This window comes from Cyanistes caeruleus, chromosome 23 (genome assembly GCF_971803275.1).
Source record: "Cyanistes caeruleus chromosome 23, bCyaCae1.hap1.1, whole genome shotgun sequence".
Classification (NCBI taxonomy): Eukaryota; Metazoa; Chordata; class Aves; order Passeriformes; family Paridae; genus Cyanistes; species Cyanistes caeruleus.
The window spans coordinates 2130958-2240000 of record NC_141723.1 but is presented as its reverse complement, the minus strand read 5'-3'; the positions used below and the strand labels follow the sequence as shown (position 1 = coordinate 2240000).

At 48.0% G+C, this 109043-nt stretch overlaps 3 protein-coding genes across 5 annotated transcripts; 2 read left to right on the top strand and 1 right to left on the bottom strand.

The window, feature by feature from the left end:
- Window positions 1-21652: 21652 nt before the first annotated feature.
- Window positions 21653-33643, bottom strand: ADAMTS15 (ADAM metallopeptidase with thrombospondin type 1 motif 15). The gene is made up of 8 exons (XM_023941364.2): window positions 32464-33643; window positions 28235-28367; window positions 27540-27707; window positions 26856-27139; window positions 26038-26215; window positions 25769-25950; window positions 25048-25223; window positions 21653-24651 (listed from the first exon to the last, which is right to left on the bottom strand). The coding sequence occupies exons 1-8, from the start codon at window positions 33376-33378 to the stop codon at window positions 23871-23873; spliced, it is 2817 nt and encodes a 938-aa protein (XP_023797132.2). The 5' UTR covers window positions 33379-33643; the 3' UTR covers window positions 21653-23870.
- Window positions 33644-42593: 8950 nt separating this feature from the next.
- On the top strand, window positions 42594-60200 carry ADAMTS8 (ADAM metallopeptidase with thrombospondin type 1 motif 8). The gene is made up of 9 exons (XM_086861055.1): window positions 42594-43460; window positions 50675-50914; window positions 51141-51273; window positions 52071-52238; window positions 52645-52943; window positions 54378-54561; window positions 54868-55040; window positions 55152-55327; window positions 56716-60200. The coding sequence occupies exons 1-9, from the start codon at window positions 42624-42626 to the stop codon at window positions 57446-57448; spliced, it is 2943 nt and encodes a 980-aa protein (XP_086717181.1). The 5' UTR covers window positions 42594-42623; the 3' UTR covers window positions 57449-60200.
- A 6252-nt stretch (window positions 60201-66452) lies between these two features.
- On the top strand, window positions 66453-103853 carry ZBTB44 (zinc finger and BTB domain containing 44). 3 transcript variants are annotated; one of them, XM_086861029.1, is made up of 6 exons: window positions 66453-66809; window positions 84329-85398; window positions 89065-89149; window positions 93949-94061; window positions 96270-96570; window positions 98624-103853. In XM_086861029.1, the coding sequence occupies exons 2-6, from the start codon at window positions 84381-84383 to the stop codon at window positions 98904-98906; spliced, it is 1800 nt and encodes a 599-aa protein (XP_086717155.1). In that variant the 5' UTR covers window positions 66453-66809; window positions 84329-84380; the 3' UTR covers window positions 98907-103853. The 3 variants fall into 3 exon arrangements, with proteins under 3 accessions (XP_086717155.1, XP_086717153.1, XP_086717154.1); XM_086861027.1 differs by having other exon boundaries at window positions 93898-94061; XM_086861028.1 differs by having other exon boundaries at window positions 66462-66809; window positions 93952-94061.
- Window positions 103854-109043: the final 5190 nt, after the last annotated feature.

Genomic DNA, 109043 nt, shown 5'->3' with positions numbered 1-109043 from the left:
TGTGGGAAGTTTGCATTTCTTCCTCCTCTCCCTCTCTCCTCCCTCCAGCCACGCCTTTCCTGCTTCCCCAGCCAGGGGAAAGGAAGCAGCCCCGGGGAGGGAAGCACGCTCTGAAGCTCCATCTGAGCAGCCCCAGGAGTGGCCCAGCACTCTCTGATCTCTCAGCTCCAATATCAAAGCAAGACAAGCTCTGTCTCCTTTTTCCCTCTTGCCAAAGGTTAGAAATCTCTCAAGATCCAAAGTGTATCGTTCCAGGGGGAGATTTATCCTGGGTGAAGGGGCAGAAGCAGTTATTTGATGATTGTGTTGGGGTTGTTTTTAAAGTCCTTAATATCTCCCTTCCTTCTTTCACTGCACAGCACAAATCCCCTTCCCAACACATGCACTAGAGCAGAGCTGAGCCCTTCACACAGAAAACAGGTGATAAATCACAGGGCCATTGATTCAAACCATTCCAGGGAATGGGAAACACATGGACGGCCTTTCTAATTAACTGTTTGATATGGCTGCAGTGAGTTTGGGTGTAGTTTCCAATGTTTTGCATTTGGCTTGCCTCAGCCCTCTCCATGGTAACTGCAGCTTACCAAAAAGTGAGAAAATCCTGTGTTCAGGCGGGCTGAAGTGACTTGGTACAGCTCAGCTCAGTCACATGAGAAAAGCAACCAAAAAAAAATTAAATATGGTGTTTGGTCCATGGGAATGTTCCCTTCTCTTTCTCTTTCCAGATGGAGAAACAAAACAAACTGAGCAGTTTCTTTTAGTTCTGTTCTTTTTCTGTAAATCTGCACTTTCTGGTGGGTTGTGCAGCGCTCAGACCATCCCTCTCACACAGGGTGAGGACCCTGATCCACCCTCCACGTCCCTCTGCCAGCTCTCCCACCATCAGAGGCACCCAAACAACCCCTCTGTCACCCCTGCCCTCTCAAAACACCAAAAACCCCTAAAGTGTCAGGCTGTGGATGTGTTGAGACCCCTTTCCACCCACAGAGCTCAGCAGATCTGTCTGTCTGTCTGTCTGTCTGCCTGCCTGCCTCGGGCACATTTCTGGGTTTGTTTCTATGCCCAGGGTGGCACCTGGCTCTGGGTGTCACTGCTTGGGTCTGGGGTGCTGCCCCAGCAGGGTGGAAGTGGCATCCTAAGAGGGGAGAAACCAGGAATGCCAGGATTTAACCCTGATTTATGATGCCAAAGTAACCAAATCTCTTAATTAATGGATAATTAACAGTGAGAAACTCTGCTGAGGACTCCAAATGCTCCAAGGGAGGGGAGCGAGCCCTTTCAAGGTGTGCTTCTCAGGAGCTGAGCATGGGAGCAAGGCCAGGAGCTGCTCCTGTGAGCTCTGAGCTCTGAAATTGGGGTGGAGCTGGCCCAGAGCAGTTAAAGGTGATGCAGAGCACGAGGATGGGTTTGGAAACAACACCAGGATGGGGGAGACTGGGCTGGAGGGGCAGAGATTGACTCAGGTCACAAAGGATTGGGTTTAGCAAGGTTCCCTGGGGACACTCACCCCAAACCTGCTCAGGCCCAGCCAGTCCCACCAACACCTCCAGAGTAGCCAGTGCATTAAAATGTAATTTAAAAGGGAATAAAAGTTTAATCCATCTGCATTTAAAAAAAGTCTTTTCCCATATCCTGCTTTAGGCACGTCCTCCCAGCTGGGCTCTGTGACACGGGCAGCAAACGAGCTGGGGATGTTAATATTTTATTTTTTATTAGCTTTTTTCTTTTTTTTCCTTTTTCTCCCCATTTTCCCCTTTCCTCACCACAGCTCCCTTGGGGCCCCAGTGGAACACCTGGCCAAGCCACTTCTTGTTCCATTTATTGGCAGGTGATTTATTTGTGGATCAGCAGGGAGATGTGGCCCAACATCTTGCTGGATGTCTATCCTGAGCCCTTGGTGATGTTTGAACCTGGATTCATTTGGTGTTTGGGGCTCAATCCACACTTCCAAGGAAGTCACATCTCCCCTTTAGGATCCAGGGCTGTTAGATCTCAGCTCAAAAACACTGGGGGAAATTAGTCAAATAAATACTCTGGGAATATTATTACATATTATTCACTCTCTGGGAATATTTGGAAGCATTATTCACTCCTTGTGGATATTTTTAAAGCAGCTCCCACTCAAAGAAGGATATTAAATCTGGGTTTCTTGAACCTTTTATCTTTTTTGCTCTTTCTTCCTGCCATTGCTTTCTTCCAACCTTTATTTTTTGATAAAGATAAGGGAGAAGCACCCCAGATCCCAGAACAAATTTGCCTGCCATCCTCCCCAGTGTGTTTTGGTGTTGTAGAAGGAAGCTCAGCTCATTGCATCTGAAAGGTGTCAACAGGTTAATGGTCCCTTGTCAGCAGACTCTTCCAAACTCTCTAAAGCCCTTCCAGTGGCCATGGACCCAGTTCAAATTCTCTTCCCCATGTTTGGCTAAAATGATCCAGATTTCAAAGATATAAATGATTTTTTTTTTATTTGTTTATTTTTAACTTGCACAGCCAAAAGCATGGGTTTGTTTTCCCTTTGAATAAAATCACAGAGGTGTTTTCCAAGGAGACATTTTGGGAGAGGAAAAAAAAAATGAAATAATGAAAATTTTGCAAATTTTGCAGCCAAAAGCAGCTGACCCTTCTCCCCAGGGAGAGGTTTCATTTACTCCTGGCATTGCCACTCATACCAGTGGTGAACCCCATCACACACAGGGCTGATCAATGTAAAATGAAAAAGGAAAAGTAAAATGAAACAGGATTCTGTGTGTGGGCTTTTGGGAGCAGCCAGAGCCTGGGCAGTGCAGGGAACACGTCAGGGAGCACCTGTGGGCACAGCAGAGCAGAAACCTCTTCTTAGGGCCTCCAGCAACAAATCCTGCTGGTTTCCTCCTGCCCCCAGCCCAGCAGGATGCAGGAGCTGGCAGATGATCCCAACTTGTTGGCTGAGAAATTTCCAAAACACCCTGAAAAAGCAGTTTTCCCTGTTCCTGGGTAGCACCTGGGACTGATCTGTGTTTTTACAGACTCAGCCTGTGTGCCAGCCCCCCTGCACATATTTAACAGCTTTATTGAACTGTTCACACCCTTCTCTGCTCTCAGGAATGTGTTACCTGCAGAGCCAGAGCAGCATCCTTTGCTGAATCCATGGGGGAAATGCTCTTTCCAAACAGATCCCATGCAGGTGGAACTGTGGTGGGGAGACACCTCTGCTCCCAGGGAGACAAATCTCCTCCCAGGAGCAGCTTCATGGCCTACAGAAACACACTGATGGATTTTAATGCACCTGGCATAGGTGGGAAGGACTTTGGCTTGTGCCAGGTGATGCTGGAGGTCAGCAGGAACTGCCCAGCATTTGGGGCTCCTGCTGGAGGTTTCTGTTCCACCTGCCTGACATCAGATCTCACAGCAGATTTTCAGCTGTATAAGAGCAGCTTTTCCTGCTTATGACCAAATCCAAACAATTAAAAAAAAAAAAAAAAGAGAGAGAGAGGAAAAGAAGAAATCCAAGCCAGGAATGAAATCACCACATGCTCTCATACCTTGGTATGGCTGCAGGATGGGTTTCAACCCTGCTGTCCTTTACTTTTATTTCCAACTGGGGAGGATCCAGTGGGGCTGTGGGGTGAAGAGGCTGTTTATAGAAACAAACCCATCAGACATCTCCTCCTCCTGATGGATATTTGTTTGGAAAGAGACTGAGCTCTCAATGATGGTGGATGTTCACTTCTGCAATTCCTGCGAACTCTCTGGCTTACTGACCCCATTAAGGGCTTATCCATTGGTGGTGAAATAGTTGGGAGCTGCAAAAGAACCTCCTCTAATCCCAAGGGATTAGATTGCTCTCCTCTCCAGCATGGACCCTGTGTGTGACCCTGGTGATGTCTCATCTCCTCTGCAGGAGATGCTGCTGGTGGATGTGCTGCCATTCCCAGCCTGTGCAAAGCCAAGGACTGGTGTTTGTGAGACAGGAGCTGCAGGGATGTTTCTGTCACAGGCTCTCTCTGCCTTCCTGCGTTTCTAAATCCTGAGCCCTTTCAATTTCTTGGGAAAGCATCTGGTTTCCAGCACTGGGTCTCTCCAATCTGTCATTTTACATAAATATACAAACATCCCTTTTTTGGATGATGGATTAGGGCTGCACTCTGGCTCGGATCACACAGCCCAGGCTGGAAGAGGGGCTTTGGAGCATGAAAATTTCACATTCCCGTACTGCCAGCAGAACAGTGCACAGGAGAGACATCCACGCTGGGAATCACAAACCCTGGCTCATCTACACTGCCCCAGCATCACCCCCAGTAACATCACACCAATAATTCACCTCAGGGCATCGCTGCCCTCTGTTTTCTCTACAATAACAGGGAGCAAGCTGGATCTCACATGGATTTATGCAGGAGAAGGAGCTCCTGGCTTTGATGGAGCCCTTGAGCCCACCACTACCACAGATCCTGTGGTTAAATCCCACAGCAGAGTGGTGCAATGCCAGCACAAAGTGCCTTCCCAGCAGCTGTATCCCTTTCCCAGCATCTCCATCCTTCCACAGCACAGGGATTTGGTTCCTTTGCAGTGGGGATGGACTCAGGACACTGCTGAGAAAAGCCTGGAGTTTGTGTCCCAGAATAAGCCCGAGGGCTGTTGTGCTGGGTCCCAGGACCTTTCACCTTCCCTGTGAGAGGGCTCCACTTGGAAAAACATCAGCCCCCACTGTGATGATTTTCCTGCTGATTTCCTCACTGAAGCTGTAAATCAGCACTTGCCAGAGGCTGGAGCTACCTGCCTGTTCCAGGGGCTGATGGAGCCAGCTGCCAGGAGGAATTAACAAGAAGCAAGCCTGAGTCTGAAATCATTGGTTTAGGGCTCAGAGCAAGCTCAAATATTCAGGTGTTTTATACAGGAGGACAAACTTCATGTCCTTTGCACTGGGGTCCTGAACACTGCCAATAGACCTGCAAAACCTCCTCCTTTCAGTCTCATGCTCACTGAGGACAGCACCAATGTAATGAATTTAAATTCTGAATTCACCTTTTCATCAGGTTTATGCATGAACTCCTGCCCTCAGTGGCAGATTTTGCCTCAGTCTTCTGCAGAGCAACACTTTACCCACCACGTGCTGCCCATCCCTTTTTTTAATCCCAACTTTAACATTTATTTTAGATATTGTCCTTGTGTAACATCCACAGAATTCCTCCTCAGAGCATGGATGAGGAGCATGAGCAGATGGAGAAGGGCTGTTTGGCTGTTCAGCAAAGCAGAACTGGCTTCATTAGGAAAAGGACATTGCGTGTCGCACACAAATAAACAGAGTTAATAAATCAGGTGCCAGCAGATGGTGCTCAATAATTTGCAGCATCCTGGCTGGAATGAGCTGGTCCATTCCCAGCAAAAGGAGGATTAAAAAGCATTTGTTGCACCAAAAGAACCACGGCAAGTTGAGGCACAGTTTATTGCTTTGTGCTGACTTTATTTCAAACACATTGTGGTATTAACCAGAAAAGCTCCTTTTTATTGACCCCGCTTCTTGTTTGCATCCCCAAGGTTTTGTTTGGTCAGAAAACATTTAGAGGAGGAAAAATAACATGAAAAAAGGACATTGCAGTTCGGTTGCAAAAGATTCTCTCAGTGGCCTGGGAAGATAAAACTCCCAGTTGTGTCATTGGCTTTATCTGCCCTGGATGTTCCACTTCCCTCTGCTGCAGAGGATGCTTTGGCTTTTCTCACGTGCAAATGGAAAAGGATGGAGCACAATGGTTCAGAGGAGCAAGTGGCCTTGGAGGAGGGAGGGGGAGGTTTTCCTTTCTCCTCTTCCCATGGCGTACAAGCTGGTGCTTTCCTTCCCAAGGATGTGCTTGGAGCAGCCTGGTCTAGTGGAAGGTGTGGGGGTTGGAATGAGGTGAGTTGTAAGACCCCTCCCAACCCAAACCATTCTGGGATTCTGGGTTTCCTGGTTATCCTGTTGCCTGGGACACCTGCCTGCCTGTCCCTGTCCCTGTCCCTGTCCCTGTCCCTGTCCCTGTCCCTGTCCCTGTCCCTGTCCCTGTCCCTGCTCCTGTGACCTCCTCTTGGAATGCCCAAGATCACACAGGAGGTGCCTGTTTTGTTCTTCTCTGTTCCAGCCTCGGATGAGCATTTTACAACCCTCAGATACTGCAGGAAGAGAAAACCACTAACAAATCCTCCTCCTAAATACCCCGAACTCCCCCTGGGCTCCTGATCTGCCAGGTGGGCACCCATCCCTCCGAAGGATGCTCCAGCCTGAGGAGCGCCACAGGACAAAAAAGCTGCAGCTTTGAGCAGAAATGCACTTTTTGGACACAGCTGCTGCCCAACCTGCCAGGAAAAACAGTGTTATCCCAGGGGAACGGTGCCATTAGCTCATTTCCCATCAGCACAAGGAGCAGCCAGTCTCAGTGCAGTGAGATCAGGCAGCCTGGGGCACCCCCTGGACATCCCCTGGATGGCCCAGCATCCTGGCTGGAGGCACAGCAGGGACAGCAGGTGCAGGGATGGAGGCAGGAAATGTTTATAAGGCTTAGGAAAAGCTGAGGTTTCTGGCAGGTTCCCGAGACAGTCAGTTTGGCCCAGAGCTCCCTGCTGTATAAATTGTGGAATTAGAGTCAAATATGAAACTGGAGCAATAGGCCAGAGCTGGCAGCTGGGAGGTCGGGTTTAACTTCATGCCAGAGAGTTCCAGCCAGGCTTTCCAAGGAGAGGAAGGTGGGAAAGGGGCAAATGAAAGAGGGGGAATTGCAGGGAACTGGGGATGGAAATAACCCCCAAAGGAAGAGAGATGGGGCAGCGAGGGAGCAGAGTTTGGTTCAGAGACTGGGAACTGGGAAGCAGCTGCAAAGCAAAGCAGTCCAGGAGATGGGGAAGCCAAGACCTTCCTGAGAGCTGTGCCCCAGGGGGGTGCCACCAGAGCCAGCACTGCTCCTTGGTGACACTGGGTGACACTGGGTGATACTGGGTGACCTTGGAGGACACTGGGTGATTCTGGGTGACCCTGAGTGACCCTGAGTGACCCTGGGTGACACTGGGGGACACTGGGGAACACTGGGTGACACTGGGTGATACTGGGTGATACTGGGTGATACTGGCTGACCTTGGGTGACCCTGGGTGACACTGGGTGCCAATGGGTGGCTCAGAGTGACCCTGGGTGACACTGGGTGACCCTGGGTGACCCTGGGTGAGACTGGGTGACACTGGGTGACCTTGAGTGACCCTGGGTGACCCTGAGTGACCCTGGGTGACCCTGAGTGACACTGAGTGGCACTGGGGCCATGGCTCTGCTGCTCTGCCAAGGGGAGGGGTGTTGGTTTTGCTCAAGATGCAGTTCTGCTTTTCAGGATCAGGACCAAGCACTGGGATGACCTCCAGCATTTTCCTGCCGTGTGGTTTGGATCAGCTGACTCATTGTTTATGGACAGGCTTCAGGGCTGCTTGGTGGGGCCAAGGCACACAAAAAAAAAAATCATCTGTGTTGGGCACAGAGGGTGATTTTGTCCACAGAACATCAATGTGAGATAGGCAGAAAAGCAGATTTTTCCTGGGAGTCTTTCATTCGTTCAGTTTCTTACATGCTGCAGGTAACCCCTGGGACTGGGGAGATAAACACCAGCACCACAAACCTCACCTCCATCCCCCCAACTCTTGTTTTCTCTTTCCAGTCATCCAGACGTGCTGGGGATAGAAGTCAGATGTGGTCTGAATAGACATGAGGAGTGCAAGTGGGGAAAACAGCACCACGTGGATGAATTTGGGAACAGAGACACTGATGCTGTCTTCTTCTCAGGATTAACCACTGAGGAGCCCATCCCTTAATCAGACACCTCCTGAGCTCAGCTGTGAGGGACCAGGGGGGTCTTGTCAACCTCAGCAAGGCAGGATTTCTCCTTTTGGAGGCCACACAGAACATCAGGTCATACTTCTTGGTGCCATTGTCCCTGTTGGTGGGACGTGCCAGCCTGCAGCTGCGCTCTCCTGGTGCCATCGCTCCCAGAGGCCAGCTGGAATTCCAGGTAAGGATTTGCTGAACAAACTCACTCCTGTCTGCAACATCAAAGGATGTTTGGGGCTGGTTCCTTGTGGAATGTGTGACCTCAGCAGCGGCTCAGGACCGTGGAAGGAGTCAGGTCCATGTCCAGATGTCCAAGGGGTCTGTGGGTGTTTAGGTTCCTTCCGGCCCCAGCCCTGTTCCCATTGGAACAGGAGGTTTCTGTTGACTTCACCACGCTCCAAACACCAAAAATTCAACAAATGCAGCTGCTGTCACCGATTATCCCAAAAAAACCTGCTGGCACACGGCTCCTAAATAACCAGGGAGGTTTTTACCCCTAAAACTGCCACAGCCTGTGCAGGGACCCGGCCCTCACTCCTCTCCTTGGTGTGCAAACCTGCACCACCAGCCCCAGGCACGGCTGGTGAGCAAGTACTGATGGCCTCGGGCCCAGTCTGGGTTTAGCTCATGACTGAAACAAAGGCAAAGCTACAAAATCTGGATCAGCCCATATCTGGGCTCTGAACTCCGAGGCAGAGCTGTTCCCAGTAATTTGCCTTCCTGCAGACCATCCATGAGCCCAGGTCTGGAGCAAAGGGCTTGGCAGTGCTCCCAGAGCCCTTGAGCACCGTGTTGTGTGTCTCATCATGCCTTTCCTTCTGTTGGAGTCTGAGATACAGACTGTGTGCCCTTGTTTCTAATACTTAGTTCTAAGATTCAAAGAAACACCGAATTTCATGTAATATGAAATTCATGAGCATGTTTTCATGGTGATACATGAAAACAAATGTTAAAGTTAGATAGGAAAAATGTAAGTGTGTGAATTAGAAAGTTTCTTAAATCACTGGGTGAATGAGTTGAGGTTTAGAGTTTAAGGTAGTTTAGAGAGCAGAAGACGAGATGGAGGATTTAGGGTGTTCTTCTTTCTTCTTCATGTTCTTCTCCTAGGGGTTTTTGAGTAATAGTAAGTGATTAGATAGAAAATGCCACAGTGCATCACATAGGTGATGGGTCATTAAGTCATTAAAAAAAATAATATACGTGTCTATTGTTAATTGGGTAAAAATAGGTATAAAGATAAAAGAACTGCGTGTTTCGGGGCCATTTTGTGCATCAGACACAAAGTGTGCCACAAGGCCTTGTTGTACCATCAGAAGAAGGAAATGTACCAAATTGCAGAGATTAACCTCCTGTAACCAGCCTGGAGAGACCTATTAAGTTTTGTGATCACCTGTTAATAAACACGAGAAACAAGATTCTAACGAGCCGGGGAGTTTTCTTCAAATCAAAAGAGCTGAGATAAGCAGGGCTCCCCACGAGGGAGGATCCCAAAAAAATTCAGTCCAAAGGAAAGCTGAGAAATCCAAGAATAAAAAGAAAAATACAGAAGAGATGCAGCAGAAACAAAGAAACAGAAAAAGGACTTTTTAGAGAAAAGTTACACCTTCCCCAATGGAGCAGCACTGGGAGTTCCCTGCTGTCATTTGCCAGCCCAGAGAGATCCATTCCTGCTCTGGAGGACTCCTCCTGTACCCTGAGCTTCTCCTTTGGTCTTTAACATTGAATATTGGTGCTTGGTGCTCACACCCACAAGGTGTGCTGGGATGGGAGCAAGATTGTGAGCATTAAAAAGCACAAGTGAAAGACTTGGGTGTCGATTTTATGTCCTTGACCCCCGTGCCCCCACTCCACGCCGTCCCATGCCACCCAGAGCCCTTAGAGACAATGTCCCATTGACTGGAGGCAGCGTGGAGGGCTGTGCTGACATTCTGCAGTGCCACAAGGCCCTGATGCACCCTTGGAAATGCCTGGCACAATGTACAGACTGTGCACCGCCGCAACGCGGGGCCCTCGGCAGCACAAAAAGGGGTTTATGGTGCTGGGGGACAGGAGCTCCTTTCTCAGGGTGATGGACGTCATCAGCTCCTCACTGGAAACAAAATGCCCTTTAAAAATACAGCAGAAGAGCTGAACTGGCCGTGCCTTGGGCCTGGATCCTGCCTGTCCCCCCCTTGGTGGCCTTTGTGGGGGATGCCCTGGCCCAGCCGATAACCCTGGCCCAGCCCCGGGGGAGAAGGGAATTTGCACTTCATATTTCTAACATGCAAGGCAGGAGCAGAGGCCCGGCCAGACATCATCCAGGCTGCCAAAATTCCTCCTGCTCCTCACCAGCAGCCTCAGTTGGGTTTTGTCTGAGCCCTTTTAGGGGATCTCCCCCAAATCTCTCACCTCCTGGGACAGCTGGTAGCAGGATGTGAGAGGCTGGGGCCAGGTAAAATGCTGAGGAAAGCTCAGGTCACAACATAAACCCTCCTGGCCATGAAATCTGGGCAAAGTTTCCAAAGGACTGGGGTCTCCACCCTCCAGCATCATCCTTGGGGTCATGCAGGGGCCTTTTCCTGGGTTGTTTGGTTGTGTTTGTTTTTTTGTTCTTTAATACCACATTATTTTTATAGAAGCCTCTTTCCCAAACATGCCCTATAAAATCTTCAAGCAGTGTCCCCTCTCCCTGCCCCTTCTTCCCCAAGTAAATATTTTTAGCGGTCATAAACACAAGCCATTAAGCACTCAAGAGAGAAAAGCAGATTTCTGGGGAGGCACCACTGTAGGGGCAACCCACGGTCCTCTTGTTAAAGCACAACCAATAAATGAGCCCTTGTGAGGGGGGTCCCTGCACTTCCAGAGGTTCCACATCTCCAGAGGTTCAGCACTTCTGTCTGGGTCCCCTGGGATGTGTTTGGGACCCACCAAATGCTTGACCCAATTCCTGCTCCCCTTTTTTTGGGAGATGGAGACAAAGATCTGCAAAGCAGGTGTTAAACTGTGACTTTTTTGAAAGGAAAACCCAAAGGATGAGCAGCCAGAGCTCAGGGGGTTGCAGCGATCCCCAAAATGTCAGAGAGCTTGGAAAATTCTCATCCCTAACCTTAATTCCACCAGGACTTTTCTGGACACCGTGCAGGAGATGCTGTGTACAAGGATGCTTTGCTGTCTCATGATCTGAGATTGTGTGATTTGATCACAGACTACCTGTGAAATAAATTCCAATTTATTTCTTAAAATTAATGGAAAATTCACCCTTCTTTTCCACCCACCTAAAGTCAGAATGTTGAAATTTGGGAAAATCTGAGCAGCCTCGTAATTTCTGTGTGTTCTGCTGGAGGCCAGCACCCTGACTTTATACAAATTGCACAAGGGACCACAAAGGAGATAAATAAATTGCCTGCAAGGATCACTCACAGCAATGCAGGGAGAAATTCTGTCCAGGTCTTGGCGTCTGATCCGGATTGTGCAATGAGGGCTGGGATTGCACTGATGAGTGCAAGATGTCCCCAGGGAAGGGACATCCAGAAAAGGCTGGAGCAGGACAATAGTGCCAGGAAAGGCCAGTGGGAAAGCTTTTGATGACAGCAGAGATGGCTCTGCCTGGGTACAAGAGTCCTTAGAAGAAGGAAAGGGGTGAGGATGTGGGTTTGGGACAGAATTGGCTCTCGCTGGATGTTTGGGGTCTGGAGTGTGGGGCTCAAGGGGGTCTTGAAAAAAAGCTGGACCCACCAAGGCAAGGTTTAGGGACAAGGGCTGGGAAGGGGTTTAGTGGCACGGCTTAAATGGAGCAGGATCAGAGCTGGGCTCCCATCCAAGGTTCAGAACTCTGAAGTTTCCCAAGCTGCCCAAGCCTCCTGGGTCTGCAGCTTTGCAGCCTCCCAAGATCAGATTCCCATGATGGGTTCTTAGCGGCAGGAACACAAAGCTTCCCCAAAGGGCCCAAATCCCATTTGCTGTGCAGCCTCCTCAGGCTATTTGTGATATTTAGATTTCTGTAGAAATCAGTGAACAAGGAGGAATTTCTCCCTGCTTTGATGCTCCTGTTTCCCTCCTCCCTGGGGAACCTCCCTTCCCCCTGCTCCAATTTAAGTCCAAGGTCAATTCTTCTAAGTTCCCACAAGCCCAAAAATTCCTCCTGTTGGGAAACCATCCTGTTGCCATCAGGTGCAATCAGACCTGCTTTCCTTCTCCATTTATAGGATTTGTTAAGATGAGATTTGCACAATTTAGGAAAATAAGGGGATTTTGAGCTCTCCTAATATCTGAGCGGAAGCATCCCAATTTTTGCAAGTCTAGAGGGTTTTCAAAATTGTTCCTTTCCCTTCTGTTTCTTTCCACACCTTCACTTCCACCTTTCCAGGGGAATACTGTCATGGCTGAGGCTTCGTGGGCTTTGCTTTCCAAAGGGATGCTGAGCACCTTATCCAACCCAACAGCCACGTCCCCAAGCATCGCTTTCCTCTTCATGCAGCCCTGAAACAGGAGAGGTCTCATCACCAACTGGTGTGAACAGCAGTGACAGAGACTGGGAATGGTATTCCTTTCCCTCTTTCATAAGCAAATCCATCCATCCTGCTGCTCTGTTCATTTTCCTCTCTCTGTTTTCTGACCCACGGACTCAAAGCCCTGGACTGTGGAGTGGGTTTGCTCTGCCTGCACCAAGGCGATGTCGGGCTCGGGAGGGGGAGAATGTCAGCTTGTCCTGAGTCACAAAAAAACCACACACATCCATTTTCCTGTCAAGCAGGCTTTAAACAAGCCCGATGTGAGTAAACATGGGAGCACAGATTGCCGAGGCTGTACAAACAGTGCTGCACACCGCGTTATCCCCGGCAGATGGGAGCGCTCAGCATGCAGGGACGCTGCTGCAGCCCCTGGAGCTGGTCTTTTCCCAAGGTGGGGGCAGGAGGCAGCAGCTCAGGGTGATGCCTTTCAGGGCTACCAGATAAAATTCAGAGAATAAAAACCTTCTATTTATTGAAAGGCCTTCAGGTGCATTTAGACAAAGCCCCCCAGGGGCTGCACCCAAAATGGACCATGGCTCACAGGTTTCACACTTTTATAAGTTTGGTCCATTTGCACATTGGGGTTCATCTCCCAATTCCAGCTGCAGGGAATGAAGGAATTTCCCCCAAGTTTGCTGCCCCCAACTCCCTTTTGTTCCCATCTCTGGGGGCCTGAGGCAGTGAGGTGTCCTTGATTGCCAGGCCTGGAGAGGAATTGTTGTGTGTGCCCGAAGTGGGGAAGCAGCAGCTCCCAGTGTGTGTGGAGTTTGGAGTCACACACTGAGGAATGGCAGGAGTACAAATACATGAAAAATATAAAAGCTAAAATCCTAAGGCAACCAGAGCATCCCCAAACCAACTCCCAAATGCCTCGTTTGGCTCTGACTCAGCCCAAAACACAGCTCAAATCCCCCACGGGCTGTGCTGAGGTGGAGATCACCTTGGCAGGGCACACTTCAGGCAGGCAGTGGAGGTTTATTATCCACAGGGGCTGAGCTGAGGCACGTGCAGGAAAGCAGCCACGATCCTGGAATAATGTTATCTTAGCAAATGGGTTTGTTATGCTTGTCGGCTTCCTCGAGGAGCCTTTCATAATCTGGAAAAGCAGTGGGCCCAACACGGAGGGAAGTTTTTCATTATCAGCTCCGAGGAGTTGGGAGATGGGAGATTAGGGGGAAAGGCACAAATCCACTGTTCCAGGAAAGAAAAATAGGGGATCTCTCTCTGGTAAGATGTGAAAATGCCTTGGAAATACTGGCTGCAACCAGAGCAAGAGACTGGCTCTAATTGTATTGTTATATGTTATAGCATATCGTATATGTTATGCATATATATATAATATATATTATTATACAATCATAACATTGATTATGCTTATGCTTATGCTTATGCTTATGCTTATGCTTATGCTTATGCTTATTATTATTATTATTATTATTATTATTATTATTATTATTATTATTATTATTATTATTATTATTACAAAGAGGAGTTGAACTCGATAACCTTTGTGGGTCATCACTTCCAACTCAGAAAATTCTTTATTCGTATGATCATTGTGTTTCATTATTAGATATGATGATGGTAATGATGATGATAATGATGACGATGATGATGATGATGATGAAGATGATGATGATAATGATAATGATGATGATGATGATGATGATGCAACCAGCACCTGCAGCCTGGCTCGGAATCAGGAATTTCTCAGCATCACAGTGTTGCACCCACCACCTTGATAATTTTTTCCCATTTGGGAAAAGCAACAGTGGAATTTTATCTCTTTTTTGTGCTTCAGGATCTCTGTTTTTAAGAGGCACCTGCAGAAATTGAAGGTGATGGGTCAAGAGAGGAGTTTTGTTCATCCCCTGCAGCTGGACGGTCTCAGATCCAGCAGTGCAATGTGATTTCTCGTAAATACAATTTTTTCTAGTGAAAAACTCCTTACATATCTTTTGCTCCTTATCCAAACTTGAGCCCCAACACAGCTCCAGTGGGTTTGGAATCTGTCCAGCAGGAGCAGCCATCGAGTAGGGATTGAGCAGTCTGGATTTCAGCAAGAGCTCTGGTTTAAACGTGGCTTCAGAGGTTGTTTGGCACAACACCCTACAGTCAGGGGAAAAGAGATATAAATCTATATATACAGATAGATATAAATATATAGATAGATATGGGTATATAGATAATATATAGATGATACAGATATAGATAATATAGATATAGATGATATAGATGATATAGATGATATAGATATAGATATAGATATAGATATAGATATAGATATAGATTATATGGATGTCGATAGAGATAGAGAAATAGAGAAATATATATAGATATATAGATACAGATATAGATATATAGAGATATAGATATAGATATAGATATAGATATAGATATTTAGATATATAGATATATAGATATAGATATAGATAGAGATACAGATACAGATACAGAGATATAGAGATATAGATAAAGATATAGATAAATATAGATATAGATATAGATATAGATATAGATATAGATATAGATATAGATATAGATATAGATTGATATAGATAGATATAGATTGATATAGATTGATATAGATGTGAACCAATGTGGGGGACAAACATTACCATGAGGAGCACTAAAAGGAGAGTAAAAGGGATGGGAACAGCAGCACACAGGATGCAGAACCATCCTGAGTGGGTTTCATCTTAATCCAAACAAGTGTAAGAACTGAAACATCTCCCTGCTGCTCCATGAAGGATTTATCCCCAAACACTTGCTCTCACTACCCAGAATAAGGAGGATTCAGGGCCTTTTCCCAGACATCTGTGCTCGTATCTCTCCCAGCACACTGCTGGCATCCATCAGGGAGCTCCACATCCCCTACCCGTCTGCCCCACATTTTCAGCCTCTCCACACCACAAGGGAAATGTTGTCGGGTTGATTTTTTTTTTTTAATCTCCTTCCCCCTCCAGTTTTATCACTTGGTTATTTATTTGGGTTTATTGCCTTCCTTGTTCGTTTTGTCGTTTCGTTTACTCAGTCCCCCAGGCTGCTGAAATGAGGCACTGAAAAAGAAAATATAGGACAAATAATTATTATTTGCATGTTCTCTGGAACAAGCCAAGAAAGAGTCTCTGGGGAGAGGGTGGGATTCGCCTCTGTTTGTTTCCTCAGAGGCAATATTAAATGGAAAAACGTGGAAAGGCGGCTGGAAGAGTTAACCCTTCCCAGAGCCACGTCCCTGCACCATGGAGAGAGGGCTGAGATCCTCCAGCAGCAGGATGGAGACAGAGGATGAATCAGAAAAGGTTCCCTGGTGCTTCCCTGGTGCTTCCCTGGTGCTTCCCTGGTGCTTTTGGCTTCCCACCAAGCAGAAACAATGGAAAAAACAAAAGGCAAGAGGAATCCCTGGAAGGGAGCAGAACAAAGCTCTGGGCAAAGCCAAAGGCAGGATTATTCTAGGAAAGGAAAGGAGAAAGAAAGGGGAAAGGGGAAAGGGGAAAGGGGAAAGGGGGAAAGGGGAAAGGGGAAAGGGGAAAGGGGAAAGGGGAAAGGGGAAAGGGGAAAGGGGAAAGGGGAAAGGGGAAAGGGGAAAGGGGATAGGGGAAAGGGGAAAGGGGAAAGGGGAAAGGGGAAAGGGGAAAGGGGGAAAGGGGAAAGGGGAAAGGGGAAAGGGGAAAGGGGAAAGGGGAAGGGGAGGAAAGGGGAGGAAAGGGGAGGAAAGGGGAGGAAAGGGGAGAAAGGAAAAGGAAAGGAAAGGAAAGGAAAGGAAAGGAAAGGAAAGGAAAGGAAAGGAAAGGAAAGGAAAGGAAAGGAAAGGAAAGGAAAGGAAAGGAAAGGAAAGGAAAGGAAAGGAAAGGAAAGGAAAGGAAAGGAAAGGAAAGGAAAGGAAAGGAAAGGAAAGGAAAGGAAAGGAAAGGAAAGGAAAGGAAAGGAAAGGAAAGGAAAGGAAAGGAAAGGAAAGGAAAGGAAAGGAAAGGAAAGGAAAGGAAAGGAAAGGAAAGGAAAGGAAAGGAAAGGAAAGGAAAGGAAAGGAAAGGAAAGGAAAGGAAAGGAAAGGAAAGGAAAGGAAGGAAAGGAAAGGAAAGGAAAGGAAAGGAAAGGAAAGGAAAGGAAAGGAAAGGAAAGGAAAGGAAAGGAAAGGAAAGGAAAGGAAAGGAAAGGAAAGGAAAGGAAGGAAAGGAAAGGAAAGGAAAGGAAAGGAATTTCTCTAATAAAGAGCAGATTAATTGCTCTAAAATTCTGTGCTTTCCATTTTCTTCAAGATGCCAAGCCCTTGCTCTCAAGAACATGGGCTAAGGACTGAAAGGAGATGTGCCATCAGATGTGTCATCACTCTTCATTTCCATCCTGTTCCTCAAAGGCAGAAAAATCTTAAACGGTTCTGAGCAACAGGCTTCCTTTTTCAGAAAAATACACACTTCAAATTGTTTGATACACCCCAAAAAAGCACCCTGTGAACAGCAGAAAAGGGATTTTTCTTTCCTCTCCCATCTCCTTCTGCCAGCCCCTCCAGGGATGGAGGCTCCAACTCCCAGAGGGGCTCTGGCTGCTCTGTGGTGCTCCAGGGATGTGGAGCAGGCAAAAGCAGCAGGATTCAGGTGGGATAACATCTGCTTTGCATTAGCATCTCCCTCTTGAGGTTTCTCTTATTTTCATTCTTTCTCCTCATTTCCTTTTCTCTCTGCTCGCTCTTTTTCTCTTTCCTTTGGGAGAAAACAGCTCAGCCCAGGTTCTCCCTGTCTTTCAGTGACCGTTTTGCCCCGTGTTTGTTTTTCCACCTAATACATCCTCACCTCCAAAGTAAGTCCAGGGGTTAATGGGCAGCTTGGGAAAATTGTAATCAAGGCCATTCCTTGCCATGATGATCCTGCATGACCCCAAACCCCAGATCTCACCTCCTGAATCCTGGGGGTATCTGAAGATGAATGAAGAAGTGGCTTTTAGTCTCCCTAATTTCACAAAACATCTAGCACTGGGATATTGGGGTTTTATCCCCAAATTCCCTGACATTTCTTTAAGATGCCCAGATAGGCCATGCTTTGATAGACTCAGTCTACTCCTCATCATCATCATCCTGCTGCCTCTTTCCCTCCATCCCTGGTCCAGATGTCCTTCCCCACCTCTCCTGCCTGGGTTTCTACTGCTGGGGCTGCTCCTGGAGAGCACAGAGATCCTTAATTAGCTCTGCCATGATGATTCTCTGCAGCAAGCACCATTTGGAGATGTGTTTATACTGCCCAGAGCCTGCATGCTGCCCTTTGGAAACATTCTGAGTTGTACAGAGTTGCAGAAAAGACCAACAGCACATCCCAGAAAAAACCCTTCCCTGTTCTGTGAGGTGGGGAGGGATATAGGATATATTTAGGATGTTTTCTCCTCTCTGAACACCCCAAAAGCTTTGATTCAGCCTCAGTGGAAGCTTCCAGCTTTGCTTACAGGCTGTATTGAGCAGGGAGGTGCTGAGGTCCCTGCTCAACATTATCATCAGCCACGCTCAAGGGCTGAAAAAACGTGCAGTTTTTAAAGTGAAAATTGCAATGAAATAGTGAAACGTGGCCCTGAGTGCCACAGCAGCTCGGGGACAGTGTGTTTAGCCAGCTCTGACCATGCCCAATGCTTCAGCCACCTGAAAATGTCTCAGATGATCTGATAAATCCCCATGGTCTCTATTTTTTAATTTAGAGCAAAAAGCAGCTGTTATTGCAAATAATTACCCTCACATCTGGATTACACAGTGTTGGTTCCCTTCACATCTCCAAAACATTGTTCCTTGAGGACTTATATTTCCAGGGCTGTCAATCCAACACCTTTCACCAGCACTAAATTCATTTACAAGTGGGGGGAAAATAAAAAAAAACCTTTAAAAAATAATCAAGGCACATTAAAAAACCATTTGGGAGCCCATCCACCTCCCAGGCTTGCTTGGCTGAACTTGATATTAATTAGGCTAAATCCAAAGGCAGCACCTTCCCCAGGAGTTGGCAGGAAAGCTCTCAGCACTCACCCCATGGCTTCCAAGGGTTTTTACCTAGTTAAGGATTATAATCTTTAGCAGCTGCCTGATTTACTCAGCTCATTCCCTCGGAGATGCTGACGCCATCTCGCTCCTCCTGCCATTGCTTCTCCGAGGATTATGCATTTTTAGGAGTGAAAGGATGGGATGGAGACCTCCAAAAAGATAAAATCCTCCTCCTGCCGCTGGTCAAGAAGAGGTGGGAGTTTGCTCACCATAAATCCACGAGCTCTGCCTGCCAGATTAGTGTCGGCCAGACAAATTTGGCACTGGCTGTGTTGTGTAAATAGAAAAAAAATAAAAATATTAAAAAAAAAAAAAAGAAAAAAAGAAAGAAATAAACCCAAAGCAGCAGAAATGCTTGTGGGAACGTGTCAGTTTGCTGGCTGGGAGGACAACAGGGGAAGTTTAGTCTGCTGCAGGGGCCAGCATGGCTGGGGGGTCGGCATTGCTGGGGGCTTGGCATCCCTTCCCAGCTGGTCCCACAGCCGTGCTGGAGCTCATCCCCATCCCAATCAGAAAAGCTGCCTGAAACAGGATTCAGATCATTCTCAGAGGTGTCAGAGTGGGGAAAAGGCCTTTTCTGCTTGAGGAGTGGGATGTTTTTGCCAGATTCAGGAAGAATCAGCCATAGCTGCATTATCAAGATGTCAGAGCCAGGAGAGCTGATGAAGAAAATGGGCAGAGGGGCTGAGGTTTCACATCCTGGCTCCACATCAGCATTTTGTTTTACATCCCCAAGCTCAAGTGAACATTCCCGTTTTCCCAGGCACAGCAGAGCCCATCCCAGTTTCTTTCTTCTCCCAGGAGAGGTTTCCTGCAGGACATGTGTTATCAATTAGGTCCATTAGTTCAATGCACGTCTGGTTTTGCTTTCGTCTCCTGGCAAAGCCCAGTAATTATAACTATTATTAATAGTAATGGCAGTAATATATATTTATATGTGTATGTAGAGATATAAAAATAGCAAGGCAGTATCCCAACCCCAGGGAGCTGATCCACAGCCACGTGGAAACCCTGGACCAAAACACCAGAGGAGGCAGCAGCATTTCCCTCACCCTCCATAGTTTCCCTCCCTTACACTCCAGGTAATCCCTTTTTTAAATAAAAAAAAAATAAAAATTAAGCTTCTTGGGTTTCAGCATAGGACAAATGTAAACAAGCAGATTTGCAGGCGGTCCCAAAGGTAGGATTGAGTTTTAGCTCCCTGAAGACATTTGGTGTGTTCTGCCCAAGCCATCCTCAGCTCTCCAGCTCAGCCAGGGATGGATCTGGACCAAAATGGGCATCCCTGGACATGATTCCTTGGCCTGAAGGGATAAGTCTCATGCCTATTGGTCCATCAGATCATCCTGGCCTTCACTTCCCTGCAGGTGAAGGCACATCAGTGTCACCCAAGGGAAAAGCAGCCAGTTCAGGTTTTTATTAGGTGCTGGAGAATCCAAACACGACAAATTCACAGCGAAGAGAAGAAACAATAAAACCTTTCAGCGCTGGAAAATGATGGATCCAGAGAAACATCGAATGCAGCAACTCCTGACATGGGGAAAAGCCACCCCTTCTCCTCAGACAGAGAATGTGATGTTCCACATCATTCTTCCCTCACCAGAACCCCCTTCCTGTGGCTGGAGGCTCGATACAAGTGCAGGACATCACCTGTGTCACCCACCTGCTGCCCCACTAAGCCATCACCAGCTTTCCCTGCCTCAGCACCCCCCTTCCCTTCCTCTGGGAATTTCTGGCCTTGATGCTGGGTTTATTTCTTCTCACCAGGTAAATACTTGGGGATTGTGTGGGGCTTTTGTCTCTCTGGGTGATCTTTAAGGGCATCTGGTTAAAACTGTGGGGCTGTCACGTGGAGGAGCAGGGTGGTAGTTTTAACTTGATTTTCTGCTCCTGAACAGATATCTGAGGCAAAAGTTACAGCTACAACAGGTGGAAATCTCCCTCCCTGCTCCAAATAAAGCCATTTTCAGCTGGTGACTTTGAAATTGGGATATATTGGGGTGAAAATGAACTTTATTATGAGGGGAGGCTCCCTATAGGAGCTGCTGAGGGAAAAGGTTCTCAGCTGTGTCTGTTTCTTTATGATTAAACATTAGGGAGAAATTCTTCCCTGTGAGGGTGCTGAGGCCCTGGCACAGAGAAGCTGTGACTGCCCCATCCCTGGAAGTGTCCAAGGCCAAGTTGTCCCTGTTTGTGGCAGAAGGGGATGGATATTCACAGTCCCTTCCAACCCAAACCATTCTGGGATTCTGTGATGACGAAAAGCAAACAGAGCTTTCATCTCCAATAAAAAACATGAAATTTTCCAAATCATTACAACATAATGGGGGAATAAATTGCATTTTCTGGGGGAAAATAAAACCCCAGGCAATCCTGCCCTGGAGGGGGTGACATCAGGCACCCCTGAGCTGGCACATCCCAGGAAAAGGAAAGGCTTTATCTCACCTTTGGCCCCAGTGCAACAGGGAAGAAAGACAGTTCTGACTCAGGGAGGGTGTGCTGAGAATTTGGGGAGGAACACTCAGGGTTGTTCCATGGTGTGAGAGTGCTGTTCCAGTTTTCATAAATCCTTTTAACTCTATATTCCTGTCACCCTGACAGAAGAACATCCTGATTCAAGCCAGCCTCCTTCAGTGAACATCCCTACTTCCCTTGGGGCTCACAGGGACAGATTCACCATTGGGCTCTTTCAGGTTGGGTTTCTTTTTTACCAAAAACCAGTTCTGTAGCAAAACCAAATCGGAATAAACCTGTTGGGCTTTTAAAGGTGATGGTTTTGATGCCTTAGGATTTTAACTTTTATATTTTTTGTATATTTGTACTCCTGCCATTCCTCAGTGTGTGACTCCAAACTCCACACACACTGGGAGCTGCTGCTTCCCCACTTTGGGCACACACAACAATTCCTCTCCAGGCCTGGCAATCAAGGACACCTCACTGCCCCCAGAGATGGAAACAAAAGGGAGTTGGGGGCAGCAAACTTGGGGGAAATTCCTTCATTCCCTGCAGCTGGAATTGGGAGATGAACCCCCAATGTGCAAATGGACCAAGCTTAGAAAAGTGTGAAACCTGTGACCTGTGGTCCATTTTGGGTGCAGCCCCTGAGGGGCTTTGTCTAAATGTACCTGAAGACCCTTCAATAAATAGAAATAAACTGCTTTTATTCCCTTAATTTTGCCTGGTCTCTGTTTTTAGGTAATCCAAAAAGGCATCAGTTTTGCTCTTTAGTTAATGAGCTGACACTATCAAGGGGTCAGGATCACAATAAGACAAGGAATGCCCTGCAGCCACCAACAAAACAACTCTTGCAGTGTCCCCCTGGGAAGCAGGTGTAACTTTAAATACAGATTTATTTCAGGTTTGCTACTGACGCACAAACAGCAGAGATCGATGTTCAGTATACATGGTATACACAAAGCAGCCAGTACCATCGGCATCTCCGTCCTTCTGCTGCACCCTCAGCAAAAGAACCACACACGAGGAATCCCTCCCCTCCTTAGGAACGAGGCTGACAATTTCTCGGTGGCTTAGAAACCAGCTGTGGGATGGCAAGAGATTAAAGGGCAGCTCCTCAGAGCTCTGTCCCCGGAGGAAAGCGCAGCGGGCTCAGATATGCAGGAAAACCCTCGGAAAATGGGTGGTATGTTCATGGGAATGGAGACCTGGAAGGGATTTCCTAAGAACATTAACTCCCGTTCCCTGCTGTGCAGAGCAACCACAACATCTGCTCCTGGCTCTGTGGAGCAGCGTGGAGACCTAAAATATGGTTGTGTTGAAAGAGGTGTTAGATGGATCCTCCAGGAGGATCCCCAGGGAGGATGAGCCCACAAACATCGTCACAAGGAGTTTGTGAGCTGCTGGAAAGAGATAAGAAGGGAATTCTCACACCACCTGTTCCATTTCTTTCATTCTCACCTTGGCCACAGCTGGAGACCTTCTGGAGCCACCCAAGGGACAGCAGAGTGTCCGTGTTGTACCTCCAAGGGACTGAACAAGCAGGCTCCAAGCCTCTACCTGCTGAGATGGCATCTTCTGCCTACCCAAAATCTGTGTCTCATCCCTCAAACACCTTTCTGCCCATCCCAGTAACTGCACAGCTTGACCCAGAAGCTTTGGCTTGCTCAGTCACAGCTCATCCATTAAGAGGCAACTTCATCAGTGACAAAGCAAAAAATTCAATGGTGCCTGATGATTTGATCTGAGCAAAAGACCCAAATGATAAATTGGGGTTGGGAGAGGTAAAACAGCCTCTGACTACATTGGGCACGATGCTACAAAACTGTCAGAGGTACAGAATAACCCAGAGGTACAGAACAACCCCAGAATACCTGCAGGGGGAAACTGGTTGTAGATGCTTTGCAGCAGCAAGAGGTTTGACAGTCCCTTTTTCCCTGCATCCCTGAACCTCACTGAGCCCCTTCTTCCTCAGGAAAGCCAAGGACCCAAATTAACCTCCCTCTCCCTTAGGATTCCAGGGAAGTCACCCCAGCTCTGATAGAGCTCAGGATAGCTCAGGGAGGCTTTACACAGAGGAAAAATACCCCAACCTGGCTAAAGGCTGGAGGCTATGGCACGTCTGGGCATGACCTACTGGTCCCTTGAGCACCATTTCCAGAGCAAGGTGAAGTCTCTGACTGGGGGGGGCTGCATCTGACCCTGTGGAACCACAGCACAGCTGCTTGTTGCTTTTTTGGAATGACAGCTCAGACCTCAGCTCCATTGTGATCCCTTTTAGCCCTGAAAAGGTTCAGGTGGACCAGGGTGTAAAGGAGCATCCAGATGTTCACACAGCCCCATCCCAAAGCACCATAGGAAACCTCAGGCTGGTGAGATCCCCTGGGAATAACACCAGCCCTGCTATGCAAGGTTTACATCCATCAGGAGGGGAGGAAGGAGGTTAAAAAAATACAGAGTTAAGCACCATAAAATTTACACTGGTCAGGTCATAAACACGAGGAGAGAATGAAAATAAAGCCACCACCTTCCAGTCTGGCCTGGGGATGCTGCTGGGACAACAAAGTCTCCACCAGCAAGCCCTGGAGGCATCAGTCCCAGTGCATCATCGCACCGGTGGTCGTTGCATTGGTAAATCCTTTTGGTCCCGTTTAGCATGAGTGTTGGGGGAGTCCAGGGAGAAGGGAGGTAGGGTTGGTCCTGGGAAGGTGGGGGGAGGCTTCATCTGTGCAATTTAGGGGCATCTCCCTGCCTGTACCACCACAGATCCATCACGGGCAGGGATGATCCTCCTCGTTTCCATCTGTCCCCCCAGTTCCCAGCCTCCACCGGTGGTTTCCGTGTCGTTCAGTGGCTTCGAGGTAGATGTTCATTCCCGCTCTGTCTCCAAGCGACCTGGTTGGTAAAAGCCCTCTCTCCCAGCTGCGTGGGGTTGTCCCCACACCCAGGTCCCTTTTTGTTCCCATTTTTCTCTTATTTTTCCCCCTTTTGCTATGTGCTATGGACATCTCCCCCACTCCCAACCTCTGGCTGCTGCTTGGCTGTGCCCAGCCATAGGAACACCATGCCCTTCCTTGCAGGCCCCCCTTGACCAGCTCAGCACGGCCTCAAGGTGCAGAAATCCAGCTCCTGCGGCTTCCTCCGAAAATTGCAACTCTCCCGGGGCAGCAGGCGCCCGGTCGGGACCAGGCACTTCAACGCCCGTCTCTTGAACCCCCGACCGCAGCTCTTGGAGCAGGGAGACCACGGTCCAGCTTCCCAGGCCGGGCAGGGCTCCCCGCACAGCCGGACGTCGGCGGGGCGCTGCGCCGCGTCGCACTCGGCGGCCGGCTGGCCGTAGGAGTCGCGACAAGCCACCGAGCGCTTCTGCAAGCCATCGCCGCAGCTGACGGAGCACGCCTCCCAACCACCCACCGCCCACTTGTAGGAAGGGCGCTTGTAGCTCGGTCTCCCGCCATCCAAGCGGTTGGACAGGCTGAGGACGCTGTTGTTGAGGTCCGGTGGGGTCCTGCCCTCCTTCTTGTAGGAGGATTTGTCCTCCTTGCTCTCCTTGGGGAGGTAGAAGGAGTAGCGTACCCGAGGAGGGGTCATCTTTCCCACGGAGAGCACCTCCAGAGTCAGGGGTTCCTGGATGGGCTTGAAGGCCTGGAGGCTCTCGACGGCGGTGCCGGTGCCGCTGTAGCGCAGGACGCTGCCCTTCACCATCAGGTCCCTCTCGACGGCCGAGACGATGAAGTGGCCGTTCAGCAGGTACTTGCCCTGCGCGTTCTTCAGCGCCAGGTAGTTGTCGTCGCTGATGAGTCCTTTGTAGCCCCGCTGCCGGATGTCAATGTTGGAGGCGCCCGCGGGGATGACCACCACAAAGTTGTAGCCGTGCCTGAAAGAGAAGAGCGGGCAGGGCAGGATATCAGGCACAGGGACACTGCATTTCTTCAGCCCTGAGATCCTCCCACCCCTACGTTCATCTTCTTCCCGTGAAGATCATTTTGAATCATCTCACTGCGTTGGTTTTGTCAAGGCTGATGTCACCCAGTTACAGGAAGATGCTTCGGCCCCTCTGGCTGAAGCACTCCATCAGCAGAAGTCAACAGAACATTAAATGTGTCCTGCTTCTCCTTCAGAGCCAGCCCAGGTGTCTGTGCAGTGATGTACACAAGCAGATTTTGCTCAGGATGGATTTATCCCATCACCATCTCCACAACCTTCCTGAACCCCCCACACCAGAACGCAGAGCTGGGAGTAGGGGAAGCATACGTGGTCACCGAGCACTCACATGGGTTTGGTGAACAAGCCTGAGACCTTCTTGCAGCTCTTGTTGTCTCCTCCACACACACTGCATTTGTCAAACTTCTTCTTGGAGCCCAACTTCCCATCACAGCCCGCCTTGATGCATTTTCCCTGGACACAGACAGAAGTGGAGTCCGGGGAGCAAGGGGTGCCATCCACAACCTAAACCAGGAGAGAAAAACAAGCTGTTGCATTTCCCTCACACCCCCTGAGGCCTCCCAGCTGTGTCCATCCCATCATGCTGCTCTTCGCTGATGTTCTGCTTTGCAGACAGGATTTTGGGCTCTCTGAGAAGAGATGGATAGGATTACACACCTTTTCTGCTCCCATCCACAGAATTTCCTGCCCTTTCCATTGCAGGGAACAAGCTGCACAGGGGACACTGCTAACACCATCCCATGCATTCTGCTCAGTCCCAAGTCTGGATGTCCACCCTGTCCTGCCCACTGCTTCCCCAGCACCCAAACTATCCTCCTCTATCCCAGGACCACAGGAATATGCCAGAGGCACCTTCACAAGAGGTAAAAATGATGCCTTCCAGAGGAAGAGCTTCCATGAATAACTCCAGCCCCAAACTGATTCATACCAGACTGGTGGACTTCCCTCCTCTACCACCTCATCTAACACCATCCACCCACCAGACAAGGAAAATCTGTTCATTTCCAGGTGCACTGGAGCCATCCCACAGTCCAGGCACTCTCACCAACCTTGGGTGCCAGCACATAGAAGTAGCCGGTGCCGTTTGCCCGGCAGATGAGCTTGCACTTATCCCGGGGCGAGACACCGGAGTATTTGGGAACCCAGGAGACGGAGGCAGTGAGGCGGTTCGTGCTGTGACTGTAGCCATTGAAAGCCTCACACTGTTCCTCACGGAAGCTCTTCCCTGGCACTGAAAATAATAGGGATGTGGTGTTGGACACCGACCTGGACCTCCAGCTTTAGTTTTCTGGGGTCCAAGCCGAGCCCCAGCCCTCACCTGCAGCAGCACAGGGCTCCAGGTTGCAGGAGCGGTACTTGACGCGGATGCCCTCGCAGTAGGAGCCCCCGTTGGCCGGCACGGGGTCGGTGCATTCCCGCCGGGCCAGCTGCACCCCGCCGCCGCATGTCCGCGAGCACGGCCCGTACGGAGCCCACTTGGCCCAGCCACCGTCCACCTGCAGGGATGGACAGGATGAGGCGCTGCATAGCCGTCATCTCCACGCCTGGAGCCACCCCTTCAGCAGTAAAACCTCCCACGAACCTTCCTTGTGAGGGGAATCCAAGAGGGGGATGCTGATCTGCCCAAGGGAGTGGTCTGAAGCCGTGTCAGGGGAAGGTTAGGTTGGATATCAGGAAAAGGTTCTTCCCCTGAGGGTGCTTGGGCACTGGAACAGGCTCCCAGGGAAGTGGTGACAGCCCCAAGCCTGACAGAGCTCAAAAAGCATTTGCACAATATTCTCAGGCACGTGGTGTGACTCTTGGGAATGGTCCTGAGCAGGGCCTGTAGTTGGACTCAATCCATCCTTGTGGGTCCCTTCCAGCACAGCAAATTCTGTGAAACTTGCCCAGGGCCGGCTGGAGCAGAGCAGCAGCCTCACTTATTGAGAAATGCATGATACCCAAGGGATCTCCAGTTCTTTCCACATCAGTGTCCCCATGCTGGATCTCCACCAGCAGGAGACTGGGGATATCTCTGCCAGCACCTGCTCAGAGTGACCCTGCAGGGTGTTTTGGGGCTCCTGGCACAGGTACTCACCCTGTACTCACTGAGTGGCCCTGTGGGGTGTTTTTGGGGCTCCTGGCACAGGTACTCACCCTGTACTTGCTGACGTTGTGCCTCTCCACGCAGGAGCCCTTGAGGCAGAAGCGCCCCTCTCCGCAGGCGGTGCCGTCGGCCCAGGGGAAGTGGCGGGTCTGGCAGACGATCTGCCCACGCGCCTTCCCCGTGCACCACAGCTTGGCACAGTACTGCATGTAGGGGCAGGGCTTGGAGCCCACCCCGAAGGCGAGCTCGCACTGCTGGTTCAGGCTGTAGCTCGTCCCCGGCAGGTCTTCAGGCAGAGGGATGGGTTTGGCAGGCTGGTCCAGCAAGCAGTCCCCTGCAGGAGTGGGGAGAGGGGGTCTACCAGGTCCTGGGGGGTTGTGTGGACCAGAGTGGGGAGGGAAAGCACTGCCATGGGGAGATGAGGGAGAGATCAGGCCAAAACAACCCCAGGAATGCCCTCAATCTCAGCTGTATCCCAGACATAGATGATTCCATCTCCTGGTGATCCCTTGGAGCTGTGCCAGCAGCCTGAGTGCAGATGTCACTGCTGGGGACACCCAGGAGGTCTGGATGCTACAGAAATGCTGCCAACCTCCCATTTCCTTCTAAATTTGTTTCCAGAGGCAGGAGAGGAAGAGCTCTACTGCCAGCCATCTTTTCCCAGTAAACACCTGCAGGGACAGACCCTGCACCTAGGGGACAGGGACACAGGTGGGGGGCACAGGAGGGCTCACCGTGGCCACTGTCCAGGAAGTCGGTGATGATGGCAGCGCTGCAGGCTGACCAGGGGTTGGCACGGTCGATCTGGATGAGGGTGGGGGACATCATGTGGTTGGTCTTCAGCCGGCCAAAGACCTCCTCACAGGCTTTCACGTTGTCATGGGGCATGTTGAACACGTGGCCTGGGGATGGGATAAGGGAGGCAGCATGAATAACCCAGCACAGCAGGATGAGCAGCAACCTCCCCCAGCTTCTTTCAGGGGAGACTGAGACATGGAGTGGGGCAGAGCCCTGCAAGGATGGCAGCTGCAGACAGCCCAGAAGAGTCAGCAAACATTCCAGCTCTCTCCCGATGCCTCATGCACATGGAAAGCACAAGGAAAAAGGAAGGGCAAGGGAAATTGTGAAGGTGAAGTGACTTCAGCACTTGCCCCACTCCCTCCCAGAGGTAGGTGTGCCCTCTGCTTGTTATTTCAGGACTCCTGAATCCTGGAAACCCAGCTGTGGTACAGCCATGAGAGCAAAGCCTTTTGCTTCCTCAGCAGCCCTTTCCCACCTGCCTCAGGGGGACTCTTGTACCTGAGGCAGGGTTTTCTATCACCGGATACCGCCTATTGTCTCATCTCCCAGAGGCTGAAACCAGGGTTTTTCTGAACCTTGCCAGCTCCTGGAATCCTCCTGAGAGGAAGAGGAGGGCTGGAAGCCTTACCCAGCTCGTGGGCGGTGGTGAAAGCCGAGGGCAGCCCATCGTCCTCGATGACGGAGCAGCTGCGCTTGGGGTCACACATGGTGCCCACGTCTGCCATTCCCAGCGTGTCACAGGTGGTGGCACCACACAGGTCCTGCCAGTCACAGAGGGAAGGGGTTAGTCCTGGGCTCAGCACAGGCACCGCGGTTCCCCTTTCCCACCTCATCCCTGATGGGAAGAAAGCCCAAAGGGATGGGAACCACACCGGGATGCAGAGGCAGGAAATGTCAATCCTGGCCCAGCTCAGGCTGCAATGGTGTGTTTGCAGTTACCCCTGGCACCAGGGATGTGTGTAGCATCCTGCCCTGCCTTCAGCAACAGCTTTTCCTACCCAAACAGCTCCTCTGGCCAGGGTGGAGCTGGTTTTGTCTCGCAGGAGCCAGTCTGGTTCCCTTCATCTTAAGTGTGAGCTCAAGGACTAGACCCAGGTGGGTGGATGGGAGCACATCTGACCTTGAACTCAGGGCTGAGCCACTTCTCAGTCTCATTTCTCAGCTTCTTTCAAGGAACAAGAAAGCCCTGGACCAGGTCCAGAGATTTCCAAGGCTAAAGAAAGTTGCCAAGCTGCCTCTCTAAGACACCCTACAGCCATCCTTCAAGGAGCAACCAAGCCCAGCTGATCAAAGGAGGAACCAGCCCAGGCTTCCACCCCCAAACTGAGGACAGCCATCTCCTACATAGATGTTGCCAGGAGAGAGGCTGGGAAGGGTCTCATTGCAGGCAAATCTGGCCTTCCACAGGTGCTTGTGCTAAAAAAAGTCCATTTAAGACACACTGATGCTGCAGCCCGGCAGTAACCTTGTCCCAGGTGCTCCCTTCCCCTGCTGGGGTGTGGTTTTGGTTTGGGAGGGCTCGAGCATCCTCCCCTCCCTTGGTGCTGCCCCAGAGCTGCCATGCAGTGGGCAGGGAGCTGTTTTCCACATGAAAAGAAAAGTAGGGGACTCGCTGGGCGCTCCCATGCTATAAATAAGTGTGATTCATGCTCAGCACTCGCCCAGCCAAAGCGCCTGGGTTGCTCAAAATCCTGCAGGAGCTGCTCTGCCAATATTTCCAGCAAGGTTTCCAAGCTGAAGGCATTCCCGCGCAGGCAGGTTCAGCCGTGGGTAAATAACAGCCCTGATGACTTCAGAGAGCCCCAGCCAGGGCTGAGATGGCTTTAACAGGAGACCTGGGGCTACGGAGTGTGGAGGCACAGGCAAGACCGGCATCTCCAGAGAGGTGACGTGAAGAAATGTCTGGGTCTGCACTGGTGGTGGAAAACCCCCATCACAGCTGGGCTCAGCGCTTTGCTCTGCAATTTTCCTGACCAGCTGGGACCCTGCTGCATCCCTGATGCCATCAAACATCGGTGTCAGCAGGGAGAAGAGGTGGCAGCCCCTCGTTGCATTGGCAGTGCCACCACTGGTGGGCACAGGCTGATTAATGGTGCTGGCAAGCCCAGGTGCAGAGTCCCCATCCCAAAACAGCACCAGGACCCAGTGCCACCACCACACTGAGCCAGCCAGGGCTGCAGCTTGCCCAGGAGCCCCTGCCTGTGCTCTGAGCAGCACTGGGGGTTTGGGGGTGAGGATGGGACATGGAGAGGAACGTCACAGCTCACAGCTCCCCGCTCACTGCTCTTTGAAGAGCTCTTTCCTCGCCAGCACAGCGAGCTTTGGCTCCCAGCCCAGCACCTGCACTGACACACTGACCCACTTCCCGCTCTGAACCTCGCTGTTCACACAACCAGCGGCTCCTCAGGGGCTTTTCCCTCACTCCTTACTGCAGGACAGCCTGGGGATGCCAGGCAGCATCTCTGGGCTTTAATGAGAGGTCCTGATCCCCCACCTGAACACCTCCTTCAGCCTTGTCAGGTGTCCCCTTGCTCAGGAGGGGAGCAGAGGGAAATGGAAGAGGTTCAGGGTGGGAAAGCAGCGTGCAAGGCTCTGCCTTTGCTCACTGTCACCAGTACCCCCACTACTGGCACAGATACAGGGAGGCTGCTTGGTCCCCCAAGGGGCTGCAGACAACCTGCTCAGTGCATCAGCTGCCAGCCTGACCTTCCTACCTGGGACCTTCCCAGGCTTTTTGTCATCTCTTGTGAACTTCTCAAGACATTCCACAGGTCAGTTAGGGGGATCCTTGTGGTTCGTGCATTAATTCACCTGCTCAAAGTCATAAGCACTCTCCCTGCCACAGAGGCTTCCTGTGAGCATCCAAGGCAACTCCGAAAAGCTGAGGCTTGAGCTGCAGTTTCCAAATCCCCCAGCATCAGCCACGTGCTAAGCTGCACCCAGATGTTCCTTCATGCAACATCCCTTCGGTTTTACAGCAAAGCAAAGACGTGCAGCCAACGTTTGCCGGTGTGACAGCAAAGTCCAGGAGGGGTGGGGAGGATGGACAAGCCCTTTGCCATGGTGTGCAGGGACATTTCCAGGAGGCAGGACGGCAGCTGAAGGCTGGATGCTCTGCAGGACCCTGGGTAGGAAGGGAATCTGCACCCACCAGCTGATCAAGACTGAGCTTCCCAAAGCAAATCCATCATTCAGCATCGCCGATGTTGGAAGGGAGCAAATCCAAGCAGAAGAGAGCCCCATTCGTCAGCAACTCATCAACACAACTGAAAACTGCCTATCAACCAGCCTGGAGGTGAAACTTAAGTCGAGGGCTTATGTAACAGCTTTTTGGCAGGAAGATAAGCTTCGGGATGTCAGGGGACCACAGATGGATGCACTCAAGGAAGGCAGATGTCTCCCTGACCGTGTGCCTTTGCACTGAGCTTGTTTGGGGATTTCAGGAATGGATGGTTTAGCAATGTGTAAAAAATGCAGCCCAGACGTGATCCACATCTTTTGAATCACTGGGACCGACTCTGTCCCACGTGCAGCTCCAGTGACCTCACTGGGTTTCCACCAGAGGTGGAGCTGGCTCGTCCCTGCAGAGGTGTCAGCAGTGTCCTCCTCTTTGAGCTGCTCCAGCAGCCTGGGCTTCCATCCTGTCTGTGCTCCCAGAGGATTCACAGCTGGCCCAGGGTGGGGGGGACAAGAAGACACACAGGACAAGATCTCACACGTCCTGCACGGCATCATTCCTGCTCCAGGCCATTGTCAGCCCTTGATGAGCCCAGCCTAGGGACAGCTGAACTGAGCTGGATGTTATATCCTTCCCACCCACAAATGCTGGACCTGGAAAAGTGTTTTGGAAATGGTCTCACTGCCGCTGAGGGGAGTTCCTCACCTGTCCCTAATCCAAAAACATCTGGGCAGGGATAGTGGAAGGAGAAAATGCAAGGAGCCTTTTGTGCCAAAGCCTGCTGCAGCCAGGATAAAACGTGACTGTTCCCTCCAAGCTGGGCTCATCCTCCTCCCATCCCATCAGTGATTTTGGAATGCGGGCACTGGACTGATGTCCACACTGACACAGGGCTACAGGGAGGGAGGGACAACGGGGAGAGGCTGTGGGAGCTCCAGTGTCACCCAGTTTGTGGGGGCAGGAGGATGCAGAGCTCATCCCACACCCCACATCACCGTGGAGCCACACCAAAGGCAGCTCCAAGCCTCTCTCCCACCACAGGGACACAGCCAGCCCATGGCAGTGGTGGCAGCGGCTCTCCCCTCTCCCCCACCGAGGGCTGTAGCTCTGGCTGAATCTCTGGTGCTTCACTTCCAGCCCTGAACCGGCTCCGGGCAGCGCAGCCAGCGCCGAGGAGAGCTCCAGCTTCTCAGGAGGACCTCGCGCATGAGTCAGAGGAAGCAGGGAGAGGTTTTTTCTTGGCAGGTGGCACTGTGAGCTCTTCCCAGCTGGGGAGGGGGAAGCGGGACCATGCCCCTCCTCTTCTGGGCTCGGACCTCTCATGTCAGGGTGCACGGCAGAGCCGCAGGGCGCTCGCTGCCAGCTCCGGCACGGAGGCAGGAGACAGAGCAGCAGGTTTCTGCTCGTGGGGAAATCTTTGGACACCTCCCGGCCTCATTCACCCCATGGCAGGGATTTTTCCAGGCTGCCAGCCAAAAGCTGCCCAGGGGACAGCAAGGGCTTGCTCCATGCCTCTGCACCCCCTGGCCCAGCATGTGAGAGCGGAGGTTCCCTGGGAAAGGGGGATCAGCCCCGGGCACAGCCTCCCCCATCACGCACACAGGTGGCAGAACGCCTTAGCCCAGCAGGGCTCTGTCACAGGGGGCTCATCTCCTCCGGGTCACCCTCCCTGCACCCACCTGCTTGGTGAAGAGGATGGCGGTGTCCCAGTACTCGGGGTGCTTGTCGCTGACCTTGTTCCACTTCTTCTGCCAGGCGCAGAAGTTGCGGAGGGTGAGGGCGGCGTTGCTGGTGACTTTGGGCCCTTTGTCATCCTGCCCGATGAGGAGGAACTTAACCACGGAGATCTGGATGGGGTTACGGATGCTGGGGTGCTTGTAGAGGCGGGCGGCCGTGGCCATCAGGGTGAGCAGGTAGTGCTGGAGATCATCCCCGTGGAATTTCACCATCGACTCGTCGGCCACCACCAAGGTCTCCACGTAACGCGGGACCGAGGCAAAGCGCTTGGCCCGACCTCCTTTCCCCCCCGCACGCCCCCGGTACTTGTCGAGCGCCTGCAGCACGCCGGGGGTGAGCCCGGAGCCCACGGCGCAGCGGGATGCTCCGGCCCCGACGGGGCGGCCGGGGCTGCGGCGCTGCAGGCGATGGAGACCCCCGGCCGCGCCCCCCGCCAGCGGGCTGATCAGGTACTCGGCTCCCCGGTATCCGAAAGCCCCCCGGAGCCCCCCGCAAAGGCTGAGGGCGGCGAAGGACTCGCGGTCGGCGTTGACATCCCCCGAGTAGAAGCAGTGGCGGAGAGCGGGGAGCGGCCGGGCGGCCGCCCCCAGGTACTGCGCGGCGAAGGCGGGCGCGATGAAGCGGGCGTCGGGGGAGAGGTGGAGGTAGAAATCCTCCCCGAAAGCCGAGAGCTGGATCACCACCGCCTGTCCCCCCCGGGGCGGCTCGGCAGGGCCCCCCCTGAAATAAGCCGGCCCGTTGATGTCGGGGTCCAGGCGCAGGGGAGTGACCAGCGCGGAGTCGGGGTCCGGGGGTGCCCCCGAGCTCAGGCTCAGCCCCGGGGTGCCCAGCAGCAGCAGCGGCAGCAGCGGCAGCATCGTCTCGGCGGGCTCAGGCCGGCGGCATCGGGGATCGGGGGAGGCGAGGGGGGGGAGACAGCAGGACCCGGCCCCCCCCTTCCTCCCTCCCTCTCCTCCTCCTCCTCCCGGACCCGCGGAGGCTGCAGGAGCGGAGCGGCCCCGCCGGTACCTGCTCTGCGGAGAGCACCGCGCTTTTATAGTGCGGGAGCGGGGCGGGGGCCGGAGCCGAGCGGGGCCGAGCGGGGCCGGGACAGAACCGCGCTCCGCCCGGGGCTGCCACCGCCTCCCCGAGGCGGAGCGGGGTGGGGGGCGGCACCGCCGCCAGGACGGGAGGGGATGGAGGGATGGGGAGGGATGGAGGGATGGGGTGGGATGGGATGGAGGGATGGGGAGGGATGGGATGGGATGGGATGGAGGGATGGGGCGGGATGGAGGGATGGGGAGGGATGGGATGGAGGGATGGGGTGGGGTGGGATGGAGGGATGGGGTGGGGTGGGATGGAGGGATGGAGCGGGATGGAGAGATGGGGAGGGATGGGATGGAGGGATGGGGTGGGATGGAGGGATGGGGTGGGATGGAGGGATGGGGGGGGATGGAGGGATGGGGTGGGGTGGGATGGAGGGATGGAGCGGGATGGAGAGATGGGGAGGGATGGGATGGAGGGATGGGGTGGGGTGGGATGGAGGGATGGGGAGGGATGGAGGGATGGAGCGGGATGGAGGGATGGGGCGGGATGGAGGGATGGGGAGGGATGGGATGGAGGGATGGGGCGGGATGGAGGGATGGGGTGGGGTGGGATGGAGGGATGGGGAGGGATGGAGGGATGGGGCGGGATGAGATGTGGGTTTGAGGTGGGCTGGTACAGAGGGTGGGATGAGATGGATGGGACTGAGGAGTGCGATAGGATTGTGTGGGATGGAATGGGATGCCGGGGTTGGAACAGGATGGAATAAGGGGTGGGGTGGGACAGGATGGGATGGGAGCTGGGATGGAATGGAATGAGGTGGGATGTGGGGGGTGGGACAGGATAGGATTGGGGTGTTGGATGGGATGGAGTGGGAGGAGACCCTCTTCACTTCTATTCCTGCAGCCCCCCAGGGATGCTCCCACCTGCCAGGCTCCCTCCTGCCACTCTCCAGTTTTTCTGGATCCTGATCCAAGTGAAGGGATGGAGCTCTGTCATCCCACGGGGAGGGGGCCTCTGGTTACAACAGGGGTGTGCAGGGAAGATAAAAGGTCATAGAATCATTGAGTCATGGAATAGCTTGGGTTGGAAGGGACCTTTAAAGGTCAGCTATCCCAGCCCTCCATCCTCTGCTCCCTGCTGGTATTTGGGACAGTTCAGTGGAGTGGGGAACCCGCTATTTGGCAGCTGAGGGCTTAGTTCCCAGATTTATTCAGGAAGATAAATGTTTTCCACAGCCCAGGGATGTCTAGCACCGAGATCTGGGCTGTGCCCCTCCATGCACCTCCAGACCTGGCACCCCAGTGTAACACTGCCCCAACAATTCCACCATCCCCATTCTCCCCAGCAAAGCAGCTTCCAGCACACCCCTCTCCACCCCACCCTCACCCAGGGCTCCAGCTGGGGGGCAAAGGCGATTTCCACTTCTGAGCTCAGCCTCCCTTCATCCCTGACCACCAAAGTGCACTCTGTAAGTGTTAACATCTGCAACATCCTCTGCTCTGAGGCCGCAGGGCAACCTGTATGGTGAATTCCTCACACCCACCAAACACAGGGATCACCAGAACGGTGTGTGGAGGACCCTGGGGCAGTTGTAGAATGTAGAAAGATCTCACCATGGATGGGGTTTTTGGAGAGCAGTGAAGACTCCTCAGTGACAACCTGTAGCAGAGGGACAGATTCATCAGCACCAGTAAGCACCACAGTTGGGTTTAGTGATAAAATTAAGGCCTCTCATGGACAAGCTGGCTTTGATGTGATTTCAGCAAAGGCTGAAACCCTTTGAAATCCAAGCACAGCTGAAGAATGTGTGCATGTATGAAACAGAATCTGAGGCACAGAGGCACAGAGCCCACAGCCCACAGCCCAGCTCGTTTCGCTGTCCCCGTGCTGCGGTTTGCTCAGTCGTGTGCCTTGCAGCTGAACTTGTGACCCAAAAAAACCATCTGACTGCCCTGGGCTGAGGGAACCAGGGATTTTGTCTGTTGGCCAAAGTGCAGCATGCCCAGGGATTTTGGGAATGGGCAGCCCAGGGAGTGGAGGAGCAAGGGAAGAGGGACACGGTCTTGAGGTGCCAGGAGGGAATTTCTCCTTCCCACAGCCTTGCTCTGCTCAGCAGGATGAGTTTCTCCAAAGACCACAGTGGCATCCAGAATGCCACAGGCTCCCAGAGCTGCCACCAGGACCTCAGCTTAGAGGTCATCAAGCCAGAGCTAGTCACTGCTGCCCCTGAGCTCCAGCCCCTCCATCTGGGAACTCTCAGCAAGAGATGAGTCAAAGCAAGCTGGCAGGAACTTTATCTCCAGCCTGGAGAACATTTGATTGCCTCGTGATGGGGAAAGGCAGGCAGAAAATGTGAGTGGCTTGGCTCTGCCTGGGCTGAGACCCGCTGGATCCACCAGGCCCAGGACTCTCATGTCCCGTGATGCTGATGGTGTGCCAGCATCCATGGGCTGGGAGCACAGGGATGGATCAGCTGGATGCTCCATCCCAGCCTCCCCAAACCTCCCTCTGCACAGCTGGGAATCACCTACCCCAAGGCAGGTTGCTTTGTTTGCAAACCAAACCATGTTTGCTCCCATCCCCTGCCCAGGGTGAGCAGAAAAGCTGTGGAGCTGAAGGAGCAGGTACAGGTCACCCTTCCCAGGCAGCTCCAGCGGTACAGGAATGATTCACAGCACTCCATAAAAGAAGGAGGCACATTTTTTATCTTACTTTTCCTCTTGCTTGAGGATGTGATGTGATTTTTCTCTCTGGGGACGAACCAGCAGCTGCTTGCACCCCACACCTGAAGGAAGGGGCTGGTCCAGGCAGCACCTTGGGGTCACTCCAGGTGCTTGGGGCTGAGCCTGGCTGCTCCTCACCCCCTGCAGTTTGTCTGGATTGGATGGAAATGGGATGAGAATCTGTGACTTGAAGGAGAGAACACAGAAAGCACGGAATGGAGATGGAAGATGCCTTTGGAACATTCTGAGCAGCTACAGATAATGAAATACATCAAAGTATGTAACGTGGATTCTGCTTCTGGTTTGATTTTTGTCTAGAAACCACTTTAAGGTAAAGCCTCACTCAGGCTTAATGCATTGGCCACTCTGATCTTGAAATATCAGTGTGAGCTGGTCTGAAGTGTGGATTCTCCTTTTTCCACCTTCCTCTTGCTCCATCACAAGCATCTCCAGGAAGCACCAAGTTATTTTATTTCTTTTATTCATCACTGTGCCTCAAATGTATTCATTTTAAAATACAAAACGAGCAAAAAATAAGCACCTCAAACCTCACATATCTCTTGGATGTTCCAGTTCACCAAAGAAATGGTTTTAAATGGACCATCTGAGAATTTTAAAACAAAGATGGAGCAGGAAGGTGGTTAAGACAAGGAAAAGTGCCACTCAAGCAGTTGATTTTGGCTAAAAGGTTGGCATATCCTCACCCAAAAGTTCAAGCTGTGCTCTCCCAACTCCCCATCACCTGGGCAGGAAGGAAGATCATCTCCAGGGCTTGAGGGAGAGTCAAAGTGCATTATTAGTCAGCTTTCCAGGAAATAAAGGCTTGGAGAAAAAAATCCAGCTGGGTCTAGGTAAAGTCATTGAGGGTGAGATACACAAGAAACCTGAGCACGTGGAGGACTCAGTAACCCAAAACCTGCCCCATCCTTGGACTGGGAAGATGCTGAATTTAATTAGCTTTATCTTGACTGGATGATAGGACAGGAGGTGGGCAGGGTGCTCCTCCTGGCGTTCCCCACACTGTCCTACACAGCAGGGATGGAGCAGAGGAGGATCTGTGCTTTGGAGGTCTTCAAGCACACATCTCTGTGTCCCACAACAAAAATCGAAGCAGCCTGCTTCCCCTGTGCACAGGAGACACAGCAGAAGCATCCCTGGGCCTCTCTCATGGTCCTGACACATAATGGCACCTCTGGAATCTGGGAATATCATGGTACATTGAAAAAAAGCTACCTAACTCCTGGTTTTGCACAATTTCCAGCTGGTGTTGCAGGTCCTGGGGTTGCTGATAGCTCATTCCTTCTGAAAGCATCTAAAATCCCCCCTCTCCTCGGTGTTTAAGGCTTTCTCCTGTTTGAGGAAGAGAGCCACGGGTTTTTCCATGGTGTTTTAAAACAGTACATGGAAGCTGAGAAGAGCCAGGTGTCCCACACATCCCAAAACCCAGTATCACACGTTTCTGTTCACCTTCAGCCTGGAGATTGATGAGCCAGGACTCACAGAAGTGCATTGTTCCCACCTGGGGCAGGGTCCAGCCTTGATTAATTCCCTTTCTGGGGCAACACAGACACCAAAGGTGCACAAAGCCACTGAGCTTTCAAAGGGTGAGGCTGCAGCTGTGGGTAAGCCTGAGGGGTCATTAAAATGATGCACATCTGGAATAAACCTGGGGTGATGGAGATTCCACAAGCCAGCTCTGGAGGGGGCTCATCACTCAGGAAAATCATTACAGAGTTCATTCATTTTCATCAACCCATAAACCATGTGAGAGTGGAATAGAGAGGAGGGGAGATTTTTTTAAAAAAAAAATATTATTATTGTAATTATTATTATTATTTGTAGAAAAGAGTCTTTTCATTCTATCATGTTATATTTATTTAGAGTATTTATGGGCTGCTCCATAGGAAAAGCAGCCCTACAGCAAGTTTGGGGAGTTTCAGAGGGTTTTAACCCCAGACCAGACACAGCTTTGGAGTCTCAGGAAGGACCAGCCAGTCCTTGGAGCATCCTCTCACTGATGTGCTGGTCTCAGGACACCTTGGAAGCCCCAAGACCCAGGCAGGAAGCAGAGCAGCAGCTCCCCAGGGAGGAGGCTGCAATGCTGGGAACAGGATTTAGCCCCTGATTTTGGAAAGCCACAAAGCTGCTTCCCTTCCACCTGGACACAAGTGGGGCTCCAAACCCACCCTGAGGCAAGGCTGACCTCTGGTGCCCCATCCTTGCTCTGGAAATCCAGGTGTGAAATGCAATGAAGGCAATGGATGATGGCGTTACAAATCAAAATGCAAATAAAAATAGATAATAAATAGGGAAAATAGAGAAAATTATGTGGGGAAAAAATTTCTAAAGATGGTCTAGAAATTAGAAATGGAATTCTTCCAAATCGTATCAAATCAAATGAAACCATCAAATCACAGCCATGGCTCTCGATGTGCTCAGCATCAAGGGCACCAAATATCAGAGGCAGCACCATCAGCTGATGAACCAAGACCCAGCCTGGATTTCCCTGCCCTTTCCTGACTCTTAAAAATCTTCTTTTCCCTCGTTTAGGGGATCCAGGAGAATTAGCATTTGCCCAGCATCACTCTCACAGCCAACCCTCGATAAATCACCTCCAGGGATGAGCTGCTGCACCGTGGGGGCGTTCAAATACAGCATCAAGGGAAGCAAAACCCCTTTTTTTTTACGGGATATTCACGGTTTGGAGGCACCAAACCCTAAATAAACCACTTCTAAGGCAGGAGGGCCCTCTTGTGGATGTGGCCATGGGGGAAGGGGAGGGAAGGCAGCGACCACAGATCCATAGTGGCACATTTCACCACTTAATTCACTCACTGGTTCCAAATCGAGCCCAACTCTCCCCTTCCCTCACAGGAATAACCATTCCCTGACTTCCCCCTTCCCAATCCTCACAGCCAGGATGGTTTCACTTGGCAGAACACAGGCCAGGACCCTGATTTAAAGCCCAGCTGCTTTTCTCGTAGGCATTTCCACCCATCTGATTACTTTAAATGAAAACTATAGGACATGTTTATTTTGCTGTGGGGTGGGGTTTGAGCTGGCTGCAGGAGCCCTTCGCTCCCACTTTCCCAGCAAATTCCCAGGGATGGATTTGGGCTTTCCCACCGCAGCGTAGGGCAGCACTGACATCTAGCGGTCTCAATTTTGGGGATTGGAGCTCAAATAGTTTGACAAATAATTGTCCCAAGTGTTTTCTCTGCGCTGAGGGCAAAAGGGAATAACTAAAACTCAGCCTGGAGCTGCAAATTTGGGTGTGAACCCTCTGGCAAAGCAAGGAGGGGACAGCAAAGCATCGCAGCCTGCCCAGAGACGGGGCGGTGTTGCTGCTGCAGAACAGGAATAGCAGGAGCGATGTGGTGAAGATGAATAGATCACACGGACACAGGTCGAGGTGTGGTGAAAAGAAGAGCAGAGTTTATTTTTCCTCCCAGGATTTATAGGTTTCTGACCACAGCCAGGGATTGGATGGTCAGGATAACACTTTCTCACTGCACTGGCCATGAGAGATGCCCATCACAAGATGTGGAACAGAAAGAATGTACACATATCTATGTTTACAGTTACTCTCATGGGAAAGGCTTTAGAAAACCATGTCAGCAAGCTCAGAAGCTGAGTTTTCAGGGTGACAATGTGGGTCTCATCCTGGCAGCCAAAGTCCCCTGGGGAGCTGCGTGCCCGGCAGGAGCAGCCCTTGGGGAAGGGCAGGAGGGACCTGCCCGGCCCCGCAGAGCTGGGGACACACGGGACACACGGTCCCAAGCTGTTTGATCAAAAGGGTCTTTAAATCACAGTGACTGGGGAGTTAATGGATTTCACATGCTCAGGCAGCCCCTGGAAATGGGAGCGGAGGGCGAGGTTTGGGGACGGCGCATCCTGTGAGCGGTTAAGGGGCAAGAACCCCAAAAAGTCTCGAGGCTCCTCAGCCTTTGCTGGGGGGAGATGCAGAGGGGCAGCCAGGTGAGGTTTTGTTCTTTCCCAGAGCGTTTTTGGGCCGGTTTGTAACGAGCCCGGCGAGGCTTCAAGAAATTCCAGCTACTGTTTGCAGAGCGAGCCGCTAATGAAAACCAGCGGTGCCTCCAAGCTGAGATGCGAGCGTGTCCTCCCAGATCAAAGATGCAGCTCCGGGAGCGGAAAGCCGGGAATAAATTACATCCTGTTGCCTGCAGCCTTACCTGTCCTAGTTCAGAGCAGGGGCAGCACCTCCTGCCTCCCCTCCTGCAGGAAGGCAAAGCCCGGGGAGGTGCTGGCACCTTCACTGGGGTTTGGGGATGCAGGGGCAGAGTCAGGGCTCGCTTTTGGCTTCTTGTCCTGGCTCTGCACTTTCCTGCTGGTGTTAAAATACAAACTGTCCCCAGCCCGAGGAAGCTGGAGAGGGAGAAAAACCCACCTGAGTCAGTGGGAAGAAGCAGCTCCAGCTGTCCTCCAGGAGAGGTGGGGGCTGCTGAGGAGACCAGCCAAGCCTCTGGGTTTTGAAGGACCCCCTTAGATACAGAGACATGTCCCAGACCAAACTCCACCACACCTGGCCTTGCTTTTCTCCCTTCCTGCAGTTTTCTGGCTGCTCAACATCTGGATTGGAAGTGTTCCTTTCCACACCTGTGTCACTGTCCACTGCAGTCATCCAAAATTATTTTAAATTATTATTTCCTCCTCTGCTATGGTCACAAACCCTACACTTTATAAAGGAGTAACCAGAGCCATGGCCTCTGGGAAGCTGCTGCTTGGAGCCAGGGCTGTGTGTTTACTATATAGGTAGGGATGTGGCTTTCAAGTGGAGATAATAACACAGTGAGAGATGTAAATACATCCTGGAGTAAAGGGAGAGCAGCCTAAACCCCACTCATTACTCAGCACTGGCCAGACTCTGCTTTCCCAGGAATCCTGAGGTGCCAAATGCTGCTTTGCTCTTTCAATTCTTTTTAAGATTAGGCTGAGGGGGAAAGAAACCAAGTGTGGAGGAGCTGGGCCTTGGGCTGGCACTCCCAGCAAGTTTAAAGGAGCACAAGTCCTGGGCTCCCTGTGAAGGGTGTAGAAAATCAGGGCACGGAGCAGGATAGGATCCACCACCCCCAAACTGCAGCAAGGACATCCCAGGATGTTCCAGTGCCGCACAAAGGGCGCTCCAGAGGCCAGGAATTTCATGAACTAATGGAGAAGGAGGGCTTAGGAGGAAAGAAGGAGTAATATATACGTAGTGATTTCCCTTTCTCCGTGACAGCCGGTTGTTCCCTGTTCCTGAGTGGGTTCCCAGCCAGGGACAGAATGTTTCTGCCCATCTCCCAGTGTTTGCCACGCTGAGCACACAGCAGCTACCTGGATTTACAGCCTGAGACTTTTATATTGCTGTAGGGTTTTTCCTCACTGCAAGGGAATTCAGTTGGGGATTCCAGCTCAGTCTGAAACGGGGTGAATGAAAGGTTTGTAAATGAAGTCACACAACACACACAGAGAAACAAACAAAAAAAGAGCAAGGGGAGGAGCTGGCTGCATTGTATTATTCTCATAGGTATTTTCCACAAGTCTGATTTAGCCCGTTGTCTTATTCCAGCTGGAGGAAACCCCATGTGGATCCAGCTGTTGGTTCAGAGCATGGAAACTCCTTGTACGTGTGTCCTGTTGGAGTTTTCCCTGGGGCCCAAAGCCCTCTCTATCCCTGGCTAAGGGAAGGACATGGGAACCTCCCGAAGCACCTTCTGAAACGAGATGCTCTCCAGCTGGCATGGGCCGGGTGCTTTCCAGCTGGGAAGATGCTGAGAATCAGCCCTGTGGAGTAAATCCTCCCATGGTGGAGGAAGGGGACGTGTGCCAGCTCCTCTCCCGGGGAAGGGACCCCCAGAGCCTGGGAAGGATCAGCCCCGTGCGGGCAGCACTGGGGCTGAAGAAGGGGTTAATACTGGGAGAGCAACAGGCTGGAGTTGACACTTGGAGGCAGGCGGGGCTGCCGGCGCCTGATTGGCCTCAAATCGTATCCAAAAGTGGGTTGGGGTATTTTTTTTTACTATTTTCCCCTCTTTTTTTTTTTTTCTCTTTCTCCGCTTCTTTTTTTATTTTTTTTTCCCCTGGTTTTGGGGGAGATTTTTTTTCTTTTTTGTGATTCTTTTTTTTTTTTTTTTTTCGGTTGCGTTTTTTTTTTTTTCTCTCTCTCTCTCTCTTTCACTTCTCCTCCTCCCCCAGGCTCCGGCTGGCAGGGGAGGGGAGTGGGGAGAACAGCGAGAGATCAAAAATAAACCTCTTATGTCAAAGCCGGGGGGAGAAAGTATAAATACAGCGGGCTCGGCGGCCGGCGCGGAGGCTGCGGGGGAAGAGCCCGGGGGGTGCGGGGCCGTGCCGGGATGGGGCGGCGGGCGCTGCTGGCCGGCCGGGCCCCCCTCCACCTGCTGCTGCTGTGCCACGCCTGGGCGCTGCCGCCGCCCCGGGACGCGCAGCCCGTGCTGCCCGTCCGCCTGCCCGCGCCCCCGGGGCAGCTGGCCCTGCGCCTGGCCGCCTTCGGCCGCGCCGTGGTCCTGCGCCTCCGCCCCGACACCGCGTTCCTGGCCCCCCGCCTCCGCCTCCAGCGCCTGGGGAGCCGCCGCCCGCCGCCGCCGCCGCCGCGCCGGGGCTGCTTCTACTCGGGCGCCGTCGAGGGGAGCCCCGACGCCCCCGCCGTGCTCAGCAGCTGCGGCGGCGGCGGCCTCAGAGCCGCTTTCCTGCTGGACGGGGCGGCCTACGAGCTGCAGCCGCTGGGGCCGGCAGCGCCCGGGCCGCGCTGGAGGCGGCCGCACCGGCTGAGGAGGCGCGCGGCCCCGCCGGGAGCGCGCCCCGCGGGCAGCGCCCAGCGGCGCCTCAGGGCCCGGCCCCGCCTCGGGGCCCGGCAGCTCCCCGGGGCCCGGCAGCTCCTCGGGGCCCGGCAGCTCCCCGGGGCCCGGCAGCTCCTCGGGGCCCGGCAGCTCCCCGGGGCCCGGCAGCTCCTCGGGGCCCGGCACCTCCCCATCGCGCAGCGGCTCCCCGGGGCCCGGCAGCTCCTCGGGGTCCGGCAGCTCCCCATCGCCCAGCGGCTCCCCGGGGCCCCGCGGCTCCCCAGTGCCCAGCCGCTCCGCAGGGCCCGGCGTTTCGTGTCGCAGGCCCGCTATGTGGAGACGCTGCTGGTGGCCGACGCGTCCATGGTGCGGTTCTACGGGGAGGATGTGGAGGTAAGGGCTGGCGGTGTCTGCCGTCCCCCCTGCCCGAAGCTTTCTGTCCGTGCCTGTCCCTAGCTCATCTCTTTGGTCCCCGCAGCCTCTCCATCCTTCCGTCCCTCGCTGTCCCCATCCCGGCCGCCTCTCCGCCTCCTCCCATCTCCTGCGCTCCCACTGCCTCTCCATCGCCTCCATCCCTCTGTCCTCCCTACACATCCATTCCTTCATCCCGCTCTGTCCTGTCCCCATCCCCGCTGTCTCCTCCTCCCGAATGCGCTCCTCCAGCCCTGCTGCCTCTCCTCCCCTCTGTCCCGGCCGCTGCCGGATCCCCCCAGCCCCGGGACACCGGGGACAGCTTTGAGTGAGCGAGGAGCGGGGCGGGGGGACCTTGGTCCCCACCTTCCCTTGCTGTGTCTGGGCTGTAAAACTCCGGGTCAAAGCTGCGGTGCTGATCTGCGCGGTTCACTCAGTGAAACCCTTTCCCAGAGCCAGCATCCCTCGCACACACGGGGCACTGTGTCAGCCCGGTGTCCCCAGAGCTGGGGGACAGGACGGGTTAATGCCGTCCCTGCTGCAGGGAAAGAGCCGCGCTGCACAGCGATGGCTTTAACTCGCTCCCGGGCGGGAGCCGGGGCCAGATAGTAAATAAAACAGAGCTGAGTAATGCGCAGTCCCGCTCCTGAGCCACCTGTTAGCAGCTGAGCAGATGGATAGATGGATGAACAGCCCTTTCCCTCAGCCGCCAGCTCCAGGAATTCTCACCCTCCTTAAACACTCTCCTCGGAGACCCTGCCCTGACCAGGCTTTTGGGGAGACTCCAGGAGCAGAGACCGAGGTGCCTCAGCCCCCCAAGTCCATCTCCGGGGCTGTCCATGTGCCTCATTCATCAGCACCAGGTCATTTTTCACGCCTCTGACAAAGCCAGCTCCCCACCTCTACCCTGCAGGGATGGGTGGTTCAGCCCCAAATTCAGGTTTGCACCATCGGAAATGCTCTGAGGTCTTTGGAGGGGGTAATTGTGCATTGGAGTTGCTCATTCTCGGGTTGTTTGGGAGAAGAGTCCTGGAAGCTGAAGCTCAGCAGGGAGCAGCCGGGAAGCTGAAACGGCAGCCTGGCTTTGCCACTTCTATCGACTTTATCCTTCCCCTAGGGGCTTCTCTGCTCCTAACAAAGCAGTGTTTTAATTCCAGCCCTGCTCAGGCAAGGCTGGACCTTGGGAAATGCTAAACCTTGGGGCTCCAGCTGATTTCAGCTGCTCAGCATCTCTCTGGTTTTGCCCATTGCTTGGTTTTGCCACCAAGCCAGGCTGGCAGGAGCAGGTAGCAGAGGGTCAGTGAGAGAGGAGTGATGCACTTGGAGGTACCCCGAGTGCTCACAGTGCTCAGAAAAGAGTATGAAGTGGATTAAGCAGAATTTTTAAGCAACAGACCTATAAATGGTGGTGGGAATTACTCTCCCCATAGTGTGATGTTGGTTTTTGATTCCCCAAGGAAAAATAGTACAGTGAACCTTCTGCAGCCAGATGTGCACCTGATGGTTTTAAAGCAATACCCAGGGGTGTCTAAATGCTAGAAATAAGCTTATATTATCCTGATAATGCCCAGCTTGAGCTGGGGAAAAAGCAACAGCCCTCTGGGTGAACCTGTGAGTGCAGGAGGGGAGGAAATGGCACCTGCACATAGCCAAGGGGCTGGAACACGGGCACCCTGCCCTGGTTTGGCTGCTGCAGCCCAGGGCTGGGTGATGCTGCCTGGCTGGCTCCCATTTCACCATCATTTCCTTGGCCCCTAGAGCAATATCTTTGCATCAGCTCTCAAGGATGGGAAGGAAACGTTCAAAGATCTTGTTTTGGATGAGTAGAGTAAGAGCATATTAAAATATTTGGGAGAAAACTTCCACCAGCTCTGGTGTAGCAGCTAAAAAAACAACAAGCAAAAAACCACCTGCTGTGTTTCTGTGTCTTTTGTTCTCTGGAACAAGAATGCAGGGAGCAGCACAGCAATCTTGCTTCTCCCTAAATACCTTTCTTGTGGGGTGAAAAAAGCAGTGGCAAGTGCTGGTGGGATCTTAGAGAGCTGACTAGGAGAGATGTCCAGGGAGTCGAAATGTTGAGTCAGAATAAACCATATTTATATAATGACTTTTCTTCCCGTAACCACACTTTAATTACCAAATATTTATTAAAGGTCACCAGCATTGTTTGTATTCCCAGTCATTTTCTTGCATAAGTTGTAACAGCTCGAGCAGAAGAGTCACCCTAAGATGCACTCAGGCATTGGGAGTTATAATCAATGCCATGCTTGTGGTGGGAAAATGCTGTTAGTGATTTATTTCCAATCAATTTGAGCCTTACAGCTCAGCTGTTAACCTAATTTAGACAATAAGAGCTTATTCTACCTTCAATACTTTTATGTAAACCAGGAGGGAATGGTGAAGTGGGAGCAGAACTAGACCAAAAATTTGGGGGTTTAATCATTGTCTGGGTTTGATGATTGCAGGGGGTGGGGTATTTGAGGGGGCAGCAGCAGCAGGACAGGGCTGGGCAGTAAATCCTGGGGGATGTGGCAGGATTCAACCTGCAGGGGCTGGGAAGAGCCCTCTGATGTAGGATGGGAGTGAGGCTCCAGCTGGACACAGGAGTTTTTGCATTTTTCTTGCAGAGGATCCCAAGTGCTTGAAAACAAAGGGACTGTGAGCACCACCCACAGAATGAAGTGGGGTTTTGAGCAGGGAGAACTGAGGCAGGAGATGGGGCTAATCCTGCCCATGTGCAGGAGGACTGAGCACCTGCAGCTGGGCTGCACTTGTGAGGATGCTCTGCATGGCTCGGGAACGTTTGCCAGGACACCTAAAGCACCAGGCGGCTCCAAAACCCAGCTGCAGCATCCCCAGCCAGTTGGCAGCCAAATGGGATTCCTGTGGTGGGATTTCTCCAGTCTCTTGGGTGCAGATGAGACGCATTTCCAAGCTTTCCTCCGCAAGCACGATGGCTGTGATCCCCTTTCCCTCCTCCTCTTGCAAGAGGAATCTGCTGTTCCTGACTCCTGGGGCTGGTAATGACTGAGGACCACAGCAGAATCAGATCAGTCTGGAAAAGCTGGGATTCCTTGCTGACTTCTGTGTTTTTTCCAGGCAGATTGATGAGGTTTTGGGAGTGCTGTTGCAAACCCTTCTCTTTAAGACCAGACAGGAGAGCAGGGTGTGGGGCATTGCCGGGGTCCTGCTGCCAGCTCTCCCACACCCAGATGGACAGGAGGTAAATCCAAAGGCACAGTTCTCCCACACCCACATCGACTGGAGGTAAATCCAAAGCCACCCTGGAGCCCTGGGTCCCCTCATGTCCAGGTCTTAGCCTTGCTCTAGGATATTTTGCAGTGTGAGTGGGTAAATTCGCTTAATCCCTTGACAAAAGAAGCCAGCCCCTCCTAAACCACCCCAAAGGCAACTGGAGTGGGATTAAAGAAGATCTTTGCAAAGGGGGACCTGTGTGAAGCTGCCATGCACCAGCTTTTCTTCTGGGATTTGTCCTCTGAGTGTGACCCTGAGCCTGCATCCGCTTTGGGGCAGGGGGCTGGAGGAGCAGGCAGCCTCCCTAAATATTCCTCTGGCTGGGGCACTCGCCTCACGCCGGGATATTTAACAGCTGCTGCATTTCAGGGCTTTGGAATGAAATGTGCTGGCTCCCACTGAAGCAGCTCCATGCTGGCTCCCAAACTGTAGCGCTCCTGCTCTGGGATGCTCTCAGGATGGAGTTTTACTCCATCTCTACCTCTGGGGAGGTGGGGACAGTCTGGATGTGCCTCAGTTTCCCCTGCCTTGAACAGGGGTAATTGCTGCTTTTGTGCCCCATCTATCCAGCAAAGAGGGAAAGAGGAGGGGGGTGGAAATCATGTGGGAAACAGAACAGGGATGGATAGGGAGCTGGGCAGGCAGGAGGGCAGGCTGGCACCCTCTCCCCTGGCTTGCCCCATCATTTCCCTTGGCTGCCTCCCACATTTTTGCAAGGGAATTCTTGGCCCGGGCTTGAAACCACAGGAGGAGGCTGGCAGGGCAAGCAGCAGCCCCCGGGCACCCAAGCCAGGGGGGAAGCTCACAGATGGTGCTTTGGGGGAAAGAGACAACCTGAGATGTTTTTGCCAGTTGAAAGCTGGGCAGCCCTCACATCTGACCCTGGGTTTGCTTCCTTCCATCTGCCTGTGCTCCAGAATCTCAGCATTTCTTTCTTTTTTCCCCCCTCTGCAGAAATACTGGCTTCTAGGGGGGAAAGCAGGGGGAAAACCCAACCAAATCCGAGCAACAAGCAATCCCACGGCCCCAGGCTGGGCTGGACATTGCTCCCCACACGCTGGGCAGCATGTTGGAGGGAGGCAGGTTGTGCTGGGGTGTTCTGTGAGTGCTCCCTGCTGTCCTTCTGTTCTGGGTGGGTCCAGCAATATTAAATCATTCTGTGCATACCACAAGAATAGTGTCTGTGTAAGAGCACTTTCACCCATCAAAATAATAATAATAAAAATAAACACCAGTGTTCTGGGATCTTTGCAGGCTTCTGTGTGGTTCCCATGAAAGGGAATTTGTGAGAGCCTGTATCAGAAAACTCAGAAACCTTCAATGAGGGTAAAGACAACCACTTCAGTTCCCCTTGCTCTGATTTGTATTTCTTTTTCCTGTCCTTCTGTTTGCTGCTGGAGGGCTCCTGTCAGGCAGTGCCTGGCTCAGGGCAGGGCTCTCCCAGACACAGGGATGCTGTGGCAGGAGGGGTCTCAGGGAGCTGCTGTAATACAGATGTGGCAGACAAAAGTCATCCCTCCTCATTTTTAGGGGGGAATTGGGTGGAATTTGATACTGAGAGCAGAGGGAGCCCAGGATTGCTGCTGGGGGAAGAGGGGTAGGAGGTTTGTGGTGCATCACCCTCCATAGTGCCTTGACATAAATGCAATGCATGAATGAAAAGGGGTGCTCCAGGACCTTCTCTGGTTCACACTGGTGTCCTCTCCTCCCAGAGCAGGTAAGAAGCTGATTTTTCGCTTAGCAGACATCCTGCCAGATCTCCCAGGATGCTGGTTGGAAGTGGCAGGGAAGCCCCTTGTGCCTGCAGGGCTGCAGTGCCTGGCAAGAAGGCAGAAAAAACAGTGTGTTTGCAGCCCTGGGCTGCTCAAACCCATCCCAAAACACTGCCCTGCACATGATCCCAATCCCCACATCCTCAGTGCTGGAAGGAAGCCCTGGAGAAGGCAGTTTTCCCTCCTGGGCTGGTCCAGCCAGAACTGGTTTGCAAAGACAAGAGAGGATGGGACCAGCAGGATTCAGCTCATCCCCAGGCAGTTGTTGGCCAGAAGTGCTCAGCTGGCCTCTTCTGAGCCCTGAGGATCCATAATTTCCTTTTGGCCATGGTTTCAAGCCCTTGGCTAAGCCAAGGCAGTGCAGGTGGATTGCTGCTCTCCCCAGAGCAGTCAGGGTCCATCTGAAACCCAACCCACTCCTGCACAGGCCAGGGATGGGTATAAATAGACACCAGATGGTGGAACAAGTGAATTTGACCTTTTAATCCTCACTAAATAGCTGTTTGTTCGGTTTTCTTTCCATCTTTCCCTTCCAGACACAGGGAAGGTGGACAGATGTTTTCCAAGTCCCTCTGTTCCTACTGCTGAAAGAGGTTTTTGGCTGGATGTACCCCTGAGGATGTGAGGGTTGGTGTCCTGGGGGATTTGTGGTATGGACTGAGATCTCCCAGGTCAAATCTACTGTTATGGCCAGAAACCTCTAATGGCTTAGAAAAGGATGAAGATTTATTCCCTTGGAAATGAGCAAGGATCCCATGATGAGCAGCTCCAGCACAGAGCATCCTTCTAGATCTTCAGGGGTGTAATTTTAGGAAGGCTTTATGATATTTTTAACAAGGTTCCCAATGGACTTTCCGCACAGGATGAACAGAATTCCCCCAAGTTACATGGAGCAACGGCTTGTGGGGATCTCTCCTCAATTTGTTGCCTCTGCAGTGACTTCTCCATGACATTATTGCATGCTCTGGGCTGGATGTGAGTCATGGCATGGAGATCTGGCCAGTCTAAATAAACCAGTCTATTCCCTGCTCCCATCAGCCTTGCTGGGGCCTGCCCTTGGATAATGAGCTGGGGAGGACTTGGGATATGTCTTGTTGAAACAAAACATCTGTTTACGTGGAGCTGCCAGTGACGGGATAAAATGTGGCAGAATAATTTAAAATAGCCACAAGTGCGCTGGGCAAGCAGCTCTTGGTGCAGTAAATATGCTGTATCTCTCTCAGCATCTCCCTCATTTGCTAAGAAAACAGCATTTTGTGTCTCAGAAAATGGCACTGTCCTGGCAGGACCGTGATGGATGAGCACACAGAGTCAGCTTTGCTCAGGAAATGGATTTTGGGTGAAACTTGGCTATCAGAGAGGGCTCCCATCGAGTCCTTCCAGTTTAATTAGGCTCTGAATTGAGACCGCAGGGTGTAATTTGTCTGGGGAGGAGAGAAGCCACTTTCTCTTTCCCAATACTATATTGTGTAATAGCTGCATTTTTTTCTCCTGACTCTGGGCTGTGAGCGATGCCAACAGAGGAGGAATTTTGATGCTCTGATAAGATGTTTACATCAGCCTAAACATCGCTGGCGCTGTTGACATATTAAGTAATCCTGGTCATCACCAAGCAGGGGATGCTGCTGGGCACAGTCTTGGCTGTCAAAGTGTTTTAGTCCCCGTTTGTTGCCAAGGAGGCCGGGTTCAAACCCTGTGTCCCGCACAGACAGAACTTTTACTGGGATGTGCGTGAGTTGGTTCCTGCCCTGGGGCAGCGAGGGCAGGGTTAATGCTTTGGGAATATGCAGAGAACTCTCCAGAAGCTGCTGAGGTTTTTCCCAAGGAATTTCTTCCAGAGGGATTTCTAGGTTCAAAGGGTTCGTGAGAGAGGAGACACGGCGTTTGGAGAATGCCATTTATTTGGTGCATTGGCCGGGAAATGAAAATGGCAAATCTAAACTACTACATAATAGTGTTTTCTACCTGGTTTTTGAACTGAAGCTGTGAGATGGAGAAGGGGATGCAGGTGTAAAATCACATACAGGGAAGGCAGCACTGAGTCCTTCAGCCCATGGTCTGGACGTGATGTCCTTCATAAATGAAGCTGATTCTTTCTCTTCAAACAAAACAATTGCCCCGTAGCAGAGGTTTGACCCAGGCTCTGCCTGCCCATCTCTTCCCCCACAGAACCACGTCCTGACCCTGATGTCCATGGCAGCTCGCATCTACAAGCATCCCAGCCTGAGGAACTCCATCAACCTGGTGGTGGTGAAGGTGCTGGTGGTGGAGGAGGCAGCGGCAGGGCCAGAGGTGTCCGATAACGGCGGGCTCACCCTGCGCAACTTCTGCAGCTGGCAGCAAAGGTTCAACCCCCCGAGTGACCGGCACCCCGAGCACTACGACACTGCCATCCTCCTCACCAGACAGGTCAGCACCCCTCGGGAATGCTCTGCTGCAGAGAGGAAAGGGGTCAAGGACGGGAGAAGGGGGTTGATCACAGAGGTCGATGCCCCACCGTGCAAAGAATGGAGCTTGCAGTTGTGGGGGGATTTGTCTGGGGTGCAGGCCACCAGTGGGTTGCTCACAGAGATGTTGGGGCTGAATGTGGGGCCCTCTCCCCCTGCTGACCGCCCCCCCTGCCTGGCACAAACAGGATTTCTGCGGACACCAAAGCTGCGACACGCTGGGAGTGGCAGATATCGGCACCATGTGCGACCGCAACAAGAGCTGCTCCGTGATCGAGGACGAGGGCCTGCAGGCAGCCTACACCCTGGCTCATGAACTGGGTAACACATCCCTTCCCAAGGGGAAACCTGCTTCTTCCAGTCCTGCTGCTGGGAGGGGTTGTGGCACAGCCCAGCACCAGCATCCCCTGCCTGGGGACCACTCACTGAGCCTTGGGGAGCTTCTGGCACTGACAAAAGCTGGTTTGCACCAGCAGAAACACCAAGAAGTGCCCAAATCAGTGTAAAATGGTGTATTTGCACCAATTCAGGAAGCCTTTCTTCACTGCAAGGGTTGTTGAGCATTGGAAGGGGCTGCCCAGGGAGGTGGTGGAATCCCATTCCTGGCATTGTTCAAGAAACACCTGGACATGGCACTCAGTGCTCTGGGCTGGGTGAAAAGGTGGGGATCAGTCACAGGTTGAACTTGAGGATCTTGGAGGTCTTTTCCAACCTTAGTGATTCTGTGATGAGCTCAGGTGTGGGATCAAGCACATCTCTGCCTTGGTTTGCCATTCCTGACTAATTTTTGCCCAGAGAAGCTGTGGCTGTCACATCCCTGGGAACATTCAAGGCCAGGCTGAACAGGGCATGGAGCAACCTGGTCTAGTGGAATGCCTGTCCATGGCAGAGGGTGGAGGGAGATGAGCTTTAAATCCCTTCCATCCCAAGCCATTCAAATTTGCACTGCTTTGCCCTGCACACAGCAGGCTGTACCACTGAGGCAGAGAAAGCAGTTTTCTATGCCTCCTGATTTATGGCAGCAAACAGCTTTGGCAGAAATAGGAGCTGCTTGGTGCCTTACAGATGGTCCCACACAGCATGAGGAGCTCAGCTGTGCTGTGTTCTCTGCTCCCCAGGCCATGTGCTCAGCATGCCCCATGATGACTCCAAGAACTGCGAGCGGCTCTTTGGGCCCCTTGGCGAGCACCACGTGATGGCCCCTCTCTTCATCCATTTGAACAAGACCCAGCCCTGGTCTCCTTGCAGTGCCATGTACCTCACCGAGTTCCTGGATGGAGGGCACGGTAAGGCTGGAGTCAGCTGCATCATCACTCAAAACCATGAATTTTATCCCTGCAGATAAGTGGCTTTTTTAGGGTTCAAGTGGCTTTGCTGCTCTAGGTCTGAGCAGGAAGGATTAGACTGGATTTTAAAGATTTCTCCTGAAAAATTGGGCTGGTCTGGGAGAGTGGTAGAGGGGTTGCATTTTTCTAGGTGGAAATTTTCCAGGGTCTAGGAGGAGGTGATGGCTCTTTGAAATGTCCATTTGCCATGTTCGCTCGGGCTCTTTGCCATGCCTGGAGGGGCAGGCGGGGTGAAGGGGGAGTCAAAGCAGACCATGGACAAGGTGTGGGGTGCCCTGCTTGGTGCAATCAGTGCCACCAAGCCCTGAAAACTCCATCTCCAGCCTAACTCTTGAACCTTGCCCAGGTGATTGCCTGCTGGATGCCCCGGCCGAGCCCGTGTCCCTGCCCGCCGAGCTGCCCGGCCGGACAGCCCTGTACAGCCTGGACCAGCAGTGCCAGCAGATCTTTGGCAAGGACTTCCAGCACTGCCCCAACACCACAGAGGAGGACATCTGTGCACAGCTGTGGTGCAGGACGGGCAGTGGGGAGCCCCTCTGCCACACCAAGAATGGCAGCCTGCCATGGGCCGATGGAACCCCCTGCAAAGGCGAGGGGCTGTGCTGGGATGGGCGCTGTGTGCAGCAGGATGCCCTGAAACCCCAGGTAAGGGGACACCGGGGAATGCTGGTGTGGTGGCACCCACCAAAGCCTCCCTCTCACTCCCCTCCACAGCTGCACAGGGAAGGGAAAAATAGAAGGTTCATTATTTGATATAAGGACTTTGAGAAATTACTCACCAGTCGCCATTGTGGGCAAAACAGGCTCAAGTTAAAGATGTTAATTGAATTTATAACAAAATCAGGATAATGAGAAGTAAAATAAAACCTTAAAAACACATTCCCCCCACACCTCCCTCCTTCCCAGTTCTCCCTTCTCTCTCCAGCGGGACAGGGAGGCAAGGAATAGGGTTATGCTCATTTCACAGGCTGTTCTTGCTGCTGCTCAGGGAGAGGAGTCAGAGTCCTTCCCATGGACATAATCTCCACAATATGGGTCACTCTTCCACTGGGCCAGTCCTTCAAGGACAGGCTGCTGCAAGGTGGGTCTTCCACAGGGTCCCAAGTCCTTCCAGCAGACCTGCTCCAGCTTGGATTCCTCTCTCCACAGGTCCTGCCGGGATCCAGCACCAGCTCAGGTTTCCCATGGGGTCACAGCCTCTCTCAGGCATCCACCAGCTCTGTCCTGGGTTCCTCCAGGGGCTGCAGGTGCATCTTTGCACCCCCACGGGCTGCAGGAGCAAAGCTGCCTCACCATGACCTTCCCCACAGAATTTTGGGGGAGTCTCAGCTCCAGTACCTGGAGGAATCCTTGCCCTTCCTCCTGCACTGCCCTGGGTGTCTGCAGAGCTGTTCCTCTTACATTCTCACTTCTTTCTTCTCTGCACCAAATTACATCTGCCTAATAACTTTATTTCTTCTTCTTACAAACCTTATCCCCAAGATCAACACCATCCCTGCTGGGCTCAGCCTTAGCCAGCGGTGGGTCCATCCTGGAGCTGGTGTTGGCTCTGCTGGACACATGGGGAGCTTCTGGAAGCTCCCTGTACCACCCCTACCCCCACAAACCCAATAAAGCTGGGCTGGGCTTGACCCTTTGGGATTCCCAAATCTCAGACCCCACCCCTGCCTCCTACTTGACTGGCTTTAGATTAGGCTGGTTTATTTCTGGATATCTCTCCTTTGTTACTGGCAAGTCCAGCTCACAGACAAAAGTCGGCTATGAGCCGTGGGTTGGTCCGAACCAAAACAAGCAGTGAGGATCTGCAATTAAATCATGACTTTTTGCCCTGCTGGGGAAATTAGCAGTGATTTCAGAGTCAGTCAGCAAAGTTCTCAAAGCCCAGCTTAACTTTAAGCATGTGAACAGACTGGTGGAAGTCAGAATTAACTTTGTGTGAAGTGTGTGCCAAAGCGCTTTTCTGGATCAGGGCTGGGGGAGGTTTTAGCATTGCTCCAGCCCTGAGCTCGCCCTGGGAGGGAGCAGCTGGGGCTGGATGGGCTCAGAGATGGATTCAGCAGCTTCTCCTGCCTCTTGCAGCCGGCGGTGGACGGCGGTTGGGGCCCGTGGAGCGCGTGGGGCTCCTGCTCCCGGAGCTGCGGCGGAGGCATCCAGTTCTCACACCGCCACTGCGACAGCCCCAAGCCCCGGCACGGCGGCAGCTACTGCGAGGGCCAGAGAACCAAGTACCAGTCCTGCCACACCCAGGAGTGCCCGCCGGATGGTGAGGATGGCAATTCCCAAATGCCCGCTCAGCTCCCGCCCCTGCTTCTCCAGAACAGGGATTGCTCTGCTCTCCCTTGGATATTCATATCTGGGGGGAGCAGCAGCTTCCTGCTGGGGGCTGTGACCTTCTGTGGCCGATGGAAGGAGACTGGGATCCCTCCTTCATGATGTTCCTCCTCTGTTTGCACGCTCACCACGTGCTCTCACTATCCTTAGCTCACTCCCACGTTTCTGTGATGGCCAAGGACAGCAGCTCCTGCCAGCTTTCCATGGATTTTGGGCCATGTTTCACCTTTCCTTACAGGGAAAAGCTTTCGGGAACAGCAATGTGAGAAGTACAACAGCTACAACTTCACTGACGTGGAAGGGAATCACTTGGAGTGGGTTCCTAAGTATGCAGGAGTGTCCCCCCGGGACAGATGCAAACTCTTCTGCCGAGCCCGAGGGAGGAGTGAATTCAAAGTCTTTGAGGCCAAAGTAAGATTCCTGGTGATGGGAATCACCAAAGATTCCTGGTGATGGGAATCCCTCCTGTTTACCCCATGTCAGAATTCCTCCCCAGTTACTCCTCTGCATCCCCCTTTCCAGGTGATTGATGGGACGCTGTGTGGCCCAGAGACCCTCTCCATCTGTGTCCACGGGCAGTGCATCAAGGCTGGCTGTGATCACATCATTGGGTCCTCCAAGAAGCTGGACAAGTGTGGGGTGTGCGGGGGCAATGGCTCCACTTGCAGGAAAATATCCGGCTCGCTCAACAGATCCAAGTGAGGCTCCAGGGAGGAGGCTCTGCAGGGATGGGCTGTGGGAGAACCACCAGCATCCTCTCTCATTCCCCTTTTTCTATCACTAAAGTTGTAGGCTAGGAATATATTAGGATCCAGCCAGCATCCTCAGCTGGCTGGCATTGCAAGGGCCTGGGCTCCTCCCCAGACTCCAGAGCTTAGGCTCAGTTTATTTCAGAGCAGAATTATACAAGCCAAGTAGAGCTTATTTCCTAAAATAATAACTGATGTTACAGGCTTGGTACACCACTGCAAATAAATCTGCTGGCCCAATGAGTTTACCAAACACATTTCACACCAGTGCAGTGAGTTGGACACATATTCAAGGGCTGATGTGTGATTTAAATGTTCAATAATTTTTCCCTGGGCTTGGGGGTGAATTTGAATACTGGGACGAGGGCACTGAGGCAGCCACTTCCCTCACCCAACATCTTTGTGGCTTTGCCAAAGAGCAGAATTTAAGGCTTTTATTGGAAAACCATAACAAAAGCCCAACCATCCAGTTCCATGCAGCGAGGTGACTCACACAGTCAAATTAGATTTCCTAAATGATTTCCTTCCAAGGAACAGCTGAAACGGGGCTTCCACTCTCCTATGAGTTGTTTGTGGTTGACTAAAGGGAGATTAGCACAGGAGCTACAGCCAAGAAGAGATCCCATTAAGATCAGGGTGAGGGAGGCCAGGGAGAGCAGAGTTTGACTCAAAGGCTTTTTTCCAAAATACTCTGAACCTAATTACTGACCGCAGCATCCACCATGGGGATCCATGGAAAACGATCCTGTGCTGGTCCCACAGTGTGAGTCACAGTGCTGAGGGCTCAGTGAAACCTTCTGCATGCTGTCCCAGGAGCCGTGGTGCTCCAGGGATGGGCCTTGGCTGGCTCTGCAGGAAAATGTTTCCCTGGCATGGGAATGTCCTCTGTATCCGCCAGTGGGATTAATTCTGCATTGTGGCGGCTGCAAAACCCTTCAAAAAGTGAGTTTTTCTACATCTATATCTGTATCAGTACCTACATCTATATGATCTCTATATTATCTCTGTCAATAGGTGATGTCACCCTTCAGCATGACTGGTGACAGGCTTTCAATCCCAAACACTTCACCATTTCCAAGCATAGGAAGTGAGGGGAATTTCCCACCTAGGCTGGTAATCACAGGGCTGTTCATTTGATTGCATCGCTCATTTTCATGTGTAATTCACAGAGAAATCTTCCAGCTGGGCTCACATCTAGAACATCTGCAATATCTCTAGCTCTTGAGTGCTCGGGGTTAGAGGGATGGCTTCAGAGCCAGGATCCTCAGTGCTGTTCCTTACATGTCTCTGCTCTCAGTAAGCCTTGAAGAATAACCGTGTCCCTTTGTCCCATGCAGATACGGCTACAACGACATCGTCACCATCCCCGCCGGGGCCACCAACATCGACATCAAACAGCGCAGCCACCGAGGGGTCCGGCATGACGGGAATTACCTGGCCCTGAAGACCCTTGAGGGCAAGTACCTGCTGAATGGAGACTTTGCCATCTCAGCCATGGAGCAGGACATCCTCATTAAGGGCACCATCCTGAAATACAGTGGCTCCATGACGACTCTGGAGAGGCTGCAGAGCTTCCGACAGCTCCCAGAGCCCCTGACCGTGCAGCTGCTGACGATTGCCAGCGAGGTCTTCCCACCGAAAGTCAAGTACACCTTCTTCATCCCCAAGGACGTCCCTTTCAGCAAGCAGAAGGGCAAAGAGAAGAAGTCGGTGAACGTCATCCGACCGATGCTGACCTCCCAGTGGGTCCTGGGTGACTGGTCCGAGTGCTCCAAGACGTGCGGCTCCGGCTGGCAGCGGCGGACGGTGGATTGCCGGGATGTGGAGGGTCAAACCTCCTCTGCCTGCAACAGATCCCTCAAGCCTGAGGACATCAAGCCCTGTGGAGACATGCCCTGCCCTCTCTGGCGCCTGGGTCCCTGGTCACCCTGCTCCCAAACGTGCGGCGAGGGCGTGCGGACGCGCAACGCTTCCTGCATCGATTACGCCGGGAAAATCACCGCCCCGGAGAAATGCAGCTCGCCAGAGCCACCGCCGGCCACCACGGCCTGCGTGCTGCGCCAGTGCTGAGCCACACTGCGCTGCTGCAGCCAAGGGTGTCACTGGGGCAGGACACAAGGGTGCCGTGGGCTCGCTCGCCTGACAAATGACCACTCTCCAGTGGTTCATCCCCACCGCATTGATGTCTACCTCAGAGGGGAGAATAACAGCGGCAAAACAGGGAGGAATCACTTCTTTTCCTTTCTTTCTTCCTTCCTTTTCTTTCTGGCTGGCTGCTCGCAGGCAAGTTGTAACTTAAAGGGAAAAATAAGCATATCTGTAGGGTGTTTCCCAAGAGCTGTGGTTGAACGTGGTTGCAGATTGCTTTTGAAAGGTTTGCTGGGGTTTGGCACTGAGGAAAATGCGGAGCCTGGTTTGGCCATCACCTCGTCCCAGCTGCAGGTCAAGGAGGTCCAGGGTGGGTGTCTTTGCTGATAAAACTGGGATGTCTTCACAAAAGGCATGGAATGGTTTGCCATTCCCTCCCTGCAGCAGCGTGGGTGTCCTTGAGCATGAGGAGTGTTTTATCAGCTGTGGGTCTCGCTTGGGAGATAAATTTCTCATGTGAATGGGAGAAGGAATAAGCTGAGAGCCAGATCCTAGCATGAATCAGGCAGGAAGACAGGTGAGAGATGCTTTCTGCTGGATTTATAATCTACAAGGTGACAAACCTGTCTCCAAACACCCCCAGCATCTGTGGTTATTCCTAGAGCTGCTACTCCACACCTCTGTTTCCCCAGCTATAAAACCAAGGCTTAGTTACACCTGTTTTACAGGTGCAACTCACATCCACTGTGAGGATTAATTAATTCCTAATTCTGCAGTGCTCTGACTGTGAAATGCCTATTGCAATGCCCTCTGGAGCAGGTGCTCTGGTGTGCCAGTGTTTCCTTTCCCATCCTTGGCTTTCAGTCCTGTGGGCTCATTTTTTCAGCTCTGCTGTAGTTTTGGAGATAATTCACTAACCTGCTTTGCAGCAGGGATGAGCCCAGGATCTGTAGATCATGCCAGAGGTGACCAGTGATGCTCTTCACCTCTGCTTTCCTGGGATATGTGAAAACTCTCAGATCTGGTGCCAGCTGCAGCCTTACTTGAGCAGTTCTGTCCAAAACCAAGGCTGGCAAGGCTGGAGCTGCTCTTTCCCAGTGGGAAGCAGCCACATCCCTCTCCCCAGCTGCTGCCTGGCCCCAGCACAGATGGCTGTTCAGACCCTGAACTTTGCCCTTTCCGAAGCAATCGCTGGCCGTGTGCTGGCAGCAGCCAGTGCCTGGGGAGCAGGGATGGAATTTGGAAAGATTTTGCTATTGCTGGATGAGCAATTCAGTATCTCCAGGCTCCTCTCATACCCTGCTTTGGCTTCCTTTTTGGCAGCAAAACATTGAATTTCCAGTGGGATCTGCCTTTTTCTCATAGGAAGGGGAGGAGTGCTGGAATTTTTGATGGTTCAGATTCCCCATTCACATTTATGGAGCGAATCCTTTTCCTTGTCCCTTTTGCCCAAGCTCATGTGAGACCCTTTCCTGGCTGCCCACACAGGTTTGGAATGGGATTGGTGGGATGAGCTGCTCCACTGAAGACAAAAACCTCACTATTTACCTGAAAACATGAAGTATTCCTGTTTTATCTCCCACACATGATTTTTATCAAAACCACAGGAGCTACAGCCCAGGACTGAGGGTATTGAGGGCTTGGCTCCTTTATTTTTTTTAGGAAAGGGAAAAAAACTGAAGGCCAGCTGCAGAGTTTGGATGCAAAACTGTTTGGGCTGTGGTACAGACCTACCTTTGGGCAATGTTCTACATCTGCTAATTAATCTCCAGGAATTTAAGTTCTAACAAATAGCTGGATGCTAAAGTCATGTAGCCTTGCAGGGTTATTTTCTTTTTCCCCTCTGAGTCTGCAAGGGTTTTAACTCAAAGCCAGCATGTGTTTCCTCTCCAGTGTCACCACCAGCATTTAGGATGGGTCAGGAATATCAGTCTGAGACAGTGCCAAGGAAAACGTCTGTATTTATCACACAGGAGTCGTGCACGCCAAGGGGCTTTTCCAGTTTTTTTATAATCACTGTGCAGCTGCTTCGCTGGAGATTCCCAGATGTAAAAACTCCTTGTTGAGGGCAAATCCTGCTGCTTTTCCAGCGAGGAGGGAGGTGGGAATCCCCCTGGGAGGGGGGGACTGGAGGCAGTGATGTTCTCTTGAGGTGTGGGTGATGCTAAGTGGGATTCCTGCCCCAGGCTTCTGTAAAAACAAGTAGCCTTTACGCTGATTTAAGTCAAAGAGGTTTTATATATTAGGCTATATATATGTGTATATATATATAAATATATATATATTTCCCTTCAGTGAAGGATTGTAGCAATGTACTGAGCCTCTTGTGTTAGGTATTTATTACAAATTTCTGTTTGGTTTTGTACAGTAGCTGTCAGGAAAGGAGAGAAAAAATAAAAAGAAGGAAAAAAGAGATTAAAAAAACTGTGTTTTAACATGCTGCTCCTACATCCCCTCTCTGAAAGCTGCAGGGAGCTCAGAGAAGGGATGTCTTTGCTCATTGTTCATCCACTCTGGTATCTGACTGGTGTTTCCCTCCTCCCTGGAGTTCCAAACAAGCTGTGGAAGCAAAACAAACCCAACCAAAATTAAGCTTTGGAATTCATCTTAGGAGAGGGGTAGGAAATACAATTTTCTGATTTTTAGCCTCTTGTTTGTATTTGTTTTTAATTTTGAAAACAGTCTGTTTGTGGCTCTGCCTTTACCCCTTCAATAAAGGATTTCCTGCCTTTTATCTCTTTGCATTTGTCTTTATTTGCACTTTTCTCAGGACTATTCTTATCTCCACCCCAGAGGGATTTTAAATTTCCGTATCTTATTGATAATAAATGGTTCATTCAGTTTTAAGATGCTGAACCAAAATATTTCATGAGAGAACAGACAAAACCCATGGAGCCAGAATTATTCTGAAGAAGTTTTGAAGCAACTCTGTTTTGCAGATGCCTTATGAGCACCTACCTCTTTTCTATACCTATACAGTATATATCTATATTATATATTTATATTATTATAGAATTATATGGTTCTATGATAATATAGAACCATTTCATATCAACCATGCATCATTTATATTATATATGAACCATAATATGAACCATATATCATATATTATATATGAACCATTATAGAACCATATATTGTGTATATAATGTATGTCATATATATGTTTATATTATATATAAATTATAATATACAAATTATAATTTATATATAATATTTCTTATATTTGCATAATATACATATACATATATCACAGAACTCTAATTGTATTATATATACTATATATAGATATAAATATCTATATATACTTAATCTATTAGATATATACATGTTCTATTATCATAGAATCCTATTACATTATATTATATTATATTATATTATATTATATTATAGTATATTATAGTATATTATAGTATATTATAGTATATTATAGTATATTATAGTATATTATAGTATATTATATTATAGTATATTTATAATATATATTTATATATTTATATAAATTATATATAATATATTTATATACATAATAGATACATAGAACTTTATAACTCTATTACAATATGTAATAGATGAATGTAATAGTTATATTCTAGATAATGTATCTTTATATAAGTAATGGGTATTATATATATAATATATATTGTATGCACACAGTGTAGACATAACAGACACAGTGTCTGTATATATGCACACTGCATAAATCAAACAGCAGTTCTGGTTTATTTTCTATAGATTATTATATATAATACAGGAAACATAAATAATATACTATATAATTGAATAAATATAAAGAATATAATTAATATAATATCAGTAATAGCAATAATATAATAAAAATATAATTAATATCATGCATAATATACTATAATGTAAGATACTATAATATACTATAATATAATGTCATAAATATGATTATATAATATGGTATAGTATAATATAATATATATCATATATAATATCAATATGATTATATATGATTATATAATATGATTATACTATAATATACTATAATATACTAATAATATAATATAATATAATATAATATAATATAATATAATATTATATAATATAATATTATATAATATAATATTATATTATATTATATAATATTATATTATATAATATAATATATAATATAATATAATATAATATAATATAATATAATATAATATAATATAATATAATATAATATAATATAATATAATATAATATAATATAATATTCACTGCTACTATTATTCATATTATAACCATTATACCACATTATTACAACATATAATCCACATACAAAATGTTATTATTATAACATTCTACACCATATTATTATTATTGTCAACACTTTGGGGATTTCCATCCACTGATGCAGGCAGAAAATGACTCTGCAGAGGCTGCCTGTGCTCACCCTGCCACCACAGAGGTGTCCCCACGTTAATGGGCACAGCCACTGCTGCCACCCTATTTATAACCAGGTGTGACATTCATTGCAGGTCACTTCCCTTGGCACAGGGACAGTCCCAGACAGGCACAGCCTGCTCTGCCTTTTCCCCCACATTTTTATTTCCTTGTTTTGTTGCCATTGCTGGGTTTGAGTTGAATCATTTCAAACAATGCCAAAGGCTTTGGGATATTACCAGGTAGGGGAAAAGTCCTTAATTAAGGATATTAGTGTAACCATCATAATTTAACTGAAGTAAATAGTAGGATAAGAAAATAAACCATGGGGTAAGAAATAAACTTTATGGGAACATTTCTTACACTGTATCCACGATGGTACCTTAGAGACAGCGGGGACCAGCAGGCAGAGATGGATCTCTGCAGTCCCACCAGGGGAAATCACTGGGGTCAAGCCATGGCTGAACCTCCCCAGCCTGTGCTGCACGTGATGCAGCTCCCCAGTCAGGGTAATTATATTTTATGGGCATATTTCCTCTGGAGAGGCACTTCCAAAGGATGTAGGGTGTCACAGGCTTCTCCTGCAGGCAGGAACATTAGCAGGTGTGTGTTGCAATGGTGGTTTGCTCCTTGATCCCAAGAGCTTCTCCTTCCAAGAACTGGGTTCTCCTGACCTCCAACCCCAGCCATTGCTGGATCGTTTCTCTCCCTTATCCTTGAGCTAAAACTGGCCTTTATTTCAATGGTTTTCCTCTCTCCTGGGTCCATCCCTCCCTCCCCATGTGTTTGTGGACAGAAGTCAGATCTCTTCCTGCCTTACTTCTCTAGACTTTGCAAGGCTCACCTCATAAAACACCCTCCTCAGCTCTGGGCTGAATTCATTACCCCTGGACAGGAGGGACCACAGTGTCCCAGCAAGGTCACAGGTGCTTCAGCCACAAACCCATCCTTATTCCTGATGGAATCATCCTTCCTGCTGTGTCCTAGAACCATAACATCCCTTTTCTGCCCTCTGCTCAGCTCATCCATCTTAGTCTTACAACCCCTCTGCTCTGTTAGCTCCTCTTTCTCCATACAGATAAATCCATCCTCAGGTGTCCAAGGAACTCTCTGGCTCCTTGGCAATGGCATTTCTGGGGGCCTTTTGCAATTCAGAGCATTTTAGAAGGGTTTCTCTCCTAAATTCCTGCTTCAACCTCCTGCCAACTAGGATGCTTTAACCCTCAGCACAACACCCACTGAGGAAAAGGCAGAGCACTTCCAGGTCTGGGGAGGCCATAAACCCCATATCCTCCCCATGTCAAGAAAAAATCAGGAGTTTCCAAAGAGAGGAGTCAGCAGGATTGAGTTAAAGCAGGTTAACGGAGCCCTGGACACCACAACAGACACGAGCATGGAGGGGAAACAGCTCCTGCACTCCTGTGGTAAATTCAGGAGTAGGCAACAAGTCTTTGAGTGTGGGAGCAAAGATGTTTTCCCTCAGGAGCTGCAGGGTCAGGGAGGTGAGAGCAAGGCTGCGCAGAGAAGGTGTCACTTGCTTTGGTTGTTAATGATGAATTAACAGGCTCCTGGGAGAGCAGTGTGTGCTGCAAGAGCTGCTGAAGCACAGGAAAACACATCCCACAGGCTGCAGGGAGAGGGTGAAGCAGCTTCCAGCCAGAAATGGCACCTTCTGGCTGCTTGGATGGGGTAAGCAAGGGAGAGATTCAAGGATTATAAAAAGAGGCAGATCCCAGGGATGGATGGGAGATAGACCTGGGCAAATGTATGTATTTCTGAATGTATGGGGAAACAGAATTTGTGTTTAGACAGACAAAGGAGGCTTTAAATGCATGGCACAACCTCCAGTCACTTCCCTCATGCTGCAGACAGGAATCCCATTGAGAGCTGTCTCCTGTTTTATCAGATTCCAGGAGGTTCAGCCCAGGAACTCCTGAGATCCCTTTGTGTCCCTGTGAAGGAGCAGTACATGCACAGAGCAGTTTTATCACTGAATCACTCAGGGTTTTTTGTTGGTGTTGCTCCATCTATGCCCACAAATCAATCCCAGAATATTGTAAAATGCATGTAAGAGCAAATCCCATCACTGGGCAAATACCAAGAATGAGGATTTGGCATTTCTCAGCCTCTCACTGGGAAACTGCAACTTCGTGGAAAAAGCCGAGTAATAAAGGACAAGCCAGTCGCTTAGGAAACCTGAGCAGGTGTGAATCAACACAGCTCCTCCTCTGGTTTTTCTTCTCCCTGGCTCTGGGAATCACTGGAGAACCTCTCCAGGTATCCAGGGCTGATAAAATGTTGTTAATGAAACAGCCCCTTCCGATGCAGGGAGAAGAAACCGAGGTCTGAGCCAGGCTGATGTGCCCCTGCCCAGTGATGATGTGTGGAGTGCTCTGTATCCCAAACCTGCCAGCTTCCTGCACACAGGAGTGACTCAGCTAATTACTGACTTAATTCTTTAAAAAGAAACTCAAAGTCATTATTTATTTTTTAATTATTTTTATTATTTTATTTATTTATTTATATTTTTTATTTTTCATTTCTTTATCTATTTCCAGGTCACACAGAGCAGGTTTAAAGACAGTTGGTTTATTTCTGAAGCACAGTGAGGACACACACACCATGCTTAATTTTACCATCTTCCTGCCATGAATTTGTGTAGTTTAGACCCATTTTCCCTCCTGTGCAAAGCCCATGACCTGCTCAGAGCAAGTTTCAAGCTGATTACAAGCATGTGTGACAACCCACAGCACTGAATGTCTCTGCTGTGCTCACCTGATGCTTTATTCATGAAATTGTTACAAATCAGCATTTTAAAGCAATTTTAAAGTTGTAACAACACATCTAGGAAGTCAGCAAGAAAAGGCACATCAGGTTCTGCTCAGTAAAATCACTCATTCTACAATTTCACCATCAAACTGCCCCTGATTGAGACTTTTCAGAGCTTTTTGAAAGTAAGGGATGGCAGCCTGAGGTTTTTTTCCATAATCCTCTGTGATTCAGGAGTTGCCATGGGTAGCCAGGAGCAGATTTCCTTGAAAATTATGTCTCATTAAAGTGGAAACAACACCTGCAGACGTGTAATGTGCTGAAATTAGTGCTGTTTTACTCCTGCTTTCCACAGGAGTACATTGCAATGGGAGGCTGCACGTGTCAGGATTCCAAGAGAGATCCCTGGGAATACAAAACCAATGTAAGAGGAAGTGAAATGAGAATTCAGCAGAGTCCAGCTCTCTGCTCTGTTTTTTCTCCCAGTTCTGCAAGGAAGCATCTAAAAGGATCCCTGAATTTTCACAGCAGCACGAGGGGAGTTTGGCCCCTTTTCTTTTTGCTGATGGAGCAGCGTGGCTTTTCCAGGGATGGGTTTTAAATTTTTTACTGCTGATTAACACTTTTGGACTGTGGCCCCTCAATCTGTTTCCTGCTTCAATTTACCAAGAGCTCATCACCAAAGACAACAAACCCAAACCAACAGAAAACCACACCATAAAACAATCCACTGAGGAAAGGGTTGCGTTAATCCTGTTGGATTAAAACTGTGTTTACCCAAGTAAGTGCAGATTTGGACCAAATTATTGGGGTGGATTAATTAGAGACTCATTAGAGTTGATTGGAATTTGTTGCAAACTGGTGGGTGGTTTGTGAGGTTTTGGGAGTGCATGGGGTACCCCGCGTTTGGGGAGGGCAGAATGCCTGTCAGAGGGTCTGACATCCTGCTGGATGGACATCCTGCTGCTCTGACATGCAGCTGGGGGATGCAGGAGCAGAGCATCCCGCTGCAGCGGGACACCACGGGCTGGGAGTGCAGGAGAACGCGAGCACTGCAGCATCCCGGTGCCCAGGAGATGTGCTGGGGCATCCCGGTGCCCGGGGGATGTGCTGGGGCATCCCGGTGCCCGGGGGATGTGCTGGGGCATCCCGGTGCCCGGGGGCAGCCCATGCTCGGGGAGACGAGAAGCGCAGCCGCGGGGGATACACTCCCCAGACTCCGCCAGCTGCCTGTCCCGGTGCCCCTCGTTCCCCGGTGCCCCCCGTTCCCCGGTGCCCCCCGTTCCCCGGTGCCCCGCTCCGGATGCGGGAAGGGGGCACCGGGGCCCCTGGGACACCACGACTCGGTCCCCTCTGCTGGGCCGCACCAGGACCCGTTCAGCCTCCGGCGGGCGGCTCTCACACCCCGTTACCCCATTGGGGGGCACCAGGGCCCCGTTTTCCCCCTGTTGGGGGACATCAGAGCCCCGTTACCCTCCGCTGGGTGCAGCAGGAACCTCTTGGGTGCGGTAAGACCCCGCTGGGGTTCACTAGAACCCCGATTCCCCCCGCTGGGGTTCACTAGAACCCCGATTCCCCCCGCTGGGGTTCACCAGGGCCCGGTTTCCCCTCGCTGGGGTTCACCAGGGCCCGGTTTCCCCTCGCTGGGGTTCACCAGGGCCCGGTTTCCCCTCGCTGGGGTTCACCAGGGCCCGGTTTCCCCCCATTGGGGTTCACCAGGGCCCGGTTTCCCCCCGCCGGTGCCGGGCCCGCTCTCCCCGCAGGGTGCCCGGCTCCGCCGGCTGCCCCGAGCGCTCGGTGCGCATGCGCGGGGCCCCGCCCCCGCCGCCGCTCGCGGTGCACTGTGGGACACAAACAAAGTGCCCGGGCGGCGCGCGCGGGAGCTCGGACGGAGGCGCGCGCGCTCCCCCCCCCCCGCGCCCCCCCCTTTCCCCCGCGTGCACGCGCGGCTCGCGCGCCCCTCACGGCCCTTCGCGCGGGGGGGTCGCGCGCCCCCCTCTCTTTTCCCCCCCCCCCCCCCCGCCCCCCCTCCCCCGGGTTTCCCGCGCGCCGCCTGAGGGGGAGGCGGCGGCCTCCGCCTCCCCCCCGCCAATATCCCGCTCATCCCGCTCGTCCCGCCGCCTCCCGGCCCCGCCGTCATGGCCCCCAGATAGCGGCCCGGCCTCACCGACCGCCCGCAGGTAACCGGGGAGCGCGGCCGGGCCTGGCGCGGGAGGGGGCCGGTCGGTGGCGCGGCGGCCGCTGGTGCCCCACAGGGGCGGGAGGCGGGGGGGGATCTGGCTCCGGCCCCTCTCCCCCCCTTTCAGACCCGTCCCGTCCCTTCCCCCGTGTTTCCCGTTCGTGCCCCGCGGCCCCGGGGCTGCGCTCACCCCCCCGGGGGATCCCATTGCGCGGTGCACAGCCGGTGTGTCCCCCTCCCGCGGGGCCGTGTCATCCCCGCGCCTCACCGAGGGTTCCCGGGGCGGGGGGGTGTCTCCTCTGCCGATGTTTCACGGTGTCACCTTTCTCTGGGAGTGTCCCCTGTCCCTTTTGCCGGTGCTTGGGGGTGTCACCTCCCTTTGGGATGTCCCGTGTTCCGTTGTTTAGGGGTGTCCCCGTGCTTGGGGGTGTCCCCTGTGCCGGTGTTCACCCCTCCGGGGGTGTCCCCTGCCCCGAGGGAGCCGCAGTGGCTGCCGAAGCCTGTGGGTACACACGCAAACCTGGAGTTCCAAGGGGCGTGTGGGGGAAGTTGTGTTGTTTCCTGCATCCCAACGGGATACCTGCTGCCTCCAGTGCCGGCTTATGGGAGAAAATACAGGGATTCCCACTAGCTGTGAAGCAAAGCTTGCTGTCCCTTTGTTGTTGTTTGTTTTTTTTCTTACAACAGCCCCTTCTGCATATTCCTTAGTGTCCATCTGCCAGGGTCTGCTGCGCTGCCTCTGTGTCCATGCGCCGTGAGGGTGTCACAGTGCTCATCTGCCAGGAACTGCTTCACGTTTTTCTGCTTCCCCTTCCATCTCTCTAGAGTCATTCTCCTATACAAACATAATCAGCAGGTTCTGGGAGGGTATAATCTGTTTCTTGCTTGCCAAAAACCTGTTGTCTTCTTTAACACACACAGGGTATCGTACTAAAATCTGCTGTACCTGTTTCCATGCACATGTGGAATGAGCTCTGTGCTTGAACAGCACAGCCTGTTAAATCCCACACCTCAGGGGGCTCCTGCCTGTCTGCAAAAAGCTGCTGAGGTTTTCCCCACCCACAAAGACCCATCCTCCTCCAGATGCTAAGGATGACTCCTCCAGCCCATCTCCTGTTCTGTGGAGCCTGCTCTGCCCACTGATGAGGGATGTGTGTCTACTCCTCCACACTCACCAGGGTTATCCCACTGCTTTCCTGCCAAAAGCCACTGCATCCTGCCCTGTGTGTGTTTGCACCCCTCAGGGAAGGTGCAGTCCAGCAGCCTTGCTGCAGGCAGGCATTTTTCATGCATGTGGAGGTTTCCACTCTGAGTCCTTTCATGTCTTGGATGTTCCCACAGATGCCCAGTGCCAGCTGTTCCCATGCTTGCTGCCATCACCTCCCTGCTGCACGTGCCAGAGAGGTCACCCCTGTACCCATCTCTGATCTCTTCTTGGCTGCCTGTTATCTCTTCCATGGCTGAAATTTTCCCCCTTTTCCTTCCTGGGCCCTGCTGATCCTGCAGTGGGAGACTGTCAGGTTGAGCCTACCTTGGTTTTTGCTTTGGCTTTGAGGTTTCCTTTGCTGAGCTGTCCAGCAGAGTAAACTTAAGGAGTCTGTGTACTCCTAGGTATCTGCACATCCCATGGGTCTAAAATACCATCACTTTCTCTTTTTCTGGTCATACATGTAATTTGTCCACTCCAGGATTTTTTTCTGAGACCTTAGAGTCCCTTCCAGTGCCTGAAGAGTTTCCAGGAAAGCAGGAGAGAGACTTTTGACAAGGCCATGGAGTACCAGGACAAGGGGGAATGGCTTCAAATGACAGAGGGAAGGGTTAGATGGGATATTGAGAAGAAATTCTTCCCTGTGAGAGTGGTAAGGCCCTGGCACAGGGTTCCCAGAGAAGTTGTGGCTGCCCTATCCCTGGGAGCATTCCAGTACAGGCTAGACAGGGCTTGGAGCAGCCTGGTCTAGTGGAAGGTGTCCCTGCCCATGGCAGGAGAGTTGGACATGATCTTTAAGGTCCCTTCCAACCCAAACCATTCTGTGATTTTTCTAGAACTCTCCTGCTTTTATAGCTGTCTTTATCTGATACTCTGGGTTTGCATTACCCCTATGGGGAGTTTCTCAGTTTTCCTAGTTACACGTTTGCCCTTGTTTTCTTTCTGTGCCTCTGCCTGATATGAGGCTTTTCTTCACCCTTTTTAAAATTTTTATTTTATTTATTCTTGGGGTGTATCCCCAGGTTATGCCACATGGCAGCTCTTCCTTGGGTAGAGGTCACCCATTTCACTCCTGAGCTGATCCCTGGCTCTGAGCTGGATGTTTCCATAGATGAGTTGATGGTTATTTGTCACATGCAGGGCACACCTGTGGCAGTGCTCTGTGGATTCTGCAAGGTGATGCTGAGTGGGAGCAGGTCCTGTGCAGACATGTCACAGACCAGCACTCGGGAGTCTTTCAGGGAATTAGGAGAGCAATGTGCTTTTCTTCTGCCCTCGAGGTCTCCTGCAGCTTGATGTCTACACAGATCCAAGGTGTGATGAGCCTGGAGAGCTTGCCTGGGTTTAAGTGCAGCTGCTTAAGGAGGTGGTGCTGAACCTGGGAGCTCAGACACAGCTGTCCCGGTGTAAATGCCTCCATTGATGTCCAACTGTTTATTCCAGGAACTAGTTACAATGCTCTAAGTGCCTCTCCCTTGGGACTACTTCTATTTAAACAGCTGGTTTTAATCCAAAGCTTTAATTGGTGCTAACACTCCAAGCAGTCTCTTTCCATGGGAAGGGAATTTCCAGCCCCACTTTAGTCTCCCCAGGTGGATGATGCATGGATGCTGAGGGAGGATCATGCCTGGGAGCTTTTGCCCTAGTTTTGTTTCCAGGGTGAGAGAATTCCTGCCTCTGTGACTCTGAGGTTTGGAGGGGAGAGACTGTCCTTAGGTATTCTTTCTGCAGTCTGTAAGAGGAGTAGTCAGAGAGTGAAACTGAATCCTTGCCATGTTTGTTGCAACAGGAGGTTAATCATAAACTCTGTCGCTTTCCAGAGGGGTGGGTTCATTCTGCATTGGTGGAGAACTGTGCTGCTTGAAGGGTCTGCTCAGCTGTTTGCCAAGAGGATCAAAAGCAAAACAGCTTCCCCCTGTCTGAGGCTGAACAACCACCCAGACACTGGTTTTGGTTGTATCCTGTGACTTGCTAGAAGGAGATTTTCTATCTTCGTGGCTTTTCTGTGAATGGATGTGATGCTTGTGCCTGGTGAGGTGTTTGTGTGACCAGCATCAAGTCTTGGGTCCTTCACACGTGTGTGGGGTATTTCACATCAGTATTTCACTGGCCTCATCCATTATATCTGGTAAACTTGTTTTTCAGTGAGCTTTGAGAACATCTGAGTGTATTCCTAGGGGAACATCTGGTGATATATGTAGCTTCACTCCTTTTAGGAATTGTAATCCACTAGCTTAAAGAAAAGGAAAATCAGCCTGTGAGAAAGCAGTGGTGCTTTTGCTGGCATGTGACGAGGAAGGAGATGTCCCCTGACGTAGAAGGGATTGTCTGTTGACATTCTTCTCCCTCTCCCAGTTATAAGTAGGTTATCCCTGCTCAAATTATGCAACTGTGCAGACAGCCAGACTTCAGGAATTCCAAATACTTCAATGTGTCAAGTGCTGACTTCTAAATTAAATGCCACGGTTGCAGAGCGTGTTCACAGTCTGTCGCTTGAAATACGACATCAATCTTGGAATCGCGTGTGGCTGAGAAGGGGCAGCAACTTAATTGCTTGTTTCTTCCAAGAAGTGTTGTGTGAGGGTGCAGGAGCCAAGCTGGGTGGGAGATGTGCCTCTACCTGTGACAGGGTTTCCATATGGAAGTCGGCAGTTACAAGCAGAAAAAAACCTACTGAAAACATTGATTTATGTAACAAATTGAAACGCTTCATTCTCTGTGGCCGTGGCTGTTCCTCAAAGATGCAGTTTCCAGCATCTAGATCTAATTAAATAGTTGTGTGCTTATTGCTAAGTAAACGTAGGAGTCCATCACTCTCCTTGCCTTGGAGAGCAAAATTGATCCTTCTAATGGTTTCACTGGATGAAAGCAGGTGTCTGGGACTGCTTTGTGCAAGGTGCTGACATGAAATGGTGGTGGGAGGAAACGAGCTGCAAACCTGATAAAATGGGATGACAGGAAAGGTAAACACTCAGCATTTTGTTCAATTCTTACATTCCATTTAATCAAGTTAAGGAAGTGACTTAAACTGTGCATTATTTGTAAATAGTGTTTTCTTAATGCGTTCCACTTTAGAGCCGGGGAAATAATTATTTCACATGAGCAGATTCATCAGAGTACGTGAACGATGGGATAATAAGGGCTGCAAAAAGTGTGTTGGGCTCAGCTTGTGGTCTGTGTCAGTGGGCAGAAGTAAATCATTAGGGGAGAGTGGAGCAGTAACCCCAGGCAGCTCAGTCACCATCCCCAGCTCCTGGCAGTGAAGGGTTTCCAGGTGGCCTGAGCAAGAGGGTCTGAGCTGGCAGTGCCTGTTGGACCTGTCCTTGAGGGAATTGCCTAAACATTTCCAAGAGTTTATACCTGGAGCTTCCACAGAATACCCTGTGATTAATCCCTCAATTTATACAAAAATAATACCTGGCTTCTGGGGGGGGGTTTGTTTCTTTTTAAACTGGAATCTCATCGAGTCCTTCCTGCTTTTTGTAGAACAAGAAAGAATAAAGAATCATTTTTGCGTCGGCACCTCATTTGTGATTTTATAGGTTTCAGTGTCCTCAGTTTACTCTCTTTGGGTTCTTCTCCTTTTCCAGGCTGCATTGTCCCAGTCTGTTTAGTGCTTCTGTCTGGGGAGGCAGCTCTACATCATTTTGTTTTGTTTTTTTTTCCTTTGAGTTCTGCTATTGTTTTGAGGTGATTCGGCCACAACACTTGTTTGCTTGCTTTCCCCAAGAAGACTGAATAAAGGGAGATTTGCTTTTCTAATAAAGGGATACTTTGTAGCTCCTCTGTGATAACATTAGAAACGTTTACTATGTGTAATGTTTTACATTCAAAGTACAAATGAACTGGGTAATCGTAGTGAGAGATATTGTGGTGGAAATACAGATACTGAAGAGGATCTTAGTTTATAAATACAGCTACAGATGGCTGTTGATAAGGCATTCTGTATTTGGATATTACCAAGAGAGCATTATGGAAAAAACTACAGTTGTGGTGGATACTTGCCAGAGCTAAGTCTGTTGGAAGGCGTTGGAAGCACGAAGGTGCCGTGTCCTGTGGAGACCTAAGAGTCCCAGAAATTACTGGTGGATTTGGGAATAACTGGTGGGTTGACAGACACGTGCTCCCGTGTTAGGGGCAGATATTGACAAGGTTGAAGCTCTGTGGTCTCACAGTTCCTGCAGTTTTCTTTCAACATCTTGTTTTGGTTTTTTTTAAGTGGATAAATATCCCTGTTACCTTCTGTGAGAAGTTTATGTAAAATGTTAGTAAAGATGTTGGAGGTTTAAAAACAAACCACAGAACTCTCCTTATACCCAGCACATACCATGGATATGGTTCTGCCAGGCCAGCTTTGGCCATACAAGGGCAGACAGCTCCAGCCTGTGGAGTTGCTGCTCACCTGATAACGTGATTTGTGGATAAATACAAGGACTTTTAGGTTTTGGAGCCAAGAAGAACTCCTTTTAGGCATTTATCTGCATAAATGAGTCATTAGGAAAATAAAGGTACGAGTAGTGCTGAAAGGGTGATGACACAACCACATTCCTGCCTTGCTTGAACTTGTTGAGGATTCTTTCTAGCTGCTTCCATTGGGAAGGTGGCTGTTGTTGATGTGTCTGTGACACCTCGGCTGGCTGGCAGCAGTCCATGCTGTCTGGATTAGCAATGCCTGTTCTCCTCCTCGGATCACACGGGATGTGAGACTTTGCCTTGATCTCTCCCTTCTGCTCTTTACTGAGGTTTTTCTTCAGTGTTGCTTCCAGCACTGGGGGTGTTAATGGGGCTGCTGTGCTTCAGGGAGAGTTCACATTTGCATTGCCCTTAAGAAAAAATCATTTATTATAGTTAATGTGGATTTCATTAGGGTGTAATGCTTCCTGGAATAAAAGTGATAGAGAAAAGCTGTCATTTTGTGTAATAAACCTGAATATTTCAAACAACCAGTCAGTTGACAGGTAAGCTTTGTGCTGAACTAGTAAAAACTAGCATTTAGCCAAATTTGGTTGTGACAAAGCTACTGGTTGTGGTGTGCCTTCCAGTCACTTATTTCTGTCAAATGAGACAAGGGAGTCGTTTCCAGGGACAGGAGGGAACACAGGGAGGGTGGGAGGCATGGTTTGGGGGATAATGGAGAGGAGGGAGTCTGCACTTGGGTTGCTTTTGGTGTAATGCATCCCTGATTTGGCCTAGGAGGAAAGGAAAAAATGATGTGTGAGGACCCACAGACAGGGGAGTTCTGTTATTTTTGTCTTTTTCACTGTTTCATGGATCCAGAGTAGTGCTAGCAAGAACATCCTGAGCCTTACTGCTTTGCTGTGCCATTTTTCCTGATATTTCTTCCACATGCCACCACCAGAAAGGGCTTGGAGATTTTTGCTTTTGTGACTAATTTGAGAGGCTGGCTTGAGTAGTCTTCTTCATGAATATTTTCCCCGACTTTTTGTTGATATACTCATAGAGCTTCTGGAAGTGAAAGCTCAAATGCTGTGGGTAGCCATGGTAAAATAAGAAAAAAATAGCTTTCTGGAATTAGTTTAAATTAGCAGGTTGCTGCAATTGCTGCCACGTGCAAATGGAAGTAATATATGGACGTTTTTTGGCAATTTGCAGTACTTAGAAGTATTTAATATTCAATTGGGGGTTTTTGTACTTTGTCTTTTTGTTAAAGACCAAGGACTATAAAACTGCAGCCTCGCTTTTTATTACAGAGTGGGAAATGGTCATCTAACAGCTTTTCTACACTAAGGAAGTTGTGAAAAACTTAACCTGAATTTGCATAGAGCAAGAGTATAAAAAAGTTACTGCGATACATAAAAATTATGCATGAACACTGCCATGGTTAAATTTGAATGTGTGCCTTAGGGCTGTAACACATCAGTCTGTTCACTATAGGCTGATTACATTCTGGGGTGCTTCCCTGCAAAAGGATATGAATTCACTTTTTATTGCTTTTATTCTACCAAAACCAGAAACAACCAAAACTCAAAAATGTGCAATTTGTTTTGTATGTTGATGGCACTTTTAGTAGTTCGATCGTGTGGTTTTTGGGGGAATTGGTGAAAACCAAGAGGACAGGGTAGTGAATCTGCTGTTAAATATCCCCAAACACTCTGTCTAGTGAAGTTGACACATTAATTTTTATTATGAGAATGAAGGTAATTCAGTGTGGAGCAAGGCCTTTCACAGTTACTGCTCAAATTGTTAAACGAGCCTCAGTTTTAAGTGCTGTCAGAAAATTTGCTTTCATGTGTTATATGGAATGCTAACATGAGATTCTTACAATGCAAAGTTTAAAGCACCAGAGGCTGGGGAAAACAGCATTTATCTGGTTTTCTTATTCAGCCATGTGAAAGCTATATTAGGCACATAAACTTTCTGCACTACACTGCGGCTTCAAAAAAGCAACAAGTTAAATCTGGGTCCTTTGAAGTAGTGAATGGTAACATTCTGTTCTCCAGAAGTGATGACTTCAAATGATCACAGCAAAACTCAAAAAACTGTCGTGGCTGAGGAAAACAAGACAATTCTCCCCAGATAAATCTTATTTCAGAGTATCACTGTTGCATGAAACATGGGTTTTGTTGGAGCCAGCAAGCTTCAGTGATGTGGAAAGGTAGAGAGTCTTTAAAAAGGACACAGATCTTCTTTAATCTGTAAATGATCTCAGGAAACATCTTCCTGTTGCAGAAAAGCAGGCTGTGGCGTCAGATCAGTTTACATACAGCAGGCACTACCGTCCTGCCCTGATTATTGTAATCTCTGTTGTTAATTAGATGCTGAGATTAAGAGCTGTTGTGCTGCTCAGTGCCCTCGATGTGTTCCCTGTCAGTTCTGGCCGCTCCCGTGTCCCTGCTGAAACATCACCTGGTAAAGGAAGATGCTCTGGAAAGATCTAAGCACAGTTTACTTTACAGACACATTAAGGCACAGCTGCACAGAGAGGAAAAATACACCAAAACCCCTTCCTCGAGACTCTTTCAGGAGGTTAAAATAGATATTGACAAATACCTGGCAAGAAATTAGGCTTTGCAGTAGCCTGGTGTTCTGTGTGCTTTTTACTTAGCTGTTGATTTAATTTAACAATATGGAGATCTTACCCCAAAGTCACTTTTAACTCATTAGCTCCCAGTTCACAGCTGGGGTCCATTTTAGCTCCTTAATGTATCACATCAAATGTTAAATTCATACTGTTGGATTTCCCATGGATTTTGTTCTGTTCCTGGGACTCCAGTTCTCAGTCATTTGTTTTTGTGTGTTGTGCTGACGATACACCTTAACCTTTTGATCAGCATTTTCTGAGCCAGTGTCTTGGAGATCTTTGCTGAAATAAGTTCTTGCATCACTTCAGAGGTGAATTCTTTAATGTTATTCCAAGTACATGAACAAGTTCTTTCAGCTGTTTCTTTACCTTCAGTTTGTCTGTTCATCTCTGTGTTTTCACTAACAGCTCTATTTGTCATGTTAGTCAAACATTTAATGAAGTTCTCATCATAGCTGGCATTTCCTCTTTTTCTGAAAAATACATTATTGATTCCGTTTGAGACACTTTAACTTCAGTAAACACAGGTGGTATCCCAGTTTCTGTTTGTTTTCTCATTATTCATTCTTTTTTCTTCAGTTTGTTTTCTTTTGGCTGGATTTCTGCACTTGTATACAAACACCTGCAATCATGTATCTTTGAGAGATGAAAACATCTCTATATTTTTTATTAATCAGACCTTGTACACTAAATATTTGAGAGACAAAATTATCATATTGCTAATGTTGCCAAGTTTATTTGCAGGTGTGCACCACAAAATGAGACAATCTTTGAACAGTCCTGCCTCTTGTCCTGGTACACTGACACCTTTTCCCTGAGAATTAAAGTATCACTGTGTAATCACAGCAGTGTCTGATGGAAACACTTTTAGACTGGCTTCTAATGAAAGGAGTGGTAACATGTTTTACACACCTACAACATGACATTTAATCTGCAAGTTTTATCTGGGCCAGGAGTTGTAGCTATGCTTTAATCTTGCTGCATTAATCCAGCACACTCAGTGCCTACGTTCAGAGCTCCAGGTCAGCTCTCAGTGATTCCCAAGCGTTTGGATTACAAACTGCTGCCAGCTCGCAGCTTTTGCCATCAGTCAGGAGGGTCTGTGCTCAGCCACAGCCATTTACAGAGCTGTGCAGATGAGTTTCCATTGCCCTGAAGCCAATGGGAGCATTTAGCAATTGAAACTTCACTGTGGATAACTTCAATTCCAGCCTTGTGACATTTCTGCAGTTAATAATGTCCCGATTTATCTGTGTATTGGTTTCCCACTCTAAACCTGCTTCATGGCAGCTGGGAGTCCATCAGCTGCAGAGACCACGGCTCTCATTTGCCTGAGACATAATGAGACATTACTGATGTGCAATTCTTGCCACAAGAATTAAAAAGGGAGGATTGAAGTAGAATTAAACTCTCCTGCCAGTTGAGATCAGACAGGAGAAAGTCTTGCAGGCCCCTTCCTGTAGGCCATATATAAGGGTTGATAAGGAACGTGAATAAATCTAGAAGTGTCACTTTCATGAGGAAATGACAAGCCAGAGCTGCATGAGAGTCTGCTGCAAGTATGTGGCTGCTGGTGAAGTTAATGGATGTACCCTTGGAATCTGTAATTACTACAGTCAGGCAGATGAGTGCTTAATTCTACCAGATGGGAGGGCTCTATCCTGAGTTCCAGGACATGCCTGGGGGTTTCACTCTGCAAAATCACTCTGGAAGATGCATCAGCCCAAATAGGTAAGTTCTGTGCCTTGTTCTGTTCCATCACTGGGAAGTTTTTGAAGGTTTGTGGAGTCACTGTGAGACAGGTTTGGCTTGGTTTGGATGCACACATTTCCATCCTGTGCCATGTCCTGGGCTCTCCTCTGCAGGCTGTAATTCTTCTCCTATCAGCCCACACAGGCTCTCTTTAATATCTCCTTTTACACTGTCAGAGCACAACTGCTAAAATTTTACATTCAATTTCTTAATTCCCATGCAAATGACTAGTCAGGAAAACAAACAAAAATCCCTAAGACACATTCAAGTGCTTCACCTTAAATGTAGAAAGAACAACTCTGGAAAAATAGTGATGGTTTAACTAATGGTTTTCAGCTTTTTCTTTGCTGTGACCTCACAGTACAGGAGCAACAGCTCTGTGATATGTTTTGTGTTGGTTTTAATATGCTAAAATATAAATAGTAGACACATATATACCTTTTTTTCAGTAGATATTCGGGTTTTTTTTTTTACTTTTATATGCTCAAGCAGCCTTGGAACATGAGGAAGACTTTGGTCATCTCAGTTTGGAAACTGTAAACCTTTTATTGGAGATTTATAGTTTTGAATGAGGACAACTGAGATATTTGGAATTAAGCAAATATTTCTGATTTGTTCTTGGTCTATATCGCTTTAACAGCAGCTATTGTGCTTAACATCCATGGTGTAAAAATACAAAAATTCTGCTAAACCACAGAGGAACAGGAAGTACATGCTAAGGTGTTGGTTTTCCATCTTTTGGCAAGGGAAGTAAAATCAAGTACCAGGAAGGTGTAGAAGTGGATTGCAAGGATGGTGCAGTGTCTGACCATATCTCACACCTTGCTGCTGGTAAGAATTAAAACAGAATGCCAAAATAGGAGGATTTTTTGCTCTATTTTGTATAGGAATATGCATTGAGAAGTTAATTAGATAAACTTTTTTCAAAAAGCTTCCAGTGATTAAGGCATTGTTACCAAAAGCAGAGGCTGGTTTTGAGTGATAAATTGTAGGGGTGATAAGTGGCTGGGAGCCTTGGCACCTCCAAGAGGAGAGATGTCAACTCCTGGATTCCACACTCAGCTGAAGTTCCACTCGTGCAAAACAGTCTAAGATAATCTGTGCTTGGTCTGTTGGTACTGTTCTCTTAAAATGTGTATGTAAATGTTTCCTAATTTTATCCTTTCAGAAGTGTTCTGTTGCAGCTGACATCCCATCTCCACTTACAATAAAACCATTTTGTAGAGCAAATTGATGGGTTTGGCACCCCGCTACTTCTTTCAATGCCTTCACCAGCCCTGAGAATTAAAATGCACCTCCTAGATTTGCATCATGCAAATGCATTTTTCCATGATCTGAGTCAGTTTTTTCCTATCCCCATGAAAGATTAATGTTTTCGATAGCAGTGACAGCGTGAGTCAGAGCTGTAACTGTGAGCTGGGGCTTTGCCATGGCCGCACACATCTGCGTTCTTCTTGTGGCATGGTACAGTCAAAACTTTGGTTTTCTATTATTACAGGGGTTAATTTGGGGGGAAACTGAGGTGATCTCTTAGGAACACAAAACATTTATTTCATGGACACTCTGGGCCTGCCTTTTTGCTGAGTAATTATTTTGGAAGAGGAGATGTTGGATGCTTTTCACCTTGTCCTTTGCAGATAAACATTGTTCCTGGTCTGTTGGAGGACTTAGAGTAAAGAAGTATATAAGGGCTTTTGTCCTTATCTCTTTCCTGCCCTGAAGAGGTTTACCTTGGTTGCTACCAAAAATGGTGGTGGGCCCTGTCACAGCTCAGGATTTCCAGATGTGCAAATCTTTTCAGCAATTTTTTGTGAAGAGTTGCAGCCTTGGTGCGTTGACTTTGTAAACCTCAGCTCTTACAGCACTCACAAGAAACTCACCTCAATGTTTACAAATTCATTTAAAATTGGGGGATGAGAGTACTTTATTGTTACAATGCACTTTCTGGGAGTCCTAAACATTCAGAACCTCTGATAATTATGTGGGTTATTGGATCAGTTTGAACCCTATCTATGTGTTTCAGTCTCCCTCCATGGAGCTGAAGTCTGGCTCTGGAGTACTGCCTGCCACTTTTGAACAGCACCTTCTGCTAGGCTATACCTAAAATTTACAAAGATCTAAATTCTAGAATTTGGAAAGTCTCTTTGCCAGGAGTTTTTTAGAGGAAGAGATGGCTGCTTGTGAAGCAATTTACCCTTGTAGGATCTTTTGAAAGTGCTTTTGTAGAAATAAAATAAAAAATTAAGTGTGGAACAAAGGAACAGGCTGGAGGGTGAGTACAGAGCACCCAACAAATGCTCTCTGTGAGTAACACTAATGGTCATGAAGTCAGTGGCCTCAAAGGCTCTGGCACATGAACTTGTCAACAGCGGTGTGCCAAAACCCCCATCTTTACAAAATATATGGTCTGGTCAAGGGCAGTATTTTTGGAGTACACTGGGGAAGGACAACACACTCTTTATGTGCCTTCTGCTGTGGAGTATTAACTGTTAACAGTAAATAGGTGGGTTGTAGTATTTCAGTTTGTGAGGTGGAATTGTTCTTCCATTCGAGCTCCCAAGGGGAGTTCTCTGGAGTTACTTACATCAGCCCCTCTTGGCTGGGCAGAGATCCTCCCAGGGGGCTGATCCATGTGCAGCATGAGCCCTGCTCAAGAACGAAACACCTCCAAACTCCTTAAAACAGAGAGTGCCTGAAAATAGTCCTCTTCTGAGAAGCTGGGAGGAAAGGGACATGGGGGCAGTATCAGTATCCTGGGATATTTCAGTGAAATGGTTTGGAGTCAGAGTCTGGTTCCTGAGGTGAGAGACCAGCACTGGGTGCTCCCAGCTGTTTGCAGGCTGTGGCATCTCCTCACTCCCAGTACAGGCTGGAGTTTGGCATCTCAGGTTTAACACTACGGTGTTTATGCACTAGCTGCTTAACACTGGCTCCTTTGTGCACTCACAGTTTGGAATCTGCTGTCCTGGAGGAAATTGAAGTTCTCAAGCCCAGGGTCATTTTCCTGGTCCACTCACCCACTGCAGCCAAAGGTTACAGGTTTGCATTCCAGAGATTCCAGAGCTCCAAAGTGGATGCTCCACACTGACATCATTTTGAGCACAGAAACCTCGTGTTTGCCTCTTTTACATGAATACTGCCAGGCTTGGCAGAGCTGGGTTGAGGTCAAACTAGGTTTACTAAGCTGAGTTAAAATATGATTTAAAATAAAGTTTAGAAAGTGCTGCTGATTGGGTTAAAACTGGAATGGTGTGGTAGCTCTGGCCAGCAGTTTTGTGAAGTGAACCAGGGCAAGATTCATAGTGGAGATAGTTCCTTTTATTAGGCCAGCTGCTGTTGGGGAAACAGATGTGTGTTTAGATAGAAATAGAAATAGCAGACTTGAAGTTTGTTCTGATTTAAGCAGTTGTTCTGATTCGATTATGAACTTAATTATACTTAATTATACTTACCAGTTAATTTGAGGGAGTGAGGAGTGCTGGTTCCTGTGTACTGCGGCGAGATGACAGAGATAAAATGCTCCAGGTCACATGTTTATCCCTGTGGAAGATTTACCTGTGTCTGGACTACTGCTGTGGGTGGAATGCTGCTCTAACCAGTCTGCATTAAAAAAAAAATAATAATATAAAAAAAAAACCAACCAATGATCTGATTTATACCATGGGCTCACAGTAGGATGAATGTATCTGAGGGGTTCTCACCAGGGTGGGAATTTCCTAATCGTTTTGAGGACTTATGTGGCAACAAAGTGGTATAAAGTCTGTTGGTTTCAGTGTTGAGAAAAAGTTGGTGTTTTCATGCTGTAAATTGCCACAGGATACAGAGGTTAAAGGTAGGGCAGTGGTTTTGTGGTGCTAAAAACGTTTGTTTTGAAATGATGTGCCTAAGTGAGAAACTGAATGCAAACAGCTGCCTGATTTGATTCACTGACTCCTCTAAAATGTGATTATAGATACCATGTTTCAAACCCAGTGATTTGAGCCATAACATTAAGCAGCAGGTGAATAAGGAGCTAAATTTTGTGTACATGGAAGTAGATATTGCATAAGCAATATTTTTCAACTCCAATATAGTTTCTTTTCCATTCACAGTTTCATTACATTATAACATTACACTTACAGTGTAGAGTTTCATCTTTGCTGTTTCTAAGCTCAGAAACTCGACACCTGTTTAATCCCAAAACAGTGTATGTGCCATGGTAGCTGTTGCTAAAACCTGCATTTCAGTAGCCTTGAAACAGTGAGAATGAGCTGAGTTACTCCAAACTGCTCAAAGGTCAGGTCTTCATTAGTGCTTCTAGGAGTAAAAAAAAACCCAACTGATTTTCAAATTAATTGTACAAAGCCTTTGGTACAGTAGCACTTCTCTTCAGACTGCTTTTGGCTAATAGTGGACAAAATAGTTCTTATTCTCAAAACCCTGAAGTGCTCACATTTGAAATCTCATCTTGTTCAGGGATGTGTGCTGTGAAGGTGATTCCTCACATATTTCCAAGGCAGGAATGCATACTGGAAAAACCATTCTCTCCAGCTGTAAGTGTCTGTGGCAGAGTTAAATACAGCCTATTAAATATGGACTGAAGTGTCCCACTGTGAATATTTTTAAAACTTGTGAAAGTGTCTTTGAATTTTGCTGTATTTCCGTAGAGGTTTGAAATGTGTTGTGGGCCAGGGTGTAAGTGTGTCCCCGGGGATTGGAAGGAGGAGCCCTCCTCTGTGATACCATCCCTGGTCCCTGCCTAGGGAATGCCCGATGGTTTGTGGCTCCAAGCTTAACAGCTTTTCCAGCTCCAGCCCACTTAGCACTTAGTTTAGGTGTGCACCTTGATGTTCCCACCCCAGCATTCCCAAGGGCGTGGGTATATTTAGTTCTTGGATGTGGATCCTGCACCTTATGGTCCAAGAGCTGCTGTCAGGGACTGCCTCAGAGTGGGAAATAAGACCTGACAAAGTGTTACTTTGAAATGGTGATGATCCAGGGATGATGGACTTGTGCTGAAGCTGTAATGTAGCAGCCCTTTACCCTCTCAGGTCGCTGTGAATTGAGTGCAGCTATAAAAATGCCTTCTGCCACTGAAAGATTAGAAAGAGGGTTGAACCATTGTATAACCTGGCTGTTCTTTAGAACACTCATCTTTTCATGTTGAAAGTATTTTCATACTGCTTAAATTGCCATCTAAATACATTTGGTGTTTTTACTACATCATTAACTGTAAGGAGCTGATACTGTTCCCCCTCCTCAGCCTGACCCTTTGGATTTTCCTGAAAATACCACATGTGTGGATGTTCCTTGTTCACACTGAGGCCTGGGTGGGAGCCACTTGTTAGAATGGAAGTGTCAGTGCAATGAGGCCGAAAGTCACTTTACAAAAGTGATTTAACAGAGCAATATCCCACATTTGTGGCAGGAACACTGCTCCTCTAATAAATTTAAATCAATTTATTGCACATCACTGACTTCTGCTATTTTATTTTCAATTCTGTAACCAGATCAAGGTCAAGGAAGCAAAAGATGAAAGGAGAAGGGGAAAGGAAGCCAGAAGAGGGGAGAGGTGGCAGGAGGGAGGAGCAGGACTAGGAATGGTTTAGAGCAGGGCAGCAGAATTGAGCTCTCACTTTGGGACCAGAGAGCTGAGCATTCCTTGTTCAGAACCGAGAGGAAAATGGGCTTGTCTTTTGGGCCTGTAGGAACTGGGAGGATTGCTTTGAGATTTTTCTCCTTGTTTATAACCATGTATTGGTACTATTTCTAAATACCAAATTATTCTGTGGCTTGTCCTTGTGAGCGTATTGTTCTTGTACGAGCTGCAGAACAGAAGTACTTGAGGACTTCTGATGTGCCAAGGAACAGCTGCAGCGACCAGGATTTCAGCAGGAAGGGTATCCAAAGGCCATTTTTGAATATGCTGCTACAAGATTTTGCTGTATTGTGTTGGTGTGAGATCAATGAAATATGCTTTTCATTTGATTCATGCTAAAGAACAAACAGTCTGGATATTCAGATGCCTCTTGAGGTCGATCCATTTTCTTTCAGTGAAGGGAATGTTTTGCTTGTGCTTAACTTCTTCCTCTACACCAGTGTGAAATTTCATTTTAAACCCAAATGGTTTAAAATAATTTCCACCAGACTTTATATTTATTATCAGGTGTTAGCTAATCTGTTCTCTTGAACAGTTAGTGTTCCTCTGTCTGTAAGGGTTTGAGTATCAAAAGTGAAAACCCAGGAACAAGGAGCAGCCAAGTGTGAGTGTCTGTAGAACCAGGTGGGCTGTGACAGCTGCTCTTTCAATGTGTCACATTTGGGGTAAGTGGTTCCACACTTGCAGTTTCTCTGTGAAGCTCCACGTGAGCCATTTGCAAGCATGGAATGTTTTTTTACATGGAAGGGAAAGAAGGATGGTGTGCAGAACTGGCTGACTCCAGGAACAAATCAAACATAATAATGTTGTTGATGTTTAACCAGTGAGATAGTTCTATATCTTGTAAATTGTATGAGGCACGTACAACACAGAAAACTTCCGTGGAGGCTTGGAAGGAGCTTAAGCAGGTGAAACTCTGTGATTTATATTTCCTTTGCAGTGAAATGGTTCTGAAATCCAGGGGTCAAACACCCCATTCTCATCAGGACCTTGCATAAAAAACATGTATTTGCTCCCACATGGAGAGAACTGGTCCCCAAGAGGGCAGGTTTGTGTTTTTCAGAAGAATGAAGTTTCCCTTCTTGTTTTATTTATCACATAAATAAAATCAGTTTATGTGTATTTGATTTAAACTTAAACTTTCCTTTGAGGTTTATATTGCATTGTGTTTGTGGAGGAATTTTCAATAACTTCTCATCCTAGTTGAAAACTATTAAAAGCAGCTTTAAGTAATCAATACCTGCACTACAGCAGGGAATCAGACCTATTGGCAACTGTTGTTTTATGTTTACTGGTTTGAACTCTGGCCTCTGAAAATTCATGCTGTAGTTTCTCTAAGGCTTTTCTGGTATTAAATACTTTCCCTTGGAGATTTGCTTACTCCTGCACCCTTCTTGTTGATTCAAGCTGACTTTTCTGCTTAAAAAAACCCTTCAATAGTCTGTTAGGTTTAAGAGCTGTGAACAATAGTTTTCTGGACCCACAAAATAAAAATACAGATTTCCACACAGATAACAGTTTTAAAAATGCTTTATTTTTAGTATTACAAACATTTTTCTGAACTGTGTTGGGAATTTGGTTTTGAGTGGGCATAGCAGGAATGTGGAGAGAGAGAGAGAGGGAGCGATAACCCTGTAGGTTTAAGGAGATACAGATACATGGAAGATGGTAGGGATACATTGCAAATAATTTAAGCTGTGATTATGAAAATTACACGTAATTGCATTTCTGTAGAGTTAGTCCCTTGCACAGTCTGGATTCTAGAGGAACGTGGCCTTAGAGGATTCAGATGAATTCTCTTCATACAGAGTCTTACAATCACGAATCCACTTGACTTTTTGCTTTCAGAGATGAAAATGACAGTTTTCCTCTTTATTTCAGGATACCTTTGATCTGTCTTATGTGGGAAGAACGTTAAGAGAACCGTCTAAAAATGGGTGTTAAAACATTCACTCATAACTCCCCTGCTCACAGTCAGGAGATGCTGGGGAAGCTGAACATGCTCCGGAATGACGGCCACTTCTGCGACATCACCATCCGCGTCCAGGACAAGATCTTCAGGGCACACAAGGTGGTTCTGGCAGCCTGCAGCGACTTCTTCCGCTCCAAACTCGTTGGCCAAGCAGAGGATGAGAGCAAGAGCGTGTTGGACCTGCACCACGTGACGGTGACGGGGTTCATCCCTCTGCTGGAGTACGCGTACACAGCGACGCTGTCCATTAACACCGAGAACATCATCGACGTGCTCGCCGCCGCCAGCTACATGCAGATGTTCAGCGTGGCCAGCACGTGCTCGGAATTCATGAAGTCCAGCATTTTATGGAATACACCCAACAGCCAGCAGGAGAAGGTGCTGGATGCAGGACAGGAGAACAGTGCAAACTGCAATTTCACCTCCCGGGACGGCAGCCTGTCTCCCGTCTCCTCCGAGTGCAGCGTGGTGGAGAGAACCATTCCCGTTTGCCGGGAGTCTCGGAGAAAGCGCAAGAGCTACATCGTCATGTCTCCTGAGAGCCCCCTCAAGTGTAACACACAAACCAGCTCCCCACAAGTGCTCAATCCTTCAACTTCCTACCCAGAGTCCAGAAATCAGCCTGTGGACTCATCCTTAGCTTTTCCCTGGACTTTTCCTTTTGGAATTGATCGAAGACTTCAGTCAGAAAAGGTGAAGCAGGCGGAGAACTCTAGGACTTTGGAAATGCCTGGGCCCTCCGAGTCCACCAGGAGGATGGGGGATTATGTGACTTGTGAGAGCACCAAAGCCAGTTCTCCCCTGGTGATCGAGGAGGACGTGCGTGTCAAGGTGGAACGGCTGAGTGACGAGGAGGTTCACGAGGAGGTGTCGCAGCCTGTGAGCGCATCCCAGAGCTCCCTGAGTGACCAGCAGACGGTCCCAGGGAGCGAGCAAGTGCAGGAGGATCTCCTGATCAGCCCTCAGTCTTCATCTATAGGTATGACCATTTCTGCAGTTACATATCCCAGCTGGCACATGAGCACTGGGGATTTTATTGGCAGAAATCTGCCTCATGCATTTTCATGCTTTACTTTTGTGAAACTCCCTTTCTTCCCCCTGATTTTTGAAATGTTACACATAAACTCAGAGTTCTCTAAATAACTTTGCAGAAGGCAGCTGAGAATGGTGAGCCTGTGGTAGCCCTCTTTATTCAGCAGAGGTTGATAACTCCTTTTTACCTCTTGCTGCCTGACTGGGGGAACTTAATTCTGCTTTCATTAGTGCCAAAAGACACGATCTCAGCTGAGCTGCAGCATCAGATTTGAAAAGCTTGTGCCTGTAACCACAAAGGGTTAGAATAGTGCTTTGCCTCAGACATCAAATCTCGTCTAATCGTGACAGAGAGCCTTTGTAAGAGGATTTGCAAAGTAAGTGGTGAAACACTGTCATCTTAATGCCCCAGACAAAAATAAAACCACACAGTCATAATATTGAGAATCTTTCCATTTCTGTGGGATTTGATTCTCAAGTTGCTTCATCAAATGCTGCTGGTTGCTGAGAGAAATCTTTTTTCCATGACAGACAATTTGAAACCAGTTTTGGGTTCTTATAGCAGGCTGTTCTTTATTAAGAGCTAATACTTAAAGGTTACTGGAACAATCCCTTTTTTCCTCTGAGCAGAATGCGTTGAATGGCTTTTAGTAAATCAGAAGATAGAGCTTTTTCAATATTTCTAGTTTAATTATCAAAATTTTGCCCAAGTCAGCTATTTTACTCTCAAGTGGCTTGACCTGTGCTCAGCAGAGTTTTACTGAAAGATTTTTAATAATGCCTGTTCTGTTTGAAGACCATAAGAGTGGCAAATGGACTGCTCTGCTTCATTCAAATAACCTGAGTGTGAAAGGCTGCCCCCAGTAATGAAACGAATAAACTACAACAAAGTAAAGAGTTGTAGCCTTGTAGTCTGCATTATTTGTTTGGTTTGGTCAGTGCAACACTGTGACTTCTCTGAAGAAAGTGAGATCAGGCTGACCCTCCAGAGCAGCAGTGTAGGTTCAATGCAAAACTATTCAGGCAATACCCACTAAAAAGAAATAAAAATATTTCCCATTTATGCCGTCCCTTGCTGTTGGATTGTTCTCCAGTTTATATAACTCACGTGTTGATATTTTAGATTATTTTAGATTATAATGCTTTTTTCAAATGGTAATGTTTTCTTTATTGGAGACAAGGATGTTTACCTTTGCTGAGAAGCAGACTTAATGTCTTATGTTTAAATCTTTAAATGTAATTTTCCAAAGTAGTACGTAAATTAAAAACTAAAAGAAACTATTTGTTTGCTGGGGAGCCACCAGGAAAAGTGGTCCTCGTTCAAAAACAAGTTTTGTTTGATTCAGTTTTTAACTCATTGCAGTCAGAACTGGAAGACTTTGCTGGGGCCATGTGATAAGAGATGCAAATTGTTTCATCAAAGCAATTATATCATCACAGTCAAAATAGAACAAGAAGCAATAATGATTAGGGAAAGTTAAAAATAGCATATTGAGTGATATATATCATAAATATATAAATAAATATCACACCAAGGCAGCTTAAAGAACAAACTGGGTGTAAACTCCAGGCCACAGATGAGTTTTGTGTGCATGGGGTGGAGAATCTCAGGCTTTAGTGATTATAATTTTTAAACTTAAATATCTGTCATTGCTGTTAGTACAGCATGTTCTGCCTTAAAACAGCTGCAGAGAGAAGGAAAATGTGCCAGGGCCAAATCTTTAAAGTACAAATCTGCTCTTTGTCTTTGAATGTGTTTGAATTAATATTTAGTGGTCTTGGCATAATAACCATCCTCAGAATGGCTTTTATTCATGTTTTGCTATAAAGGGAAATGGTGTTCTTGCTTTTTAGCACAGTTATGATACAGCACACTTTGTAGCTAGAAAGCACTTTTTACCTCCCAAAAATGCATTACTTTATGCAGTAATGGGAGAATAGTAAATGGAGGCAGCAAGATATGTTAAAGTACAGCTTTTTCTTCCCTGAACATATTTTCCTCATATAATTACACATATTTATCTTAGTGTTTTATAGTGCATTTACAAAAGCATTCTTGCCTCTCTCTCTGATATTGCAAAAAGCTCTTACTCACTCTTTGGAAAATTTAAGAATTGTTCATTTGCAATTTATTGGAATATTTGGAAGCAGTTTATAATATGGAAGGAGACATGGAGCAGGGACTTGATAAATAAGTCATTATGGTTACAAAACAGCTGTGTCTGAGAAGATACTCTCATAACTTATTAGCACTTTTGGCATTTGAGAGGTGAAGGCACGAAATTAAACCTAAGAGCAGTTGGGCTTATTTTTTATTAGACTGTCATTTAAGTATTTCATAAGAAAGAAGGATAAATCAAAATGGGATTAACTTCTGTAACTTCTATTTTATTTTATTATATTTATTTTTATTTTATTTATTGTGACTTTTTTTTATAGATTGCTTAGTTGGTGAATTCCCCAAGTATAGTTTGTCACCTCTTAACAAAATTAAAAATTTTGATTTTACTAATTGTGAAACTGCCAGAGATGCAATTTTCCTCTTGTCACTGGCCCCATAACATGGCATCACACTCACTTCAGGAAAGATCTCTCATTCTTTTTGACAGAATTTGCACATTTTCTGCTTCACCTTTCACGTCCCTGCTCCTTCTCTTTGGTTTTCCATTTCCTCTGACACTTCTCAGTGTACACCTAATTCTACTTGATTTTCCTGGTGAGCTTTAGGGTCCCCAAATTCAGATTGCTCATGTACCCCTCTCTTAGAAAGCAGAATTATTTTCCCCCAGCAGCAAGAGCAGCTCGTAGCACTGTCCTGCACTTTGGCTGTCCTTGAGGTGGAGGGAGAGAACTCTCCTTCCCCATCTGTCCTCCCATGGATTCAGTGGGGAGATCCAGAGGCTGCTTGACCAAACACCCAGCAGTGATGAGCAACAGCCCCACCAGTGAATGGAGGTGTGGGTTTATTTTAGTGCTGAATTTCCATTGGATTCTGTTCCCCAAGGCCCTGGAACTACATTTACCCCGATGCTGGTGACCTGAGCAGAGCCCTGGAGTGGTTTTGTTTATACATTTCTCTTACAAACAAGTGTGTAGTCTATTTTGTGTTGCATTTCTGATTTCCTAGAGGGCTCTTCCTGTCTCAGCTGCTTATCAATAAATGAAGACATTATCAATTAATATATTTATGGAAGATTTAGAACACAAAAGCCATTTCGTGTAGCAGGTTTGAACTCCTTATTGCTCAGGAAGTCTTGAAAAATTGACAAAATAATCCCTTTGGGTGAACGTAACATTTCTGCTTTACAGGGCTACTACTGGATGTATTTTGAAAACTGGCTGTATTTAACATTTCCATTTCCTAGGTGCACCAAATATGTGTCCTTTATTGAGCTGTCAATTTACTGGGTAATCTGTGCAGAGAGAAGCTGACTCTGAACAAGTTGCTTCTGGGTGTTCTAAATTACTTTCCCAAGGCACTTTTATTATCTTATCACCCAGGAAGCAGCATCTATCAGAGATTTGGGAAAGCAAGCTTGATATGTATTTACCTGCCACCCAACCCCTTTTTGAACAGTTATTTGCATTAAATTGCCCTTTTTTCTTTGCCTAGGCTCAATAGATGAGGGGGTTACAGAGGGATTGCCCACACTCCAAAGCACCTCTGGCACTAACGCTCATGCAGACGATGATGATCGGTATGTACCAACCCGGTGTGCAAAGTGCTCTGCACCAAGTGCTGTGCTGTAATTAACCTCCCCAGTCTTAATCCCACAATGTTTAGTTGTTTCTACATCAAGTTCTCCGTGTTGATCAAAGTACAATCAGTGCCTGGAGGAGCAGATGCTTTAGAAGAATGTAGGTGATGAAAGTCAGAATCTGCTTACTCGTTGCTTTTTGTTTCCTATCTATTTCCAGGCAGCACTGGTGAAGAAAGATAGTGTTGTTCCTGCTGTTTCTTCATCATTGCTCTTTATTAATAAATTTTAATTAAACCTCCATATGAAACATGCATGCTAAAGCAACAAAAACAAGGACCTAGCCCTGACTTCACCAGGCCGCGCTGCTGCAAGCCACAGGAGAGGCAGTGCAGCCTTAAATCTCTTCTCCCAAACTTTCTGCCTGTTGCTTCTTACCAAGATGCTGTGTGGCACTTGCTGTAAATATTTAGCAGGCTTTTGCTGTGCTGAGCTGAGTGATTTATTAAAGGAATCCTTTATAAGGGAAAGCTGGCAGAGAAAACCAAACTAAACCAGGTCTGTTTGGTCAGAGACATCGGAGTTCTGTTAGTGAGGTACCCACACATGGCACACAGGGCTGCTCTCAGCTGCTCTGACTTCCAGTTCTTAGCTAGTCCCTCTCTAAAGCACATTTATCCAAACTGGTGTTTGCAGAGGTTTGTAAGACAAATGGGTCTGAGGAAGAAGTGTGAACCTTTGGAAGTTGTTCCAGAAACTCTGTCAAGAGAAGCTTTCTATAGAGATAATAACCAAGAGCTGCATTTTCATAGCTCATAAAATCGTACCTGTCATTTCCATCTCAAATGTGTCCCACCTCCCTTAAAAAGGGAAAATAACTGCTTAGATAAGACTTTTTGGATGACATGGAAGATTTTATCTATCTGCTAACAAACCTGAGTATAAAAATAACACCCAGCACTTGAGGGTTGAATTAATAGTAGGAGCACATGTTGCACTTGAACTAATCCAGGCTTTTAAACCTGTAATTCTGAAGTCAAGTGGCACACGTATTTTCAGCAGTGGATTGTTTCAGAAGTTTCCTATAAAACTGCAAAGCTTCAGCACAAACTGCATAGAAAATTCAGGAGATAAAGAAGTCTTTAAACACACTGAAAATTCCCACTAAAAGATCTCTTCCATGCAGAGAAGGACAGAGTATTTACCTTAGTTTATGCACCAGTTTGAAAATAGTCTCAGAGTGACAGAAGTATCAGCAAAATTAACTACAATTTGCACCTTTTTTCAATAGCTACAAGTGAACTAAGAGCCATGGGGGGTTTTAGGCTCCAGAACTAAAACTTTCCACCAAGTGGTTTATTTTATAAATACAAATGAAAGTGTCAAGAATGTTCTTATTCCGAGAACCAGTTAAATGTGTAAAATGGTGCTTCCAAGACCTAAGCAGTTTCCTTTCAGGGGTGTATGTGTGTTTGTCGTGTCAGTGCGTTCAAGTACACTGGGACAGCCCTTGAAACATGACTTAAATTCCCATTTCAAGCATGGGATGAGCACAGCATAAATAACATAAATATGGCCTGTCATTCACTGAGCAGCAGTTTGGGCACACAGTTTTGGGGGCATAAGAATTCTGAATAAAATGAAACATGTTTCTCTAGCTGGATCAAGAAAAAACAATCAATGCATTGTACAGATGGAGAAAATTTCCCTCCCAAACTTTTTGAGTGTTTCATGCACCTTTAAGTCCATGTTGTATATTACATTTCTATTTCTAAAACAAAGGAAAAGACCAGTCCTTCTAAAGGTCAATATTACATCTGTGTCACTGCGGAAAGAATCATAAAAATTTCAAAAACTAAGATGTCTTATCTGTTGAGTTTCTGTAAAATAATTAACATCATTAATTTGGCCTCCTGCATAATCAGTGTTTCATAAACACTACATCACATGTAATTGTTGTCAGCTTAATAGGCACACAGGAATCTTTAAGTATTAAAATTACTGCTCCACAGTGAAGTCTCTATTCTTCCTTTGATATTTCACATTTGGATTATTATACACTTTTCTAATCTTGCCAGCTTTAACAGTTGGTCTGTATTAGTTTGTGGCTGCACTTAAAAAGGAGTTGCTCAGTTATAAAAGTTATAAAAGGTCTCTCTGATCCATGAATGAGAACCTCCACTTCTCTAAAATAATTATTTGCAAAAAATGAACATTTCTAGGTTCACTGGCATTTTGGCATTCATGTTTGTCAGAGTTTAGTTCTACATAGTTAAATATGTAAATAGTCTCAGGGTGAAAAGAAGAAAAAGTGCAAGTAGGATATTTCAGTGCAAATATTTTAAACCTCTCTATGTAGCTGGTACTAGACAGACAAATCTCAACTGTTAAATGCCACCTTGATCACAAATTGAAAGCCATGAAAAATTAAGTAAATGCAGGGAAAAAGAAGCAGGGGAGAGACAATCTAATAGTGTTTCAAATATAATCTCTTCATGGTGCTAAGTTATGTCACCAAATAGGTATTTCACCCTGCTGGCAGTGTGAGCATGGGAAAAGACAAGCCAGGCACTGATAGCTGGAGAGCCTCATGATTCCCATTAGATCTCTTTTATCAGCCCTCCTCATCATGAAAGATGTATGAATTAAAAAGCCAAACTTTATTTTCAATTTCTTCTGTGGAGTTGTACCCATAGCACTTCTCCTCCAGGGGCAGAGGAGGTGGCACAGGCAGGGAGAGTGAGCGAGCCTGAGAAAGCTGGAAACAAAAGGAGAGCTCTGGCTCCTGATTCCTGCCCTACTTTGAGAGAAAGCTCCTGAGAAAACTCCTGAGAAAGCTCCAGGAGCACAACGAGCTCCTGTGCCTCCTCACAGTCCCCTAAAGCAGGAGTGAGGGGGGCAGGACCTAAGGAACACGTCAGGAGAAGATGAAATTCTTTGTTGTCACAAAACCCAAATGTTATTCTTATTTGAGCACACTCTGTGTATAAAAAAGGAAGTGGAGTGCCAGAGTTGGTCAGGAATTTGGTTAGAATATCAGAACCTGTGTTTAAAATACCTTCACTTATTTCAAAAAGCCTCAGTTGCCTTTTTTTAGAGCCCAAAATGGCAAAGAGCTTCATTCTGCCAGGCCCAGGACAGGAGCTAGTGACTGTGCTCTTGCAAATATTCCCTTTATCACAGATCAACAAGTCTATCAGAATCTCTGTTTTCCACAGCTTTGGGACCCTACTGTGTATAAAAACTCAAGGACAATAAAATTTCTTCTTCGGTGCAATTTTTCCTCCAGTGTCATGTGAGATCAGAAATCCTGATGGGTTTTACAGACTGACTGATAATAAACTCCTACAGGAAACTCTTTAATCTTGGGTGTATCAAGAGATACCTGGTGCTCCCTCTCCAGATAAATTTTACAACTGGAACTTCTGCAGCTGGGAATTCTGCACTCAGAGTTCAGATACCCTCTGTCCTCAGAGTTGTAGTGACATCCTTTTCCAGAGTAAAGACAGATTAAATGTTGATTTTAAAGAGATGGTCCTAGTTCTTGCCCTCCTGTGCTGAACTGTTCTGTGGATTTTTTTATAATACCAAGGAAACTGTATTTGTGCAAAGTGCATGTTTCATTTGTGTGAGTGCTAGAAATCCCCAAATCCAGCATAACCCTGAAGGTTATCAACCCCTCTGGTATTGAGGGGGAAGCAGAGCAGCAGAAGGATTTCCTCAGTTAGGAAAACTTTCTGACTGTGAGGAGACCTCATTGCATCTTTTCTCAGGCCATTTCAGACCTTACAGCTGAATAGAGCTAAAGTTGCAATGTGCTGGCCACGGAATGAACAGTCAGGGTCAGAGCAGTTCCCTGCTGCCAGTGATGGCTGATCTTTCAGCAGGCTGGGAGCAGCTGAAGTGGCTGTTTCACCAAAAATCCAGATCTCCTCAGGGAGGGGAAACCCCAGGTAAGTACAAACCCTGTTGTTCCCATGTTTGTACCAGCAGATTTGTTCCTATTTCACTGTGCCCTTTAGCAAGTTCCTTGCCAGAGGACTTGGATTAGAGCACTACAGTTCCCTTAAACAGTCTGCAGCTGGAGGCTATGGAGGAGTAATTAGTCAGTTTTAAATAAATTACTTTGAAAGTTAAATTGTTCCTTATTGCAGTCCGTGTGCTGTTTTTTAAACACAGCACTGGAGCTCTGCTCATGGAGCTCTTTGAATCAGACAAGGAGCAAGTATTGCTTCATTAGATTAATATTTTAAACTTAGAAATATTCAATTGTAGATACTATTTGTTGATGAAACTTGGATTGAGATGAAAAATTAATTTGCTTTAATTTCATTTGCAAATATCACTGAAGCTGCAAAATACTCCTTTGCTTTTCATTTGCTCAGCTCTATAAACTCTTCCTCAGGGACTTTTTAGTGATTGCAAGTCATCAATGTGCTGGAGAAAATGCCCACGCCTGGAAAATAACGTTCAGTTTGCAGTTGTGCTCGGGTCTGTTGCCCAAAGAAACAGAATTCTGAGCTTATTCCCTGGCTGTGTTCAGATGTGCAGAGTCAGTGGCTGTAAGACTTCAGGTACAGATCAGACACATTGTTACGGACCCAGAGATTTCCAGAATAAATGGGGATTTCAGCAGAAAAGTCTCTTCCTTCTCACATAAAAATGCTCACGGTTCAGATTTTCACAGACGAGGCTTCATGGGTCATTTCTCTGGGTTGTTTGTAAATCAGTGCCTTTTTATTTTGTAGTCTGGAGAACGTTCAGTATCCCTACCAACTCTACATTGCTCCTTCCACCAGCAGCACAGAGAGGCCCAGCCCAAACGGTCCCGACAGACCCTTTCAGTGTCCCACGTGCGGGGTGCGCTTCACTCGCATTCAGAACCTAAAACAACACATGCTTATCCACTCAGGTAAGAAACACCCCTGTTCCCCAGAATTCCTGACTCACAGCCTCGCTCTGCAGCAATTGTAATAATGCAGCTCTTTCACTTCACCTGCCAAGTGCTTGAGAGTTGATTTCAGAAAGGCTGGGTAGAGGTTTGTCTCGCTTGTCTTGATCCCTGGAGTCTGACTGATAGTTGTGCTCATGGATGATTAGCATTTGTGTGGACTGAAGAAAAAACCTGATTGCCTGGAACTCATCAGGATAAGTAATTTTCATGAAAAATATCTGAGATGAAATAAAGTATACTTGGCCCTTTTAAAGAAGTAGATTGAAATTCTTCCTCTGCCATGTTGTAATTCTCTGCTGTGTTTCAGAGGAAGCTTGAAGCCATAAGCAAATATCTATGTCCTTGCATTAAGGAAGGTTGTGTGCCTTGGGATCTCAGACTTTTTGGAGGGGTTGCAGGACAACTGAATTGGTTTGATAATCAATTTAGCTCCTGCAGGTAGCACAGGCAACCAAAGGTTTATGTGAATTCTTCCTCTGGGCCTTGCTCCCCAAATACATTTTGATTTCTAACCAAGCATGAACTCCCCATGTATTTGCTATTGGTGTTTTCAAGACCTGTCAGCATTACATGGCAATAACATTGACATTTGAGGGAATAAAGGGAATATTGAAGGGTTGTTGCACTTGGGCACAAAGCCTCATGGTTTAGTATCTCCTGGTTTGAGTCTGACTCTTATCTGCACACAGAGGCTGAACCATTCTGGGGCAGAGCAGCCACAACTGACAAGGTCCAATTTTTTTCCCCATCAACAATTATTTGTTGAATCCTTTCAGGCAAAACAACCAGATATGTGTTTAATACTTGAAAAAGCAAATTCTGTGAGCATATCAGGTGTAAAATGATCCCAAGCCTGTTGTTAAAATCTGACAGCAAAGCATCTCTGGCCAACCTGTCAACTGACAACCCCTGGGTAAAGTTGAGAGATTTGAATAGCTGGTTTAGAATAATTGACATGCAAAAGAACTCTCAAAGCTTGTAAATGTTGAAAGTGTTTTCACATGAGCAAAATGGCTAAAGAGATTTCCCTCAAACTACCAGAGGAAATAGGTGTCCTTGCACAGTAGGAAAGCATGAAAAGTTTGAGCTCCACCAGACCATATTCCAGTTTATTAACTTGTTTTCACATGCTTAACAGGGCGTTTCAGTGTAACCTTAACTACAGCTTTCTCTGCCTAAAAACCCTCAATTAAAAGTTCACCTCCTGCTTTGAAAGTAAGGAAAGTAGAGTGAAAGACTGGGGGAATTAACAGCCAGGCCTGATGCACATTCAGCCTTCTGAAAAAATCTTTTCTATTCCTTGACAGGCCTATTATGAATAGAGCTCCATATTCCAGATTCTTAGCCTCATGTTTGGATTTTCCCACTTTCTGGAGTTCAGATTTTTATTAAATCTGAAGGTTTTGGTGACTCAGACTTCTACATTGTAATAGTTCTGTTTGTGTGACTACACACTCAGCCACTGCAACATGTTGCAGAGCTCACATGTTTTAGGGAAAGAAATCAAAAATTAGATAGGAACTGAATTTCTAAATTAATACAAGAAAATAAAATGAGAGGCATGAAGCTTAGCTGTCTTAGAGAGCTGTCTGTCATGCAAAGTTGCCAAAAAGTCTTGTACAGCAAGGTTCCCACGCAATATAAAGGCTCCTAGTGCCCCTTTTATCACCATTCCTGCTGCCTTACAGGGGTGTCCGTGTGCTCACAGTCCCCTTGCCAGAGCACTTCTCCGAGGCCAAAGGCAGCCAGAAAAAAACACGGCAATTAAGGGTAGGCTGATAATTGCATTGTTGGGAACCAGTCTGGCACAAGAATCTGCCGAGATCAAAGGAGTTCAAAGGCACTGGAGACAGCTGCAGCATCAGGTCCTTGTTGGCTGTGCCTGGGGATCTTTAATCCACGGGGGCTTGTGTTCCATTTAAAGCGTGGGGAAGGAGCCTCGGGACAGGTCACAGCGATGAGATTTCTCGGAGGTTGTTACTGAGGGAGCACAGCTCTGCTCTAATTGTTTCTGCCTTTTTAAAGTTAACAGAGAATCTCTTCCTCAAACAGGGCTTTGCTGTGACCACCAACAGCTGCTGTCCCTGTGCTGTAGCCCTCTGGGAGGATTTTGCCCCTGAGCTGTGGCTGCACAAGGTGAACGTGTTTGCGCTCTCTCTTCCACAGGCATTAAACCCTTTCAGTGTGACCGCTGTGGGAAAAAGTTCACCCGAGCTTACTCGCTCAAGATGCATCGCCTGAAGCACGAAGGTAAACGCTGTTTCCGGTGCCAGATATGTAGTGCCACTTTCACTTCCTTCGGGGAATATAAACACCACATGCGGGTTTCCCGGCACATTATCCGCAAGCCTCGGATTTACGAGTGCAAAACATGCGGCGCCATGTTCACCAACTCTGGAAATTTAATCGTTCACCTGAGGAGCTTGAACCATGAAGCATCAGAGCTAGCAAACTACTTCCAGAGCAGGTGAGGTGCACAGCAAAAACCTAACAGGGAAACTTGCTTTTTTCTTTTTTTGCTTTTTTTTTTTTTCTTTTTTTCTGCTTTTTTTTTTTTTTTTTTTTTTCCTTAGATGATCATTTCCTGCTTTCAGGGCAGCCTGCTGTGCCTCTCATCAGGTTGCCAGCTAATTCCAGTCAGATTGATTCCTGCTCCACTCTCTGTTGTATCTGATCTGTCTTACAGCATGGGAGCTATATAAGAGGCTACTGAAGAATCCAGTGATATGCAGAGCCTGGTTCTGGGTTATTTAATTTCTCTTTTCAGTAGTATCTGTGGCCAGGCCAGTGGTGTGAAGCCATAGTGTTCTGTCCTGCAGGATCTGTGATTTGATATTGATTTGCTTTTCAAAATCTTGTACGTAGCCTGTTCACTTTCATAGGGCACAGACTTCCTACTTCTTTTTAAGTGCTTGCTTAACACTGTGGAAAGTTTGCATTACTCCAGACCTTCTCCTTTCTCATTTTCCCAGATAACATTACTAAATGATTAGGATAATAGGTTTGGAAATAGTAAGGGCCACTTGGACATTTTTTATCAGGGCACAAAAGACTTGGCATATCTCACAAATGCACTGCTAAAGACTATTAAAAGAGTTCTGAGGTATCAGACAAGCGCTGTATTCTCTCATTGATACAAATGTAATTATTGGAATTTGAGATAGAAAATACAAAAGTTGGATGAGAGAAATTGAAGACAGGAAGGTCTTCCAGCTCTTAAATCTATAGAGAGAGTGCAGCTTGGTGTGTGTAAGTCATCTGCCCTCAGCAATGCAAAAGAGGCGTGTTCTGAATGTTACAGCATCCCAATCCCACCTCTCCTGATTTCCAGACATTATTCTTTTTCCCATAATAAACATTTGAGTATTTTGTTCTGTCTGATTAACTCAGAAGTGATGTAGGACAAAAAAAATCGAAAAACAAAGCAGGAAAGACTGTCACTGTTCTTTCAGCAGAATATTGTTTAAAAGTACAAGTGCTTCATATCTGTGGGCTTATGCTGTTCTTGTTCTTGGCTCTTGTGCCAAAACTGGAGCATAAACCCTGCAGGGTGGTGCCCTGGTTGTGGTAAGCACTGCATTGTTGTCAGAAAATTTAAGTCATGTTAAAGAGTGTGATTTTAGTTGCTTATAGCCCTTCCTTCAGTCTGATTTGACAAACACAAGGTTTAGCAGAGCTGGCTGTGAGTTTGGGTTGGAGCAGTGAATGCTGCTGTCATTTAAGGATTTCTTTGAACTGAGGCATTGCCAGGTGAACCAAGGCATACAAACGTGCTGATATGTGATATATGTATATACTTGTCTCAACTACAAACTTCATGTCTGGTGCTGAAAACTTGCAAAGAAATTTATTTTTGTTACGTCCTCATGCTCTGAAAATACAACTGGAGCGTTTGATAGGTTTTCTTTGGATCAGCCCTCAGCTGTTAAGGGTGCATAGTTGTCCAGAAAGGATTAAAAGGGGAAGGAAGTGCAATTCCATTCTTTTCTCAGGAGTGTGATACGTGTCAGGATCACAGCCCCCACTGCAGCTGGCAGCTTCCTCTGCCTTCAGCTGCCTCACCTTGTGCCTCTGGTTCCAGCCTGCCCACTTGGAGGGCAGTCCTGCTGCTGCTCTGGGGGATGTTGTACCTCAGACATGGAAAAGGCCACGCTTTGCCAGTGCTGAACTCATTTTTGTTTCTATTTTTAAAGCCTGAGTGCTCCCTTTTTTTCAATGAGGTTTTCAGTGCCAAATGTGTTCCAGACATTAACTTGCATTCTCATCAAGGTGATACAATCTAATAAAAAGAAGTTGCTGTGTAGGAAATACAGATGCGAAATAGATGCCATTGAATAAATTCTGTGTGTGGGAATGAGAACCAGGTTATGGTGCTTAGTGGAGTATGTCAGTGCCATGATCTTGGCCAGTGTGAAATGAGTACCTTTGTTCTCTGTCAATGCAGTGTGTAGCTTGTGTGATGGAGCTGATTCCATGGTGTGAGAAATGACATTTCTCTTCTGTCCTTTACCCTCTTCCAGTGACTTCCTAGTACCGGACTACTTAAACCAGGAACAAGAGGAGACCCTCGGGCAGTATGAGCTAGGGGAGCATGGCTTTGAAAGCAACTCTTCTGTCCAAATGCCTGTCATTTCACAGGTGTCGTCAACTCAGAATTGTGAAAGCACTTTCCCCTTGGGGTCTCTGGGTGGGTTGGCAGAGAAGGAAGAAGATGTGCCAGAGCAGCCAAAGACTAACGCCACTGCTGAGGCAGCCGCGGGTGACCCTCCGAAACCGGAGCTGTCATCTATTACTATCGAATAATTCATGGTTTGGTTTCATTTTTGTTCTTTGGAAAGTGCCTGTGTTTGGTCCTGTACATTTTAATTTAATTTTTTTAAATGAAAAGTGGGGAGATTTTCCCCTTTTTACTTTGTAAGCTACGCTTTAAACTGAGAACTGCGACAGATGTTACATTATTTTTCATGACTGAATGATCACTTCTGTGAAAATATTTAAGACTGATTGCACAAAAAAAGATCTTGTCAGAACATCATGGAAGCTGTGATATACTTCTAAAGAAGAACAACTGATTCAGATCACTTTAACTATTCCTTCTTCCACAGTTAGAACAGCTCATTAAGTTTCTCTTGCTTCTGCAGGCCCTCTGGTTAAGGGAAAGAAATCAGAGGAAACCTTTTTTAAATGATAAACAAAGGGATGCATTGGAAACCATGATTGAACAGTTTTGACTAGTTTTGAGTGGATGCTTTAATCTTCTGCATAAAGAAGTGACACTTCCTATATGTGCCTGCTGTTTTTCAAAGCCCTTACTGTGCCCTGTGCTTGGAAATGGTGAGCGGTTTTGAAAGGAACAGTCACACACTTCTTCAAAACACACGATCCCTGTCCAGCCCAGATGAATGCCAGGTATTCCTACTTCTTCTATTCCAGTCCTTTTAGAAACTGCTTGATCAAATAGCCTAAACAGATCTGCCCAGCTGAGGTTAGGCCTGGAAAGTCTAAAGGTGTACCAGGAATTGGGAACGATGGAAAAGCGTTTGGCCATGCAAGCCTGACAAATATCTCCTGACTCTATCTGTCTGTAGATGGGGAACCACAAAGGAAAATGAAGATTTTCCCAAACTGAAATTCTTAAACCACAGCCAGATTATTTGCAGTTCTGATCATTGCCCCCTCACGTACACACTGTATTTTTACTAATCTGAGAGCTAGCTAGAGGGAGTTTACAGACCGGAAAAAAATAAGCTCTTTTGTGCATTATTGCACATTTTTTTTGTTTATACATATGTATGTATAGTTTTAGAGATTTTTATTAGCCTGTTTTGGACAAAACAAGCAATTTATTCTCTCTGAGGACAACTTTCTAACCAACAGGGGGGTTGTTTACAAAAAGCCTATAGAGCAATGATGAATTGTTCCTGTTTCAAAACACTTTAAATCCTTGCCAGCTCAGTTTATTAAAGGCCATTACTCCAGCTACACACACAGCTCAAGCAAGCAATAAACTGAAAATATTTGCAATTTTGTTTTTCCATATTTAGAAAAAGCTACAAATGGAGAGTGTGGGATTTTCAGAGCAGTGAGTCTTGTTTGGTCGGGGCTGTTTGGGCTCAAGTACTGCTTTGAAACCTAAATTAGGAAGTACATTAGGAGATTTGTGATTTTTCTTACAGCTTCTGAAGTTAACTCAGTGTTTGATGCCAAATACCCAAGGCCTACAGATGATGTGCTGAGTGAGTAGGTATTGCTTGATCTCAGTATTCCAAGGGCATGATATACTCCCTTACTTTTGGGTCTTGTTTTTTGTAAATTGTTGTTTTCTGGCCGGATTTGTTTTATGCAAACATGAGGAGGAAATGGAACCAATAGAGAAAGTTGCTCCTGAAGAAACAGAAGACACAAAAGTCGTATTATATTGCACATCAATTTGTATTCAGTCAGCCTAGGCAGCTCCAGTACTCTCTGGGTCTGAGTTCTTTCTATTAATAGCCAGCTTTTGTAAGGAAAAAAGTTTCTTGACCTTTGGAGAGAGTTTAAAGGGTTTCAGTGACTTAAGCAATTTCTCTCCTTTTAGGTAAAACCCACATATTTTAGTTAAATAGAGGGAAAACAGTTGGGATTGAAGTACTTCCCAAGTTGCTGGAATGAGGTTTCTCCACCAGATCCAAAGGGTATTTTAGAAACCTGCTGCAAAGAAGTTCTGTGCTGCAATTCAGTCTTGATTATATCTACCTTTGTGAGGATTCTTAAAAGGGCTTGAAGGAGAAATGCTTTTTCTGGGCTGCTGTACTGTGAAATAGCCCAATGCCTGTTGATGAGCTGAATTTAGAGACCATTTCTCTTCCACTTCTGATTTCTCTGAGAAGCCAGTGAGACAAGACAATGCCTTTTGCTGAGCTTTATTCTGAACTAGAGGGCTACGACACTGAACTCAAATACAGCATTTTCTCTTTTTCCTGATGTCTTATGCAGGTAAATGAGAGTCCTTTGTGATTCATGTTCTGAAAAGTGCTTCACCCAAAGCACATTTCCTGGCTGCAGAGATGTAATAATCAAAGGTGGTCAGGTATGAGGTGGAGGACATAATCTGATCATTAGAATCTGATCATTTTCATCCCTGTAGTATTTTGCTAAAGAGTTCATTGGTGAGAAGGTACAAATACACCATAGACATATCTGGATATTGGATTTTTAAGACTTAAAATTTTGAGTCAGAAGGCGAATTGCTTTCAGAATACCAAAGAGAAGGGGGAAAGTTACAAAGCCTTTATAGCTCTGATCTGTTCTTCCTTGAAAAGAAATAAGGAACATTAACACTGAGGTACAAGGCAAGGCCTGGGGTTCATTATTCATTGCATTGTATGTTACACATTATCTTTTCAACCTCCTTATCTCTGGGTAACATCTTAATTTAGCTCTCACTTTCCAATCTGGTTCAACTGGAGGAACAATAGAGTTCTTGGAGGATTTTGTTTGGTTGGTTTAGGGTTGGGTTTACTTGTTAATTTTCCTGTCTGTAATTGTTTCTTGTTAATATCTCTTTTCTCCATAGAAATGAATACAGTTTAAATGCAAACACTGTTTTGTTTCTCCTCTCTAACTTGTTGGAAGTGTCCAGTTCTTTGAAATGCTGGTGTTCTTCACAAGAGAGATGTAAAAACACAGGACATCTTAAAACAATTTATGTTGCTAATGTGCTTGGATTCCAAACAGAGCAAGAGAGATAACTAAAACAGAAAAAAACTTGCCTTAAACTACACTTGGGATTAAACCTAAAACATCAATTTCCTTCAGTACATTATCAGAGCGTTTTGAATTCTAGGATGCATTTTCTTATTTCTTCTTTGTTTTTTTTCCTCCTCCCCAAAAAATCCATTCTTTAGTATGCATTTCTGTGTCTGCTTTGACAAGGGTCAGGGTTGATGTGGTTCAGCCCTTGTGCTCCAAGCAGAGTCAGCCACGAGTGGTGTTTCCCACAGCTGGAGTTCAGTTGTCAGGCTCGCAGAGACCACGGTCAAGTCTCTCATACTGAGAGATCAGTAGACTCGGTTATTGAAAATGGTTCTGGGTTCACATGGTTTCTGAGTCTAAAAGGTGTGAATTTAAACTTTTTTAAAAAGTAATAGCTGCCAATGCAGTCAAATATATTTTATAGGACTATGATCCCTATATGTCCCCTGCGGGATGAAATTTTATTGTTTTTAAGCTATGGTTTAAGGTTTTTATACGAGGGCTTCAGGCGCTTCTTGGTCGCTGGTTCCACCCTGCAGCCCAGGGTGTGGGAGCGCTGAGATGAGTGCTGGTCTCTCCCAGAGACAAACCAGGAAGCATTTTATATGCAAATCCAGCAGGAGCTTTGTGCACCCTGCAGGGATGAGAGAATTCAGATGGAGGAGCACCTGCTGCTCCTACATCCATTGCAACTTCCACACCATCAGAATATGGAAAATAGCTGATTTTCATTCAGGCCGGTTATGTTCGAGTTTTGCTCACAAGGTGAAATCCTGTTTTGGAGGGTTCTCATCTCCAACTCTAGACATAATAAATCCCATAGCATCGTGATGGCAGGTAAGAGGGTTCAAGGCCAGACAGTGCCTCAGCCACATCAGAGGTACCTGGTAAATAGAGTGGGTTCCAAGTATTTGAGGAAATGTACCATAAAAGAAACAAATGTGAATTTTTTTAGTGCAACAGTACTTTCTGCTCTGGGTTTTCGTTCACTCTGTGTGTGCTAGCGCAGTAACTCCGTGTCCCACAGGTCTCACCTACAAATCTGGTTGCACTAAAAAAACAAAGTGGAATCTGGTGCTGCCAGCCTGTGGCAACTGTACCTACAGTCTTCCTGAGGGTTGCTGAAGTCCCCAGAAGAGTGATTTTGTTTCACCATTCATTTAGCTGATGCATGCTTTTGATATTCTGACCTGTAACCCTGGCTACACCAAGTCCTTGGACAGCTTCCTTGCTCTGTTCCTGCAGTGCCTTCACTCAAGGTGCTGCCCCATGGTGAAACCCCAAAGAGGGAAAAGCGGAAGCTGGAGGGAAAAAAAAATGTGAATTAAATTATTGTTGGGCTTCTTTGTGCATTTTAGTACCAGTGAAACCCCCTTAACTGTGCCAGTCTCCAGTCACCAGCCGTATATCCAGTCATCATCTCATCCACAGTACAGCTTCTCTTGTTGATGCTGGCCACAGCTAGATTACTTGGCATGTTTATTGACCTAACAGAATTGGTTTTGGGTTTTGGTTTTGTTTTTTAATGTATACGATGTTTAAATACACTTCACATTTTATATAATACTATCTGGCTATTAGTATTTTTCAGGAACCATAGTTCTTGGTGGCTATATATATTTTTGTGACTTTTTTTGTAAACTAAGTGCCGTTTCAACGTTACAATCATTTTTAGAGTTATTGTAATCAATGTGAATATCATGTTTTTTCAAATCTGTTCTGAGCCTGTAGTGTTTGCTTTGTGATCATATGTGTAATGTATATATTCTGTATAGTTACATTGTATTGAAATACTAGCTTGTTTGATATAAGAAAAGTATGTATTGGGTAACTTTTTGCTAGCCTGGTTGTTTAATCTTTAAAAAAAAAAGTTCCAAAATGCAAAAAAAAAAAAAATCTCCAAACTGGTCCCATTATAGGTCAAAATTAAGGGGGGAGAAAAACTAGTTTTGAGTGTCTTTGGATAGAAACATGAAGCTAAGATTTTTCATTAAAATATTAATGTTTTATGGAGTATATCTTTGCTTTGTGTCGTTATTTAACTCTGCCAGAGTTTGCCTTGCAGTACAACAGACTAACCTGGACCTTGAGTGAGAAGGTGCAGCTCTGTCCCTTGAGCTGCATTCTCTTACAGCTTTGCTCATAACGAGTGCCAAAATAGCTGATATGAGGAGAACTCGCTGGTGCTGAAGCTGCCACTGGGAGAAAGGTAGTTTAAAACAAAATTAACATTAATAAGTGGTTGGAGAAGTTACATGAGTAAAGAGTATTAATAAAGTACACATTTCTGTTTCATTTTCCATTGTATATTACATTGCCTTCTGTTCATGTTCTCTTTAGACCTCCTTCTGCAAAGGTGCTGGGGCCAGCTTTGCACAGGGTGATGTTGGAAAGCCAAGGGGAAGCCTAATCAAATTAGCCAAAGCAGAATTGTCTGAAAAGGACAGTAGGCACTCATTGTAGTGGCAGCTGTGAGCTTCAAAGTAGTGATGAAACAGCCCAGAATGATGGGACTTAAAATCCATCTCTGCCATTCCTACAACCCTTGTGATTAAAATCACTTTCCTCCTACAGACCCACCTGTCTGAGCTGCAATCCCAGCTGCATCAACAGATAACTTGGGAAAAGGGGAGGGTGGTAAGTGCTTGGCTGAAGAGGTAACTCTGCCCTAGAGCAGCTCAATAACAACAGGCTGGAGTGATTTATACAGCAGCTGCCAATCTGTGTTCGGTGTCTGACACAGTGAGACACAAAATGGAAAAGCACTCCCTGGTGCTGGAGCCACAATGAACCTTGGGTAGGGCTGGAGAGGTTCTAAATCCCAAATTCTCCTTTTACTGAGGACCATGTGTATGAAAGAGCATTACTGGAAGAGGAAATTGTCTGGTTAGGGCTCTGGAGAGGGTGCAGTGTGAGAGGCAGAGGCTTGGGTCTCCCATGAAAGCAAAAGTTCCGGTTCTTTGAAGCCAGGCGCCGTTTGGAGTCTGCAGTGATGTTTAGCCAAGTGTCCCCAGTTAAATTCTGGCTGACTGAATTCTCACAGCACCCCAGAGCTGGGCAGGGCACACCCCTGAAGCTGGAAATTCTCACAGCACCCAGAGCTGGGCAGAGCACCCCTGAAGCTGGAAATTCTCACAGCACCCAGAGCTGGGCAGGGCACCCCTGAAGCTGGAAATTCTCACAGCACCCCAGAGCTGGGCAGGACACCCCTGAAGCTGGAAATTCTCACAGCACCCAGAGCTGGGCAGGGCACCCCTGGGTGGATGGTGAGGCCTGGGCTGGTGACTAGAGCAGGTTTTTCCAAAGCACAACCCCATGTTCTGTGTGAAACATCTTTTAGCCATCCTTAACAAAGCAAGTGCACACTATTGAAGCTTTTTGTGTGGATTCCTTGGAGCGTTAAGCATTTTATTCCTGACAGTAACGAAGGATAATTTATTTTGCTTAGAGGAGAGCATCTGAGCTAAGACCAAACTCAGCTACCGAGAATGGGGCAGAGCAGGGACAAGAGTTCTCCCAGAGCTGATTCCACCATTCCTACCCAGGTGATATCCTGGGGAAAATGAAGCTGCTGAGAAACCTGGCTTGGGTTATGCATAAAGTGCTTTCCACAAACTGCATCCCCAGAGTAGTAAGGTAACATCATCACTGTGAGACCCTGAGCATGCAGAGCAGGGGAGGTATGTCCATAAAGCCCAGAGATTGGGGTGCAGTCCTTGTGGAGTTTGGGGTCTTTAACAGTTTTTCAGAGCACACAAGCGTGCTTGAGTAGCAGATTTACTGATAGTAGCCCTGATTTCTTTAGCTGCCTTTCACAAATCCTTGAGAAATAGGCCACAAACACCCAGAGTGAGATGTGTGTGTTTGAAAACCACTCCAAGGGCTTGAGTTAATTGCCTTTGAGCATGAGTTGCCTCTGAGTCACAAGGTCTCAGGTGAAGATAAGAGCAACTCACAGGGCATCTATTTACATATCTCACTTGAACCATTACCTCACTGTTGAGGTTTGAACTCTTCTATCCAAATTATAAAGTTAATAAATTCAGCATGCCTGTGTGTTGAGTGGCTGTGCCCTGCCTCTTAGACACACACATCCCTCTCATTTCAAACGCTGCAGGATTCCTCTGGGAGTGTCTTTAGGAATGCATGCACTGCATCTGGGTAAGCTGCATTCCCAGTTTCCCCTATGCCTCCCTAGGTGTTTGAAATCTGTTTTGCAAAGCTCCCATCACTCTGAAGGTGACAGTTTTTTCTCACAGAGTGCTCCCCGTTCCCCTGAACCTGCACATGTCATCCCAAGTGTGCTCATTCAGAAGGAATTTTCAACAACGACCATGTGAAAACATCAATTGACCAACTCCCTCCTTGCTGCTTCCCCACAGGAACAGCTGGCGCTGCTGTCTCTTGGTTAATGCTCAGGTGAAATGGGTGGCAAGCACAGATCTCCAGCAAGAACCTTGCTTTGCTCTGGTTTAGCCCTTACAAGCTTGATTTTGAAGTGGAAATGAGAGATGTGGTTTCCTGCCTTCCCATGCCCGTCTCTAAACAAGCTTCTCCTCCCCAGGGAGGCAGGACTTACAGACAAGATACTTTTAAGAAGCAGATATATTTTCTGCTCTTGATTCTTTTTTTTTTAGGAGGGACTGAGCACTGATAGTATTTCAGTATTTGTTTTTTCTCTTTGTAAAGTCTGACATTGTCTAGACTTCTTAAAGAAAAAGCAATGTCAGCTACAAACAGATTGCTCTAAAGTATGAAGGAACATCGAGTAAGTATTGGGTACAATTCACTTATGTCAAAAGTCCTTAATTATTTGTTGGCTTGAAGCATTTCTGTCTGCAGTGCAGAAAGGCTTTCAGACTACCTTGGGCCCAAGAGATCTGTGAGTGGCATTTGTAACTCTAGAAAAACAGAAAACAAATGGTAAAATGGATCATTTAAATTCTCCGGGGCAGGGAGAAGCCTCCCTCCCAGCTGAGCACAAAGGGGATGATCAGGAGTGCTCAAGAGGAGCAAGGACACTGTGAGGAGTTTGGAGGAGCTGACTCTCAATTCCAGGAGCATTTCTGTGTGTTTGAGTGAAGAGACACACACAAGGAGAAACCATCCCACGGGGTTTGATACTCCATCACTGCAGGCAAACAGTCCACTGGTTTTGGAAGAACAAGGTAAATTACAATCCCAGCCACTGAAGCATTTAAATAGTCTGCCTTGCCAGAAACTTAAATTGCTCCTTAAGAGCTTACCCATTTTGTGAACTTGACTTTTGCCAATAGCTTCTCTGACTCAGCAGAGTTTATTTTATAGCCTGTGTATTAATGGGGTGCACAGAACTGGTTTTGGAGAATTTCTGTGCATAAACAGACCCTTGCACTGTGTAAAACAAAACTGGAGAGAAAAGACACCAAAGCACAAGACTAATAGACAACAGAGCCTGGAAAACCAAAACATCTCTCCAGGGTAGGACTTCATCTTCCCACAATTTAAATGAGAAAAATAACAAAAATCCTAACAAAACCTTTTATATAACTTCAGTGTTGCAGTGATCAGTTTCAGGGTTGACGTGACAGCAATTACAAACAACAGTTATGCAACTGCCTCGTTGATGGAATTGAAATTAATACAGAGAAAGGAAGGAGCCAGACAAAAAATAAAATAAAATAAAATAAATGGCTTTGGGTTTGATTGTTATGCTTGAAAGAAATAAAAAAATGCTCAGGTCAGCCTCTTTTGAAAAAGTGAGCATAAGCCCAGGGTGAAAAATCTTGAACAGACAGAATGAATTGCTCTTAAAAATTCTCTGTGTTAGAGACAAAATTGTGTTCCTCTTCTAAGATTTACAGCTCATTTTTTTTAATCTGACTAGCTAGTTCAATATTTTTAATTTTGCTCAAGTTCCTTTAAGTCTCCTTTTTAGGAACCATGGAACAGAGCATCACTGGGTATTGTGATTGCAGCGTGGCTGATTCACAGCAGCGGAGGAGCAGCCCACGTTCACGTGTGCCCCCACATCATCCCCTCCACTCAATCTGGCTGTTTGTGGCGGAGCTGAAGGCAGAATTCCAGGCAGGAATGCTTCCTTAGGGTGAATACTGTTTGATATTTCATGGAAAGAAAACCTGGGATAATCCTGAGTGAGATCCTGAGTCAGAGCCCTGCCTGCATTGACAGGAGCTGTTCCTGGCTCACTGCCTGAGCTGTCTCTGGTGAGGCAGGATGCAATTCCTGCTCATCCAGCAATGGGTTTCTGCAGACACGAGCCAAACTCCTGGAATCCATTTACCAGTCAGGGGTAGGTGTATCAAGCCATGCCAGGGTGGGTCTCTTACTGAAGAAACACTGTGGATTTTCTGTTTCCCCAGAGCTGGCCCAGTGCAAGGTTCCCTGCCCAGGGCAGGGGTTGGAATGAGAGGATCTTAAAGGTCTCTTCCACCCAAACCACTCTGTGATTCTGTGAATTTCTCCTGTTGATTCAGGGAATAAAGCACTGAGGGAGATTCAGGGAATAGGAATTAAACCTGTTGTTTGCTCCTCCTCACCCTTTTCACCCTGAGTAGCAGGAAGCAGAAGTGCCCTGAACTTTTTGCTTCCAGAGGGAGAAGAGAAGCAGATGTTTGAGGACTCTACATGAGATGGGTTTGCTACACATCCCACTGCCATGTGCTGGTTTCTGGGAGTCACCCTGTGAATTCACTGCCCTGCACAGAGCAGGTTCAGTCAGAACAGTGCTGAAGGAAACCTGCAGGATGGAGAACGCTGACTATCCCTGCATGCCATGAGTTTTTGTGCTGGATTCCCTACCAGCTCTGCCACAAGTAGGTGTTGGACATGTACCCTCATCCCCAGCAGCCTCATTGCTGAGAAAAGCTGATCTCCATCCTTGGCTGTTGAGCCCCCAAAGGCCACTTGTTCCCACCTGTGTTTCTTGGGCCAGGAACTGAGCATTGCATGTGGCCCTTGGCTCTTCAGTGGCATGAAAAGTCCAGTTTCTGTTGTTCTCCCTTGCCTTTCCTGCTTTCCTCCTCCTGTCTGTTGCTGTGGGCTCTAAGGGAACAAGGAAAAGTGAAAGCTTGCGTGGCCTCTGACATCTTCCACGCCAGAAATAAAGTCCTGGGAGGTTAAATCTGATGATTTGCCTGGCCTTCCCCTCTGGAGACATGGAGAGATTAGAGGAGTTTGATCTATGGTGTGGCTGGGCAGCTGTGA

Coding starts and splice junctions, on each gene's coding strand:
- ADAMTS15 (XM_023941364.2), bottom strand. CDS start 33,378: ATGCTGCCGCTGCTGCCGCTGCTGCTGCTGGGCACCCCGGGGCTGAGC. Junction 28,368..32,463: donor CCATCCTCTTCACCAAGCAG/GTGGGTGCAGGG, acceptor TGTGACTGGCAG/GACCTGTGTGGTGCCACCAC. Junction 25,951..26,037: donor GGAGCCCTGTGCTGCTGCAG/GTGAGGGCTGGG, acceptor TATTATTTTCAG/TGCCAGGGAAGAGCTTCCGT.
- ADAMTS8 (XM_086861055.1), top strand. CDS start 42,624: ATGGGGCGGCGGGCGCTGCTGGCCGGCCGGGCCCCCCTCCACCTGCTG. Junction 51,274..52,070: donor CACCCTGGCTCATGAACTGG/GTAACACATCCC, acceptor TCTGCTCCCCAG/GCCATGTGCTCAGCATGCCC. Junction 52,944..54,377: donor AGGATGCCCTGAAACCCCAG/GTAAGGGGACAC, acceptor TGCCTCTTGCAG/CCGGCGGTGGACGGCGGTTG.
- ZBTB44 (XM_086861027.1), top strand. CDS start 84,381: ATGGGTGTTAAAACATTCACTCATAACTCCCCTGCTCACAGTCAGGAG. Junction 85,399..89,064: donor CCCTCAGTCTTCATCTATAG/GTATGACCATTT, acceptor TTCTTTGCCTAG/GCTCAATAGATGAGGGGGTT. Junction 96,571..98,623: donor GCAAACTACTTCCAGAGCAG/GTGAGGTGCACA, acceptor ACCCTCTTCCAG/TGACTTCCTAGTACCGGACT.